At 33.1% G+C, this 144,179-nt stretch overlaps 1 protein-coding gene across 2 annotated transcripts; it reads right to left on the bottom strand.

The window, feature by feature from the left end:
* Nucleotides 1–49,992: 49,992 nt before the first annotated feature.
* Nucleotides 49,993–141,352, bottom strand: LOC129219426 (14-3-3 protein zeta-like). 2 transcript variants are annotated; one of them, XM_054853825.1, is made up of 7 exons: nt 141,202–141,350; nt 138,338–138,424; nt 116,188–116,497; nt 105,846–105,969; nt 100,194–100,357; nt 63,827–63,922; nt 49,993–51,322 (listed from the first exon to the last, which is right to left on the bottom strand). In XM_054853825.1, the coding sequence occupies exons 3-7, from the start codon at nt 116,479–116,481 to the stop codon at nt 51,263–51,265; spliced, it is 738 nt and encodes a 245-aa protein (XP_054709800.1). In that variant the 5' UTR covers nt 116,482–116,497; nt 138,338–138,424; nt 141,202–141,350; the 3' UTR covers nt 49,993–51,262. The 2 variants fall into 2 exon arrangements, with proteins under 2 accessions (XP_054709800.1, XP_054709801.1); XM_054853826.1 differs by lacking the exon at nt 138,338–138,424 and having other exon boundaries at nt 141,202–141,352.
* Nucleotides 141,353–144,179: the final 2,827 nt, after the last annotated feature.

Raw genomic sequence — 144,179 nt, 5'->3', positions numbered from 1 at the left:
GAAGTGCGAAAAAAAGGTTATTCATTCATACGGAAATTTAAGGAGTTCAGTTTTTTAAATTGCGCTGATTTTGACAACCTTCAAATGCTAAGATTAAATTTGAAGCGTAACAAAAATGCTTTGAAAGAAAGCCTTTTCTTCCGATTCCTTTGACGACGATTTGGAAAATTCAGAAATCATCTCAATTAACATGACGCAGTATATTAATGATGTTTCTGACTACGCTGGATTTTTTGTCCGGCAAGTGCACTCTGACGTGAACTGCGACGATTGCAACGCAGTCTTAACTACAATAAACTAAAAAATAGGCATAATAAAATTTAAGAATTTTGAGATGATAACTAATGGCAAGATTGCAACCATTGAAATATGTACATTTGTGAAGAACTGAGCGAGAATGTGAAAAAGTTTTGGGAGTAAAGCACAAAAAATATAATGTTACTCATGAAGCCACAAGAGTAATGAGAAAAATTTCTAATTCCGTTTTTCTAAGTTTAAATAAGCATATGTTGGAAACAGAAGCAGCAGATTTTCTCGTTAACAAGTTTATAAAAGTAATCGTTACTAAATATTGAAGCGTTAGAATGTATCGCGCAGTCAATTCAAACAATGAAAATAATTCACAAAGACCAATAAGTAGGAAAGTGACAAAATTAATATTGTTGAGGGACAATAATCACTAGTTTTCTTCACCCTCGAGTTTAAATTGTCAAAATTATCATATCCTGTAGGACGAAAAGAAAAATTGGGGAGGGGACGGAAGTCAAATGACCATTCAAGTAGTTTATAATTGCAAATGAATTTATTTTCTGAGTACTTAAAAAAAAAAAAAAAAAAAAAAAAACTGAAGTTGCTTAAAAATCAGGAACAAACCAAAGTTATTTGTTTGGCTAATAGAGTGTTGGTGCGAAACGCATGCGAATCTTAGAATATTATTTAATTGAGTTAATTGATATTCGATACTATTTACATTTGTATTTCTAATTGGTTTATGGTTTTAGATAGGGTTTTATGTTAAATTGTTGCACTGGCTTCAAAAGTTGCGGGAAAAAGCACGCATTGAAACCATTTATCTGTATTTGAAAAATTTGATTGAAATAAAAGAAAATTTATAAGGTCAATTTTTGTTCAAGATTTTTGAAAACGTGTATCTCTACTCAGTATTTAAAGCACTCGAAAAAAAGTTTAAATAGCTTGCGCGCCTGCTTCAAAAGTTATGATTGGGAAAATATCTAATGGACCATTCCATTAAAAAGCTGTCATTTTGTCCCGCATTTCATTAAAAAGTAATAACTTAAAAAGTAACAAAGGACATTTTTCGCAAAAGTACAACAAATACATTTGCGATTTCTTAATGAAAAAAAAAATTGTTACCTTTTTTAATTATTACTTTTAGTGAAAATTATGAGGTGTTACGTGAGGGACAGAGTGTTCCCTTTTTCTTTAATAATGGGTTAAATGCTTTAATTTAACCCGTACTTAAAGGGGAGTTTAACCCATGGGGTATAACCCATGCTTAAAGCATTTAACCCATGGGTTAAATGCTTTAATTTCCCTTAATTGTGCAAATGATCGCATCGCAAAGTGATTCTCTTCGATAGGGGAAACAGTTTCTTGTGAGAGGTGTCCCTTGATCACGTGATGTCCAACGAGGGATGTTGACGCGCGCTCTGAGGAGAAAAGTGGGGAGAAGGCACATCTATTCTATTTTAAGATCTATGTTTATAACACTCGAAAATTGCTGTTGCTCTCTAAAATAGATATTTATGTAAATTCTAAAGCAGGTAATAAAATTAAAAATAAAAACTTGAAAGGAGAACAGATGGTATGCAGCTTTGTGCAAATAACTTTCTACCGCCTATATTTCTTCCCTCTTTTTTAATTCAAATTTTATTAACTGCTTTAGAACTAGCATAAATGTAAATACATATAAAAAGCAACATATAAATATAACGATATGAAAAGTCATTTTATTTTTTGCAGGTTATAATCAAGAAGTCTTTTTTTATTTTATTTCATGCTTTTAGAGCGAACCAAGTTAGTAAAAATAGTCTGACCACCGATGAGATTGAAAGTCAAGCATCCAGTTCACAGGCAGAAATGGATCCATCTATTAGCTTTCAGGGATGCCAGCTTTTGTAGATGTGTGTTAGCCTCTAAATTAAGCAGTCACACTGAAATGAACGGAACACGCTCATCAGATATTTGATTTTCAACCTGATTTGGATAGACTGGTTTTGACTAGACCTGTTGCTAGAAAGTTTCACTTTAAATTAAATGGAGGAAAAGGAAAAAAAAAATAAATTTTCCAAAACATTACAAAAAATAAATAAATAAAAAAAAATCTTTGATTTTGTTTTGTTTGACACAAGTATCGAACTTAGGGCACCCCATTCCAAAGTATGTAAAAGTTCACACACACACACACACACACACACACACACACACACATATATATATATATATATATATAAAAGAAGTAACCCCCCCCCCCCCCCGAAAGTCGGGTCTAGCTACGCCTCTGGCCATGGGCTTGTTTTGTTTGCAACGTGCTTTTGAAGGAGTGGCTTTTCGACTCGCCCCGTTTGACTCTTTTTAGGTATAGCTCTCTTATTTCCAACTCACTGCATTGCAGACCGAGGAGTTGCTCGCTATTCTCCCTGATTTTTCGAAATAATCGGCTCTAATTAAAAATTTAGCCTTTTGTCATGCTATTTTCGATCATCCTTTCGTTTTTTTCATTTGCGGGGTTTTTTTTTTTTTTTTTGCAAACTTTACACGCATAAATGAAAATTATGTACACACTTAAAAATGTCTTAAGAGTTGAATCTGAATCACCGATTGAGAGTGATTGCTGACAAGATGAAATGTTTTCGCCACAGAAAGGGCGTCCACATACCAGGTAAAACGGAAACTATCAGGGGTTTTGAAGATTTCAATGAAAATGGGAATTTTGGAAATAATCGATGGGAAATTTCAAGCTGGTTGGAAACACCGATGGGCAACCGTTCCTGCATTTTTGACAAAGACTTGAGGAATCACTAAATTTCAGTGTCTTTGAATCTAACCCTCGCTAGAATGGAAATATGGAAGAGGGCGGGGAGAGAGAAAGGAAAGGAGAAAAATAACGGAAACACGAATTTCCGAAAAAACGCTGCTCTTGCAAAGAGGTTTCGCAAATTAACCCACGATACTGAGGTCTTAAAACGTTGATATCTTGGACAATCTAAGAGGGAGGGGTTACTCAAGGGGTACAGTATAAAATATCGAAAAACTGAATTGAAAGCCATTTTTGAAGCTAGGAGTGGTTCGATATTTCTCCTCAGCAAACTCTTGAAAATTTAAAAGTCAAAAAGTTTTAGGCTGTTATTAATGATGTAAAAGTGGAGTGGGGGGATTTAAAAAAAAAAAATGAATCTTAAAAACACTAATTTAGGCAATCTTTGGTGAATTTATGAGAGATGGTTTTGGTGTTTTAACATGAAAATGTTTTGTAGCTGATATATTAAAAACTATTTGAGGCTATAATTAAATGAGTGAAATGACATTTCGGACCCTCTCCCGAATAGTGTTTGAAATTGAAGTCTTAAAACTTTTAGGCTGTCTTTGGCAATGTCAAGAGGGAGGGAGGGGGCTCTCTTTAGGTGAAATTCCGAAACTGGAGTCTTAAAAGCGCAACTTTAGACCGTCTTGGGGTTCGGGGTTCCCCTTCCCCAAAATAATATTCAAAGCTGAAGTATTCAGAACTCAGCTTTAAGTAATCATGAAGAGGGAATTCGAAGGCTTTCTCGCAATAAGTTTTAGAATTTAAATTCTTAAATCTTCGGTGATGAAAAGGGAAAACTGCAAATTTAAGTCAAATTTAGTGAACTTAGGGGAAGGAGTTCTGGGGGCTCTCTCCCCCGAAACTTTCTCGTGCTGAATTATTAAAATGCTATTTTGGCTATTTTTGAGTGAGTTAAGAGTTAGGGAATTGTATGGTCTTTCTCGAAATATTTTCGAAATTGAAGTTTTAAAACTTTGGGTTGTCTTAGGCGATGTGTGGAGGGGAGTTGCTCTCTCAATAGAAAAATAAATAGTAAACAAAAACTTACACTGCGTTTAGTAAACACAATGAGAGGGGGGGGGGTATTCCGCACCCCAGCCCGAAATATTTCCGTTTCTGAAATTTTAAGAGCTTTGTTTCGGGCTATCTTTGAATGACTTAAAGGGGAAGGGTGTAGGAAGATTTTTTCAAAAAGTTTCCAAAATTCAAGTATTAAAATTTTTAGGTGGTCATACGTCAGTTTATAGGTAAGGGGGGGGGGGTACTATTCCTACAAAAAAATTTAGAAACTGAAGCCTTAAAAATTAAAATTTAGGACATTTGTGGTGAACTCAGAGGAAGGGGTTCGGGAGATCTCTTCCAAAAAATTTTTGATGCTGAAATATTTAAAACGCCACTTTAGGCTATATTTCAGTGCTTTAAGAGGGATGTGATTTGGGTACCCTGCCTGGGGTTATGATTCAGTTCCGCTATTTCTTTTTTTAATTAGTGAATATTGGAAAGGGTACCTCGTTTTAAAAATATATCTACTTCACTGAAGCGATTTTTTATTGCTAATTTCACCACCTGCTATCTTATAAAGGAATTCTTATTCAAATGAAGGCTGTGTAGGGGAATGGTGCCAGTTCATTATCATTAGTCGCCCATACTCTTCCCCCACCTTTCCTTCTTTTCTGGTTTGTTGGCGCTACCTTAGGTAGACTTTCCGATCAGAACTGATTAATGTTGCAAAAATGAAATTCTTATGTCCTAAGCGTTTTTATTGCTACAGTAAAAATGTTTACGATCGGCAAAAAAACTATAATGGTGGGGAGCTGCAAACGCTTTTACCCCTAACTTGATCCAACATCGTCTAAAATTGCGTTTTTGGAACTTCAATTTCGAAATATTGCCCAATGAGGGTTCTTGAACTCCATCCCTTCAATAGTGCATTTCAAAAAGCGTATAAACGTTATGAAAGGTGAAGTACAATTTCTTTTTTAAAATTTCAATTTCGGGGAGAACCTAAAGCGCCCCCCCCCCCTCTTTCTCTAATATTTTTGAAGGTTGCCCAATATAGTGATTTTGGGACTATCAGTTTGAAATAATTGATGAAAGAGTCCCTGAACCCCTCCTTTCCCTGAACTTTACCAACATGGCCATAGCTTTTTTTGAACTTCAATTTGAAAAAAATTCTGGGGGAGAGCCCCCAGACCCCCCTCCCCTTATTGCCGGATTTTAGGGTTTCTGGAATTATGATGTCAAAACGCTTAAATATTACAATTTAAAGGCTTACAATTGAAATAAAACACAGATTCCAAAACTGGCATTGTTTAAATCTGCAACATTTATACACATAAATTTTTCCTTAAGCCCGCATGCGGGCGAGGGGTGGGGGGCTGAAAATATTTTCCGTCTTGAACACATCACCAAACTTGCACCATGGTTTCTCTGGTCTAGCACTTGATGTTGTCACTTGGTGAAATTTTTTATCGGTTACAATCGAGAGCACTATTTATTTATGAAAGTTTCTTGTGTTTTTCTAGTCCCCTGAATCGCTATTTGAGTGCATTTATACTGATTTTTGAAAATGCGAGTTATTGCAGTTCTATTTGTGAATGATCTTCTGGATTTGTTAGACTATTTTTATTTAGTTGTATTTGACATATTTGTTTAGGGTAAGCTATATACTAAGTGATCTAGTGTTTTGCCATGTTTGGTTCACTTCACCTGCAGCAAGAGGCCGCTATATTGGCAGATAGGATGTTTCTATTTTCGCACCCTACCAAGATTCAAACAAAAAATGATGATTCAGTACATATATCCTATTTTTAAGAAGACAGAAATGGGGAAATATGGGGGTGTCGCTGTCAATGCACGTCTTGAAAACGCAAGACATGCTCCAGGGCAAAAAATGAAAAAAAAAAAAAAAAACCGAGCTGATGTGTGCATCACATGACTTCCTTTTACTCCAATTTAATATCACTTCCCCATTACTGGCAATTTTAATTTGATTCAATAGTTTACTCTCTAAATATCACCAACAGTGGCCAGATTAAAACAGATTTAAAAAAAAAAGAAAATCGCCAAATTTATCGCCAAGTTGGCGACAAAACTTGGCGATGAAAAGACTGGCGATATATCGCCAAGTGTCCGCCAAGTTATAACACCACTTGAGTTTACATCGAAATTAACAATAATTTCCCCCCAAAAGGGGGCAAAAGACCCCTTTAGAAACACCCGAGTGCAACCAAAAGGGGAGGTGCACAACTAGACCCCAGTAGGAGTCTACGTACCAAATTTCAACTTTCTAGGACTTACCGTTCTTGAGTTATGCGACATACATACGTACGTACAGACGTCACGAGAAAAATCGTTGTAATTAACTCGAGAATCGTCATTATGGATATTTCGCTTGTCTATATGTTCTTAGACAGTTATCCACGTGTGGTTGAGTCGAAAAAAAACTCATTACTCATTCGGGGATGAGTAAAATGGAAATTAAGGTCGATTTTTGAGTGAATTTTTTTTCGCGTATACAATACTTCCTTTTTTTGTAAAAGGAAGTAAAAAAGGAGGATTGAAAAATCAATTTAATTAACAGTCTCACAATTGTTAATTAAATATATTGTTTAAAAGTACACTATTTGTGATGTTTTTCTCTTCTACAATTCTTAAGCTATATAAATTATTATTACATGATTCTTAAAACATTGTTACCTCTTTTGCAAGGTGTATTAAAAGGAGGTCGAAAATGGGATAACTATTTTTAATTCTGGTAAAACTGCATTTTTTGGAAACTTTTTTTTTTAGTGGAAAACAAATTATTTTTCAATTATTTTAGCTTAAATACCATGTGTAGGTTTAGTTGCTGGTGTTATATGAATTTATTTCGATTAGTTGATTGTAACATATATTTCTCGAAGACCAAATTCCTTAAGGGGCACGAAATATGGCACCTTTATCCTATGTAATAATGCTTAGTTTCGAAATTAAAAACTATTTTCGATATTTTACTTTTGCAATTTTCGTGTCTCATTTTTTAGCGCTCGCACAATCCGCCACCGGTGGATTGATGTACAACTCTGTTCTTCCGAAGTGCTTGGCGCTGTACTTCCTTTGGCTTCTCGTAGAGAAAGAAATTTGATTTTTTCGATACGTAAATTACATTCCTGCAAAGGAAAAGATGAAAAAAATACCGCATCAAAAAAACACATGGCTTGCGTCGGGTGTTCTAAATTAGTAAACAGGTGAAAAAAAAAATTCGTGGCGCAGCTCTAGAATCATTCGATTCTTTTCCGACTAAGGGCCTCATGCAAGTGAAACACCCTCCGCAGTTGCGATTTGCGGATTACGAGCGGACTGCGAGCGACCTGCGGCCACTATCCGATGCAAGTGTAACACCGCCGCAGATTTGCAACTTTCTTCTTCTACTCGGCATCTACAACCGATGAAAACGATTCTCAGCCAATGGGGATCTGTTCACGTGACACGGATCATGTGATCTCCAGCTGCCGCGAAATGCTGTTTACAATTTGTATGGTTGCCGCGCAGATGAGAGCAAAATGGGAAAAACGCATTTTGCTCTCATCTGCGCGGCACCTTTATCCTATGTAATAATGCTTAGTTTCGAAATTAAAAACTATTTTCGATATTTCACTTTTGCAATTTTCGTGTCTCATTTTTTAGCGCTCGCACAATCCGCCACCGGTGGATTGATGTACAACTCTGTTCTTCCGAAGTGCTTGGCGCTGTACTTCCTTTGGCTTCTCGTAGAGAAAGAAATTTGATTTTTTCGATACGTAAATTACATTCCTGCAAAGGAAAAGATGAAAAAAATACCGCATCAAAAAAACACATGGCTTGCGTCGGGTGTTCTAAATTAGTAAACAGGAGAAAAAAAAAATTCGTGGCGCAGCTCTAGAATCATTCGATTCTTTTCCGACTAAACCTTTGCTCAACGAGTCACTTCCGCTTAGTAGCCCAGTGGTTGGGGAGTTGAAATATGATGTAATTGGTGGAGAGCTGGAAATTGCTTTAATCTATGCCGTATGGGTCTGGAATGACAATACTGAGTTTTCCCCCTTCTACTAATTGAGTTTTAGCCGTTACGGCCTAATTAGTGACAATAAACACCTGTTTTTTCATTAATGTAACACTATCTGAAAAATAACTCTTCCATTGGCCATACATGTACGGAGATTACTTGTAGAGATTAAAATTTTGAACAAAATGAGTATCTACAATATATATCTTTGTTAAATACTAAGCGCACAACTTAATTTCAAAGTTAGGCTCAAAACACTAATCAAGCGCTTCAAGCCAGAACGTACTTTTCCCACTCCCACCGGCCCTCCCCGAGACCCTTTGGAATAGAACGCACGCTGTAACACTAAAACACATGGCGGTGCTTTCTTACCTATGGACAAGATTTGTTAACGATCGATTATTCTTGCTGGTGTTGTATAAACGATCCGTTACCTAACGCTTTGCAAAAAAATATTTATTGCTGTTTATAATTATTACACAGAAGGGTGCAGTGGCGTACTCAGGGGTGGGTTGACAGAGCTGCAGCCCCTAAAATTAATTTCTGGGTACGCCACTGGAACATCTATTCTATTCTATTCTAGAGTCACAACTGACTACAACTGTATTTATGTCGAGGTCTGCATACTAGTGCCTTGCCTCCATTATTTTATATACCGATAGATGGCAGCACCATCACCGGATCGAACAGTTAATGAGAATTTAGAACTAGTCCAAGAGCTAATAGCTACCTGGTACTAGCACCCCCAGAGGTATCGTTTCACTTGGAGGACATTGAGACCACGAGCATATTTAACGTCGCCCAGTCCCCTTTAATGACGACGGTGGGTCTTCGACCAGCGGGGATCGAACCCGAGCCCCTCCGGCCCCGAGTCCAATGCCCTACCGATCAGGCTACCACGGCCCCGCCACTGGAACATGCAACAGGCTATTTATTTAACTTCTTTTCTTTGGCTGGTATTCATTTCCAATTTGGAAACATTGAATGTTCTTTACTTATTACATAACTCTAGGTTGAAAAAGGGGAGCAAAATTGCATCAATTAAGGAGTCTTGTGATTCAACTAAATAATAAAATATGCTAACTAGTTAATACTATATATTTTTAAAAACTTTTTACACTTTAAGATGGCTCCGCTAAAACAGAAAAGAAAAATTTTAAATGTGAAAAATTGCCTCATTGATGTTCCCGAGCTGAATAATGTTCATGTGCAAGGAGAGAGGGGGGGGGGCCTTAAAATAGAAAAAAAAAATCAACTGAAGTATGAGTTATTCAGCAAAGTTACTTTTGTGTTAAACTAGTCAAGGGCGTATATAAGAGAGGGGCTGAGGGGGCCCGGGCCCCCTCCAAAATGTGGAAAAAAACTTAAATAAGGGTTGTTATTTTTGGTTTTACACTGTAATAAAAAAAATCCGGAAACGTTTCTGAGTATATCGTGCAGCTGCGGTTCATGAAAAACGTTTCTGAGTATTTCGGAATTCTCTTTCTGTAATGTCCAGAAACGTGTCTGAGTATTTCGGAATCCTCTTTCTGTAATTTCCAGAAATGTTTCTGAGTATTTTGGAATTCTCTTTCTGTAATTTTCAGAAACGTTTCTGAGTATTTCGGAATATTCTTTCCGTAATTTAAGAAATCGTTTTTGAGTATTCTGTGCAGCTGTGGTTAATGAAAGTTTCAAAAACGTTTCGGAGTATTTCGGAATTCTCCAAACAATTTTCAAAAACCTTTCCGAGAATTTCGGAATCCTTTTTCCGTGATTTTTTCTAAAATATAATTCTTTGCTATAGTATTGCATACACTGTAAAAAAAATCCGGAAACGTTTCTGAGTATATCGTGCAGCTGCGGTTCATGAAATTTTCAAAAACGTTTCTGAGTATTTCGGAATCCTCTTTCTGTAATATCCAGAAACTTGTCTGAGTATTTCGGAATCCTCTTTCTGTAATTTCCAGAAATGTTTCTGAGTATTTTAGAATACTCTTTCTGTAATTTTCAGAAACGTTTCTCAGTATTTCGGAATTCTCTTTCTGTAATGTCCAGAAACATGTCTGAGTATTTCGGAATCCTCTTTCTGTAATTTCCAGAAATGTTTCTGAGTATTTTGGAATACTCTTTCTGTAATTTTCAGAAACGTTTCTGAGTATTTCGGAATCCTCTCTCCGTAATTTCCAGAAATGTTTCTGAGTATTCTGTGCAGCTGTGGTTCATGAAAGTTTCGAAAACGTTTCCGAGTATTTCGGAATTCTCCAAACAATTTTCAAAAACGTTTCCGAGAATTTCGGAACCCTTTTTCCGTGATTTTTTCTAAAATATCATTCTTTACTATACTATTGCATACCATATCAGTTTCAATTCTTTCATATATAAGATTAATGAAACAAGCAATTTTAGAATCATTCGTAGATCTTTTTTTTCTGAATTTCTAATGACAAATAGCATGGTTAACAGCATAACATATGCGCAGTTATAAATTTTTGAAAATTTATGAAATAATATAGTAGTTTCATTCTTAATCACAAAATTGTCAGCGGAGGGGAGGGGGTACTTTCTCAAAAGAGGGATTGTTTGTTAAGCAATCTTAAACTTCAGTTTTTCTCTCAATATTTTCAAGACAAAATTATCAACATATGGTATTTTTAATGCAGAACTTAAAAACATATCTTGTATCAAACTTGATAGCTTTTATTTTCTTAGAAAATTTGACAGAACTTACCTACCCTTCGCGTTCCGGAATTCGTTCACCTCAAGTCAATTTCTCTGGCGAACAAAGTGTACCGAAAAGCACTAACAGAGAAATTGGTGAATTTAAATATGACACCAATTCCTCCTGCTGGAACCATTCGGGTTGATTCTTCTGTTCTTGCCCTTTTCCAGTTCATCACAAATATAAACACTTAATCAAAATAGGTTACTGATTTAATTTTTACCATGTGCGCAACATGCATTATATATTTCATTTATTAAAACATTGAATTCTGTTGTATGATTATTCCATTTCATATATACAAGAATCTCCTTCCACACCATAAGAGTGATGGTGCACACATAAAATGCTATAAAGCGCCCCCCCCCCCCACTTAAAAAAAAAACAATCCCTGAAAATGTCAATGGCTGTCTGCGTATTGAACGCCCCTCGTCTTCTCCCCATATGTACATTGTATATTAATAACATAGTATTTTAAAAATGATCACTTTTAAAACAATGACATGAAATAATATTACTTTTTATTTCGGCATAAATGCAGCTGTTCCATTTTTGCCACTGACTCATTCCTCCTGACTGTCCTACATTAAACTAGTATATCCACGAAGGAAATGTTATTTACCGAACAACTAATGTCAAGGAATTTTTTATTGTCAACCACATTTAACAAAATGAATAAGCACATGAATTAATTGCATAACTATGTTGCTTACTAATAGATAACTGGGTCATTTTCTAATGGTATAAATATTTTTTAAATGAATGAATAAATATTAATAAAAAAAGATAAATAATACTGGCACATTTTTTGTGAAGCATATTACAATACTAGAAAACATTTGCATTACCATATTTTTAATGAATTAAACAATTGATATTTTTTTCTTTTTGAACCAAAATGTATGTACATCCAAGTATTTCGAAATAACTTTTCTGTGATTGCTTCTCAAATATAAATCTTATTTCTTTTGCGTAATTAATCTGTTTCAGTTGGTTACAACAAATAGTACACCGCGCACATAGTTATGTAGGATAACTTTAAGTTAATTCGATAAACCCAAAAACAGTTACAATTGGAGTCTCATCAAATGCAAATCAACAAAAATATAAATGTATATAACAACATGTTTTAAAATATTCATTAATACTTACAAGTGAACTTGAGCGGAAGAAAATCTAAGTACCTCCATTACAACTGAATAAGTAATTCAATGGGCTTCGTTTCATTTAGTATAAACACGGGTGTTGAAACTATTCACGCTTGAACACACAATATAATCTAATTATAGTCGCACTGGAAATTGTAAAGAAGCAAATGGTTATTAACTAACTTAATAGCTGCGTACATCGTCTAAAAAATCAAGGGCAGTCCAAAATGCAAAGAAGTAAAATTAGTTTCGACACATTTTACTACTCTCTAGACATGAAATAACAAGAAATCCAATGCTAAACAGTTGCTGACTGCAGCAACCATAGAAAAGAAAAAAATAAGTGCTCGTTATTTCCGACTCATTGGCGCCCGTGTTGGAAGGATGAAATATGTTTCGAAGCGTTGCGTCATCACTTCCGCTTCTAGATTTCTTGAAATAACAAAAAGCTTTCTGAATAATGCGGAGTTCGCTATTGGATGAAGGATTCCTACTATTTCGGAAACGTTTCCGATATATCCAGAAACGTTTCCGAAATTTGTTACAGTGTACCATATCAGTTTAAATTTTTCATATATAAGAGCAATGAAACAAGCAATTTTAGAATCATTCGTGGATTTTTTTTTTCTGAATTTCTAATGACAAATAGCATGGTTAACAGCATAACATATGCAAAGTTATAAATTTTTGAAAATTTCTGAAATAATATAGTAGTTTCATTCCTAATCACAAAATCGTCAGGATAGGGGAGGGGGGTGCTTTCTCAAAAGTGGGATTGTTTGTTAAATAATCTTAAACTTCAGTTTTTCTCTCAATATTTTCCAAGACAAAGTTATCAACATATTGTATTTTTAATGCAGAACTTAAAAACATATCTTGTATCAAACTTGATAGCTTTTATTTTCGAATAAAATTTGACAGAACTTACCTACCCTTCTCGTTCCGGAATTTGTTCACCTCAAGTCAATTCTCTGGTGAACAAAGTGTACCGAAAAGTACCAACAGAGAAATTGGTGAATTTAAATATGACACCAAGTCCTCCTGCTGGAACCATTCGGGTTGATTCTTCTGTTCTTGCTCTTTTCCAGTTCATCACAAATATAAATACTTAATCAAAATAGGTTACTGATTTAATTTTTACAATGTGCGCAAAATGCGTTATATATTTTATTTATTAAAACATTGAATTCTGTTGCATGATTATTCTATCTCATATATACGAGAATCTCCCCTCCTCACCATAAGAGTGATGGTACACTCATAAAATGCTAAAAAGCGCCACTCCCCCCTCCCCTTAAAAAAAGCAATCCCTGAAAATGTCAATGGCAGTCTGCGTGGTGAACGCCCCTCGTCTTCTCCCCATATGTACATTGTATATTAATAACATAGTATTGAAAAAATGATCACTTTTAAAACAATGACATGAAATAATATTACTTTTTATTTCGGCATAAATGCAGCTGTTCCATTTTTTGCCACTGACTCATTCCTCCTGACTGTCCTACATTAAACTAGTATATCCACGAAGGAAATGTTATTTACCGAACAACTAATGTCAAGGAATTTTTTATTGTCAACCACATTTAACAAAATGAATAAGCACATGAATTAATTGCATAACTATATCGCTTACTAATAGATAACTGGATCATTTTCTAATGGTATAAATATTTTTTTAAATGAATGAATAAATTATAATAAAAAAAGATAAATAATACTGGCACATTTTTTGTGAAGCATATTTACAATACTAGAAAGCATTTGCATTACCATATTTTTAATGAATTAAACAATTGATTTTTTTTTTCTTTTTGAACCAAAATGTATGTACATCCAAGTATTTCGAAATAACTTTTCTGTGATTGGTTCTCAAATATAAATCTTATTTCTTTTGCGTAATTAATCAGTTTCAGTTGGTTACAACAAATAGTACCCCGCGCACATAGGTATGTAGGATAACTTTAAATTAATTCGATAAACCCAAAAACAGTTACAATAGGAGCCTCATCAAATGCAAATCAACAAAAATATAAATGTATATAACAACATATTTTAAAATATTCATTAATACTTACAAGTGAACATGAGCGGAAGAAAATCTAAGTACCTCCATTACAACTGAATAAGTAATCCAAAGGGTTTCGTTTCATTAAGTATAAACACGGGTGTTGAAACTATTCACGCTTGAACACACAATATATATCTAATTATGGTCGCACTGGAAATTGTAAAGAAGCAAATGGTTATTAACTAACTTATTAGCTGCGTACATCGTCTAAAAAATCAAGGGCAGTCCAAAATGCAAAGGCGTAAAATTAGTTTCGACACATTTTACTACTCTTTAGACCTGAAATAACAAGCAATCCAATGCTAAACAGTTGCTGACTGCAGCAACCATAGATAAGAAAAAAATAAGTTCTCGTTATTTCCGACTCATTGGCGCCCGTGTTGGAAGGATGAAGTACGTTTCGAAGCGTTGTGTCATCACTTCCGCTTCTACATTTCTTGAAATAACAAAAAGCTTTCTGAATAATGAGGAGTTCGCTATTGGATGAAGGATTCCTACTATTTCGGAAACGTTTCCGATATATCCAGAAACGTTTCCGAAATTTGTTACAGTGTAGTTGTTCACAAATAATTTCCAAACTTTTAGCTACAAAAATGAATAAAAAAATATGCTAGTGATAATAATAATTATAATGCGTTAGAATAGAGATTTCCAAACTGGGTGCCGCAGGTAGGAGGTGAGGGGTGCCGCCAAGCGTCCATGGTAACAATAATCCGTATGTATGTAAAACTAGACTAGGATGCCGTGAGAAAATTCTAATTCTTCAAAGGGTGCCGTGAATCGCTAAAGTTTGGGATCCCTGCTTTAGATGGCACCAGGATATGGTGTTCAGAAGGGGTTGGAGGATCCGTACCCCGTTGTCCACAAAAGAACGGGTCTTGGGAGAGCGAAGTTATTTGAAACAAAAAGAAAAGCAAATAATGTTGGGGGAAAAAACCTCCATTCTTTCAAAAAGAAATCTTTAAATAAAAAAAAAAATTAACAGATGCAGCTAATTGCTTAGCAATTTAAATTCCTCTCTCTTTCACCTCCCCCCCCCCCCTTTTTTTTCTTTTCAAAATGATTCTCTCTTTAACTCTCGTTCCCTAAGAGAAATTTAAAAAAAGTTTTAGTTGTTCGGTTGGAGTAATAATGGAAATTGACGTCCTAAAAACGCATTTATTATAAACGCGTTTTTCGGGCATCATTTTCAAAACATTTCTGGAGGAGGATCCCCGAACCAACATTCCTTTCACTGAGATTACTATGAAAAATAGTCTGCAATTGTGCCTTAAAGATTTCAATTTTGAAAAGTTTCAGAGGAAGATCCCTAAAACCGCTCCTTCCCTACTGGCAAAATTGCTTGCATCAACCTTGACAGATCTTGATATTATATTGACGGCGTCAATATTGACGTGTTTCATACTGCATAAAGCTTGCATAAAGATTAAATAGCAATATTACAATAACAACACCTATGCAACATTGCATTCATCTTAAAATAGCAATATTGATATTACCTCACAATAACAACATTGCATACATGTTGACGCCATCAAGATGATATTGATTTCATGCTGTCGCCGTCAAGGTAATTAGTACACAATAGAACAGGTGGACCTTCGTTGATACTTGCGCATGCGCACAGTTCTTTCTACCCAGCGTCCCTCGCATTGCTGGCACATTTTCCTCCTTCGATTCAGTCGGTTCAGAGGAGCTGCACGTGGCGTTGCATTCTTTAGGCTTCGTTAAGTTGGTTGCTTAGTTATTAGTGTGGAATAGTATTGTTTAGGAATAACTGATGAATGACTGATAACTGCATTTGTTTATTAATATAGTACTAAACAAGTCATATTGCAGACGATGTGCAATCAATGTTAGAAATGGCCAAAATTACTTTTTTCGTCCCTAAACTTAGAAACAAAGGACATGAAGTCCAGAATTTCGTATTATCACTTCAATCTCACGAGTAAGATTAATTTTATTCAATGGTTATTTATGTTATTCTTTATGATAAATTCATATGTTTTGTCCATGGGATATTTTTAATGCTGACATCCATTTGGAAATGTACTTCATTGTATTTATTTATTTAGTTATTATTTTGCTATCTTTACTCTTAAATGTGCTATAAAAACTTCCGCAATTATTCCTAACTAGGCATTTTATGTCTTTATAATACAATTAGAAGTATGAATTTAAAAAATAAGTCAAGTACTACGCAAAACGAAGAAACTTTCATTTTTTAAATTAAATTGCGAGTACTATTAATACCTTTATATGAATTTCCGATCGGATGTCAGCTTTAAGAAAATATTCTTAGGCTAGAAAACTATCTTTATAGTGCCTAGAAAGAGTAGTGTGCCGACCGGCGCTTTTTTCCCCGCGATTCTTAAAGACAAATTGTATGAAAACCTTAGAGGGCAGTGCGTTCGAGGTGTACGTTCAGTTTCGCGGTGTTTACATTAGTAGACGCGGATTTTGTTACAATTTAGTTTCGCGTTTCTCTTTTTTACCTTTATTTCGTGAATATTTCATGAAACAGCGTTTAAGGCTTTTAATCGAGTCATCAAAGTTGAACATTAGAAGAAATAAAGCTTTATCTTGTTTCGTACCAGGGTGCAAAAGTGGATACGAAACATTGAAGGAAAAAGTTACGCTTTTTAAAGCTCCAGCAGATGAAGAAAAACTAAAGTGGAATTCGTTAATTCCCAGGTTAGACAAAGTTTTTGATAAATATTGCTCACTTTGTGCTCTACATTTCGAAAAACATTTTATTGAAACGCATTTTAAGCATATTATAAATGGTGAGGAAGTTTTGATTCCTCGGGGAAAACCTTTTTTGAAAGATGAGGCGATTCCGACAATTTTCCCAAATCTGCCAACATACTTTACTAAAAAATTACCAAAGAAAAGGTCCATCAGGAATTATGCAGTTGAAAAAAAAGTTCCCTGTTTGAAAAAAATAAAACTTGATCTTTCCGCAGATGAAACTGAAATAACCGCGTATAAATCTATTATAAATGAAATTATTCATATTAATTTGCCTAACGAATATTGGGTTTGTATGAAATTAAAAAAATCTCCAATTATTGTAGTTTTTGTATATAATGAAAATTATGTGGAAAATAATATTAACGATAAAAAGATCATTATAGAAGTAGACACAAAGACAAGGATGTTTTCAAAATAAAATTTTACACAATTGACTCTGAAAATTTGATACTTATATTTTAAGGCTAATGTATTACCAATCGAGATGGCTTAGGGCGCAGTTTGTTGTTGTTTTTAATGCCACTTGTGAGACTCAAGCCCCATTCATGTAGCCAGCATGAGTTTAAAGCAGAAAGGAGCGACTCCTGAGTCAATTAGGCCCCTAAATGAGAAAGAGCCCGACTTGGGCACGGTATATAGTAGCACCACCTCTACAGTTTATAGGTCTGGAGAATAGGTTGGAAATCTCCAGCAACGCTACACCTGGTAACTATTAGTGACCGACCATAAGACTTTCGGACAAACGGAATCAACGAGCACGTAAGTTATATTTAAAAATTGTTTTTTCTTGAATTTCAGCCTTTTAAAATCCTGTACAAAATTGATAATTATTATTATTATCGTCCCTCGTTATCGAGATAAAAGGTATTTAAGTCTCCTGAAATTTTAAGAAAAGTGGCAAATTTAAACTCTTGGCGAGGGATTGAAGGTACCAATTTCTCACAGACGCTTTCCTCGTCTGCATGTGGCAGGACATCCATATCTACAGAGCGTGAGAAAGATGTCTTTCCATATCGAAACTCGCTAAATTTGGAACAACGAGACTCGCTTTTCTTAAAATTCCCATAGGCTTTAAAATCTCATATATCGACAACGGGAAAATATTTTTTGCGTCCACAAACATGTATCAGAATGTTCTTTTGATCGCTGCTTATTTAGTTTTTTTAATTGTAACAGTCATATTGTTTCCTGATTAAGGGTAGGGAGTTTCAGAAGCTGCGCCTCCTTTTAAAAGAACATTTTAAAGCTATCATAAGCAATCTTAGACAAAGGAAAGGGACGAGGAGGTTCCCCATTTGTTTTTAGTTTTTAAGGACACATTTCTTGCGCTATTTTACATATGAGGTAAAAGATAAAAATACATAAATACTTTTTTTTGACAGTGATAACGTCAGATTCAAAAACTACTTCTATTTCGATAATTATCGACAACAAAACCGTTTGCTGACAGGTTCTAAAGAACGTTGTAAAAATAAGCAAACTAGCAGTTTGACGTTGATAAGTATTAACCGAAAATTCAACAAATAATCAAGCCAGCTGTTTGCCAATTGCAGTTATTTGCAAATTAGTATGTAGTTATATATGTGATCGGAGCAAGTGGCCCTATTATTTTTTTTAAATGTAAGGAAAGTCCTTGAAAATTGAAAAAAAAAAAGAAACAGGTCGGAGTCGGTAGGTTTTCAAGCGACTCCGACTCTTCGACTCAGACTGAGAAGTCATGATAATTTTAATTAGCTTCAAGAATTTAGAAGCAGTTTTATTTTGAAACTAGCGGTACCCGCACGACTTTGACCGGAGAAAATTAAAAGGTCATTTGATTAGCCTGTATATTTACAAATATTGGATGGTGAATTTCTCGCCAATTGGCTATGTTCATTCGCTCTTCCCATGTTACGATTCCACGTCATGATAATTTCGTAATTTCCTCGTCCATCTTATGATAATTTTGCTTCGGAAACTGTTCTTAAAGTTGAAATAAAAAAGGAACAAAATCGAATTTTCGAAAAATCGCTTCGAGGTGCACACCCCATGCTACAAACTAACTTTGTACCAAATTTCATGAAAATCGGCTGAACGGTCTAGGCGCTATGCGCGTCACAGAGATCCAGACAGAGAGACTTTCAGCTTTATTATCAGTAGAGAAATAAGAGACGCGCAGTTATTGAATACTAGGGGCCATTCATTAATTACGTAAGGATGATTTTGGCAATTTTTGACCCCCCTCCCCCCATGTAAGGGTACGTAAGATTTTTCACCCCCCCCCCTATTCTTACATAAGTTTCCATTTCGTTTTTCAAAATGATAAATAACAAATCTTGGAATCGTTACATCACTGGAATCGTTCTTAAATTCACATTATTAAATTAAACCTTTTGCGTAAAGAAATAGTTACTGAAAACTTCTGTAAACTGAATGTTTTTTCGACATTTTTTTTTTTTTTGATGTAATATTAATTACAAATAAAACATGCCATACACAATGCGACTCTTTTATTATATTTTACACTATAAATTCTTTGTAAAACAAATAAAAAAACATCTTATCCTAACACGTTTCTTACCTTCCAGACGCAAATGGAACATAATCTCTGCCAAATCACTTGACCGCGCAATTTCTAATGTGAAATACCGACTTGGAAAATATTACGTAAGAATGAGTTTGACCCCCCCCCCCAGTAAGGGCACGTAGAGGCTTTTCCAACCCCCCTTCCCCTCGGGACCCTTACGTATTTAATAAATGGTCCCTTATAGTCTACTATTTTCATTGAAGATAAATTAGCATAAGGTAATTTTATATGCTTCAAAAAACGAATGAACACCCATATAACAATTAACACTTATTACAGAATTCGTCTGTTGCGCAGAAATAAGTTCAATCCGAAAAACAGGGCTTTTAAATTGCGAAATCAGCATGCAGTCGCTGATTTAAAACGAGTCTGATTGAGGGGCATAACGTACTCCTCGAGCGCAGCGCCATCTGGATTTTCCTCAGATCTGACCTCACTTTTTCCCCGTCGATCGGCACACTACTCTTTCTAGACACTATACTATCTTGAACAGAAATAATTAAAGAATGAAATTTAATTCTCGAGTTTAAAGTGATTTAAACTCGAGAATTAAATTTCATTCTTCAATTATTTCTGTTATTCTTCAAGATAGTTTTCTAGCCTAAGAATATTTTCTTAAAGCTGACATCTGATCGGAAATTCATATAAAAGTATTAATAGTACTCGCAATTTAATTTAAAAAATGAAAGTTTCTTCGTTTTGCGTAATACTTGACTGATTTTTTAAATTCATGCTTCTAATTGTATTATAAACACATAAAATGGCTGGTTAGGAATAATTGCGGAAGTTTTTATAGCACATTTAAGAGTAAAGATAGCAAAATAATAAATAAATAAATAAAGACAATGAAGTACATTTCCAAATTGATGTCAGCATTAAAAATATCCCATGGACAAAACATATGAATTTATCATAAAGAATAACATAAATAACCATTGAATAAAATTAATCTTACTGGTGAGATTGAAGTGATAATACGAAATTCTGGGCTTCATGTCCTTTGTTTCAAAGTCTAGGGACGAAAAAAGTTATTTTCGGCCATTTCTAACATTGATTGCACATCGTCTGCGATATGACTTGTTTAGTACTATATTAATAAACAAATGCAGTTATCAGTCATTCATAAGTTATTCCTAAAACAATACTATTCCACACTAATAACTAAGCAACCAACTTAACGAAGCCTAGAAGAATGCAACGCCACGTGCAGCTCCTCTGAACCGACTGAATCGAAGGAGGAAAATGTGCTAGCAATGCGCAGGGACGCTGGGTAGAAAGAACTGTGCGCATGCGCAAGTATCAACGAAGGTCCACCTGTTCTATTGTGTACTAATTACCTTGACGGCGACAGCATGAAATCAATACCATCTTGACGGCGTCAACATGTATGCAGTGTTATTGTAAAGTAATATCAATATTGATATTTTAAGATGAATGCAATTTTGCATACGTGTTGTTACTGTAATATTGCTTTTTAATCTTTATGCAAGCTTTATGCAGTATGAAACACGTCAATATTGACGCCGTCAGTATAATATCGAGTTCTGTCAAGATTGATGCAAGAAATTTTGCTAGTAGGGTTACCACTAAACGTCTATAAAGATGACCTGAAATTGCGTTGTACCTTTCAGAGAAGGATTTTCGAACTCTTTCGTACTTCCAAAGATTGCCTAATGTTGGGGGAAAATCTAAATTGCTTTTGAAAAGAACCTTAAAATAAAAATTTTCCAAAGTTACTGATGGCTATTGATCACGTCCAACAATTTCTATTTTTTTCAGCCCCCCCCCCTCCCGCCCAATTTTTTCCCCTTTTTCCTAATCGATCTAAGACAAGAAAGTCTTCAAAATACTACACTTTGAAGTCCCCTCCACCCACTAAAATCATTAAAGAGCTTCTCCAACCTCGTTTTCAGGGCTACAATGTCGAAAAATTTCCAGGGGACAACTACCAAACGCCTCGCCTTCTGAAAGCATCGAAAATTGTTTAAGATTGCCTTTATGGAGCTTCAATTTTGAAAAATGGCCGAACCCCTAATAACGTTACCAAGTATGGTCCACAGACGCGCTTTTAAGACTTTAATTACGAAAAAATTTCGCACGAGGGTCCGACTACTCTTATATGAAATCTGACAAGGAAAAAAAACTACAATTTTGGAAAATTCAAGATGGAGCGAGTTTAAATCCTTCCACCAAGTATTACTGAACAGCTGTTTAAAACTTCGTTTTTTAGGACTTTAATTTCAAAATACTTTTTGGGGACTGTCTGAGAACCGCCCTGCCCGTAACATCATCGAAATTAGTCTGAAACTGCGTTTTTAGAACTTCAATATCGAAAAATTGGGCGGAGAAGGGAGGGATTTCGCTCTATTTAAAAAATAATAATAATAATAAGGGGCAATTTCAAAAAGTCCCATTCTTTTCATTACACTAACGTCAACAAATCCAGCCTATAATGGCGTTTTTAAGATTTAAATTTCTAAAAGAATCCCCCGAATTTTTTTTTCCCTTAGCATCACCAGAGACTGTCTAAATCTGCGTTCTTAGGACTAGAATTTCAAAAAATTTCCGGGGGAGAGCCCTCGGACACCCCCCAACCCCCACCAGAAGCGATTATTTCTCGAGAGTGCCCTCCTAAAACTATTATTTGGTTACGCCACTTGATGACAAACCTTATATAAAGTTCTTGCCCCACCTAAAAAAATGAGAACATCAGGGCACTATTGCTCTCCCCCAACCCAAAAAAAATTACAAAAACAAAATAAGGGGGGGGGGCTAATCTTGGCTATATGGGACCCCTCCAAAATAAAAACATATATACGCCACTGATGGCAACTGGTTTTTGAAATGGTACTTTTGATTACTGTCATGTGTTTAATGACACTCCCAAGGTTAAGACAAATCGATTGAAGTAAGAATTACCAAAACTGGCCGAGGCGTTTAGCCTGTAGAACGCCACATAGGAACAGAAGTACATACATAGACTGATAAACACATTACCCTCCTTTGCGCCGCACACGCACAGTCGGATAATTAGTCCCTCTAGGGACCTAACTCGGCTTAAAGCTACATGTGCTTGACCTTCGGCAAAAATTCGGGAACTTAAGTTAACCACAGTACAGCTAACCACTGCAATGCTGACATTACATATTACTTATTTTTGGCCTCCCGAGCAGTAAAAATATGCGTGTGTTGGCACTTTTGGCGGGGTTTTGTTTTACTACGGGTTTTGTTTTACTACGGAGGAGGCGAATTGGCGAGGAACTTGCCTGGGTTCCGGGGGAAATGTTTGGGAAGAAGAAAGGACGAAGGAGAATTTTTTTAGTGTGTGCATAAAGCACAGTGCAGTGCAGACGATTCGAATACAGCCCGTATGCCTTGTTGTCCTGATAAGAAGGAGGTAAGGCATTTTTATTAATGTATCAATAGAAAATGTGCTTTTCGTTGATATTTAAATATTTAGTGTCTTGTTGTGGGCTAAGTCATATTTGCAACAACATAGAGATATTAATTAATTCACAAAAATAAAAGCTAAATAATTATGTAACGGCCCTGTTTTTTTTTCCATTCTAACGAACCTGATAATATAATAAATGAACCTTCCATATATAATATATTTCACCAATAGCAATGAAACCAACATCATCACATATGGTGCCGATAGTACCAAGCCTTTAGAGCTGTTGTAGAATGGAAACATAATTTCGTTTGAGGATTTTCCTTATATTTATAAAATTGCTAATGCCCCCAAGAAAGAAAATGACCACAACGGTTGGATCCCCACGAAGAAATGACAAATCATTCATTATAAATATTGATCCTTATGAAGGCGATCCAGAAACATTGGATTTATTTACAGAACAAGTGCAAGACTTAATAGATCTGAATGGCTGGTCTGAGAAAAGATCCATGTTATTTTTAAAGAGTAAATTGAAAGGACCTGCACTGAAATATTTCCTGGAATCCCCACAATTACGAAACACTTCATGCGTTAAAACGGTGATTAAAGCATTAAAAGAATTATTTTAACCTCCCTCACAAACTACAAATATATCCCAGTTTAATAACATCCAACTGATGTCAGGTGAATCGATGAAAAATGTAAAACACAGAATAGACTCTTTAGCATCAAAAGTATTCTTGTTTGACGATCAACAAGCTCTAAACGAAGTAAAATTTCACAAGGTTATGTAGATAATTCCTAATGAAATTAAAATTAAATTGCTCGAAGAAGATATCAATGATTACGAAAAGGCTGTGAACAGAGCACAACAATTACAGGAAATCACAAAACAAAGGAATTCAAACAACACTAACAACAGAGAAGATTTACACATTAACGCCCTGACTGAAGAAATAAAGGAATTGAGGAAGAAAATAAATGATATAAATGAAAAAAATGAAATGAATCAGATATCCTATCAAAACCAACCCGTTACCAATACTGAGAGAACAAGAAATCCGAGACGCCTTGAATGCCATCAAAAACAAACTTATCATCCTTATAATAGAAATAGTAGAAGTCAATTCCAAAATCAGCGAAGAAATTCTAAGCCCGATATAGTTTGTGTATTTTGTGGACGCCATGGTCATTATATGAAGTTTTGCTATGAATATAAGAACTCAATTTTAAACGTAAACCGAAATTGTAACGATCGCCACGGCACAGGAGAATAGGGAAGTTGCAACCTATTAAATGTTCATATTTTGGCTATTGGATATTGTTAATTGACCCTTAAAACTAAAAAATTCACCATCGCCGAATTTTAAAACACCGTGGTTGATTTTTAATGAATTTTTAAAAATCCATGGGCAAAAGTGCGCGCTTCTGAAACGTCACGAGCCTACGTCACAGGGCGCGAATGGGCAGCCTTCCGCCGAAGATCCCTTGTTTTCGCTAGGAACATTTTGAGCGCTCTGATATTTTTATTTTTTAGAAATTCAATAATCCTTTTGAACACACTATGGAGGCCGGATTCATTAAAGCACAATCTAAATAATCTTCCTCAAATAACACCAATGAGATATTCGAATATTTTCGATAGGATGAGAGGTTTAATGTTCCAGAAACGCGAGGAGTTAAATGCGAGGAGAAAGCCTTTTACGTTTCGTCTTCGAAGTCGAATGCGTGACCTTCGCTTCTCCCCTATCAGAAGAGGGGGGGGGGGGTCACTTCCTATGCCATTTGACGTCACAAGAGCTTGAACTTTAAAAATTAATTTAAAAAAAAACTACTTATCGTATCGCAAAAATTTTTTCACCTATGATGTTCATACATGTTACTGTATCATATAAAAATAAAATTGAAAAATCGAAAACTTCCCTATTCCAACAGAGCCATTTTGCGCGAAACACCCGAAGGAATTTCAGAGAGCCGTTGGACCCAGTGGCTGAAACTTTCACCCCTCGTAACCACCCAAACTCCAAGAGGATAGAGTCCCTATATGAAAACGTAATTTTCAGAGTTGCGACAACGCGGCATCATTTTCCTATTAGTCGAAGACCGCCTGAGGCAGTGTTTCTTCTTCTCCCGTAGGATTAACATGGAGCGTATGACAGTGCTGTGGAAAAACCCAGAATCTGGAAAATTAAAGGTGAGTCCAAGATTTTAATGCTCATATTACTATTCTACAATGTTCAAATTATACGTGTGTAGCTTTACTTGAGTGAGTCCATTCCTATTTCTTTAACTATCGCGTAATTATATCAAGAACATGTGTTCCGGTGTGCTAAAATTCCCTTCTGACACTTTATTTGGGTCTTTTATAGTTAGTTTTCCTGTTAAATCGATTATTCCAATCACAACGTTATTGAAGAACAACACTTTAAGACAAGACAAAAGTTTAAATTGTGTAAATTAAATTTTTTTAACGATAGATCTCTGTATTTGGTTTGGCGCGATCAATTTCGTGCTTGGCGACGAGTGGAAGTAAACAAAACATACACTTGTGATGTACGTGACGATGTCTTAACTTGTGATTTGTATTAGAAATGCTGTATGTTGCAGAATTTTTTTTTTTTTAAATAAATGTGACTTGATATTAAAACTCATTTTAACTTATGTTTTAATGTTAGGGTTTTAATTTTTCCTGATCATTGACAAAAATTGACTTATGTATCGTTTTTAATATTCCTTCAAGCTATAAAACTCCAAGTTAAATCTTCTCTTCATGCAACGTAAGTATTTACAGTGTCAAATTTTTGTTTTTTGAAAGGAGATGCAGAGGAAATAAAATGCTTATAAATTATAGAACTTTCAATGCTTGCTGGTAGTATCTTTTAATAACATTTAGATTTAAGGAAAAACGATTTGTTATGATTTTCTGCCAAATATTTATTAGTTAAAAATTGTAAAAAAAATGTCAATTCGATTATGAAATTAATGTCACCACATGAATTTGCCAAAGCTGGGATATGAAGTAAAACACTTGCTTGACACACGGCAGTTTTTATCGATTTTTTAGGTTGAGCGAGCCAATTTAAAATGTACTATTTTATTAAAAATTTAATGAATTGTTGGCAGTTTTGGTTATTTTGGTAATTTACTCTTTTTTATTCAACAAGCATGTCACTCGCTGTGTGTTCCGTCATAAACAGAAAACTGAGATGTTCTAAGTTCGTTTCAAGTAGTGTGTTGGTACTTTTTATTATGCACTAATTAGGGTTCACTAATTTTTAGGTTGCCTAGTTATTTCCTTTACATGCTACTCTTTCTTTATCACCTGAAGAATAAAGTGCATGCTATCACCCCGCTTCAGGTTAGTAAAAATTTCTATTTTTATTGAGAAAATGATTTTTAAATAATTATGGCCATGACTGATACATAATTAAGTTTTAACAAGTGTTGAATTACCTTTGAGATCAGGACCGTTATCATGGGTTTTTAAGATTGTACAAGTCCTCCCAGCCACAGCTCTTGTTTGTCAGAAATTAGGTACATTTAAAGTTTTGCGGGTTGAAATATCAATACTTTTATGAGAAAATGCTGAATCAAAGATTTTTTAAATGAAACTTTTTATGCGAGGGCTTTGAAGTTATGATCCAACCTTTTTGTGTCACGAAAAGTAGTGGGGATAAGCAATGTCGGTTAGAAGTAAAGCAGTGGCTTGCTTGCCTTCAGGTATTGGAGAAAAGTGAGACATTACACTCTTCTCGCTTCCTTTCTCATTTTGTATGGTTGCATGTACTGCGTTCAGGCAGCGCGGAGATCAATATGTACATTTGTAATTACTTACTTTAGTTATCGTAAACAGATCATTTCTCTTCTTAAGAAGGAAGAAGATGATCATTATCAGTGGACACATGTATATAATTTTATGTAAAAATATGAATAAGAAACACATTCTGTTCAGAAGTGTTTGATGAATAGTTAAAATGTTTCACGTCTGTCGTGTGTCATTATGACACAACCTGTTTCTTGGAATCAAACTGTAGAAGAATTCTACTTTTCTAGATCAGCAGAATAATAAAGTACATGAAGCTCTCACCCCACATCAAGTTCGTAAAAATTTCGATATTTGGTGGGGAAAATGATTTTTAAATAAGCCTATCTGGATTAATGTGGAGTTAAATTTTAACTAGTGTGGAATTGCATTTTAAAATAAAGGCTGTCATCGTGGGGTTTTGAGATTATCTGTAAAGATTAGGGTTCGAAAATATCCGATATTTTGATATACACTCGAGTCCCGACTTACGCGAGGGATACGTTCCAAGACACCTCGCGTAAGTCGAAATTTTGCGTTGTGGAAAAAGCGATGTGGAAAAACTTTTATAAACATAACCAATCATTTTAGACACGTGTAAACACAACCTTAAACAGTTAAAAATCTTTTTTTAACCATACCTAATTGTTTCTTACATAAAGAACTGAATTTTTATTTGTATTTAAAAGAAAAACCGTTTTATTCAACATAAAATACTGCTATGATGCACAAAAACAATGATCAAGGGGAAAGAAAGACATGAAATAAACCAGTACTGTACGTACGGCATGTAGACAGAACAAATGCCCTATAGTTGTACTGTACAGTTGATTCAGTAATGATACTTGTAACTTAAAAAAAGTGAAAATGATGATTTATGCTGCAGTTATTCTAATATATTTTTAAATACAGTTGCTTCATTGGTTCTTTTATAAAGTTTCCATCTATGGCATTACCCCTCTTCCTGGTTTCTTTAATTTACAATAAAAAACAGCTTCCATTTTCATAATTTTTGCATTTTGCTTGGATACTATTACTCGGTGAACATTTATGGATTTCCTTTTCTTGACTTTTAATTGTACGTATGGAAGATTCACTCATACCGTCATACCTAATTGTTGTGCTACCCTTCGAAGCATTTTTTGGTTCAGCTTCAGCTTTTCAAGAAGTAAACCGTTTCTTTAATTGTCAGAAACGTTCTCTTTTTCTTTCAATCTTCACCAACTTTAGATAAAGCAGCACTCCTAGGTGTCATTATATTTCGTCAACTTGCGCATTTAGAATGAAAAAATAATAATGGAAAATGAGAAGTAGTTATTTATATAAGCGATAAAAGACTAGTACATTGTGGGTACTTCTGCTCTCAGTGATTCTAAAGGGATGAAGGTCCGTTAACGAAAACAACTTACTCACCGCGGTTACTTTCCGAAAATTTTCATGTTGCGGGCGAGGAATTCGCGATAGCTCAAAAATTCTTTACTGTTGAAAAAATTGCGTTGTAGCCATTTCGCGTAAGTCGGATCGCTTTGTAGCGGGAGTCGACTGTATATTGGATATTTTGATATTTATCCGATGTTTTCAACCAATGCAAAATAAAGTGTTTAGTAACTGCTTCCTTAAGTCAGAGTTATTTATTTTCTTACATTATTATTATAATGCATCAACTTTAAAAGTAATTTTTCTTTCATTATTTATATTCATTTATTTTATGTTCATGATTTTGCCTCACCCACTCAAAAAGTAATTCAATTGCATCCGAGTTCATTTCAACCACTCATAAAAATAAATATATAAATAAATAAATATTCAATTTATCAGAGCTTATCTTAATTTGTTGAAGTTTTTAGAAAATCAATAGTTTTGTCAGGAAATAGAACATTGAAATAAAGGGGAATTCAAATGCTCTAAAACAGTGGTGCCCAACAAACGGCTTTCAAAACTGATTCATGTGGCCAGCTGAAATATCAGGTATAGATAAATGAATTTACTAAAAAATGTGGCTTTATTTTAAAGAATTTAAATTCAAGCATCAGTATATTGCATTCTCTATATTTTTACTTCACTTAAATTTATATATTAAAAACAAACAAAAATAGTTTATAATTAATTTCTTTAGTATGCACTCACTTTTTTTCAATCACAATCACAAGTAAGCGCTTTGATGAGGTTCACGTAAAAGTTTAAGACAGGAGTTCAATTTTTTTTTTCCGCAATCTTGACTAAAACCATTAAAAAAATTAATTCATCGTTTTCTGAAAAGTACTCAGGACTGCTGAAATACCACTTTCTGGAGTAAAATTTGTTCAATATAACTGTACCATGTGATTTCATTATAGGATTTGTAGGACCATAGGAGCTATTTGTTGGTCAAAAAATAAAATAAAAAATATTAATATTATTCAAATAATTGGAACCCATACAACATGCGCCACTGTCCAACGTGCCCCACCTCCCCCTACAATTTTGTTGTGGATATTCCTAAGTGAGGTGCAGAAAAAACAAGCAAGTTTTCTCACGGCTCCTAAAAAATTTAGAATTACGAACATTCATTAGGTACTTATTTTAGTCATCATAAACTGATGATTTCTCTTCTTAAGAGCAAAGATGATGCACAGTAACAAATATGTACATAATTAAATGAAAAACAATCTATGCTAGTCAAAAGAGATTGATGAATTAGGTAAAATATTCCCGTGTAATATATGTTTTACTTTTTCAAGTGTTTTTAAAACACACCCTGTTATTTGAAATTAAATTTTACAACACACTTAATGCAAAGTAGTTGAAATACAGCTCTATTTCAATTAAAGTGTGTTTATTTATTTTCCATTTATAATTTTATGAACTAGTTTAAAAAAACATTCCTGCCAATTGTGTTCAGCCCTATTGATGATTTAGCACATTTGAAGAGTTTTACTTCTGCTTTTAAATTTATTTGCCCTTAATTTTTTTTAAGTTTCTTCCAGATATTCTGCAACTTGAAGAAAGCTCAACTACTAGCTGAATTATAGCCCTGTTGCAGATGTTCTAGAAAACTCATGATAGTATTGTACTGTTCGCTTAAAGAATTGTATAATAGAATGATCTCCAATATTTAGTTTACAAGGATGTCCAGAAATCATTTTCCAAGTTTTCTTAGCTTGACAGCTTTATCAAAACTAATGAAGTTGTTTAAAAAAAATAATAAACTTCCATACATAATATGCCATTCATGTTTGTTATGCTTCTTATTATGCTGATGACTTCAGGAAATTTGTTTCCGAAATGGTCTTTGGACTTTCAACAATGACATAGAAACCAACAAAAATTCTGTGTTTAAATGCTAAATAGTGTAATTAAATGAAATTTTGATCTTCTTCATACAAACAGTGCTGTATTTCTGATTTGTCACGCTTATTATCATATTTATTATCATTCATTTGTATAATAATATTGAAATGTAAAGAGGTAAAACAAACAATTTTGCAACGGAAATTGAGAAATAGCTGGAATTCTGTTTTGATTCTCTAAATTTAGAGTTTTGAATTTTTTTTGTAAAACAAATGCTTTAAGGTTTATGCTTGTTTGTCATGTAAAAATATTGTTTTCAATTTAGATTTTTAATAAATTTTTCGGTATTCAATGCAAGGCTAAAAAATTTAGGTATACATAAAATTATGAAAGATATATTTAGGTTTGTTTATTTCAGCATTAAATGAACAGTTCATTGATGCTTATTCTCTTTGTGTAGTTATCCAGAAATCCCCCCCCCCCCCGCCCTCTCAAGAAGAGATTTTTCTCCCCACTTAAACTACAGGACAGGATTCGAATAACTGCAAATAACTCCAATTTTGGAAGGGATCGGTAGCAACTGTTATCTTAGACCACTTCCGACTGTCAATGCACCTTCTCTGTTTCTGACTAAATTCTGGAAGCATTTTTCAGGATGTTGGAATATAGGTCATGTTCATCCATCCATGATACAGGGTAATGAATGGAATTGCAATCTATATGAAAAAATCTGAACAAAACATTCAATTTATTTCAAGCAAGGTTTTTTTTTTTTTTTTTTTTTTTTTTCTGTTCACAAACATTCACTTCACAAATAGTGTAAAAGAAAATAAATTACAAGCATCAGTATATTTTGCACTGTCTAATCGAAACTCCCTAATTGAGTAGATGGGAGTAAAGCCTATAACAAAATTTATTTTCTTTATGCTTATAAGTGACTGAAATTTTTTATTAAACTAGTGTTTCGTCCATAGTTATTAGTTTTAGGAAATGATATTTGGAGTAAAGAATTTTTAAAAATTTGATAATAATAACCACATTTTGAACATGTGAATATTTTAAAGTTACGTTGCATTTCAGAAAACACAAAAATTACTCTTTGCTTATTTTGTTACTTAAGCAGTTATTGACAATAATAGTTTGCCCCAAAATCTATAAAAATTACAAATTCTGTTTTGGTACTCTGAATTTGATTTTAATTGCCTCATTGAGAAAAATGTCTTTGTTTTCTCTTTTTTTTTTTTTTTTTTTTGTGTAAAAATGTTAGAAATTCTATGTTTGAAATAAAGTTTACAGATGTAACAACACCAAAAAATAAATTGAACATTAGAGACTTTTGTTGTAATCTTTATGTGGTAATGACCTAAACTGTTAATATGGAGTGAATGAAATTTCTTCATGCTAAGTTGTATTTAAAATCTCTGTCAAAATTAAATGTAAACATTGCTTTTCCATGAACATTGAAAATAAGTACAAGTCCTCTACTGGTACTGGGAATGATTTTTTTCTTTGTTTCATTAAGAAAGTGTCTACTTTCTTCTCTTTATAATATTGTTTTGATTTGAAAATATTGTTCAAAATGTAAGTAAGAGATGCATGATGTGAAGCAGAGAAATAAATAAATAACAATAGATACATTTGTTTCTTATCATATGAGTTGAAAATAAGTAATATTTCAAATTACACCCCCTCAACTCCTCAATTTATTTCTGAATATATTCAAATCAAATTAAAGTAATAATTTTCAACTTTATTCAAATTAATATTTTAACCAAGAGTGCTTACTGAACCACTAAAATATTTAGAGGTTCTTTGTATTCTTTCTTTCTTTTTTTTGGGGGGGGGGGGTTACCTCGTTTTGACCATCTACCTATTTCTGGTATTGAACTTTCAAATTTTCCTTTGCATATTTATCTTTCAAATTTTTGATTTAATGTTTAACTTTATCACATTTGAATCAGAAAATTGTACAGGGTAAACTTAAACATGCAATTTTAATTAGCATTTTTTTTTAATAGCAAACCATTTTAATTATAGTGATATTGCTTTTGAGATGGTTACAAGAAATATTTTTAGATTTAAAACTCTTTACAACGTTTGCCTTTCCGAAACAAAAACAAGCAATTTCTAATGTGCATTATCTGTCGTTCATTTATTTATTTTCATTTTCTTACCTTTTTATATCTCTTTATTTATTTTGAATCTATTAAATTCTAACACATGGAGGAAAAAAAAACTGTCGGCAGATTTAAATGGATATATTTTTGCTGAAATGAAAAAATAATAAATTATTCCTTACTTTTAACTGTAAAAGGCATGTGACAGCAAAGTTGCACTTTTTGAAGATTAGCCCATTAGTGACTGAAATTTTTAATTAAACTAATGTTTTCTTTTTCGGATGAAAATGCTGAAAAATTTGTGTTTTAAATAAAGTTTATAGATACAATAACACCAAAAAGTAAATTGAACAACAGAGATCTATGTTGTTTACAACAACAACAAGATTACAACAATAAGATCATGCTATTGATCTGAAAACTTAGCATGAAATAAATGAGTTTTCCTCATGCTAAATTGTTTTCAATTTTTAGTTTTTGCTTTGTCATAAAAATTCAAAATAGGTACAAGTCCTTTTTTGGTGCTCTGAATTGTTTTAATTTTGTTTCATTAAAAAAATGTCTACTATCTAACTACCTTTCATTCTAGTATTGTTTTGGTATAAAAATGTTGTTGAAAATTTTAAATAATAGATAGTGTACTTTCAAGAAATGAATATAAAATAATGGAGACATCTGTTTCTTATGCATATAAGAATGTTGAAAATTCAGAGGTTCTTAATCTCTTTTTTTTTTTTTTTTTTTTGGAGTGGGTTGGGGCGAGATAGGATCACCGCAGTGTGGGCTGCCTCACGTCTTAAGGGGTCCAACAGCCTCTGAAATTAAAGAAAAAAATTGAAAAAACCTAGCACTAAGACTTATTTAACTTTACAAATATACACTGATGGACTCTGGGGAGGGGCTATACAGATTTTGTTGCAGGGAGGCCTAAAATGTATAGATCCTGGCCTGGATAGGATACCTTGTTTTAAGCTTCTACATATTTCTAGTATTACTCTTTTAAACTTTCCTTTGCATATACATGGGTGCCACACCCCTAACAGCACCCCCCCCCCCCGTAGGTGGGTATCCCAGAGTCGAAAAAGAGAGAAAGCGAAACGTTAAAATGTAGTACATCTACGCAAACTGAAGATGCGAGTGCCGAAGGGGATATTGGAACTGCGTCGTCCTCACACGGATGCCTTCCGTTAATCAGTTTCGTTTAGACATTATTCATGCGCATTTTTAATTGACTCAGGTTCTTCTTTAAGCTTAATGTCAACATCATTGTTTAATGAAATTAAAAATGAGGTACATTATAAGTATGTGTCCAGAAATGTTAAAATACGAACGATCAACTCAAGCATATCATTTTCAGCTTGCGTTAATATATCTTTTAAATTGGGAAATAATCATTGTAAAAATATATTTTACATTGTAGACTTTCCGATGTCGTCTAAATATCGTGGTATTATAGGATATGACATTTTGTTAAAGAATAATATAACTTTCGCATCGAGAGATAATATTATAACATTCAAAGGAAAAGAAATTCCGCTAATTACAAATGAGTGTATCGAATCTGAAAAAACAGGAGATATAATTAATCAAGTGGAAGGTATGGCAAAGCATACCCCTACTAATCACGATATGTTAATTAATACTGTGAAATTAAACAGAAAGATTATTTTACAACCACAACAGTCTTGTGTGGCATCGGCTTCTCGTGTTATGGTTGATAATATCAATGACAACGGTTTAATTTTCACTCCTAATATCAAAAACAAGCATGTCATTTCTCACGAATCTATTTTTGAACCTAAATATAATAAGAAATGTGGGCAAGAACAAACACTTATGAATTTCCACATCTATATTGAGAATACTTCAAGTAAACCTATACATATAAACAAACACACGAAGATGGGAGAAATTTATCAAGTTGATGAAATAAAAGAAACTGTGGACGAAAACTTAACCGAAGAGGAAATGAATTTTATTTCCGCGTCAGAAAATATTACAAAATTGAGAAGATCAGAATTTTCTCTGTCGAATTTTAAGATGGATCATCTCTCAAAGAGTCAAAAAGACCAGTTGAGTAATATTTTAACTTCAAAATTTGCCGTTTTCTCTTCGTCAATGAAATCTATTGGACATTGTGACAGAGTAATACCCAAGCTGAATGTTATACAAACTTTTCCAGTAAAAGTTTTGCCTTTCCCGATTCCACATGCCCTGAGAAGTGAAGCAAAAAGACAACTTGAAGAACTACAGGAGGCAAACATTATCAAACGTACAATTTCAGACTTGTCGGTACCACTCTTATTAGTACGTAAGAAGAGCCAAGATGGAAAAGCTAAATTTAGACTTACTCTCGATCTTCGGCTAATAAACTCTATGATTACACACACACCTTATCCGATTCCAAAAATCCACACAATTATTTCAAACGTCGCTGAGTTTAAATACTTGACAACCCTAGATTTATCACAAGCGTTTCATCAAATTGATTTGCCGAAAGAATATCAAAATGTTTTATCTTTCGCGACCCCTTTCGGAACTTTCTGCTACCGTAGATTACCGTACGGTTTACGTTCTGGTGGGTCATTTTTCCAACATCTGATGGATTTAATTTTAGAAGAATCTAAGTTACAAGACACGTATGCCTATATGGATGACATAATTGTATGTGCCAATGTGCCCGTACATTTCAAGAATTTACGCAAAAGATCACAACATTGTTGGATACTTTAATTAAATTTAATATCACCCTTTCGCCTAGCAAGTGTGAATTTTTCAAAGAGGAAATCAATTATTTGGGTTTTCGAATTAATCAAAACAAAATCTTTTCTGTCCAATCAAATATCATGAAAATTAAATCGTTCCCATCTCCTAACACAAAGAGACAGTCAAAGAGATTTATAGGCGTCTGTGGATATTACAGACATATGATCCCATATTTTGCAACTTTAATACAACCATTGATTGATTTAACAACTAAGAAAGCAAATTTTGAATGGCTTCCAGAGCACGAAAATATATTTAGAAAGTTACAAGAATTCTTTTTCAAACAACCTTTTATCCAGCAACCGGATTGGTCAAAGACATTTGTCCTAAACACCGACGCATCAAAAGTAGCTATTTCGGCAGCTTTGATGCAAAGTCACGATAATTACTTACTACCGATTGCGTTCTTCTTAAAGAATCTCTCCAAATCCGAAAAGAGATACCCGGCACTACAGCTGGAACTCATGGCATTAGTGAAAGGTGTAGAAGCTTTTAAATATTATCTCTATAATACTAAGTTCATCATCTTTCAGATGCCAAGGCATTAGATAAATACGGGAAAACGTCAAACCCAGCAGATATAACCACTAGATGGTTAATGAAGTTGAGTGAATATCATTATACGTTTAAACATCTACCTGGAGTGAAAAATTTGTTTTTGGACTTTTTGTCCAGATTGCCAATAAAAGCGAACAACATTACAGATATTACAAAAGATCCTCAAATTATAAAGGATAATTCAGCTGTTCACATTTTGAATGATTCAAACGACTTACTACCTGATTTTTCATGTGAGTACCAAGATGAAAATATAAACACAATTCACGCTTCTGATGAAAACACCCAAGAAAAGAGCAAAGAGACATACCAAAATCATTCCGGACAAAAAGAAGAATTTACTGAAAGTAATTTTCAGCATGTTCTAAACATCATCGGGTCAGAAAATCAGAATGATCCATTGTTAGAAGTGACAAAAGAGACTATTTTAAAAGAACAACTAAAAGAGGCAGAACTGTCAAAAATATACAATAATATTATTAATAGGGTTGAGAGAGAAAATCACAAATATTTCATTATTGATCCTGTTTCAAAATTACTTATGTATGTAAAAAAAAACCAGAAGATCAAGAAAATATATCGCTAAAAATTGTAGTTCCACAGTCTTTAAAATTTAAAGTACTAAGAATAGCCCACATTTCTCACTTTGGAGTAAGAAAAACTTACCAGAAATTAACAGAAAAATATTATTTTAAAAATTGTTACAGTCAGTGCGTGAATTTTGTGGCTTCATGCGAAATCTGCATTTTGAGTAAAAACCGTGTAATACCTCAAGTACCTTTACAATCAACATTGCCAAAGAGAAATTCTGTTCTTTGCGCAATGGATCTGGTAGGACCTTTTTCAAACAATTGCCATATTTTAACAATTATAGATATCTTTTCAAGACATCTTGAATTGTATAAATTACAGTCAACCACAGCAATAAATGTGGTTAACAAGCTTTTTCAGTACATTTGCACGCATGGAAGACCAGAATCGATTTTGACAGATCTTGGACCACAATTTTCTAGTGAAGTTTTCGACAAGTTTACGCAAATATTTGGCGTATATTTATCCCATATTTCTACCGGACATCCTTCGAGTAATGGAATTTGTGAAAGAGTCAACCAAAGTTTAAAAGGTTCAATAACTGCTCTGGAAAAGGAAGGTTTTTCCTTTGATCATGCAATGCACCTTCATAAAATTATATACAATTCCTCCATTCACAGTACAACTGGTTTTTCCCCAAATGTCGTTCATTTCGGACGTGCTTTATCTTCACCTTTTGATACATTTAACAGTGACTATCTACGTACTACCTATAGATATAGACTTTAATTTGCATAAAATTTTTAAGCAAACTCAAGAAGTGTATGCACAAGTATATGACAACTGTTTTCAGAAGAAGCAAATGCAAAATGAAAGACAACACCGTAAAGCGAAATTACGAGTGTTGAAAAAGGGAGACATTGTTTACATAAAATAGAAACAGACCATCAAGCCAAGATATTCTGGTCCTTACCAAATTATTGCACAGAAGTCACCAGTTACCTATCAGATTTAATATGCCGAAAACCCGGCAGCAAAAGTGTTCCTGATACATATAGACCGTTTACTATTGGTACCCCCACGTCAATCTGATCTTCATCCCAACCCCCAGCAACCCAATGACAATAGCAGTGGTAATAATTCCTCTGAAGTTCTAATTTCAGGGTACAACCTAAGGAGAAGGAACTAGACGTATGGAGAAAAAGATTAAAACGTATTCTGAGTGGCCATATACGAATACGTTTGCCTAGTCGGACTGCTGGCAGTCTAGTGAGGTTTTGAGTCTTCCTTGGTCTCTATCTTCCTTGGGATAGGTAATATAGGAATTTACTACTTTGCTAAATTAATCATAAACAGGACATTTGTGGCATTTTCGGACTGTCATGAACATTAAGTTTACGTTCTTCTGTTATTTATCAACTCTTTGCAAAAATTTTTCTCATTGGAAATTGTTATATTTTTTTACATGTGTTGATATATTTATAAAATTCAGGGTTTTTATGTAAATGGTTCACAATACTATTGTATTTTTAAGAATATGGTACATGTGCCAATCGGTATTGTAACATGCGTATGAACTAATAAGGTATTTGGAATTAGGTTACATTTTGCAATGTCAATGTCCTATTGAATTAGAATCAATATTTTTTTGTATTTGAAATGTGTCATCATATAGATATTATTTCAGATTTTACGTTGAATTTGTCACGCTAATCAATTGTTTCTTTTATTCTCCTCCAATGCATGCATATTTACTAACTACCTTTGTAGCATTTTTCTCTCTTACTTTCCTCACGAATCTTGTTGCCTTTTATACCAAATATGTGAGCTCACTGGTATTAAATACTATGTGTACATGTATATTTTGTCTCCAGGTGTATGTCAACTATTTTATGTAATACATTCCGTATACTAGTATAATTCTATGTATTTATAATTATATATATCAATTAGGGTATAAAAAAAAATCCGAAGGTACAACGAGGTATTAAATTAATTGTGGTAAATGTGAACATATGAAAATTGAGATTGGTAAAATTTTGAATATGTTAAGGTATGTTTGGAACAAAATGTATTTCAATCGCATTATTATGTTATGAAATGGATAAAAACTTCTGAGACACAATTAGTATTTGATCATATTGCTGAGTTTGATTTGATTTGCCAATTTTTGAATGAGTGAAAGAGTTCAAAATACAATAGGTGAAGTGCATGTTTGTAAAGTTATATGTATATTACGTTTTTATACCAAGGTTATGGTTTTTTTTTTTTAATTTTGTGCAAATATGTTGTTTTTGAATGTATTTATTCCAGGAAAATGTAAGTTCAAGATAGGGAAAACTTGTATTATAACTATGTATTATTATTTGATAATCAAAAACTAAGTATTATACGATATGTTTTAGATACTACCTGTAAACAAATGATTTTTATTTCTTTCTTCAACTGTAATTATTGGTACTTAGCCCATGGGATGTTCATGTTTCTCTCCTTTTAAAAATGTTTTTGACTGTTGATTGGCACAATGGTTAGATGATCATGTAGCTGAATTCATTCTCTCTTCTCTGAAAGGCATTTCCTCGCTACTTTTCCTTAATCACCACAGTGATAGTTTTGGTAATTTTTTTTCAAAAAAAAAACAAAAAATGTGGAAAAAGGGAGAATGTAATGCTGACATTACATATTACTTATTTTTGGCCTCCCGAGCAGTAAAAATATGCGTGTGATGGCGCTTTTGTTTTACTGCGGAGGAATCGAATTGGCGAGGAACTTGCCTGGGTTCCGGGGGAAATGTTTGGGAAGAAGAAAGGACAAAGGCGAATTTTTTTAGTGTGTGCATAAAGCACAGTGCAGTGCAGACGATTCGAATACAGCCCGTATGCCTTGTTGTCCTGATAAGAAGGAGATAAGGCATTTTTATTAATGTATCAATAGAAAATGTGCTTTTCGTTGATATTTAAATATTTAGTGTCTTGTTGTGGGCTAAGTCATATTTGCAACAACATAGAGATATTAATTAATTCACAAAAATAAAAGCTAAATAATTATGTAACGGCCCTGTTTTTTTTTCCATTCTAACGAACCTGATAATATCATAATAGAACCTTCCATATATAATATATTTCACCAATAGCAATGAAACCAACATCATCACAACCACCAGTTAAGTTAACCACAAACAGCCTGTATAACTCATGAATGACGCGAAATCGGAAACGTCGTCAGTCAAATATTTCTCGCAAAACTAAAAAAGCCTCTCAAGAAAGTACACGTCCCTTGAATCAAGGTAAAAACAAATGCAACATGTTAGAGATGAAAATCGAATTACTAGATTCTCTTTCGTTTGGTGCTTATTGCACGGGTTTATTTTGATGAGGACTACAATCTGAGTGTCTTGCCTTCGTTACGCATGATATATTTTTTTTTACAGTACAGAATACATACACTAACTACCAATAAGTATTTGGACACCTATGCAAATGTCGATATCTGCGGTCCTAAGGTACGTCACGGCCTGCGCTGGTATTTATCGTGTAGGAAACAGCATTGGCTTTAGTCGCATGCAAGATGCCTCGCAGTTCGGAGCTCTCTGATTTCGAGAAAGGTATAATTATCGGGTATCACAAATGTGACCGATCCTAAAGGGAAATTACTCGCGATCTGAAGTACCCAAAACCGACAGTGGCCTATGTGATTAAGAAGTGGAAGGCGAGCGGTCATTGATGGAATGTGCCCCGAGTCGGCAGACCCAAGAAACTGGAAGATAGAGACCGACGAGTGCTGTCCAGAGAAATTCGGAAGAACCGCACCCAACCGATGGCCCTCATCCGCGAGGAGTTTCAACATTCATCCGGGAGTATTGTTTCATATATTACCATCCGTAAGGAAGCACATCTGCTTGGTTTTCATGGTCGTGCTGCTGCCCGTAAGCCTTTGATCACAAAGTCTAACCGCGCTGCTCGGTTAATGTGGTGCAAAGCACATCGAAATTGAACCATAGATCAGTGGAAACAAGTTCTTTGGAGTGACGAATCAAGGTTCACCCTTTACCGTTCGGATGGCAGGGTCTGGCGTCTACCTGGAGAACGTCTCCTGCCAGAATGCATTGTGCCAACAGTCAAGTTCGGCGGAGATGAAATTATGGTCTGGGGGTGTTTCTCTTGGTATGGGCTGGGACCCTTGGTCCCCATTCATGGTAAGTTCAACTCCGATGCCTTGCACTATTTTGGATGACAATGTGCTTCCTACGTTATGGCAGTTTTACGGGTTGGACCCCTGTTATTTTCAGGAAGACAATGCCAGTTGTCATGTTTCGACGTTAACTAAAGCTTGGTATGGTGCCAATGGAGTTCATCGAATGGACTGGCTTGCCCAGAGACCAGATCTGAACCCTATCGAGAACCTCTGGGACGAGTTGCATCGCCGAATTCAGGGGTGCACTCCCCGTGCAAAATCGGTGAAGGAACTTCTATGCCTTCTCCAAGCTGAGTGGAAGAAAATACCACTAGCTGTCATACAAAGACATGTGGAAAGTGTGCCCCGGAGGGTTCACGCTGTAATTGCCTCTCGTGGAGGCTCTACCAACTATTGATTTTGAATAAAGTTAGTTTTTCTTTTCTATCACAGGTGTCAAAATACTTATTGGTAGTCAGTGTATAAAGAACACATGAAAGAATTTACACCAGAAAGAGGGGAAAGTACATCCGGAGCGAGGGTGTCTTGACCCACCGCCTCAAGTGGGAGAAGCAATCGCTTAGCCCACTCGGCCAATGAGACCGCAATTAGTAGACTTATTAAACAAAAAATTTCAGGCAGCGAAAACTACCTGCATTTGTCACACGCAGGTAGCGTGCGATTCAGTGTGCAACACCCAACGTGCGCCGATCCTAAAACTGACAAAATATGGCAACTGGTTGTTGATATGATGGATTTTGATTACTATTATGTGTTTAGTGACACTCCCAAGGTTAAGACAAATCGATAGACGTAAGAATTACCAAAATTGGCCAAGGCGTTCAGTATGCAGAACGCCACATAGGAACAGATATACATACATAGACTTAAAAAACACATTACCCTCCTTTGCGTCGCGTACGCGCAGTCGGGTAAAAAAAGAAACTTCACTTTTTCTTATCACACTACCACTAACAAATCCTGAAATTTTTACGAAAATTGAAGATATCAACTATTAAAAGTGTCTAGCTTTTAAAAAAATATAAAAAACAGACTCTTAAAGGGGGGAGAGTTTCCGATTTCCAACCTTTGCGCACATAAGCACATTATTTCAAACCCTGAACATGGCATGTGTGCGCAGCTTTTTTACTGAGCAATTGCGAATTGCTTGCTTATTGCTTTCACTTGACCATTGCATGACGTCCATCCTTTGATTTCATTTTCTTTTGCTTATAATGCATGCGTCTATGTGTCTCTGAATCGAATTATTTATGAACGCCCTTCTCGATTGTACACAATTTTTAAACAAAAACAGTACCCAGCATACAACATCCAACCCTTGGCATTCATTTGAATTTTGACTTCTTGAAATCAAATTATAGATGCGAAAACTTCTATTAGCAGAAACAAGAAACCCAACGAGTAGGATCCTATCACAATTCGTAATTGAGAAAAACATAATTTGAGAATTCAAAATCTGAAAATTCAAGCTATTCAGCTGTTATGCTGCTGCTGAATGACATTGGGTGTCCAGGATACTGTTTCGTATGGGAAAAATCTGGAATTCAAAGTTTTGTGCATAGGTGTGCGCCATCGATATTCTATAATTAAATCAAGAATATCATCAAAAATTCTGGTTTTGCTAATAAAAATAGACTGCATCATTAATCAATGATATCGGGATCCATTACAATGGAAAGTTTTCTATGGTTTTAAGAAGTAGACTTCCACTGGAGAAGAGCAATTCCATGAAAATGACTTTTTTTTAACTAATTCTTTAAGTTACATTTCACTCATTCGACTTCATCCAGTTACATTTTTACTTCTTTTTACAAAAAAGGAAGTATTGTATTCGCGAAAAAATTTTCACTCAAAAATCGGCCTTAATTTCCATTCTTCTCACCCCCAAATGAATATTGAGGGTTTTTTTTCGACCCGACCACACGTGGATATATGCCTAGGATTGTACAGACACCCGAAATATCCATTTTGACGCGACCCCCCCAGTTAATTGCAACGAAATTTCTCGTGACGTCCGTATGTACGTGCGTATGTGTGTTATGTATCTCGCATAACTCAAAAACTGTGTCCTAGAAAGTTGAAATTTGGTACATAGACTCTTAGTGGCGTCCAATTGTGCACCTTTCTTTTTGGTTGCATTCGGGTGTTTCTAATGGGGTCTTTTGTAACTTTTTGGGGGCAAATTGTTAATTTCGATGTAAATTCAAGTGGTGTTATAATATGTCGGACACTTGGCGATAAATCGCCAGTATTTTGGTCGCCAACTTTTCGACAAATTTGGCGATTTTTTTATTTTATTTTTAATTTGGTTTCAATTTGGCCAATGTTGGTGATATTTAGAGAGTAAACAATTGAATCACATTTAAATTGCCAATAATGGGGAAATGACATTAAATTGAAGTAAAAGGAAGTCATGTGATGCACACATCAGCTCGTTTATTTCAGTTAAAATAAAGTTACTTCTATTGCAATAAATGGATATAGAAAATTTCTGTCATTCTATAACAACACGTAATCCAGTGTGTGATAAATTATTCTAATTAAGTTTCTTATTGTTACTACTCTATGAATTTATACATAATTCACAGAAATTTGGGTTTGTACTAACCATGAAGCTACACAGCGTAAAAATAAATTTTTGTCAAATAAGTAACAGTTGAAAGAGAATGATGAAGCATGTTATTTGACGCATTAATCATTTGCCATTGTAATTAAATTATCAAGGTCTAAAAATCTGCAAAAATTTCAAGAAAAGCCAACAAATTTAGATTTGGCAAGAAATGGAAGACCACCACGCACCTTCAAGGTCTACATGGCAGGATGTGTATCTACAAAGCGTGTGAAAGACGTCCTCCATTTCTCATCGAAACTCGCTAAAGTTGGACACTTAGGCAGACTTCATAGGCGTATCACTTAGGCGCAAGACATTATATTTCAATCACGGGGAATGTGGGCACATAATTTATGCGTCCGAAAACATGTTCTTTCGATTGCTATTTAAGACTATGTTTCCTGGTAAGCAGTCAAAAAATTTAGCTGACAAAACCATCGTTCCATCAAATAGAAAAACATAAAAATTGGAAAAAAAAAGTTTTTTCGTTCATATGTTAACCGTTTGATGAAATTCAATTAAAAAAAGTTTTAATGAAAATTATTTTGCTTAATCACTTAACTTTAGTTTTTCATCAAAAATATCACTCCATCGCACATAGAATAGCCGAGAAATGTTATCTAAGCAAGGGGGGGGGGGGAGAAAATATTGTTAAATACATAAAATATTGAGTTTTGCTATAATTTTCCCAAATAAATCTGATTTAAATGTTGAACACAATTTTTCTTGAAATGTGTACATGGTATATATTTCATACCAATATCAATATCATAATATTTGAACATATTTTGTGTTTTATACCTATCTTTATGATTCAACCCCCGCCCCCCTGTTTGTTTTTTGAGCAATCACGAATTGCTTACTAAGTTCAGTTGACTGAGGTTTATGATACTGTGATTTTTCAAGTTACCATTACAAGAATAAGTCTAGCTCATTTTTAAAAATATTTTTAAGAGGACAAATTTTTATTGCCACAGTTACAAATCCTTTACGTTCATTCCAGGCTTAAAGTAGATTTTACACAAAGGAGAGGGGGTAAAATTACGTCCTCCACGATGGGACCACTCCTAGGCGGTGGCGTCTATGCCCTACACCAGGGAGATTAAAGGGAAGGAGATAAATCTTTACTATGCAGAAGTGGCAACGTTTGTTCACTTTTTCCAGAGGGCGCTGTATGTGCACCGCTCCCGTCAATCGCAGCAGATCAATGTAAATGATGCTAAGTTTCTCATTTTTTTAGAGGCAGCTATTAAAGCAAAATAAAGAAAAAACTGCTGGAAATTGGTTGTAATAAGGGGCCAATATAGTGGACGATGTACGGCTTTCGTCTACAGGAAGTTAGCGCAGTATTTTGATGGAAAAATGTATTTTATTTTTCATCACCAACTTGCCGAATTCGTCTGCTATTAATATTGCGCTGTGCAATGTTTTATTTTTTACGAGTGTGAATGTTTCTATTCCTGAAAATAATTGACGAAATGAGAATGTAGTAGAATTAATAACGTAAATACTTTTTTTAATTAGTTGTAAATTTCGTGACATGCTTCGAGAACTAATTAAAGCGAAACAATTTTTTGCTTTCACGACCTTTAACAGAAAAAAATAAATGTTAATGTTCTATTCACTTAACGTCAAGCTGATATTGATTGTAATAATTTTATTCACGTGTTTACTCACTGCTTAAACAGAATTGTTATCATTATTTTTTATTATTATTGCATTTTTTTTCTACAACCAAATCGGAAAAAAATCGGGAAACCTTTTTCATTTAAAAAATACACATGATTATTTTCAACAGAAAACCCCACAAACTATCTCAAAAAAGCGTTCCAAGGTATAATTTTTTTGAATGAATAAGGTTTCGCGATTTTTTTTCCATTTGGTTGTCGAAAAAAATGCTATCTGTTTAAGCAGTGAGTAAACACATGAATAAAATTATTATAACTAATATCAGCTTGAAGTTAAGTGAATAGAACATTAACATTTATTTTTAGCTGTTGAAGGTCGTGAAAGCAAAAAATTATTTCGCTTTAGGGGCATTCCACGGTATTTTTGACATTTATGTAGAGTCCGTAACGTGACCTTTTTGCCATAACTTTTTAATTTACCGTTTGATTTGCAAATTATTTTAATTTGAGCTGGTGTGTTGGTAGGAAAAGATCAAAATAAAACAATATGCTAATCAAACAGTAAATTAAAAAGTTATGGCAAAAAAGGTCACGTTACGGACTCTACATAAATGTCACAAATACCGTGGAATGCCCCTTTAATTAGTTCTCGAAACATGTCACGAAATTTACAACTAATTATAAAAAGAATTTACGTAATTAATTCTACTACATTCTCATTTCGTCAATTATTTACAGGAATAGAAACATTCCAACTCGTAAAAAATAAAACATCGCACAGCGCAATATTAATAGCAGACGAATTCGGCAAGTTGGTGACGAAAAATAAAATAAATTTTTCCATCAAAATACTGCGCTAACTTTCTGTGGACGAAAGCCGTACATCGTCCACTATTTTGTCCCCTCATTACAACCAATTTCCAGTAGTTTTTTTCTTTTTTTGCTTTAATAGCTGCCTCTAAAAAAATGAGAAACTTAGCATCATTTACATTGATCTGCTGCGATTGTCGGGAGCGGTGCACATACAGCGCCCTCTGGATATAGTGAACAAACGTTGCCACTTTTACACTAGCAATCCCGTAGGACATTTCTCTCCTTCTTCCTACTCCGTGCCCTACACACACAAGACCTATGGCCGCCGCTACCAGCAATGGGGCCTGGTACCAATTTAATTCCGGGTCCCCAATGACCCCTCCTCCCACCATTGCATTTATCATTTTTTACTCTTACTCACACACTTCAAAATAAATAAAATTGCATTCACATGTGCTGTTGCAGTCTCTAGTTGCTTTTTTTTTAAAATTTTAATGTAAATTCAAAAACTTCAATTTGAAGTTTGCATGAAAATGTATTTTCAAACACAGTATCTTTATACAGTAAAAAATTGGATATTTTTTTACTTCTGAGATAAGTGAGGTAACACGACATGCTATGAATTTTCAGCAAGGTGAAGTCGGATGGACCAAGGAAGAAATTCTGAATTTCAAAATTAAAAGTTATGTATGCAAAAATTAAAGCAGTTCAGGATGGATTATCGAGTTTCTAGGGTTTAATTTAAGTACTTTTCATTACTTCAATGAATACAGGTATACCTGTCTGGATTACAAAATGGGCATTTAGTTCTTATGTCTGTAACATTCACTAGCATATTTTCACCCTACCTACTTTCTTTGTTGCAAACTTATGATTGAGTTAAATTCCACTGCTGCGAGTTGATGCTCAATGCGAAGAATAGGTAGATAATTTAGTTTGTCTTGTCCATTTGCTGATCTAGATCTTCACTGAATGCCTTCTCAGTCACAAACGATCGAGTGCTTTCAAGAATCCAGGACAGTGCAAGGAGATTGGTCGAATTATTGGAAAAAGTTTCATGACCTTACGAGCCCCCCCACAGCTCCGGGCAACTGTACTTTAGGTCCGGTATCCCCACCCTAACAGTTGCAGGCTTGCCAACCTTACAGAGACAATTTGAGGAGCATCTGTGGTGATTTTGAGGAGCATTTTGAAATTTTGTGGAGCAGCTCGGTATTTTGCATGAAATTCAATAAAACAAACTAAAATCATTTATCCAAAATCGTTTTTGAGCATTAAAAATCATTTTAAGCACTAGCACGAAAATCAAAAACGGCTTTAAACACTATGTCATGCTTGAAAACGCTCGGCCGGGAAATGCGGAGCAAAAGAACTTTTTTGCGGAGCTGTGGAGTTTCTCTATTTTTGCGGAGCAGTTGGCAACCTTGCGGTTGCCTTGCACAAAACCACAAAGAGTAGGATCCTATCACAACTTGTGACAGCAAAAAACAATTTGAATTCACAATATCAAAAATTCATTTTTTTAGTACAATTCAAGTGGCAAATAAAAGAGTTAAAAAATAATTTCTAGTCATTTGGATTAATGTTTTGTATTTTAAGCACGCATTAGTTAGATGGCCCTTCATTAATTTGAAAAATAAGTACTTTTAATAACTCATTATTGACATTATTTAGAACGTTTTATAATTCTTAGTTACGAATTATTTAATAAAGGCTGCGATTTGGTCCTCACAGAATAGCAATTGTTAGAGCTTATAGAATATCTACATATTTTGGAGCATCAATGATTTTGGGTTGAGGTATCGATACTATCAATGTCACACCTATATTAAACTGTATAACTTTGATAAGATTAAGCTTGACATAGACAATGTGTACTTTTTGGAAGGATTTATAAACAGGGTAGTATTATCGGGGATTAGTTGAATTGGGTTTATCTTTGTAGCCCTATTGTATAGGGGTTTAGGTTCAAACTCCAATTTGTGCCAATAACACTTCCCCTTTGCAGTGAACTTCAGAAAACGTACACATTGTCAAGGTCAGGCTTCATTTTATCAGAACTACTGTACCTAATCTACATTTACTTTTCAGTATGATGTTTAAACAATTCTGGTTACTCACAAAGTGCATTGTATTCTGTGAAAAATGGTACAGAAGAAATAAAAAGTAACAATGAGAAATATCAAATAAATTCTAAATTACTAATGCCCGCATTCTGAATGCAAAATGAATGAAGGTAAAGGAAGTATTCACTATTCAATAAATTATTTGTAATTATCAATTTTCCAATGGAAATTCCTAGACAAACGAAGATTTGGTTGGAAAAAGAAAAGCAGCAATAAGCGTATTTTCATGAAAATATATCCATGCCACTTCTTGAATTAATGATTGCTTGACAAAGGACAAATATAATATTGCATCGCAACATTTTCTAGGAAAAGTGGTAAATAATCTTAATTTCTTCATTCACAATACAGTATAGTTTGGCTCCAATAACTTCTACCCTGAAGAACAAAGGATTAAATTACACCATGCTGCATAAAATACCTTCAAAATGCTTCTGACATATTCCTTGCTGCTTATGTGAAACGGCCCACTGAATTAAAATATGACCAGGGTATGTCTACCCCCATCACGTCACATATTTTTTGAGTTTGAGTTTCATAGCTATTGTTTTTATTTGGGGAGGGAGCATTTTATTCACTATCAACTCTCTTCTGATAAACTACAGAGGTTTAAAGTTCAAGAGCATGAACATTTGGAGCAACTTGGAATCTTTTTGAGGGAGGGTTTCCTCCCTTACAATATTTTAAAAATTATCAAATAGTTTTAAATCAAGGACGTATCCTGAAAATTTCAGCAAAATCAAAACTGTCAACTATCCAGTCTGCCTGATCCTTAAAAACACTGGCTCTGAATTTGAATAACCTAACCTTTTTCAGCAAAATCACTTTACACCTATAACTACACGAATTTCTTTACAAACATTTTCACAATATTTTTTTATTTCAAAGAAAAAACAATATTGCATTTACACAACTTGCTGAATCTAGTTATATAACTACTCTTTGGAGCAGAATAAGGAAAATAAAATAGATTTAAGGGAAGCAAATTTAATTTGATACAAAAGAAAAACATGGTTTTGATAATTTATTTTGAAAATACGATTAATATACATTTCTATAATTGCTTTATAATTAGGCAATACTTTAAGAATGTTCTGTGATATTTTCGTTAAATTGCAGGAAGAAATGAGCCATTGTCAACAAAAAATTTTCCACTGTGATGCACCTCATATCTAATCCCTGGATCATCTCAAATTAAATACCAAAATGATTTTATTAAGAAGTTTCTACAGATAACAATAATTGATATTTCAAAAAAAATTAATGGAACTTTTTAAATAGCGAAGTTTTCAATTTTTTTTCAGTGAGAAACTGGTATTTCTACTTCTGAGTACTGTAAAAAGGTATAAAAAAAAACTCCACATTGTAACCAGCAGGAATGTAACTAATAAAACATTTCGGTTTTTTGATTTCAGATGATGCAGTGATGAGTAATGAGAGGCAACGCAGTGAAAATTTTTGTCTTGAGAAATCCAGGTAGAATATTTAATGGCTCATTTCTTCATAAAAATTAAAGTTTCATAGAATGTTCTTTAAATGTTACAGTAGAACTCTTAGTTGTTCAAAACAATTGGGATCAAACATAATGCAAATTGATTCTTTCCGAGAAAAGGGTCTATCTTAATACATTCCCGTAAAAAGAAGAAAATGGAAGAAAAATTAAATTAAGGAGCTTTTAATTAAATAAAAAGGCAATATATGCAAGTTAAGCACACTTACAAGCAGGGCTGCAGAGTCTGGCATGATTTTGGGGCCAAAGAGTCTTAGGTTTAAAATTAAAGAGTCAGAGTGTCATTTTCCCTCTAAGCCTGGAGCGCTGCCAATGCTTCAGAGTTGAACTGATATTGGGGTGGTGTTAAGTCAAAGGCTCCAAAATTCCTGTAGCATCATTTTCCCTTTGACTCCATAGCCCTGCTTACAAGTGCTATACATTAGAAATAAATAATGGAATTGCACTATGAGACTGTGATCAATCATCACAATAGTGATCATACTGCTCCTACACTAGCATCATGAAGGGAAGGACAAGGGCGCGCATGGACAGAATTATTTTATGAATCACTGTACGTTTCAGTCAAACTTTTTTTTTCTTCTGAAATTATGATAGGGATTTGGAAAAGGAGTTCTACTGTATAGGGGGAACTGTTCTAGTCATTGGCTACTTAAGTGGTCATGTGAATGTATGCTCAAATTTAAAATAAATGAAAGTTTCATATAAAAAGCTTACGATATTATATTAGTATTATATTTAGAAATTCATATTATTTAAAAACACTATTTGTACATATATTCTGATAAGAATTTTCTGGCTTTAAATTTGTTTTCATCATATTAAAATTATCCCCAAAACACTCAAATTTCAGATGCAGTAATTTAATCACAGGCTAGGTTAATCGAAATTCCTTAGGTTTCCTACAGATGATTAACCTTTTTAACTGCAAAATACAAAACTGTCAGTTTCTTGAGCAGGTAATATTATTTATTATGATTATTATGAAGCTTATTTTATTATGAAGCTTTAATTGTTTCTTTACTAAACCAGCCGGGGATGGCAAAACAATCCCATTTCCAACAAATAGTGGAAAAAAAGCCAATCTGTACCTGGTGCCCCTCTGCACAAGGGACCCACACAAATGTTCATTTTTCATAAGAGATATTTCATTGCTTTTGGCTCTCAATTGATTTCCACTCTGGTACATAAAGATGCATGTTTATGCAAATTGCTGCATATATGAAAAAATAGATTCCAGAAACTAAAGTAGCAGAGGTGGTTCTGCATGAAATAGCATATGCTTCGTAGTAAAATTTCACTAATTTCCTGCAAGAGCATTTAAGATGAAATCATAAAAAGGGATACTTGACACAGCATATATATGTACATAAAAATTTAATATAGCAGACTACATACATATACACAAATACATATGTACGCGCAAAAGTTTGTTGAGATAACTTGAGAATGAATTTCTCTTCCTCTCGATTTTCTTCCTCCTCTTAAACTTTGGAATTTATAGACTTCTAAAATTGTCTGAAGACTCTCTCAAACTTTTAATTTTTTTCTAAATTTCAGAACAGTTGCCCATCAATTGGCTAACTTTTGCAAAATAACTACATACAGCCTGGCTCATTTTTTGTGCTTAAGAGCTATAGTCTGTATCTTATGCATACAGCATTAACATATTTTGGAAATATTACACCACCTTCAGTGGACATGCATATTTAATACAACAAATGTCCTGTCAGAAATAATATTAAACAATTTTATGCAGTTATAGACTGTGAATATTATAAATAATCTTAATCTTTGAAAATGTTCAAAAACTTGAATGAGCTACTTGATTCAAAAACTATTTCATGTCGTAGAAAATTTAAAACACACAAGTATTAAGTTTCAAATATTTAATAAACTAGCAAAAACATGAACTGACAATGAAAAAATTGCATATACAAACGTTCCACAAATAGATTTTATAAAATGGTTTAACAATAATTCAATGCAAAAATGGTCAACAGTTACATGCTGCTTCATGAAATAAAAATTAAAAAAAAAAAAAAGAAAGAAAAAAAATGATAACTGTGCATAGACTAGTATTGAGCAGTACATACTTATTGCTAAAAAAATTTACAATTCTACATAAATATCACATCATAAAGTTCATAGGTATAGTATTTCTGAAGCAAAAATAATGAAAAAGTGACACTGATAATTTAAAACTTGAGCAGAGTTAAAATCAAAAACTTTTTTTTATCGATCAGTTTTACAGTTAAAACAGGTTATTACAATGACTGAACAGAATAGTGCTTAAAGTAAAAATTTTAAGATCTGTTTGAAGGCCAACATTTACATCAGAATAAAAAAATGTCAATAATAGCTTAGCTTCAGAAAACTACTTGCTAACCTCACTATTTTCATAAGCAGCCTGCATAGGTATCCAATTAGATACAATTTGAAACTATGATCAATCTTTTGGGTTTTGTTAAGCTTTTTCCGGATGGGAAGAAGAATTTCAATACTTCAGAGAATTTAAGAACGCAATGATTTACTGTATTCATAACAAATGAATGTCTTCAATGTGGTGCAACTGTTAAATATGAAGGCTGATTTAAGGATGTAATTCAGATGGTAAAAAAAATGAAATTTCAATTTTCTACATTATCTGGCTGCTCACCATCTTCTGCTTGTGTATCTGAGGTCCAAAGCTATATAAAAGAATACAAATATAAGTTACTAGCATTTCATTTTCCATTCAACTTAAAAATAAAATTTCAAGACTTAAAAGAAACATGTACATATAATTTTAACAGAATATTTATTAAATAAATTTAACAAGGTTCACACTAATACGCTGGATTGCACCAATCCGGCAATGTTTTCTAAAATCCCACATGACAACAAACATCTAAAGGCAGTTCTCATAGAAGTCTTGCTTAACAATTTGTGGTGATAAAATATTCCACCTTTGATATTTCCTTTGCATGAGCCACGGGTGGAATTATGGGGGCTAAGCCCCCTTTATAGATTATTAGTCAACCAGAGAAATTTTTTCAAATAAGCTTTAACTCTTTAAGACCGGGAAGGGGGGAATTTTTTACTACAGTTAGGTCCTGACTTTTTCGATCAAGCTATTTTGGAAATGGAATCTTCCACGCTGAGACCCCCTTCGGCAGCATCTCGTCAGTTCTTGTGTGCACTAATTACAGGAGGCGTGGTAAGCTGTCACCTTAATCGCTGTCGCGCTTCAGGCGTGCAGCCTTTTTCGCTATTTCCCTAGGCTAGTGTTTATCGCGTATGTTGGTTCAGCTGTCTGCGATCTATAGACACATGGGATGTTATAAAATTAGGAATAAAACATCTGAATTGCAAAAAAAATATTCAAAAATCAAAAGCAACTTCGGAATGAAGAATTTCAAAGGGAAAAAAATAGACCAAGTCGCGCGAATGAAAAAGAATGAATATAAAAGTTTCTTCATTTCCCCCTTCCTCCCGAAATGCGGGCATCTTCACAAGTTATTAGCTATCAATCCTTGTAGTTGTACTGCCATTGGGAATTGTACATCACTGTCACTTGTCCCATCAGTTGAAAATACTTCGGTCGGAAGAAAGGATCTTTCAGGTGGTCTCACAGCGTGACTTTCCATCAGTTCCTAACCATATTGCTAATAAGTTCGGTTTTTTTTTTTTGGATATCATGTTCAGCCTACAGCGCAAAATGCCTAACCTTTCTAGCAGCTTTAGTTTTTGGAAACATTTCTCCCGATTTCGATTGATTAAAAAAGTTTGAGCGCAGCCAATAACTTTTATTCTTCTGCAGAATAATAAGTTATAAAACATATAGTTCTTTTTAATACATGTTTTCATTTTTTATAAAGTTATTGAAAAAGGCTATAATAAAATTATAAAACGTTCTTTTTTCAGAAATATAAATATTTTTTAGATTTTTAAGAGACATATTTTAGAATTACAGAAAAAATATATGTAACAGGGGCATGGCGAGAGAAGGTTTCCCGGGTTGATTCCCAAATCCCTTAACTTTCGTATATTGATTGTAAATCTTAATATATCTTATACACATATATTAGCCGCCTTCAACGTGCAGATGATATTAATCATAAATAAGAACATTACAGTTCAAGCACAAGCTTAAGATTTATTATGTAATAATTTAAATTTTCCAATTTCAATCAATTCCATTTGCACAAACTGATGAGAATAATTATTGAAAGAATGTTTTTGAAACTATTTTCAAACATTTGGAAGAAATTGCACCCCTATCTCTTTTCCATTTCTGAGTATACTACGGACAAGTAATAAAAGCTATCCCAGTCAGGAGAAAAAAAAAGGAAAGTTAAAAGAAAATAATAGAAAGATAATTTTTCAAGAGTAATAATGAAAAAAAAAAATCTTTTCCTCAAAAAGCGGGGGTTAAGAGAATGCTTAGTGGGGAAGCCACGAAATCTTATTTAGTTCCCCCCTTTTTTTTCTTTTTTAAAATAAAACTAGTCTATGTAATTGGATTTTGACATTACTTATTAAATGACATAAAAATGGAGTTTGGCGTCAAAATTTGGGATGAATAGCCACAGTAGACCAACTCTTCCAGAGCCGGATTTAGTGGAGGGCAGGCGGGGCTACTGCCCCGGGGCCTCCACAATAAAATTTTTACAAAATATCCTAGCTTTCACGGGTCGAAAATATCGGATATGTACATATATATCAAAATATTCGGATATACAGTAGAAGACCATTATAGCGCACACCTTGGGACCAGAGCTTTTGCGTTATACAGGTTTTTGCGTTTATATAGGTCATTTCACAAAGTCTTTTTTTCTTTTTCAGTTTTAACTTGTTTTCTAACTCATTTTCACTTGAAAGTAAAGCAATTTTAACTATGATTAGTATGGTGACTATCAAGTATTTGGCATTCAAATCCCAGGTTTCTGTAGTAATGTGTAGGTTTCTAGTATATCAGGTTTCTAGTATAAAACATCGACTTCAAAATTATGCTGATTTTCTCATGGGGGGGGGGGCACCAACCTCTTCTCAGGACCTGGGCACCAGTTTGTCTTGATCAGGCCCTGAATATGATGATCTTTTCCAACCCTGATTAGGGGCCTCCACTCCTTCGTTTTCCCCGGGGCCTCCACACTTCCAAATCTGGCCATGAACTCTTCCAATTATAATCTTCATTCCAATGAAATAACAAGAAAAATTCAGTTTTCTTTTTGGAGTTTTTTGGTTTTATTCCCGCAAAATAAATTAATACGTAAAATCAATCCGAGTAGAAATAATTTTTCAGTCGATTGTTAATTTTTAACTCTGAAAAGTGAGAGGGCAAGGCCCCTTTACTTTTGAAAGTAAGGTAAAATTGCCCCCCGCCCCTCCAACCCACAAGTTGCCATGGTTATCGTATATAACTAGCTAATCGAATATGATAAAGATGAGAGCATACAACTTTTTAACATAGAAATGCAAGATAGATAAATCTGTACAGAACGAAAGTTTTCTTGTTTTGATGCAACTCTGAAATCGCTTAATTATTATTGACAACAATATCATATTGGGGGAAGGAGGTGACATTTGTTTTCTGTTAAAAAATCAATTAATTCTAAATTAGTGCTAAAAGTGTAAATGCAACAGATGTAGAAGCACAGATTTAGATTTTCTTTATATTTATCAGTAAGTAAAATGCTGTATGACATGATTTTAAAAAAATATTCCCTAAAATTTATTCTAATGATGTTTTCCTGAATAATGCCATTTATACAGAAGTAAATATGTACTTTAATTTGTTTGAAGAATTTAACAATTAATTTATATTTTCAAGGAAACAAAGTTGTGGGATGTGCTACTGAAAGCAAGAGATAATGTCTTTTTAAATTGATTAAATGAATTTAGGAAAGAATTAAATCCGATTTTTTGGTGTTTGTTACACTACAATCGTTAAAGGAATATTACAATGTGACTTAACGTCATTAGAAATTTCTGTTTATCCCACTTCAGAGACAACTGTTTTTGAAGATTTAAGCAGATTGTCTTTTTTCACCTTTTTTTTTTTTTTTGTAAATCATGGTTCTGAACTTACATGTTGACAAACTGATTGAATTTCCCAAATTAATGAATAACATGTTGTTCAGAAGAAAACTAGAAAATGCTATTTTGTGATTAAATTTTTATAAGTGCAAATATAATTATATTGCTAGCAAGTATCACTTTACTCAAAATTTTGAACTCTAAAGATAAAGTGGATAATACGGTAGTTTGTAAATTGTATAATATCGTAACAAAATTCTTTTCTTTTGACCATTTTGAGAGAACTAGTATCTAAGGCATCTTCTTTAGCCACCCGTGCGACCTGAATACTGGAGTTGGTTGACCCATGCATACATTTTTACATGTTATGTGTGTTTTAAGTCCTTATGGAATTATGACCTCCTATCTCACTTTTTGTGGGGCGCTACTGTTTGGGTAACAGTTGTGTGGTGGGGTGCAGTATATTTTCACGAGCAAGTTAAAGCTCTGGGCAGATTTGTTTTGTTTAGATGCCTTCCAAGCTCTGATTTGCTGAGTAATACTTTTAAGTTTCTAAAACTGGAAAGAAATAATTACATTTGGGCTGAAAATAAAAATAATGAAAATAGAAAAGGTTAATAGATGGAGAAATATTGCAAGTAGTAATTGCACACCCGTGTTTCGAGGTTCCTTGTAAACCTGAAGCATGTATATGCAGTTATTTGCAAAGTTTGTGCTTTAATGTTGTACGAATTATCATAAAAATTATACAAAACATTAATTTATCAATCCTAGAATTGAATTTATTTTTAAAAAAGTGGTACAAAAAAGTGAGGATTAGAAGTGGAGGAAATTGAAACGAAATCGTACAACGCATTCATCTTCTCATTTTTTGAGGAAGCCAAGCGACATCAAGTCATTAGCAGCTCCCCATTCATGCGGTTGTCGCTATCACTTGCTAAATAGCTATCGGCTAGAAGAAAGGGTCTTCTTCGGGGAGGTCTCGCAGTAGGGTGTCTTCTTCTACCCACCACCCCTGAATTTGCAGAACTCGGCCGTATACGGCCGGCCTCGGTCTTAAGGAGTTAAGGGTCCCCCCCCCCCCCGACATAATTATTTTTGTTCTGCAAAAAAACACTACTAATAATTAAAATTTTTTTTTCCCAACATTGAACATTCTATAAGGCTTTTTCTCTTATTTCATGCCCTCCTAATTTTTGCTCATTGTTTGCTTGTTGTTGTTAATAGTCTAGAGGGCTATTACAACATGCAAAAGGATTGAAATCTCAAACATTAGAAACAAAATGTGTGCAAGGTACGCACTTATCGTTGAACTTGACATGTTCCCAAAAGTAAGTTACTCCATTGATTATTAAAATACTAAATAAAATCATCTAATGTTCTGTAGTATGTGTTAAAATGACTGCAAATAGTCTCAAATATTCAAATATTTACAAGATTCAAAAGGATTGAAATCTCGAACAAAGGAAGCAATTTCCTGTGACGTATGTGTTTATTGTTGCCATCTTTACAGCAAATACATATTCATTTAATAGTTATTACAATAAAAAAAAGCAAAATAAGCTACTTTATGGGAATAGTTGTTGGATTAACATCCAATGGTCCAAAATATTAAAATATTTATAAGATACAAAAGGATTGAACTCTTAAGCTAGATAATTAAGTAGAATCTACACCAACTGTGTAGTAGTTAGCAGTCTTCTTACAGCCTTTTGCTGTCATACTTTCAAATTATTTACTGTACAACTTCCATTTAACCCAATTTAATGATTTCCTCAATTTAATAATACATTTCGCAGTCCTAGATTTAACTGTGTTAAGTGTGTATGCTCCTCAACTTAACGATAACTTTTTCAGTGCATTGACAATCGTTAAATCGGGGCTATACTGTATGTCAATATAATTTTTTAAAAAAGTCTACTAATTTGTTATGGATAATCCAAAGGTCTAGATAACAGAGGCAGGATAAATGAGGTTCTACTGTAGATGTATAGCTATCAAAAATAAGCACAATTTTTAAAAATACTCAACATACCAGTTTCTTTTAACGAAATTGATAAACCTATATGGCCACTTAACTCCAGCTTACTTAAACTATTCTAATATTATATAAAATGAATTTAGCTCAGCTGCTAATAAGGAAGTATTCTTGGGACATGCGGGACACTACCATAGTCAATCTGATAAAAACTACAGTAGAGAACCAATTATTCGGGAAGTTCGAGACCATAGCTATCCCGGATATCTGAACTTCCCGGTTTTCTGGATTGTTAAAAAGAGCTTTTGGCCGATTGTTTATAAAACTTAAATTACTATAATCAATAGTAATATGTATTAAAATAAGAAGAAAACAGTTCAGAAATGCTTATCAATATTGAAACATTAAAAACTACTAATGAGAGAATAACAAACACCAAAAACCTTTTAAACATTAAAAACCTTAAGTTATTTAATAAGACCTGAGACGCTCACACTCATTTTGAAAAGGAAAGAAAAACATCAATTTTCGATGTTTTAAAATGAAAGAGAATGATGGGAAGGGCAAGAAACAAGTTTTTGAACGTAAATGTGCGATTCTTCTACTAGAGTGTATGAGAGAATTTGTTTTCGTGAACTCTTTTTTTTCCACTTTTTTTTTATAAAGGTTTGGTGTTGGCGATTATTGATAACTAGTGCTTTTGCATTAAGTTAATACCAATTGAAATTTAATTTATGAGTTTCGGCAGCCTTATTACAGTCTTGCGTTTAACGATTTCTAAATTTCACCATCAAGTATCCGGAAAATTCAAGAATCGCGGCGTTTCACGCGCTTTTGCGACGTCACTTCCGTTCTAAACGGTTATAATTAAAGGTCATTCAATAAAATATTGCATTATAATGTGAAATATTCATTTCTTTAGTTTTCAGTTGGAATAAAACACAAAAATTTCAGACTTACGTGTGTACTTTTTAGTTCAAGAAAATATTCCGGAAATTTTCCCCTGCATTAAAGACAACCCTTTGAAGTTCATTTTTGTAAACATTTTCTCGAGTTATAGATGAGTTTTTGGTATTTATCAAGAAACCGCTCATTTTCTTTTAGGTATTTCAAAAAAAAAAAGCTTCATTTTTCAAAAATGGCGGGAAAATCGGCAAAAGGTTGCCAGTTTTCTGGTTCCCGGATAAAAGGTTCTGCACTGTACTATAAAAATTTTTTAGAAGTTTAAAGAGGAGCTCAGATTTTAAAATGTTTCATAAGAAAAACAAATCACAAAACAAAGTACTGCCAGTGTAAAATTTAAAATTCAAATTTAATTCCTACCCATAAAATTCTAAAATAAAAATGTACACTCATTCTTGCATTTATTTAAAAAATTATTAGCCTGTTATTTGATGTAATCACTTTACCACCTAACCACATCAGTAGTATAACTATGGGGTCTAGGGCCTCTGGCAAACTAAAGAAATTGCACCTCCTCCCCCCCCCCAGGGTCGCTGACATGGGAAGTCAGTGGAGGTCATTGTGATCTCCAAAAATTTTTTTTTTAACATTTTAATTAATTGATTCAACAAATAGGAAGCAGCATTGTAATTTTTTTTCTTATTTTCTTTTTTAGAATTGTTTCCCATGATGTCCCAATGTTCCTTCTCAGTCGACGTTATGTGCAATTGTTTTTAATGATGCCCCATGTTCCTTCTCAGTTGACGTTATGTATGTGCATATTTACCCCCTCTAGTTATTTTTCTTGGGAATTTTTAAAGCATTTTTCAAATTCTGCGATAAGAAAAACTTAATTTTTTTTTATAAATCAGTCGAAATGCCGCCCCTCTGGCGAAAGCCACTCCTGTCAACCCCTAGTGACGCTACTGAACCACATATAACTTTATGGGAAAAAAACCATACGTACCATATTTAATTTGTCAGAACATAGTGGTAAAAGTATGAAAGCAAAAATAAGAGCTGTATATTTTTTGAAAGGAGACAATACACTTCTAAGTAATACCTTAATCATTTTAGGGCAAATTCATTTTCATTGTTGATTTACTCATTTCTTTACCAAATAAACAATATGTACAGCAAGTTCTGGGATCTACTCACTAGGGTGGAGTGAAAAAAAAATCATAATCTGATTACATTAAGTAATAGTGCAGAACACTCGACTTTTGTAGAGATATTTAGACAAGAAAAGGGTTTCGACAGAAAAAAATATCTTGAGGGGTCGCTCGTGCCTTGAAGTTGATCATTATAGCACAAAAACTGGAAAAAAGTTACAATAATATCATCAAAATTAAAAATTTGATGTAATATCAGTTAAGAGTAGTTTTTTTGTGAAGAATGAGCACCGCATATGATCATTTTAATGATCAACTATATTTTAAAGTTCCACACATGCTTTGAATTTGACCAATATAGCGTAAAAATTGACCTACATCATAAGGTTCCGTACTCAGGGAAAAGTATCAGAAGTTATTATTTATGAAGATGTGCTCTCATATTAATCCTTATGGATACCAAAAAAAGAAAAAAAAAAGTAACAAAAGCATTTCTTACATAGAGAAAGAAAATGTTGATTATCCACTTAGCACATAACAAAATGAAAAATTTGCGTGTGATAAAAAACGTAAGCACATAACTTTGGTGAAAAATGTGCGTACTATAAAGAACGTAGGTAGAGTAAAAAATTTTGAATAAATATAGCTTACAACATCCCACATAAGTCAAACCTTAAAGCAAAAAAAGTTACTAAATAAATTTTAATGATTTTTGTAACTACATTTCCTGCAATAAAGTATAGTTTGACTGGCGACTGGGACTTATTATCTTTAATCCTAACAATGTTTGGGCCTTAGTGATGCTTTGTGGGGTAATATTTCTGGATTCTAAGAAATCCGTCTTTTTTAGACACTGGTTGACCGCTTCTTTGTCTAATGTTACGCATGGTTTCACTGTTTTAGTATAAAGTAAGGTTTTGGATATCAGACAATTCAGTAGGTACTCCAAATCAAGTACCATTTCTTTCAAAGTTTTATCTGAAATTCCTATTTTAGGTGGAGGATCCACCTACTTTGAGCTCGAGGTAATCTCTCAGCATTGAAATATGAAATTAGAAATTTTCATTGTGAAATCGAATTCTTTAACTTTGCCATTGTACTCCAACTAAAACCATGTTCTCAGATGACGTTTTGATCATCAACATTACTGTAGTTCCGCATACTGGTTACTTAGAGAATCTAACAAATATAACACTGAGGAATGCAGATGATCGTAAGAGAACTTTGTTTGCATCGGATTACGACGAAAAATTCGACTGGACATTAAAAATTTATAATTTCAGATTTAAATTTCGAAACTGAGAGACTACCATGAGCTCATCGATAAGCAGAAGTGGCAAAACTTGGCTCCACCTTTCCAAAATTGGAATTTCAGATAAAACTTTGAAAGAAATGGTGCTTGATGTCGTACCTATTGAATTCAGGGGGTGATTGTGACTCCATGAAAAAATACCTGAACTTTTTTCCAAGAAGAAAGTGTTTTTATGGGCATACATATACACATTACATGTATGCACACATTATTTATATACATAATTATTTCTTGGGGCTAAAACTCGAAGTTTTAATTGGACTTAATATGTCCATGTGCATGGAGAGAATTAAATTCTTTTAATTTTTCTCATTTCTAAAAATTTTTCAAAGAATGTTTTATTTTCCTCCATTGTATCTGAATCCTTAACCATTTATTACATTCATTTTCTAAAAGTGCATAAATATTTCAGAATTAAATAAGTTTGGGGCAAAAGTGGCAGAATGTATTATGATCACTGCGCAATAGGGCTAGGCGATATCCGAATTTTAATGCCACGATATATCGCTCTCCAAATATCGATATTTTCGATATATATAAGTCGTTAAATTCAACATTTATTGGGGGGGGGGACTGTAAAGCCTATTACATAAGCATCTACAATAGAGAAAAGCCATAGGCCATCTTGGTGAATAAATATTTCAGCAATTTAATCTAATAATATAGTTATAGCAAGGATTTTCATGTGTTTGTGTGGGGAGGGGAGGGGGAGGGATCGTCATGAAGCAGATTATACCACAGAAACTTTTGGAGAAATTAATTTAGAAGAATTTAAGTCTTTTTATTAGTGGGTGGCAATTCTTGAGGGAAAAGGGGGCTTGGTAAAATTGAGGGGTGCCATCGCAGTCGGGGGGAATGGGCAACCCTAGTTACATCATCTGCATATTAAGATATGCAACAGAGAAACGATATTAGACATCTTGAAAAGAAAATATTAAGGGGAAAAATATCAAGTAACGCTCCTTTCTCTTCTTATCTAGCCTTTATTCCATCTCTCACCCCAGCTGTTCTTCAATAATTACCATAGAGATTGCAAAACATGACGGTAGCTTACGCTTTATACCAAACGAAACGTCTTAAATTTGGACTTTCCGCGTTTCATTAAACATTGACCTAAATTTTACAAAAGCGGGTTTTTCTGAAAATATAGGATGGTTCCAGTATTTTCGAAGATGAAGATACCGGAAATCAAGATGTAAATACCGGAACACAATCACCCCTGTGAATTTTATGGTTTTCAAAACATCACATGCGATAAAACAGTGAGACAATATGTAAAATTAGATAAAGCTATAGTTTGTTGTCTAACCAAGAGGGATCGACATATTCGAGTCAAATTAGAATTCAGAAATATGATGCCACAATATAACCCTAAGACTGAAAATCGTCAGGATTCAAATCTAGTTCAACTCGCATGCTAAATTATGTTTTATAGTAATCAACGGAATTAGTTTGAGGGCTTAAAAAATATTAAAATTTACTTAGCAACTTTTGTTTTGATGGTGTGACTTATGTTGGCTGTTGCAAATTACATTTATGTTTTCAAATTTTTACACTTAACCATTGTTCCTAATCATACGTAAATTTTACTTTTTGAACTAAAGTTTCAGACTAAAAGTGCCTTTTTTTTACTGGATATGAAATGCTTTCATTGCTTATTTTTTCCTCATCTAAGTAAGAATAAATTAATATGAAAGCAAATGTTTACAAATAATTCCTAATACTTTTTCCTCAATGTACAGAGAATCGCAATGTTATTCAATTTTGACACTATATTTGTCAAATTCAAGGCATGTATGGAACTTTAAAGTTATAGTTTATTATTAAAATGATCTTATGCAGTGTGTAATGTACACCAAACGCCTACTGTTAAGTGTCAAATTTTGATGAAATTATTGTAACTTCTTCCAGTTTTTACACAATGGTCAACTTCAAGGCGGGAACGACCAAGATATTTTTTTCTGTTGAAATCCTTTTGCATGACTAAATACCTCAACAAAAGGCAACTTTTCCGCACTATTACTTAGCATTTATCAGATTTTGATTTTTCACTCCACCCTACTACTCATGTCAAAATTTGATCAACCTTATCCTGATCTCTCCACTGGTAAAAGCTCTTAAAAATTGAGCTGTCAGAACTCTTTCTTCCGATTGGTCTTGAACAGCTGTAGTGAAAACTGAATTGAAGAAAGATTCAAAACTAGCAAAATGAAAAATTGAGGTAAATTTTCAAGCAGTGAAAGAAAAAACAATTGGTTTTCATAATGGTTGCATTTTTGCAAGAACTGCTAATTAAAAACATATATAAAGATTTCTTTTTTTGAAGATAACTATAAGCATGTGTGGTACACATGTGTGCATAATATCTATACATATATGCACACACATATGTATACAGAACATATATATAAATATCCTGTATGAATGAAATAGACAAGTCTGAGGATGTTTTAAAGGAAAAAGCAGAAAGCATAAAGGAGCTTGAAAAGAGTCAATTCAAATGTATATACTGGAAATAAATAAGAGGGAAGTTGCTATGATAAATATTTTTAGGATTACCATTTGGTTTTATGGTTACTATTACATCAGAAACATTTCCACTATGTGATACTACAGACATAACTTGGTGACAGAGGGTTTCAACAAGGGTGCCCACAGGAGGGGAATATAGCTCAAGTTGCACCATCAAGAGTTTTTTTTTTGGGGGGGGGGGGATATTTTTTAAAAAATTATTTAAATTCAATTACTGATTTATTTTAATTTAAATTATTTTACTTTATTACATTTAAATTTTATTTCATTTATTTATTGTGTGTATGAGATTGCTGTAGCACAGAATTTTTCTAATAAAACAATAACAATTAAAAACAAAGAACTAAAAAATGAAATAAAAAAGAGCTAAAAAATAAAAAAGAGAAAGAGGATTGAGAAAATTTTTGAGAGGGATTTGCGCCATTGAACTTGAGGGGGATGGGCACCCTTTTTAGAATTTTAAACATTTTTTTTTTATCTTCAGACGAACTAGGAAAAAAAAAAAGGAAGCAATGAAAGAGGTTACCAGGAAGAAAACATTTAGCTCACCAATAAGATGCAACGTTGAAATTTTGATAATTTCTTTTTGAAAGAAATCAACATTTTCCCGCAAACTTTTTTTTTTTCAAATTAAAATCATTTTATTTTCTAAAGATACAGTCTTATTGAAAAACATTCAACTCAACATTCTGGAGGGTGAAGGGGTGATGGTCTCTAAAAGCTCCTCTTTGGTTGCATTTCTGAATAGAATAAATAATTATCTGGATGAAATATTTCAAATTCAAAACATAAAAATTTTCCTCATAAATATTCAAAAAAAAAAAAAGTGAAATAGTTTTCTACATAGCAATTGAAGAGTGCTCTAGATGACTGCTCCAGAAAGACAACTGATGAAAACACTTTTTTTAAAAGTTATAATGATAAGGGCGACAATTTCAGTTTTTCCCATGGCCCAGAAGTCTTCTGCCGGCACTGGTGGAAGGTGATCATCTTCACGGGGCACAGTTTATGAATCAAGTTAAAAAGTAAATGCAAGGCATTTTTTTTCTCTTGTTCGAATTTAATAAAAACAACAGGTATAGACATAAATGACTACTGTAGGCATAAATAAACACCATACAAAAATTAATGATGCTTAATTATTGATGCAACATTTAATACAGCTGTCTAGTTGCTATTATGAATTGAAAACAAGGTCATGAAATGTATTTAAAACTATTTCACAAAATTTCATACATTAATCTACTTTTACTGACAAAAGTAAATAAAAAAATCATAGTATTTAAGTTAAAATTACCGTGAGATTATCTCTAAGGAGCTGCATTATTAAGGTGCTATCTTTGTAAGAGTCTTCATTTAATGTATCAAGCTCTGCTATTGCATCATCAAATGCCTAAAATTAAAAATCAAACTGCTATAAAAGAAATATTTCTAGCATGAAAAGTTAAATATTTGAGCAATTTCAATAATACACCAATACCATTTATTCTCAAAGCTGAGAACTTTCAACAAAATTACTGAAAATATGATTATTAAAAACACTATTTTAACAGTCTAGTTTAATTGAAAAATTTCAGTATGTTATTGTAGCTATCACAGGTAAGAAATTTAATTTTGCTGTTTTCTTTTCATACTTAAGATTGCAATTCTAATGCTCGATATTTATCGGGACAAGACTGACTACATAGAACAATGGTTTTCACAGAATTGTGCCATATTTTACACAGAAATACAAAGCATTAATTTGTTTCATGTTCTCTCCAGTGTGTGATTCTCATTAATACCAATTATCCAAATCTTGCAATTTTTTCTCTTCGTTCCTCACAGGGGTTGGATTCTTAGCCCGTTCGGGAAATGTTTACTATCAGATTGCGTTACTTATCCATGTTCCGTCCAAATGATTGGTCTCGAACATTAATATTTCCCTCTCTCGGATGACCAGAGTGGGGTCCGTCGAAAATATGAACATGAGCTAGCAAGTTAAAAGGGAAACTCATACTCATTTTGAAACGATTGTTTGTCGTTTCGATTCCATTTTAAAATGGGATTTCATGGGAGATCTTGAAGCAAGGGGTTTTACTTTTAGATGTTTGTTTAGCCAATGTAAACATGTTAGGCATGGAACTTAGAGATGTGTAGTTTGCTCAAAGCACAATAAAAGATTGAACACTACCTATGAGTGTAAAATGCACAATGATTCCTGCTTTGAAATTTTTCATCTGGCTTTGAAATATTAATTGTTACAATACTTTTTAAGTATTTCCTAGTAATATCAGGGGTCTGTCCAGGATTTTTCACAGGGTTTGTTTGTGAAAAATCAAATAATTTTTGCAAAAAAAAAAAATTTTTTTTGTAAAAACGAAATTTTAGAATTTTGTTATGGCGCAAACGGCGTTATTGACGAGTGTTTTTCGAGTATTCGGAGGGGGGGGGGGACATCGCTCTCTGGGAGATGAGCACCCCTCAAGTATCAATATTTATTTACCATTCTATATTATGTTAAATTATATTAGAAATGTTATTTCAGGCAGGGGTTCAGCATTTAACTTTTTGAACCAAGAAACTGTTAAAGAGCACAAAAAATTGTTGGAAACGTATAAACTCCGTGATTTTTACAAAAATAAAAAAATATATTATTTGTTTACCTCTTAAAAAAACGTACTAAACATCGCAAATTCGAAAAATCCGATTCCCATAGCGGATGCAAAGAGATCACAATCCTCAAAGTGAAGGCATCAAAAGTATAAAAATTGCTTGTAAAATAAATATTTTTGATAAAACTAGTTTAGAACTGCATTTTCAAGTCCTATGATAAAACATATCATTAATATCTGGACACAGCTGAAAAAAAAAGTAATAAAAATAAACCATCAATTCAGCATTTTAATTTTTGTCTCTTAAAAGAAAATTGAATTCTGCTTTAAAAACTTAAAATAAAACGTTACAAAAATAGACTTTTCATTTATTTGCATCGTAATAAAGCGAAGCTAGCTTGAAAAAAGAATAAAATATATAATTCTCATATTGGATGTAAAAAGATTGCGTTTTTCAAAATGTAGGCATCTAAAGAAAAAAATGGTAAATAAAAGTTTATTTAAATTTAATTATCCTTTTTAGCATCGAAAAATAAAACCCATATAATTTTCTAGCAAAATAAACATTGCACCACCAGACGCTAAGTGGCGATAAGTTTGAAGTTGATAACCCTATCTGAAACTATCACATTTTCTCCCCTCCCCTACTATCCTTTGTAGTTCTAAGTTCATTTCTCTGTATATTATTGTCCATTAAATCCTGAGTGGGGAGAAAAGTGCTTACAGTGCCTATTCAGAAAAGGCTGACGCTTTTTCAGTGAAGTTTATAACACTGCTACATAAAACAAGCAAAATTATAAACCAAACTGACTTTCAGCTGTTAATTTCTTTCAAAGAAACCAACAACAAGCATTATATTTATTTTGCTGTAGTAATAATTTATCGCTTGCAGGAGCATCACAAGAGTGCATTTTTTTGTTGTTTTTTTTTTTGCAAAATGAGCAGATTTTATATAAGTTTATCCCTCTAATTTAACTTCAAAAAGGTTCCAAACATTATCGTTTTTAAACACTGAAATATACTGCGCTATTGATTTGAGATTTGCTCTTTCAAAAAAAAATTTGTGAAAGATCGGTTTATGTTTATCAGAATTTTGTGAAGGGTCCGTTTTGGTTGATCAGGATTTTGTGAAGGGTCTGTTAATGGACCCAAATTTCCTCTGGCCAGACCAATGAATATGAAGCAAAAATGCTTTTCCTCTTTTGTACAAAATATATTGTTTAATTTTGGTACTATTAATTATAGTAAAAAACTCTAGACTTTGTATTTTTATTGTTAAATACCAATTATTTTCTTCAATTTTTTTTTTGTTATGATTAATATGATATATTTCATCATATATTAAAAAATGGTTTGATTTGTACGTTAAATGTGCATTTTATCCATGATTATGTAATGCATACTTTCTGAAATTGGGTAATAGGCTTAGCAGCAGAAATTGCCCGGCCTGTACGCACAACTCGCGTGTAACCGTCCGGAATGGGTTAGGGCCTACATCAACAAGGTTTCCAATCCTGCACCAAATTCAATCTCGCGGAATTAACTTTATTCTTCCAAAAGTAAAATTTTAGTGTCAAATAGAAAGAAGTTGTGCTTTTTAGAAAGGACTGCTTTTGTTACTTGAATTAGTAGCTTTCTTGGTTTGGTACGCAAAAGTGTGCCCAAAAAAAGTTCAATGCGTCTTAACAAAACATCACTGATACAGGATGGGAAGCATGGTGCAAGTTTGGTGATGTGTTCAAGACGGAAAATATTAAGAATAACATGAGTTATTATTCTGATATAATTAATTATACACAGTCCAGTCACATTAATGTGACCACCACGTACTTTCCACGTCAGAGTTAAATAACCAATCACAGAAGGCAGGTGGCAGCACAGTGCAGTTGAGCATATATAAAGGGTGTGTGAGGACTTAGGAAAACATTTCAATCGTTGGCGTAATGCAGAAATGAAGCGATTTATCCGACGTCCAAAAGGGCATGATCATTGGCTTTCGGGCCAAGGGTGGAAGCATTTCCGAACTGGCTGAGTTTGTGAACTGTTCGTGTGCTGCTGTGGTAAAAGTGTACCGTGCATGGCAAAATGGGACTGTCCTAAATCAGCGACGTGGCAAATGTGGTGCACCACGGGCCATAGATGACAGAGGCGAATGACGGTTGTGGAGATGCGTTCGGGCAGATAGACGGGCTACCGTTGAGCAACTGACCACCAAAATGAACCAAGGGGCTACCAAAAGTGTCTCCCAAACTACTATTCAGCGAACACTGCTGCGTCAGGGCTTCCGAAGCAGACGCCTGGTTCGTGCACCTATGCTGACTGCTGTTCATCGACAACGAAGGCTAGAATTTGCACGCCAGTACAGCAGCTGGACGTCTACTGAGTGGAGACAGGTAGCGTTTTCAGATGAATCGCGTTTTATGCTCCATCAGACAGATGGACATTGGCGTATAAGGCGTGAAACCTCTGAAAGGAACCACCCTGCAACCATTGCCGGAACGGTCCAAGCTGGAGGCGGGAGCATTATGGTCTAGGAAATGTTTTCCTGGCATTCTCTGGGTTCACTGATCATTGTGGAAGACATGATGGATCAATACAAGTACGCATCTGTCCTTGCGGACCATGTCCACCCCTACATGCGCTTTGTTTTTCCTTAGGATGATGGCATCTTCCAGCAGGACAATGCGAGATGCCATACAGCTGCCAGTGTACGTGCGTGGTTCGAAAAGCACCAGGATGAGTTTACCGTCCTCCCCTGGCCAGCAAACTCACCTGACTTAAACCCAATCGAGCATCTGTGGGACCATCTCGATCAAGTTGTTCGCGCCATGGATCCTCAACCGCGTAATCTAGTGCAGCTGGCCACGGCATTAGAGTCGGCATGGCTCAGCATCCCAGAGAAAAACTTCAGGGACCTAAGTGACTCTCTTCCTGCACATCTCGCAGCAGTCCGCTCTGCCAAAGGTGGTTATTCTGGCTTTTGACAAATGGTCACATTAATGTGACTGGACTGTGTATGATGTACATTATGCAACTTTAAAAATTAAAAGATCAATGCATATTTTATTTAACAGGGATGAGAGTGGTCGGAGAGCAAAGAGGAGGAAATCCAAAAAAAATTTCAAAAAGGGATGATATCCAAAATAATTCGTGAAAATGATATCCAAAACGGCATCAAAATAGAACCTGGAAGCCATGATATTCAAAAATTCAACAAAAACTAGCTAAATTACCAGTTTAAAAGGTAATACGTATTTAAGTATAAGAATAATTTTGTACAATTTGCTGCATTGAACCATTTCCTGCAAGAGTGTTTATTCCTAAATAAATCTAAATTTTCAAAAAGAGGCAACAATTTCTAACCATTCCTTGAACAAAGGGTTGGGGGAGCCAGAGGTCAATCTTGGCTGCATCACACAATAGTGTCAACTTTTCATATATTTTAGAGAAAAATACATTTTTTTTAATTAAAAACATTTGAGTTTATAGTGTTAAATGAGGGAGAACATAAATTTTAAAATTGGGTCTGTTTGTAAGGTAAAAATTTATAACAGAGAGAAAATTTTTAAATTTCTTTATGTTTTAGAACATTCTTTTCATAGTAAGAATTGTAAATACATATATATGTATATTAACGATTGGTTATCTTTTCACTTGCTTTGAAACTCAAAATTTGTTTTTAAAAACTTCCTAATACGATTTTGGAATCAAAAGAACAACTTGCAGCTGCCTCATTTAATCATGAAATTTCAAAACTTTTAGTAGGCTGTAGAGCCTAAACCATTTGAGATTCACCATAAATACTTCTTACACTTTCTTAAACACTCAAAAAAAAGTAACCATGCCAAGTTTCAATAAAATTCGAGATTGTGGGTGCTAAGCCACATTTTTTGATAGACTTTTTCATTTGTACTAAAATAAATATAAGAAATAAAAATAATATTGAACTGATGAATAAAAAAAGCAGATATAAGGTAGCATATAGTAAAAACCACCCAACATTAAAAATAACTGAAATACTTGCAGGATGCAAAAAGATTGAAAATCTCAAATGAGGCATGCAACTTTTTGCACAGCACATGTTTGACGTCAATGGCACGATTCCAAAACATACGTTTTTTGCCGATATCGAGGAGAATGAAGATTTGAAGGTGAAAAATAGAAAAAATGAGAAATCGGGAATCAAAAACAGCCAGAAAAATCTCATCCCTGGTTTAAAGATTTAAAAAAGTTACAAATCATTTAAATTATTTATCTAATGTATAAGTGACAACAATTATAGAAACAAGACCAGAAGGTTTTAAGATAATCATTATGTTTACCATTGTAGACATTATTTCTCCTGGTTTAATGCCAGGGAAGGAATACAATTTTTTTATCAAAGAAAAAAAAATCATTTTAATTAAAAGCCTCAGTACAAACTGAAATGAAAATACTCTTATTTGGGTATTCTAGTCCAGCGGCTCGATTTGCAGGCGATTTTGTGGGCGCAATAAAAAAACTACTAACATTTTAGTAGCAATTTTTTATCAGTTTGTCACTGATACTATAAAAGTGGGGGGGGGAATTCAAAATTGAAATCAGTAGCTGCGGGCAAAGTGGGGACTCGGAGGGAAAAACCGTGTCTACTGGTTGACACGATTCCAATCCTCCTGGTGATCTAAAACATGAAATTAAGGTTGATTATTATTACACAAGCATGTAGAACCATCTGGACATAGCCGATTTGTAAAAAAAAAATTTGCATAAAATGGCGTCTTTTTGAAAAAAAGGTCATTTTTGCCCCTTTTTTCAACTTTAGTTTTTTTTTTTAAATAGTAAATAAACAAAAATACAGAAACCTCTAAGTAGGGACAAAATTGATAGTATTAAGTAAGTCTGTACCAAATTTCAAATAAATCGATTCTTTTGAACTTGAGATAGCTTGTCAACCACATTGAAAAAAGTAGTTTTCTTTTATTATATTGGGATCAAAAAAATTTTTTTTGATAGGTGAAAATTTGGCATTAATTTTTTTTATGAGATCTCAGAGTTGCATGAATGTGTTTTCATAATTTTATACATTTTCCGACTGCATCATCATCTTTTGGGGATTCAAAAATGCAGGTATAAACGAAATTTTATGCCTACTCCAAGTGTTCTTGGACTTTTTTTTTTTCTCGTCATTTAAATATTCTAGTAGAAAGATATTTTTACACAATGCATTGCTTCAATGGTACCAGGCTTGGAGTCAATTACGAAAGAATGTAATCGACTATGATTACAAGCTTGACAAATAGGAGATTATGTTTATAATCTTCTGCAAAAGAGTAATTACGATTACAGTAATGATTAGATTATTTTAAAAATGTAATCTTTTACAATTATCATGTGCCAATTGTGATTTTAATTACGATTACAGATTCTTAGAAGAAAAATACATGCACATTATATATTATTCTCATTGCTCATTTGCGGTAACTACGTCATTATTGAAAAATTACCATTTTTGATTATGTATTTAATAGCTAATTTGATAATATATCCTGCATAGGTTATTAGATACCCCATATCTAAATGGCTCGCCCCAGTTGCGGATTTTAGGCGGGCCCCCTCCCAAAAGTAAAATCAATAAAACTTATCATGAAGATATGATTTTCTTATTCACATAATATTTTATAGGGTCTGGTGGGGTAAAGTGGTCATAAAATCGTAGGTTTTCAACTTATGTGAATAATAGATACAATAAATTCTTCAAACATTTAAACTTTTTTTGTTTTTATTTTACATTGCATTATTAAAGAACACAGTACACTGAGTTTTAGGAAAATACAGTCGGACCTCTATATATCGAAGTAGCAAATTTCCGGAAAAAAATTCGATATATAGAAATTTCGATACATGGAAACGATTTTATTTTACCTTAAAAACTCCTAAAATATTAAAATGTAAGTAATTTCGATATATAGAGATTTTTTTCGATATATAGAAACAATTTTTCTATGTAATGAATGTATCGAAATTTTCTATATCGATATAGAAAATTTCGATATGTGGAAGTTCGATATATGGAGGTTCGACTGTAAATATTGATTTTAGTAGTTTTATAACACTTTCTTTTCCCTTTGTATTTATGACCACTTAGCCCCATGGGGTGGGGGAAAGTGGTCATAGCATGGGGTAAAGAGGTCATAGTTAAAAACAGATGCAAAACCATTATAAACAACCATAATATTTGTATATTTGTTATTTTTATAATTACAAGTATATGCACAAGCATAGGTGTGTATACACGAGTATATACCTGTCATGTAAACATTAGTAAACACGTTCATATACGAGTAGATACATGTATGCATCAGATACATGCGTGCACGTGCCTACTCAAGTATATACGTTAGGGTAGAACGAAAAAAACAAAGTTTTTACTTTCGAATCGTAATAGTGCAGAAAACTAAGAACTCTATTTGCACAAGTGAGCCATCTAGAATGCGAGAGTGGGCCGGGGTCACGATTTGACAAATCATTTGGTCCAAAGTTCCAATTTTTCCTATGCCATGTTTCCTCTGAAGATAGAGAAATCTTTGTTCAGAGATCAGTATCTTCTCAGATTTTTCACACGTACATTTCATGTAAATTGGACATTCACAAATGTCTGGGGTCTTTTTACAAGTGCAAATAACATTCTTTACGCACTTACAGGCAGAGATGTCAAAGAGTTTCCTTCTTCACTTTTAAATTTATCAATCCTTTCTTTAAACTTGGGTTTATCCTTGTCTTGGTTGTAAGATCTCAAGAGATCTGAAATTGAGGTATTTTTTGTAGAAGATATCAATGAGCTGAGCAATTCTGTTCAGGGAAACTGTAGGAATCGAGGTCTTATCAAAGATACATTTCACTTTTTGACCTTAACAATGGAAAAACTCATTTTCGTGTTATTGACTTTTCTAGGTAACTCAAATCTCTCTTGAAAGCAACTTTGAAGTACATTTTCATAAATAAGGAGCATATTTGTTGGCAAACCTCTCGGGTGGCCAAATATAGGGCACTCAAAGGACTTTCTGGTAATTCTTTTCTGCAAAGATGGATTCATGTTTGAAACACGTTAAACAGAGCAAATAGACATCACACGCACATTAGAAACTTTGAGAAATACTGATGCCAGCACGACTGCTTTATTCATTTAAGTAAGATACCTATAGACACAAACCAACTAAAAAGCTCATAAATTCAAGATCGTGAGGCGTTAATGGAGCGTATTAGATGCATACACTGTACTGAGCGGCATAAACAAATATGAGTCTAGTGGGATTAAAGGGCCATGTGGACAATTTCACAGACAGGCTAGAACTAAAATATCACATTTATTTTATAAACAAACATTCTTTCATTAGTATTTCATACCGAACTTATGAGGATCGTTAAACTAAAAAAAAAAAACGCTGCAAAAGGGCTTAAAGTTTACAATTTTTTAAATAAGTAGGTTCGTTGCGCGATCGGAAAATATTGTTTTATTTCAAAAATATTTTTTTTTTGCTTTGAAGTCTTCACTAAACGTAACTTCTCCGTTCTGTAGCCTGAAAAAGTACATTGAACCAAAAATGTTAAAAATTCGAAAAAAAAACCTGAAATTCTCAACTTCTTCGATTTTTTAGGCTTGTTTCTGGATCAGAAGGTATTATTCGATTTCAATTTGTTTTTTTTTATTTCTGAAGGCTTTACCAATCAAAACTTTTCCGTCTCAGAGCCTTAAAAAGAAACATTAAAACAAAATTTTTGAAAAATCACTAAGAAAACACGAAATTTTCCATTTTTTCAAATATTCAGGCTCGTTGCGGGATCGGAAGATATTATCCGATTTTAAAAATGTTTGTTTTGTTTTGTAAGTCTTCACTAATCGCAACTTTTCCGCACTATTACGATTCGAAAGTAAAAACTTTGTTTTTTTCGTTCCACCCTAATATATGTGTATACAATAGTATATAAGCATGTATACGTGATTACCTACAGGAGTGTATACGTGTCTACATGAGTATATACGTGTCACGTGTACGTACGGGTAAACACAAATGTAAACGAACATCATGTGTGTATGCACTTGAATCTCGAATACATACGTGCATACCTGAGTATATACGTGTACAGTAGACGCATACACGCATATATAAGTGTACATACACACATATACGAGTATAAACGAGTTAATTCGTAGATACATCCAGTGCGTGTTTGTACGAGTCTACTCACATATATATATATATATTGTGAAACACGAGTATATACGTATGTATTTGTACAAACACGATCAGTGTTCGCGCTCAACTATCCGTAACTTGGGTCCCAAGGACCCATTAATGAAATAGATTTGGGTCCTTTGGCGGAAAAAATGAGTCCCTTAAATTTTAAACAGAAAATCTTAGCACATAATTGAATAATATATTACTATTTATACTTAGGGAAAAGAAACTATCCACATAGTTATTTGAAAAAGGTATGAAATAAACTAAAATTGGTTAATTTTGCCCTTTTTTTCTGTGATTATCATATGTTCAAATAATACACTTGCAAGATTTAGTTATTTGAGAAACTATTTAGTCAGTTACAATGAGGTAAACTCAAAATTTACTTTAAAGTTGGATTTTACTATGAGATAAAAAATAAATACATTTCATTGATCAAGCAAAAAGCACTCCCTTAACCTTTGCTTTCATGAACATTTTTCTAGGTGAAAAAAAGCAACTAGACCCCCCCCCCTCCATCATCAATGGCAATTTCATAGAAATAGAAAAAAAATCGCAAGCGAATTAACACAACGCAAAAATCGCGATCGCAAAAACGAAACATTTTCTCACATGAGTGAAAATTGCTCATTTGCAATCTTAAATTAGAAAATTTGACTTCATTGTGACTCTTTTAAAATATCTGTGTTGGCTTTGGTGCTACTTTTAAAATTTCGCCATTTTCAAAATGGTGCGATCGATTAATACGTGACTTTTGCAAGTCCAAATAAAAATAGCCCCTCAGAAATAAGTGAATTACTAGAAAATGAACAAGGTTAAAGTGCTTTTGTATAAAATTCATATTCGTAAGTAATTTAACAAGAAAAATGTTAAGTTCAGAACTTTGTGTTTTGCGCGATCAGGAAAATGTTCGCCATTTTTTTTTTTCACCCATCCTTTTATTGAGGATGCAAGATAATTTTCAAAAGTAATTCTGGTTAGGTGAATGCAAAATAGATAAGCTTTTACTACTCAGTTGTCCTGTATCAATCCTGAAGATTGCAATGAAACCACTCTTGCTTTTGATCTTTCTTGTTGTTTTCAGGAATTTCCCCAAGATAAAAGTTGAGGGAGAATTTATTCTTAGAATACAGTACAATGGGCTATTTATGAACTTGCAATATTTTGCTCCTTGAGCTCTGCCCAGGAGGTCACTGTAAGCTCCAGTCTTATCACTAAAATTCTATTGACTGGTCAACAGTAGGGGTGTGTTTGAATAGCTGATACAGAGATAGGGTCATTTTAATCCTTTTCTGTTGATTTTCCTGGTCATTGAAGCTTAAAAGCATTCACTAGATAGATATTCAGCATTTTCCACATTTTTTTTTTCTGGTTTTTATCTTTTGGGTGTTTTGGGTCCCTAGGACCCGAATTTTCGCGGAAGTTGCGTCCCTTTCCCGCGAATTTGCGTAAAAAACCTGCTATAGCGCGTAAACGCGAACCCTGCACACGGAAAATTTTACACAACATTTTAGGTCTCAAGAAAGTTTTAATGCGATTGATGAAATTTTTGGCCTGCAGCTCAACCAAAACGAACCTTTCAAAATCCCGATCAAACAAAACGGACCCTTCACAAAATTCTGATAAACAAGATCGGATCTTTCACAAATTGTTTATTGAAAGAGCAAAAGCAAAATAATGCATATTTCTGTGTATAAACCATATTTCTGTGTATAAACCGATAATTTTTGGAGCCTTTTTTGAAGTCAAATTAGAGGGATCAGCTTATACCAAATCGGCTAATTTTGAAAAAAAAAAATCGGCACTCTTGCGATGCTCCTGCAAGTGATAAGTAATTGCTACTGCCAAATAAATATAATGGTTGTTTGTTTTATCACAGCTAATTAGCAGCGGTGTTGTTGTAAACTTTTCTGAAAAGGAATTGGTAAGCACTTTTCAGCCCCCGCTCATGATTTAATAAACAATAATAATATATATCTGCGAAATGAACTTAGAACTGCAAAGGGATAAATAGTAAGAGTGGGGAAAAAATATGATCTTTTCAGATAGGGTTACCAACTTCAAAATTATCACCACTTAGCAGCGTCTGGCGTTAAACCTTTATAATGACTTGATTAGAAAATATTCTTATCATTTTACCAGCTTGTCAATCAGGGTTCGCGTTTACGCGCTATAGCGGGTTTTTTACGCAAATTCGCGGGAAAGGGACGCAACTTCCGCGAAAATTCGGGTCCTAGGGACCCAGAACACCCAAAAGATAAAAACCAGAAAAAAAATTGTGGAAAGGGTCATTTTAATCCTTTTCTGTTGATTTTCCTGGTCATTGAAGCTTAAAAGCATTCACTAGATAGATATTCAGCATTTTCCACATTTTTTTTTCTGGTTTTTATCTTTTGGGTGTTTTGGGTCCCTAGGACCCGAATTTTCGCGGAAGTTGCGTCCCTTTCCCGCGAATTTGCGTAAAAAACCCGCTATAGCGCGTAAACACGAACCCTGACGATTATATACCTGTATAGACGAGTTTTTAAGCTTATATACATGTATGCCTACAGAATAAATCCAAGCTCTTGGGTAAAAATCTAAGGAGTGTGAGAGGGGAGAATAAGAAGAAAGAATTATAAGGAACTTACGTTAGCTGACGCGCTACATGCACACAACGCCAGAGACTGATGAATGCAAAAAAAACGCAATTTTGTTACACAAAGATGATTTTACCCAACATTTTAGTTTTTAAGAAATATTTAGAGCAGTTGTTAAAAGTTACGGCCTGTAGTCGCAACAAAGGCGCAGTGAGAAATGGAACTTTTTCATAAGTCTCGTTATTACAACAGAGAGTGCTTTGTGATTGCGACGCACATGTATTATAGCTGCAGGCCAAAAATTTCATCAATCGCATTAAAACTTTCTTGAGACCTAAAATGTTGTGTAAAATTTTCCGTGTGCAGGGTTCGCGTTTACGCGCTATAGCAGGTTTTTTACGCAAATTCGCGGGAAAGGGACGCAACTTCCGCGAAAATTCGGGTCCTAGGGACCCAGAACACCCAAAAGATAAAAACCAGAAAAAAAATTGTGGAAAATGCTGAAGATCTATCTAGTGAATGCTTTTAAGCTTCAATGACCAGGAGAATCAACAGAAAAGGATTAAAATGACCCTATCTCTGTATCAGCTATTCAAACACACCCCTACTGTTGACCAGTCAATGGAATTTTAGTGATAAGACTGGAGCTTACAGTGACCTCCTGGGCAGAGCTCAAGGAGCAAAATATTGCAAGTTCATAAATAGCCCATTGTACTGTATTCTAAGAATAAGTTCTCCCTTAACTTTTATCTTGGGGGAAATTCCTGAAAACAACAATAAAGATCAAAAGTAAGAGTGGTTTCAATGCAATCTTCAGGATTGATACAGGACAACAGAGTAGTAAAAGCTTATCTATTTTGCATTCACCTAACCAGAATTACTTTTGAAAATTATCTTGCATCCTCAATAAAAGGATGGGTGAAAAAAAATGGCGAACATTTTCCTGATCGCGCAAAACACAAAGTTCTGAACTTAACATTTTTCTTGTTAAATTACTTATGAATATGAATTTTATACAAAAGCACTTTAACCTTGTTCATTTTCTAGTAATTCACCTATTTCTGAGGAGCTTTTTTTATTTGGACTTGCAAAAGTCACGTATTAATCGATCGCGCCATTTTGAAAATGGCAAAATTTTAAAAGTAGCACCAAAGCCAACACATATTTTAAAAGAGTCACAATGAAGTCAAATTTTCTAATTTAAGATTGCAAATGAGCAATTTTCATACTCATGTGAGAAAATGTTTCGTTTTTGCGATCGCGATTTTTGCGTTGTGTTAATTCGCTTGCGATTTTTTTCTATTTCTATGAAATTGCCATTGATAATTGATGGAGGGGAGGGGGGGGCTAGTTGCTTTTTTTCACCTAGAAAAATGTTCATGAAAGCAAAGGTGAAGGGAGTGCTTTCTGCTTGATCAATCAAAGGCATTTATTTTTTATTTCATGGTAAAATCCAACTTTAAAGTAAATTTTGAGTTTACCTCTTTGTAACTGACTAAATAGTTTCTCAAATAACTAAATCTTGCAAGTGTATTATTTAAACATATGATAATCACAGAAAAAAAGGGCAAAATTAACCAATTTAGTTTATTTCATACCTTTTTCAAATAACTATGTGGATAGTTTATTTTCCCTAAGTATAAACAGTTGTATATTATTCAATTATGTGCTAAGATTTTCTGTTTAAAATTTAAGGGACTCATTTTTTCCGCCAAAGGACCCAAATCTATTTCATTAATGGGTCCTTGGGACCCAAGTTACGGATAGTTGAGCGCGAACACCGAGTAATATAAATTTGTGACCTGTTTTGCATCCATCAGTTTCTGGCTTTGCGTGCATGTAGTGCGTCAGCATTGTGTTTGTGGCCATATGTTCCTTATGATTCTTGTTTCTTACACTCTCCTCTAACACATTTTAATAATTTGCCCAAAAGTTTAAACTTACCCTGTTTACTTGTATATCATATGCTTGTATGTAAGTGTCTACTCTAGTACGTACGCCTATATTCGTCTCTACCACCGAGTATATAAGTGTTTATATATATACGAGTATAAGTGAATATATACGTGTATAGTCGAATGTATATCTGCATAGATTAAAAATACTTGCAGATACCCATATACGTATTTATTGGCGCATTTATGTGAATACGTCTATATACGGGCCTACACGAGTATATGCGTATGCATAAGCATATACTCCTATATTCAACCCCGTTTACTGTATAAACAATACATATTTAATAAAATTAATATTTAATTTATAGCTGCCTTATACTTAACGATCAAGTGGCATTAGAAGAACAATATTCGTTAAGCCTAATATGACCACTTTACCCCATCTTACTTAAATTGTTCTAAAAAATTATCTATAAGAGATTCAGCTAACTGCTAATGAGTAAGTTCTTGAGACATGTAGGAAGCTTCCTATGCAGTCAATCTGTTCATAATTCTAACAAACAAAATTTCCCAAGGAAGTTAAAAGAGGTGTTTAGATTTAAAACCTTTTCATATTCACATAAAATATTTTTTTTTACCAAATAAAATTTTGCCAGTTGTAAAATTTTGTATTCAAAATGTAGTTTCTAACTGCCCTACTCTATAATAAAATTTTCACATTTATTCGAACATTTATTTCCAAGCTATAGCCATTCATTTGATGAATGACCACTTTACCCCATTGACCACTTTCCCCCACCAGATCCTAGTTAGTATAAATTAATTTATAAAAACTCAAAAAAGGTATGGCTTTGCTTAATAACCTTGTTCAGTGTTGTAATCCTCATGAAAATTTTCCCGATTAAAACCGCTCGTTTTACAGCATCTGTGTGAAATTATATAGGGTTTAGTATTGTTAAGGATATTTTACATCCATATTCAAAGTAAAAAAGTGCATAATATTATGATCTCAAAAGTAGATTAATTGGCCTTAAAAAACATTTAAAACTAAGGTCATGAAAACTTGGTTATGAAACATTGACAGTGGAGGTGGTGGGGGGGTCTTTTCAATTTCATGGGCCCCCTCCAAAAATTATTTCTGTATCCGCACCTGGCTTGCCCCAGCATAATGCATATTGTACATGATTTAAGTATTCATTGTTATTTGGCATACAACCAAAAATTTAGAGGTTACGGTTTCTACATTCTCTTTTCCACAATTTAATTCAGCTCAATTATTAAGAAAAAAAAGTTATTTTATGCAGGATTTCTAAAATATGCATAGTATTAAAATACATTCAGGTAGTATAAATAAATGATATGAAAGTAAATGTTCAAAAATAAATACTGCATTTAAAATCTGTGCTCAGATAGCAAAATGATATAAGTCACATTTCCTAAAAAATTGAGTTTTTCGCATCCAGGAGTCTCATTTGTTTACGTTTAGAAGGTGGCAAAATGGCATAAGTTTTTCTCTTTTAGTTTACGAGCAAACAACAATGGTAAATTGTAATAAGTCAAAGGCCACAGAATTGCATGCTGGCAAAATGTTGTTTACAATTTGCCGTCTCGAAGAGTCAGTTTGACTCTTTGAATCTGCAGATGGCAAGATGTTATATTTTGAGTTATGACATTTTGCCGTCTTCCACGTTTCAGGAGCAGTCCTATCGGAAAAGACGGCAAAACATTTTCATACTGATGACGTAAGGTCCACGTGTTTTTTCGCGCCATTCTTCTCCCCTGTTGATTTAACTCCGATTAGAGGAATATTGGTCACGTGATCGAGCTGTACAAACAGATGTTTTTAGATCCAGATTAAACCTCTAGTCATTGCTATCAACAAGTTGTTTCTGATATTTTTTTAATTTGTTTCACTTTGAAATTATTTTGTATTTTGTGATGTGGTTGTGTGATATATGCAAATCGAAGTTTCTACTTCGTTCGTTACTTTTATTGCATAAAAGCAAAGATTGTTTAAGAACTGAGGAAACTACACATAAACTACCAACATCTATTAATAATTTGGCAATGCAAGATGATGTAGCTGTTCATGACGAGGTAAGTGCTCACTCACATTTGTATTTGGCATTCATTTTCGATAAGTAAATATCTTGAGGCTTTAACAATTTGACTGCAGCTGACGACATGTTGTCAGTTTCGGGAGTTGTTCCTAGCGGCGGGCCCCGACACATTGTCGTCAGGTTAAACGGGTGGGGATTGTCCCAGCCTTCCCCGTTTTTTGACGTTTATTTTACACAAAAGTTATTTTTAATGAATTTGTTTTTAATTAGTCGTTAATAATAATTGCTAATGACAAATATCTGTTTAAAAAGTAACTAAATTGATTAAAAAAAGTTTATTTTATTGGAAAAATATTATTTCAAACTGAACTGGAATATGCAATTCCAAATTGTTATAGCTTACGAAATATAAATTAAAAATCAATTATAAATTACTGATTATTAATTCAATCAATCAGTGATTGTGAACGATCATCATAAAAATAAATAAGGAATCATAAAAAAAATGTTTACACTAGTGAATTACATTATTAGACTAGGTCCGGGAAGTATGCTTCCCAGTGCGGTTGACGACAACGTGTCATTCAGCGTTTTTTTTTTTTTTTTTGTGGAAAACAAATGAAAAGGTGATTCAATTTATATTATACAGTTATACAGTTGAAGTAATGTAAAACTAAACTAATTAGCAAAAAAAAAAAGTTTCCGCTCGACTGAGAAATTTTGTTGAAAATTTCCGCAGTCAACATGCTAAAGAAATCAAGCTTAATATTGTAAGTTTACGTAATAGGTATTAAAATTATGATGAAATCGTAATATATATTATTATTTTCTTCTTCATTCGAGCTGAGATGTACGGTTAAGATGGAGGTAATAGCACTGATTTTTCCTTTATTTTTCTAGGACCGTTTCACGTGAGTGATGATGAAGATGCAGACCCCTCTTACGATCCTTTTGTTGATGTAAATGATAACAAACGTAAATACGAATCAGATTCTACTGGTTCTGAGGGTGATGTTGGACTAGAACCAGAATTTTCTGGTAGAGCTGACAAAGATAATCATATTGAAGGTATAAAATAAGTATATGAAGTAGTTTACTTTCAATAACTTTTTTTAAAAAATATTGATTAAAAAAAATAATAAAAACAAATCAATTAAAATTTTCCCAACAACTCTAATACCGTTTTTCCTCTTAGTTTAGGGGACGAAAATTCTGATGATAATAATTACAACAACGATGATCTGAGGACATCCACCAACTCTCACTGCTTAGTACCAGCCAATGAAGCTGAAGGGCTACCTGAAGCCATACCAAGAAGAAAACGACAAAAAGGGGTGATAAGTAGAGAGGAAGAAATGAAAAAGAAGGAACAAGGCTTGTCATACAGGAATCGGAAAGGTACGCTAATACCCGCAAAAATTTTTTCTCCTAGAGCAGAGTGCTGCAAACTCAAGAAATGCAATGAGAAATGTCCACCTGAAGCCCAGAAAGAGCTCAATGCCCAGTTTAAATTAAAATCGAAGTTTGCTAAACATGAAATTCTTTGTGGTAGGATTTCAGTTTCAAAGAAAGCTGTCGAAAGGAAAAGAGGAGGGAATAAGAACAGACAGATTTCTGTATCCTATTCAGTTATATGGAGCTCCAAAAAATCGAAGTATGTAAAGATTTTTTTTGTAATGTCCACGGGATCACACCACGTCAGGTCGACACTCTTATAGTAAAACTCAAAAATAGTTCAACTGGCATGGTGGTCAGTGACCGCAGAGGTCAGCATACGCCTACAAATAAATTGACAGAGGAACGAGAGGAAATAAGACGTTTTATCCATTCGTACCCAAGAAACATTAGCTATTATTCCAGAAGAGAGACATCTGAAAAGATTTACCTTCCCAGTCACCTTACAATAAAAAAAATGCACGAAGAATACAAAACATCGTGTTTATAGGTTAATAGTGATGCTAAGGTGGCTTGTTATGATGTCTTCAGAAGTGTTTTCAAAACCACTAGTTTAAAGTTTAAGCAACCATACAGAGATACATGTAAGAAATGTGATGAATTCAAAGCTAAGAAAAAATTTTGTACCAATCTAGAGGAACGAGAACGTTTGTCCTTGCTTCATGATGAACATATTGCTCAGGCTGAAATGGGATATGAAAGTAAGAGGAAGGATAAGGAGTTAGCTACTAACAATCCAGGTGAAAGAGTATTAGTATTCGACTTGCAGCAAGTGCTTCCAACACCATATCTGTCTACCAACATTGCTTACTACAAAAGGTTATTATCTACCTACAATCTCACAGTGCGTGACTGCTCACATGTTCAAGAAACACACTGTTTCATGTGGCACGAGGCGATTGGAGGTCGTGGATCAGATCAAATTGCTTCCTGTGTGTTCAGAAAAATCACGATGTTGCCCGACAATATATCTCATGTAACAACATACTCCGACACATGTGGTGGCCAAAATAGAAACATTCACATGGCCATAATGTTCAGTTTTGTAATCCTAAAGAAACCTTCAATCTCTGTGATTGATCGAAAATTTCTATTACCTGCCCACACAAGATTGGAGTGTGATAGTGACCATGCCAGGATTGAAAGGGCAAAGAAACAAGCAGAGCACGCAGCCATAATGACTCCAAGGGACTGGTACTCCTTCGTACGACTAGTATCCAGTAAACAGAGTAGACGAAAAGAAGGAAAAAGTTTTCATGTGACTCCCATGGCCAACTCGGATTTTCTCGCTTTCTCCAAACTTTTGGAAAAAGAGGGGGTTTTGGTAAAAAGAACTATTAATTTAAACGGGGAAAAGGTGGAGTGGATGAAGATAAAATGGTTGCGCTATGAATCAACTTTTGGGGTTATTAAATATAAATACACCCTGGACGATGCATCGGAATTTCAGGTTGTAGATTTCAGGAGACAAAAAAGAGGAAGGCCACTGTCATTAGATTCAATCACCATCCCGCTCTCTTATGCTGGACCACTGCCAATTAACCCTTTGAAAAAGAACGACTTATTGTCAATTATTTCACTGGTAGATGAAGACTGACACGATTTTTATAAAAACCTGCGAACTAGTGATGATGCTGCAGAATTTGACGAGGTTGAAGACATTGTAACGGCTGAAAATGAAACCATGTAAAATTGCATTTATTGTTATCTTAATTTGATCAATAAAACATTAAATTTAATAAGTGTAGATTCTATAACCCTTCTATAACATTATACAATACCATGTAGATAGTGAGAAAATTGAGAAAACAGGAGGTGGCAACAAGTGGTAAGTCAGGAAACCCCTGGGAAACAGCTGTTATTAATTAGGTTACAGCAATATTTTCTATGTGCACTGACTGTAAGTATTACCCAACTATCTTGCATAAATATTGGTAATACGTTTACTTATGTAAAACATTTTCCTGATTTTTCATGACATCTTGAATTTAAAAATTGACGTCCCGTAAAATTTAAAAAAAGTGACTTATAACATTTTGTCATCTGAGCACAGAAATAATCTTATTGCATTTCAATAGCACCAATGCTTCAAAACTGTCAGGTTTCATTCTCTGAGAAGTAAAATTTTTCAGCAATGCCGAACAAATGCTCTACCTGAGCAGATGATGCACGAAGGTGCAAGTTTACTAAAGAATGGGTACACATGAATGTTTGATCACCAGTATTTTACGGGATCAATATCATGCCCATTTGGTGTGCTGGTTTCGTAAGCTTTTAGTTTGCTTTCAATTTTTTTTTATAAAATAATTATCACTTTCGGAAGTGTGGGCAGGTTTTTCCAAAAATGCAATGTTTTTTTTAAAGGCAATTTTAGTGACACATCTTCTGTGAATGAAAGAAAAAAACACCAAAATGTATATACATAACTGCTTTTTAACACTTTCTCAAACCGAAAACATATGCTTGTACCTTTCATATTGTTATCTTGCTGAGGCAGTAGCTTTGCTTGTTTGCCTGTCATTGAGTGATAAAAAGGAAAATTGATGACCAAACCTTAAAACCCCGGGAGAAGAGACGTTCCTGCAGGTTCCCCGTCAAATGGCACCTACAGAGTACAAACGATTCACGATACGGCTCGTTTATGAACCTCATTTTGTGAGTAGTGCCTTAAGGCCCTCCTTTCTATGTTTCTATTGAAGTTTTATCTTCTCCTTTGTCCGGATCCCATCTCCTTTATACCATGGTAGAATCTCGGCTAACAAGTTTTCACTTGCAGAAAGTCAGGACTACACGATTACAAGTCCAAATTATGATTATTCAAATTTAGATTACAGTTACGATTATGCAAGAAACAGTAGATTAAAATTACAATTACAAGATTATGAGTGGTTCATTGCAAGATTGTGATTATGATTACACAAAAATGTAATCTATTACGCAGATTACGATTACTTAATCGGCGATTACTCCAAGCCTGAATGGTACTAATCTATCTCAATATATCTTAAGCAAGGGTGGATTCAGAGGAGGGTCAAGAGTCAGCTGACCACCCCCGTGACAAAATTTTTCCATTGTGATTATTATCAAACAATTTTTTGATCCAAAAAATAAAACACGAAATCAATGTTAATTTTTTTTTTTTTTGCTTGGTTCTGTAAGGTATTTATTCCCAGCGCATCATAATGCAAAGGATTTACTAGGTTCGTTTATGGATCCATTGCTATTAGGAACAGATAGTAACTATTATCAATCGGATAAAAACGATTAAACTAACAATGAATCATTACTTTTCTAATTGTTTTAGTGACATTCTTGCCTTGTTTTCATATCTTGAGCTTGATTTGTGAGGATGTGTGTGGTTATTCTTAATGCATTAATTATTCCTATAAACTAGATTTATTGTTTTTTTTTTTATTTGTAGTACTGTATTAGTTGCACGTCCATTCTTTGACTTTTATTGTTTGCAATCATTTCATATCTTTTTCCATTTCTAATTTTTAATTTAATCTATTGTCTTACCTTTGTCATTGTTGGTGTTAATTTCTACATAGGGAGATTTTACATAATTATTTGCACTAGTTGATGTAATTGTTTTTGTGCTGATAAATACTTTTATTGTTTCTTTATAACATTAATACTTTTATAGTATACTACGTTTATAGTTTCCTCTAAAAATGTAGCTAGAACATACTTCTATCATAGCAGATGGTAGTAATTTAGCAACATATACTACTCAGGGTCAGTTCCCGAGAGGTTCACGTTGCAAAATATTTTCGTATCTCACACTGTCACAATTGGAGGACTAGGATGATCCTGAGTAGTATGAGCGACAAGGCAAGCTTTCTTGTGATGCCTTTTTCAGATTTATCAAAAGGAATAATGGTTAAACAAGAGTTTCTACAAATAACAGCTTGAGAGATTTCATTTTCGTTTAATAAATTAAAATACACGAATTAAATTTTTTTCGTTTGTTTAAAAGTTTAAAACACCGAACAAACGGCAATCGCCCCCGTTTCCTATTTAGAGTCTCTCGCCAGATGGCATGTTGGTTACTTTCAGCTCAATTTTGAGTTTTTTGTTCATTTTCAAAAGAAGATTCATCTCTAATGAGCTTAACCAAGGGTCTGGCCAGAGGATATTTGGGTCCGTTAACGGACCCTTCACAAAAATCCGATCAACCAAAACGAACCTTTCAAAATCCCGATCAAACAAAACGGACCCTTCACAAAATTCTGATAAACAAGATCGGATCTTTCACAAATTGTTTATTGAAAGAGCAAAAGCAAAATAATGCATATTTCTGTGTATAAACCATATTTCTGTGTATAAACCGATAATTTTTGGAGCCTTTTTTGAAGTCAAATTAGAGGGATCAGCTTATACCAAATCGGCTAATTTTGAAAAAAAAAAAAAAATCGGCACTCTTGCGATGCTCCTGCAAGTGATAAGTAATTGCTACTGCCAAATAAATATAATGGTTGTTTGTTTTATCACAGCTAATTAGCAGCGGTGTTGTTGTAAACTTTTCTGAAAAGGAATTGGTAAGCACTTTTCAGCCCCCGCTCATGATTTAATAAACAATAATAATATATATCTGCGAAATGAACTTAGAACTGCAAAGGGATAAATAGTAAGAGTGGGGAAAAAATATGATCTTTTCAGATAGGGTTACCAACTTCAAAATTATCACCACTTAGCAGCGTCTGGCGTTAAACCTTTATAATGACTTGATTAGAAAATATTCTTATCATTTTACCAGCTTGTCAATCAGGGTTCGCGTTTACGCGCTATAGCGGGTTTTTTACGCAAATTCGCGGGAAAGGGACGCAACTTCCGCGAAAATTCGGGTCCTAGGGACCCAGAACACCCAAAAGATAAAAACCAGAAAAAAAATTGTGGAAAGGGTCATTTTAATCCTTTTCTGTTGATTTTCCTGGTCATTGAAGCTTAAAAGCATTCACTAGATAGATATTCAGCATTTTCCACATTTTTTTTTCTGGTTTTTATCTTTTGGGTGTTTTGGGTCCCTAGGACCCGAATTTTCGCGGAAGTTGCGTCCCTTTCCCACGAATTTGCGTAAAAAACCCGCTATAGCGCGTAAACACGAACCCTGACGATTATATACCTGTATAGACGAGTTTTTAAGCTTATATACATGTATGCCTACAGAATAAATCCAAGCTCTTGGGTAAAAATCTAAGGAGTGTGAGAGGGGAGAATAAGAAGAAAGAATTATAAGGAACTTACGTTAGCTGACGCGCTACATGCACACAACGCCAGAGACTGATGAATGCAAACAAATCGCAATTTTGTTACACAAAGATGATTTTACCCAACATTTTAGTTTTTAAGAAATATTTAGAGCAGTTGTTAAAAGTTACGGCCTGTAGTCGCAACAAAGGCGCAGTGAGAAATGGAACTTTTTCATAAGTCTCGTTATTACAACAGAGAGTGCTTTGTGATTGCGACGCACATGTATTATAGCTGCAGGCCAAAAATTTCATCAATCGCATTAAAACTTTCTTGAGACCTAAAATGTTGTGTAAAATTTTCCGTGTGCAGGGTTCGCGTTTACGCGCTATAGCAGGTTTTTTACGCAAATTCGCGGGAAAGGGACGCAACTTCCGCGAAAATTCGGGTCCTAGGGACCCAGAACACCCAAAAGATAAAAACCAGAAAAAAAAATTGTGGAAAATGCTGAAGATCTATCTAGTGAATGCTTTTAAGCTTCAATGACCAGGAGAATCAACAGAAAAGTGTTAGCTTTAAAAGCTATGTGCAGTATTTTTCCGTGGATCTTACGTCTAATAAGTAATAGACATGAACCAATTTTTTGAGTCAAGAGACGACCTCTATTTTATTTCAACATATATATAAAAAGGTAATTTACATAAAATTTAAATAAAGAGTAAAATAGTGTTGCCACTCTTTGGCTATATAACAAATGTAAATTAAATTAGGATGGAGCTGTGAAAATAGTTAGTGGTCTAACATATCCCCCTCATTTACAGAAGTCCATTAACTGTTGCACAGTTAAACATTTAGTCAAGCAATCAGCTAAATTGTTCTTTCCATTAACATGAATTAACTCAAATTTCCCATCTTTTAAATTTTCTTTAACGAAAAAATATTTAATGTCTATATGTTTAGTTCTTTTATTTTCCACAAAATTCTTAGAAAAATAAATAGCACTTTTGCTATCGCAATAAACTGTCGGCTTTTGAAAAATAACTCCTAAATTTCTACAATCTTTTAAGATTCGTGAAAGCCAGATTATTTCTTTTACTACATCTGAAATAGCAATAAATTCAGATTCCATGCTGGAAAGAGCAACTGTGGCTTGTTTTGACGATAACCAAGATATTGGAACTCCGTCTAACGTAACTAAAAACCCACTTACTGATTTTCGATCATCTCGATCTGAAGACCAACTTGCATCTACGTATGCTTCAACATTAGAATTACTAGCTTTAGATAAGTCCAAGCAATACTCTTTAGTATTTATAACATAATTTAAAACTTGACAACATTTTCCAGTGAATTTTGGAAGGAGAATTACAATACTTAGATAGTAAAGATACATGAAACATAATATCAGGCCTAGTTCTCGTGGCTAAAAACAAAAGACTACCAACTAAAGATCTATAAGGCACATTTTGAATTTCTTCCCCCTCTGCACATTTTTGTACAATTACACCGGGGTTTAACGGAACTTTTACATTTTCCTTTCGAAACTGATTGAAAACAGAATCTAACTTTTCAATGTAAGATTTCTGATGAATCAGTAAATGACCATCATCCATACATTCGAATTCAACCCCTAAGAATTTTGAAATTGCCCCTAAATTTTTTATATCAAACTTTGATTTTATTAAATCAATTGCACGATTCAATAAATCGTCATTTAAAGCAAATACCGCTAAATCATCGACATACAACAAAATTATAACTTTCCAATTTAAATGAAAAACACAATTACAACTCGACAGCTTTTCGAAATGTAATTCCAAAAATACTCTATTTAATTCATGAAACCACTCGCGCCCTGATTGATGTAGGCCATACAACGCCTTTTTAAGTTTCATAACATGATTTTCTTTACCCCTCGTTACAAAACCTTTTGGTTGTTCCAAATATATGGTTTCTGTTAAATTTCCGTACAGATACGCACATTTAATGTCCAGATGAGCATGTCTCCAACTTTTTAAGGCGACCAGAATTGTAAAGAAAAATCTAACTAATGTAAAGCTAATTACTGGCGAAAAAGTATCAAAAAAATTTATTCCTTCTGTTTGCCTAAAACCGAGTGCAACCAACCTTGAACGATATATCCTAATTGATTTATTAGTATCTGTTTTTAAATTGTACACCCATTTACAACCCAAAACTTTTGTGGCTTCCTTTCTCGGAACCAACTCGTAAACACCGCGAGATTTTAACATATTTATCTCTTCAATCATAGCTTTGAGCCATTCATTTCTTTCTGAACAGTTTTGAGATTCTTCAAATGTTAAAGGAATTTTAACTTCCGCACAATGAATTTCAACCTCGCTATCACTCGAATGTTCAGCATTATCACTACTAAGAATTTCTTCATTTAAATCTTTCTTTGAAAAATCAAAATCTTTGGAATTAAAGGGAATGTCATTATTTTTGCAATAATTTTCGACTTCTTTTAGACTTCCAAGTCGAATTTTAGGCTCAGGATAGTAATAAATGTCTTTTCGACCTTCAGATTTACCTCTATTTCTAGTTTTTACTTTCCTTTCCCAGTTTATTCTTTTTATCCCACTAGTTTCACCTTTATCTGGAATATCCAAGGAAATTTGAGTTTCCTCATCCGAGAAATCACTTTCTGAATTTAAAATTGACGCCGTAATAACAGTTTCTTTTCGCTTAGATTCAGTTTCATATCTATGTTTACTTTCGTCAAATTTTACATGCTTAGTTTCAAATACATTTCGCGTACCTGGTTCCCATATCCTATATCCATATGTTTTTACTGCATAACCTACCAATATACCGATTCCAGCATTTGGTTCGAATTTACTTCGTCGTTCTTTTGGAATATGGTAATACGCGGTACTTCCTATAGTTTTCAAGTGTCTTACCGAGAACTTTTTATTGCCCCAAATGTTTAGTGGTGCTACATTTCCTAAACTTTTATGCGGAAACCTATTTTTCAAATAGTTTTGCGTATGAGCTAATTCAGCCCACAATGATTTTGGTAAATTAGTTTCACTTAACACTGCTCTAACACCTTCAATAATTGACCTGTTCAGACGTTCCGCTGTCCCGTTCATTTCTGCGGAATAAATATTAGTACGTTCAATTTTAATACCTTCAGACTTTAAATGATCTTCAAAATATTTAGCACAAAACTCAAGCCCATTATCAGTTCTAATGCGCTTAATCCTTTTGTCAAACTGTCTTTCCGCTTCTGCTTGAAATATTTTAAAATATTTAAACGCTTCATTTTTATGCTTAAGGAAATAAATATTGGCATATCGAGAATAATCATCTACAATACTTAAAAAATAACGCGAACCTGCTAAAGATTTTACCGCAGTTGGGCCAAATAAATCTAAATGAAGTAGTTCCAAAACACTATTAGTAGTAATTTTATTTATACTTTTAAAACTAGCTCTAGTGGACTTTGAAATTTGACAAGTGTCACAAATTTCAATCTTACCACTTAAGTTTTCTAAACCGTAAACATTTTCAGATTTACTGAAGCTCTTTAAAGCTTGAGCATTTTGATGCCCATATCTCTTATGCATTAACATAATTGAGTTTTTCTCAGTAATACAAATTTCAGAAGTTTTTACACTTGAATTTGCTTTTAAAATGTAAAAATTATTTACCAAAGGTGCTTCTACGAAAAATTGACCGTTCGGTTTTCTTATTACAGCTTTACTGTTTTTAATTTTTAATGAAAAACCAGCTTTGTCAATTAATCTACCAGAAATCAAGTTTCGCGACATATTTGGAGTGTACATTACATTTTTCAGTAAAAGAGTTTTATTACCTGACTTTTGTATAATCTCCAAAGAGATGTCCCCCGAACCACAAATATTTGTTGTTCCTTCCGCAATTACAGCTTTTGAGTTAGGAAAACTTTTAAAGTCTTGAAATAGTTCTAAATCAGCACAGAAATGTTCTGTTGCGGCAGAATCTACCGCGAATTCAACAGTTTTTGTATTTGCTGTCATTGCTCCGGCGAGAAAAGAACTTGCATCTCCGTCCTTCTTTCGGAAATTGGAATTTTGGACTTTCTTTAGTTTTCCGCGATTTTCCGTAACCATATCTTGTTGACCTTTATGTTGTTCACGCTTCCAGTTGTTGTAGTTAGAATTATTTTTCCTTTTTGGACAGTTCCTAGAGTAGTGCCCTTCTTCTCCGCAAGCGAAACACACATTTTTTCTGTGTCTGTCGAAAACAAATGCAGTTTGCGGGAATGTTGAAGTTTCTTTTGGATTCTCCCTATGCTGAAGTCTATCAAATTCAGATATTAAGGCTTTTCGCACATTTTCAGAGGTAAAACTTTCATCACTCAGTTGATACAGTTGAATTACAACATTGTCATACTTCGGAGGTAAATTACACAGCATCTGATACGCTATTTCGTCATCTTCCACTTTTCTTCCGGCAGATTCCAAGTCTTTTGCAGCTCGAAAAATGCGGCCGATAAAAACAGAAATATTTTCGTCTTCTTTTAAATTTAGTTTCGTGAATTCCGAACGCAAAGCGGCAATTCTAGCTCGAGTTGTAGGTTCGAACACTTTGCATAACGAGTCCCATGCTTCTTTTGCACTAGTCGAGTCGATGACCAAATTTTTCAGTTCCTCGTCCACAAGCAGGCAAATTGTTGACATTGCTTTAGAATCGCGTCTTTTCCAAGATTTCGTTTCTTTTTCGTCAGCACCTTTTGCCAGAGTCTCCGTACCGTCTACTACGCTAAACACATCATAGTTCGTTAATAACATCTTAACATTGAACTTCCAACTTTTATAGTTGTCTCTGTTTAGCTTCTGAAACTTAAATACGCCACTTTCCTCAGCGTGCGCCATTGTTACCCAGTAATGGATAGAAGTTATTTCTCACTGCGCTATTTCCAAACTCAAACATTTTAGGTTTAAACAACACTCTGCTGCCATTTTGTTAGCTTTAAAAGCTATGTGCAGTATTTTTCCGTGGATCTTACGTCTAATAAGTAATAGACATGAACCAATTTTTTGAGTCAAGAGACGACCTCTATTTTATTTCAACATATATATAAAAAGGTAATTTACATAAAATTTAAATAAAGAGTAAAATAGTGTTGCCACTCTTTGGCTATATAACAAATGTAAATTAAATTAGGATGGAGCTGTGAAAATAGTTAGTGGTCTAACAAAAAGGATTAAAATGACCCTATCTCTGTATCAGCTATTCAAACACACCCCTACTGTTGACCAGTCAATGGAATTTTAGTGATAAGACTGGAGCTTACAGTGACCTCCTGGGCAGAGCTCAAGGAGCAAAATATTGCAAGTTCATAAATAGCCCATTGTACTGTATTCTAAGAATAAGTTCTCCCTTAACTTTTATCTTGGGGGAAATTCCTGAAAACAACAATAAAGATCAAAAGTAAGAGTGGTTTCAATGCAATCTTCAGGATTGATACAGGACAACTGAGTAGTAAAAGCTTATCTATTTTGCATTCACCTAACCAGAATTACTTTTGAAAATTATTATCTTGCATCCTCAATAAAAGGATAGGTGAAAAAAAAATGGCGAACATTTTCCCGATCGCGCAAAACACAAAGTTCCGAACTTAACATTTTTCTTGTTAAATTACTTATGAATATGAATTTTATACAAAAGCACTTTAACCTTGTTCATTTTCTAGTAATTCACCTATTTCTGAGGGGCTATTTTTATTTGGACTTGCAAAAGTCACGTATTAATCGATCGCGCCATTTTGAAAATGGCGAAATTTTAAAAGTAGCACCAAAGCCAACACAGATATTTTAAAAGAGTCACAATGAAGTCAAATTTTCTAATTTAAGATTGCAAATGAGCAATTTTCATACTCATGTGAGAAAATGTTTCGTTTTTGCGATCGCGATTTTTGCGTTGTGTTAATTCGCTTGCGATTTTTTTCTATTTCTATGAAATTGCCATTGATAATTGATGGAGGGGGGGGGGGTCTAGTTGCTTTTTTTCACCTAGAAAAATGTTTATGAAAGCAAAGGTTAAGGGAGTGCTTTCTGCTTGATCAATCAAAGGCATTTATTTTTTATCTCATGGTAAAATCCAACTTTAAAGTAAATTTTGAGTTTACCTCATTGTAACTGACTAAATAGTTTCTCAAATAACTAAATCTTGCAAGTGTATTATTTGAACATATGATAATCACAGAAAAAAAGGGCAAAATTAACCAATTTATTTTATTTCATACCTTTTTCAAATAACTATGTGGATAGTTTCTTTTCCCTAAGTATAAATAGTTGTATATTATTCAATTATGTGCTAAGATTTTCTGTTTAAAATTTAAGGGACTCATTTTTTCCGCCAAAGGACCCAAATCTATTTCATTAATGGGTCCTTGGGACCCAAGTTACGGATAGTTGAGCGCGAACACTGTCAATATTTGCGTTTTTGCGGTGTGGTGCGATGTTTAATTGTTATTTTGGGAGAAAATTATATGGGTTTTGATTTTTCGATGCTAACAAGGATGATTAACTTTAAATAAACTTTTTACCGTTTTTTTTATCTTTAGATGTCTACATTTTGAAAAATGCAATCTTTTAACATCCGATATGAGAATCATATTTTGTTCTTTTTTCAAGCTAACTTCGCTTTATTAGGATGCAAATAAATGACAAGTCTCTTTATTTTTGTTGGAACTCTGATTTCAAGTTTTTAAAGCAAAATTCCATTTTCTGTTATTAGTCAAAAATTAAAATCCAGAATAGATGGTTTTTTTTTGCGTCAACTGTGTCCACAAATATTAATGAAATGTTTATCATAGGACCCTAAAATGCAATTTTAAATTAATTTTATCAAAAATATTTCTTTTACAAGCCGTTTTTATACTTTTGATGCCTTCACTTTGAGAATTGCGATCTCTTTGCATCCGCTATGGGAATCCGATTTTTCGCATTTTTAATGTTTATTACGCTTTGTTAAGAGGTAAACAATTAAAATATTTTTATTTTTGTTAAAATCACGGAATTTAAGTTTTAAACGAAATTCTGTGCTTTTTAAGAGTATCGTGGGTCAAAAAGTTGAATGCTGAACCCTATTCTGAATTTTATTTTAATTTATTTTTTTGTTACAGTTATTTTAAATACTGTACAGAAATATTTCTAGTATAATTTAACATAATGTAGAATGGTAGATAAATATTGATACTTGAGAAAGCGATGCCCCCCCCCACCTAATATCAGATAAACACTCAAGAACGATTTTTTCGACATAGAAGAGTAAAACACTCAACTTTAAGTTTAATTGATGCAGTTTGTGCCATCTCTAAATTCTAAAATTTCGTTTTAGCAAAAAAAAAAATTTTTTTTTTGTGAAATTATTTGATTTTTCAAAATTCATTTTTCACAAAATTATTCGATTTTTCACAAAAAACGGACCCTGTGAAAAATCCTGGACAGACCCCTGTTAACATCTTTTCAGAGCACTCTTCTTCCTCAAATTGCATCTCGTGTGAACCCTTATATCTCTGTTCTAATTAATTCAGAGAATTGGAATGAGCTCTAAAGTGTTGTGTGTGCTTTCTCCAAGTGTTTCACAGCTGTAATCTCATATTCAAAGCTTACGTTAATGTGACCAGCCTGTCTGCCTAAAGAACTATAAGACTTATGATCAAAATTTGAAAGAATATGATCCATGGCGCAGTTTGCGTCATTGAAAAATTTAGGAATGAAGGGAGAATAATTTGAAAGGGTTTTGGTCTCATTTTAAGGGGGGGGGGCAGGAGCCCTATGGCTTATGAGGCATGCACCACCACCTTTGGGGAAATGGGCACCCCTGCTTAACTGATACTTTTTAACACTGGAAATTGAACTTGACCTTCCTTACAAAAATTTCTGGATCTGCCCCTGATCTTAAGTAATCAAGCAAATTAGGTAACATATAAAGTTTTGGTTGAAATAAGCTTTTTGGACTATTTTGAAATGCAAAAGACTAATAAAGAATGATAATTAAAAAACTATAAAACAGCTAATTGTTTTCCTTTTTTACATGTAATTTTAGAAAAACTTAATTGAGCTACCTTGTATATTTCTGTACCTAAGAGAAAAGCTGCGCAGATTTTAAACAAAAAAAACAAAATAGACCATTTAGCAAACTTGCATAACCTTAAAAAATAGTTTCTAAGTTTATTAAATCTGTAATTTACCTAATTAGCTTTGCTAGTTACTTTGCATTAATTAAATTTTACTCTTCGCAATAATACGTAAAATTTACGAAAACATTGGGAGAAAAAATGAAATTTTTCAAAAACAATTTTTTTTTATTAAAAAAAAAAAACACTTGGTTCACACCACAATTTCAACCAACGTGGTTGAAACCAAACGACCCTGGGTATATTCTAAAAGATTTTTCTTTTTGTTGCACGGGTCATGTTTGGTTTTTGTTCAAGAACTGCAAATCTCGGACAAAATGTCTATTTGATTTGTGTATCGCTGTATCCAATTTAATTTGCAATGAGAATACCCTTGTTGCTTTATCAGGGTTCATACCCTTCAGGGATGAAAAAATTCAAGCACTTTTCAAGAGTCTAAATGTATTTTTCAAGGTTCTTCCCTAAATTCGTACTGTAACTATCGCTTAGTTTTGTAATTTTCATATTCAAAGTACATTTTCAAGAATCGCTTTGATTTAAAAAAGAAAAAAAAAACTATGATTGCAGGGCTCTGAGTGCTTTGAACTTTTATAGAAAAAAAAAACACTTTTGCAGGCATCATGACAGTGAAATGATGTACATAAATTCAACTTAATGAGTTTTTAATTAAACAAAACAAAAGTTATTTTTTAAATAAAACAAGCTAATCTAATGTTAGCATATGTCAAAATAACTTTCAACTGTCAAAAATATAAAAATATTTGTAAGATGCAAAACGATTGAAAGCTCAAACAAGAAGAAAATTTTCGTGAACCAAGTTCAATGTTGGCATGTTTCCCATAAAATAAATTTAAGCTTAATCCATAACAGCTGTAAGAGTGCAATTATCAAAGAAACTGTCCAATCAAATGAAAACATGAAGAAATATTGGTAGTCGCCTTTTTATCAATTAAAAAAAGTATTTAAAAAATTTAAGTATTTGGTACGGATTCAGAAAAGAGAGTTGGAGCAAAGACTGGCAGATAACATAAACAGGAATCCCAAGAGGTTTTTTGCATACGCTAATTCGGGGAAAGTTCGAAATAGTCATATTGGGCCACTGGTTGATGAGCACGGAATTTTAATTCAGGACAATAGTGATATTGCTAATGTTCTTAATAACTTTTTTTCAAGTGTTTTTAACGATAACTGTATCTCAACAGTTGACACCAACAAGACACAAGCTATAGTACAGCTTGAGGACTTTGTATTTTCCAGGGATGACGTTTTACTTCATTTGAAAAAAAATTAAAGAGACGAAGGCTCCGGGGCCAGATAATATTTATCCAAAAATTCTAGTTGAATGTGCAGAAGAATTAGCAGATGTAATCGCAAACATTTTCAATGCTTCTTATAATTCAGGGACAGTGCCAGAGGACTGGAAGCTGGCTAACATTACACCGCTCTTCAAGAAAGGGTCTAAAGGGAGTGCGGGAAATTATAGACCTGTGAGTCTAACTTCGGTGGTTTGCAAAATTTTTGAAACATTGATGAAAATTAAGATAGTAAATTTTCTAGAGACTAATAATCTATTGACTAGTTTTCAGTACGGTTTCAGGAAAGGTAAATCTTGTGCAACTAATTTATTACATTTCTATGACAAAGTTACCATGGCTTTGGACAATAAGAAGCCTGTAGATGTTGTTTACATTGATTTTCAAAAAGCTTTCGATAAGATACCGCATGTTGCTCTACTTAGCAAATTAGCTGATATAGGAATAGGAGGGAAAACTTTCATTTGGGTAAAAAATTGGCTGACCGGAAGGAAACAAAGAGTAGTTGTAAGGGGAAATTATTCTAATAGGAGTGAGGTCTTAAGCGGGGTTCCTCAAGGATCAGTGTTAGGGCCTGTTTTGTTCATTGTCTTTATGAACGATATTCACAAACATATTTCTGGGAACATGAATTGTTTTGCTGATGATGTCAAAGTTATGGGGACTGTAGAAAATGAAGAACAAGCAAATCAGCTGCAAGAGGATCTAGATCATATTACGGAGTGGGCTGATAAATGGGGTATGGCTGTTAATGTTGGGAAATGTCAAGTGCTACATTTAGGGCATGGAAATAAGTGTACAAGTTATTATTTGCAAGGTTCAGTCATTAGTCAGGCAGACAAAGTTACTGATCTGGGGGTCCAAATAAGTCAGGATTTAAAGTTTAGCCAACAGTGCAGCATTGCTAGCAACAAAGCCAATAAGATGCTTGGGTTTATCAATAGATCTATTTCAAATAAATCTAAAGAAGTTCTTCTGCCCTTATATAGAAGTTTGGTAAGACCCCATTTGGAGTATGCTGTTCAGTTTTGGTCTCCTTATCTTAAGAAAGACATTAATGTATTGGAAAGGGTTCAAAGGGGGGCTACAAGGCTAATAAGTGGACTTTCCCACTTAGATTATGATTCCAGGCTTAGAAGGCTAAAAATGTACAGTCTTGAGCAAAGAAGAGATCGAGGGGACATGATTCAGCTGTTTAAATTTATTAAAACGAAAGGTGTTACGGGGCTAAAGTTTAGCACTGAAAACAGGACAAGGGGTCATTGTTTTAAGCTATTTAAATCTCAGGCTAACATGGATATTAGGAAAAATTATTATTTTAGCAGGGTAGTGGAACCTTGGAACATCTTACCGGAAGAGGAGGTAATGAGCAAAGGAGTAGACAGTTTTAAGAGGGCCATTGATCTTCACTGGGGATTGTAAATTGACTAGGACCAGTCTAGCTGGGCCCAGAGCCTGTTGCTGGTCGTCACATTTGTATTTGTATAAAAGTATTGATCAGACTTGAAATTAAAACATAAAGACATTGAGAGAATGGAAAGACAAAACTTTGTTTTTTTTCCATAAATATTTTATAAAGATTTTGAAAAAAAAAAAAGAAATCACAAGGGGAACAAAAATGACAATTTTCCTATGTTATCAGTAGAATTTTCAAACTTTAGCAAAATAAATGAAAGATTTTTAAGTTAAAAAGAGAAGAGATTGAGAAAAAAGAACAAATCCCCCCCCCCCCCCGTTTTTTTTTTTTTTTAAGACTAACAAAAAAAAAAAAAGAAATGAAAGTAACATGCCAAAATATTTCAGAATTTTAAATCAAAATTAAGCACTTTTAAAGGGTCCTTTAACAGGTTACTAATATAAAACACTTTAAAGCACCTGTTAGAACTCTGTTGTTCACTATGATTAGCTTTATATTTATTTTATGACAGGTTCCGTCTCCCTTGCCTACCTACTAAATTTGCCTTTGAATACCATTTGCTGTGTGAGGTACACTTTTTGTGTGCTACTTTTAATGTCTTCATCAGAATTATTCTCAGCAGAAAGTAGTCTGTAGAGTATATCATTCATACCCAATACGAAAATAGTTCAATATTGAATTAACTTTTAACAATCATAACATAGAAATATTACAATCGTTTAGAATAGTTTCACTCTGATGATTTTCATTCAGCTAGCTAAAGGATTGAATGATTAATGCTGTTGAAATAAGAATGAGGAAATTGTCACAGAACAGACGTCTGAGCTGCAGAACAATTCTGTTCAAATGTGAAATTAAAACTATGACAAATTATCTGCAGAAATTTCACTGAAATTTCTGCAGAAACTGCAGATTTTCTTTAGATAGAATTTTGCACAAATTCAGCAGATTTCTTGAAATTAGAAGAAAATCGATTCTCGGAAATTACGATAAATCGGCGGAAAGCTAGCAAAAAATGTTAAATTCGATAAGTCACTGGCAGGAACTATTTACTTTGAACTTAAAGAAATCTGCAGAATATTGCTCAAAATCTGCAGATCTATTTGTTGGAAGATATCTGAAGAAAATCGGCAGTTTCTGGTCTAAATTTTTCCTTGGTTGATCTTCACCACTACAATTTCCTACATAAACTATATTTTGGAAACATGCCAACATTGAAACACCTTCATTGCCAAAAATTGCGTGCCTTGTCCAAAATTTTAATCCTTTTGCATCCTTAGCTTTTGAATTGTTTTAAAATAATACAAGTAGAGGAAACTAGGGTAGTTTCACCCATAGGGAGACGACCCATGATGATTTTTTCCATGAATATTTAGGGAAAATTTTAGTCATATTATTGGTTGATCAAACAGTATTTTGCAGGGATAAGCCATTTCTGAATTAGTGGTTTTTAAGAAATTCAGTGTTAAATGATACTGCACCTTAAAAGTTTGAAGATTTTGGAAATTTTTAAATTTTCATCTCCCGTTGAGGGAAATGAATTTTAAAAGTATGCATGTTTAAATCACTTTTCTAGCTATAATATACAGTAGTTTATAACTTTAATCTAAGTTGTTAAAAATTTAAGGTAAACAAAAAAAAACAAAAAAAAGCTAACTTGGGAGCTTTGACACAAGCTAACTAGGGAGACTTGAACCGAAGACTAATTTGATGATTTTTCAATGAATTTGTATTTTTGAATAGATAACATATTGTGATTTAGGCATAATGATTTGATTTTATAGATATAAGTAGCTAAGAATTTAAGGTAAACAAGAGAAAGCTACTTAGAGGGCTTTAAAACTAGCTACTTGACCCAAAGAATAATTTGATGTTTTTTCAATGAATTTTTGTTTACAAGTAGCTAAATTAATGTGATTTAGACCTTAATGATTTGCTTTTATCTAAGCAATAACTTAATATTGATAATATGAAAGGGGATTTTTTTTAGCTTAATGAATAACTAAAATATTTTGGTCCAATAAATTGTTTTCATTTGACTGATAACCAAAATACGAATGATTTTTAAGCTGAATGATTTGTTTCTTCATAAAATATCTGAAATATTGTTTAGGTATTAGCTGATAAAGTTTTGAATTACACTTTGCTTTTCTGCTGATGTGCAAAAAGAGTAATTTAAAAAAAATCTGCAACACTTCACCCAAAGAGTGAACATTTGTTTATTTACTTATTAAAGCAAAAAACACCATCAAACCTGCCCTTTTACTTCAATATCTAGAGTCTTCTTGCATTCATAGGGGGTTCATGTCTCCCAAGGTGTTGGGTGAAGTCTCCTAGCTCTAGGGACACTTGACCCATTTGCAGACTTGATGGATACAATTCTTTTGTATCTTTTGTACTTAGAATTATGCTACTATTTTTAGTCTTAATCATGCACAAAATGGAAAACTATATATATTTTTAATTTCCTTCTAACTATTCTACAAAAAAAAGGGAAAATAAAAAAAAAAGTGGGTTAAATCTCCCTAGTTCCTTTATATTTTTTAAAACTTTGCTGTCTATTCGGAAAATACTCATCAAAAGCTTCACTCAAACGTTTTTATTGATTTCCAAGTGATTAATTTAAATTTAAAAAAAGAAAGCAAGTTTTGCTGTGGAACCTTGTTTGATTTCATCGGAATCTCATGGAACACAATTTAAGAAATACTGGACGAAGGGAATTTTATATCAGTTAAAAGTTTCAAAGATTTTAGAGAGAAGAAATTAGAAATATTTAATTTGAAATACCTGTTTAGCAAGTTGGCATGCTTTGTCAGGTGACGTCAAAATTTCAAAATAAAATACTGAGAAATTTAGTGCCAAACCAAGTCGAATTGGATGTGTTGGTTGCATCTGACTTTTGCTAATATCAAATGCTTCTTGATAAGCCTTTTGAGATTCATCCACAACATCTAATAAATGAAAATCATAATATTAAAACCTTGTTGAGCTAGATACATATAAAAGTTTTGCAATGGCTTGAAAACTGCATGAAGCGTATAAGAAAGTACAACAAAACAGAGTTCAAGTGACAGTAGCGACATATAAAAAAGCATGAGAGAAAAACTAAGGTTTTAGTTATTAATACTTTTTTTTAAGACTAATTTGCTGAATGCAAATGCTTGAAGTTTGGCATAAATCTATATTGGGCCATTCCACAGAAAACTAGTTTTTCTCGCATGCGACGCTTCATACATTTCAATAAAAATAATTTAAAATGGTAATGAGCAAAATTTTTTTGCTTAGGAAATCACAAACGCATGTGATTTCTTAGGCAAAAAATTTCGCCATTACATTTTAAAATGATTTCTTTTTTATGAAATGTAAGAACCATCACGTGCAAAACAAAACGACCATTTTCAATGGAACATTTCTTTCATCATTACTATATTAATAGAGCAAAAATATTAAATAATGCATACAGCGAACTACAGAAGTCGACTTTGGATGTCCCGCACATGATGCATGCAAATCAAGTTATTTAATAAAAATACTGCATCAGGAGTATCTTTGTATCAAATGTAAAGATAAAACAAATGTGCTCACTCCTGTTTAGTTGAAACATTAAGATACATAACAAAATGGGGAAATTATACAGTCAAATTGTTTCGCATGTGACGGTGGAATGGGTTAAAGATTTGGTTAAGTAAACTGAGCAGTCTTCAGACACACCTGAAAACTGAATTTATACTAGATATATTCAAGCTAAGCAGCTAGAATATAAAAATACACAATATAAAATTAGGCATCAGATACAATAGAAGCAGTAACATTTTAATATGCCAACATTTATTTTGAACAAATATATGCACGATCAGGCAAAAAAGAGGAAAGGAAACGGATTCCAATTCTTACAACTTCAACAGCACATTAGTTTTGCATATATAGGATTTCTCAGTTCTATTTTTTTGGCTTTCAAACAAGAACGACACATTGTTGCCTCAGAACAAGAGTAAGTTATCTTGCTGTTACTCTGAGGTGCCGATATATTATTGACTGAATTTTATACACAATACAATTACTCCTGTTGGAAAATAAAAACAAAATTTTAGTTGCAATAAATATTTGAGAATTAGGTGCATTTAGAAACAATAGTGGCTGCATTAAAAGTACCTGATTTTTTTTTTTTTTTTTGGATGAAATAATGCACATACAGGTGATTTTTTTTAATCAATCAGCAGTATTCTTCTGGTTAACAGTTACAGTGGACTCAATTCAACTCACGCAAAATGGATACAACGCAAGTTTTTTAGAAATAAAGTGCTGGCCTAAGCATTTATGATTATAACTTAGCACTTTTACTTCGCATTGTCTACTGTTTTGGAAATAGATAATGTGGTCATAGTCAATAATAAATGTTAAAAAAGGATTACTACTCAATTACTGCAATGCTTTAAATTTACACTTGCTTATCACATACAAGCATTCTCTGTAAAACCTTTCTGCCTCTTTCAAAAGAATGAGGCAATTTCAATTCAAATATTTATTAAGTTTTACTATGGAATTTTTTCTTCATTAAATCTTAGTTTGAAAGCAAACTTAATTAAAAAATATACTTATTAAAATATAAACACTACATGTAGTACAAAGTTACTACAAATGGTAAACAGCAACAGCAGAGTCGGCTTATTAGAATATTGGTAGAAAGAATAGCTTACTCTTAATCTGATAAGCTTTCATGTACTAAACTTTCATAATTTGTCATTTTGATCCTGAGATAAAGGAATATCCTAAAAATTAGAATAGTTCTTTGGGGGCAAATTGGCTACTTCATTAAGAGAGCTTGACCTCATTAGCAGAAATTGTGAGATGCGAGATGTGCGTCACAGCAACCCGCAGATAATTTTACAAAAGAATAAAAGGAAGAAAAAATCGGAAAGGCAATGCTCCAGCATTTCAGCTAGAAACAATTCCCAAAATAGAAGTAGGCAAGATGCTTAAGTGCCTAAGTTTTCAAAAACAGAGCAGAATTGGATTTTTTATTTAACTGCAAACTTAATGAAAATAACTTAAACGTGCTGCAAATAGTTTTTTTTTTTAAATAATTTTCTTGAGAAATGTAATTCTCACTGCTCCCTCCTCTTATCCTCATTGCTTTGGACGCAAAAATGCTAAAAACTTTTCAACTAAAATGTAGCCTTCATGAGGATTTTTATTCATTTATTTTATTTTTGCAACAAATTCTGAAATCTATAGTATCTTAATTTTTGGCGTAGCTGTCATGTTTGGTCATTCACAAGATGTTGGTAAATAAGACTCTTTAAGTGCCTACGTTTTCATAAATGGAATTGGATGTTTATTGCAATGCAAACTATAGAAAATTATACAAAATACCATTTTTTCGGATAATTCTTAATTATTACCATGAAAAACGCAAAATTTTATCTTTAGAATATCAACTTACCTTCATTTCTTTTGAGGCTAATGTACTAAAAACCGACTACTTCATCTAAATAGTAGTTTTTTTAGAATTTTGAATTTATTACTACTTTTATGTAACAAATTCAAAAATTTCTTTATAATCATGAATTTTTCATAAAGACATATTGTTTGGTCATTCACAAGATGGAAGCAGACGAGACTATTACTTGCCTTAGTTTCCAAAATCAGAACTGGAACTTTAACTCAATACAAACTATTGAAAACATAAAATGTTCAATAAAGTGTTTTTTTTAATTATTTTCATGAAAAATGAATTATCTGCACAATTGTATTTGATCCTCATTGATTTGGAGGCTTTGCTATAAACTAAAACTTTAATCTAAAATGCAGTTTCCTACCAACTTCTCATTTACTAATATTTATTTATTTTTTGAAAAAAAAAAAAAAATCAAAAACAGATTTAACCCTCTGACTGTCCTGGGTCATGAGTAAGATGCATGAAATTCTTCCATGTGAATTTATTTTGGGAGTAATTTGCCATGTAAATCAAGAGCCCTACCTTCTGTCAATCCCTAGCTACCACCCTGTGCCTTGGATTGCTTGACAACGAACATTTAGCATCAGAAAAATAAGTGTAAAATGATCTTGAAAAATGATCTTGAAAAGTGTTCGCTAGGGCCTGATAGGACTTTAAAACCATCAGAGAGTTAATTGTTTTTCATAGTGTGCAGAGTTCTATTTATTTTAATGAAATAATGAAAAATGCCCTCTCCCCCTTTATACTTTAAAACTCGGCAACAGTGGTGGCCACTGGCCAGTTGGAAAATGTCTGAGCCTTGACCTTTACAAGGGACTTGCGTATTTTACGAAAGTTTAAAATGAAACTAATAATGCTGCAGATTATTTTCTACTACCTAAAATAGTGTTGCAGACTGGCTAGAAAGTTTTTGCTATTGGGACAGCCTTTAGAAAAATTAAGTGAGAAGAAACAGCTTTTAACAAGTTCCAATGATGGTAAAAAACTTATATTTCAAAGATATTTTTAAGGGTTTTATAAAGTTAGAACACAGTGTATGGAAAATTTAGTTGCTTAAGAGTATTCTTATGTTCTAATTCGTATGCGCGTCACAGAATGATATCAAATTTGTGCTTTAATCAAACATAAGGGTTCATTAAAAATAAAAACTTAGCATTTTTTATGTTTTCCCAATCACATGTATGACATAAATATTAGCCTAGTAGTTTCTGTTACAACAATTTCCATTTTCCCCTCAATCTTGTTGATGCATTTGGAGCAATAAATCAGTTAACAAATAACAAAGTATTTCAATCATGTTTAACTATGCATTTGCTTGAATAAATGAGCTGAAAAAAAAAAAAAACTGTAGAGTTTATTTTTTTTAAAGATTAATTTAAGAAATCGATAAAAAATCTTCTGATGGGACTGATTGCTGAGAGACATGAGCTTTCACTTGCTTTCATATTTTTACAAATTCTTGTGAATTGTGCGAGCAAATTGTATTGCTTTTAACCATACAAAACTTGTAAATATGATAATTGGTTAATGAGACTTAATTTCACCCCAAGAACCTGTGCTGTAATTCTGGGCAAAGTTTACTTGATAGAAGAATTTAATGTCTCCCATATTACATTTTACCTCTTGAAAATAATTTGACTGAACATTTTCACAAAACAGTGTAGTTAATGGAAATGTAGCTGATTATTTTCTTCTTTTAAGCTACTTTACTCCTTTGAAAATGTTTCAAGAATTAAATTTAAATAACCATACTAAATAACCAAAAATAAAACCAAATAATTCAAAGATGCCAAATTATAGGATTTTTAATTAAATCTCACTCCCATATTACTATTTTTTTAAGAAATAAAAATGGTTTAATTTTTTATTTAATTTAGAAAGTTTTTAAAAACTATTTTAAATGTTGTCAAACCGATTACAATGATTTTGTCATACCAAAATCTTCACAGAATAAAACTTTGATCAAACTTAAAAATTGTACTCTTATTCAGGCTTGCAAACATTATACTTTTTGAAAGTTTAATGTATTTCCATTGAAAAATGCATTTGCTATGGTATAAGATAAAAAGTGGGTGTTTAGGATACTGACATTTTTGTCTGATACAAAACAATAAATACCAATCATTAGTTACACTTAACTTTAAAAGAATACATTTAACACTAGAAATATAACAATATTAGTTATTTCTAATTTTAAGATCATTATTTGCATCTGCTTTGTTGGAGACTATTTTTCCGAATATCAGTATCCCACCTTATTTAGGTATTGTAGAAGTTTTCCGCTTTTATTGACCTTTTCCTTAAAAAATATACTTTTTAATGTCATAATGACTCATTAATTCGTTGACCCTTTAACCATCAAATAAACAATTTAAATGGAACTATTTCATTTTTAGAACCACAAAATTGTCAAGCATTTGTTTTTGAAGAGAGTCTTGAGAATACAAATAAGATGAAATCTGATTTCGGACGCTGTATTAGAATGAATGATTCAGTTTAGATGTTCTAACGGACATTAAAATGCCATTGTATCGATGGAGTAGCAAACGGGACTTAAGGCACAACTCACTATAAGAGAAAGCTCCCAGTAAAGAATGGTCATTCTAAAGAGCAATGACTGTATTACAATAATTTTAGGTTCAAAAAAAAAAAAAAAGATAATTTTTATGAAAATGTACTTTAAAATTTCATAAACCTCATATTATTACCTTTTATTTGTTATATTACTTGTAGCAACATAGCAATTTTTAAATTTCAACCCTCATGGTCCACTTTTTCAAGGAATTGCCTAACTCTTGATGGGGAAAACTAGAATAACTTTTAACGACAAAATTCAGAATTCAAGTGTCTAACCACTCCTAAATTATCTTTGTGCATTTTTCTTAACTTGACATTTGTTCGTTTAATTAACCTTTTTTTAAACCTTAAAGAACATTGGTTTATAAATGATTAAAATGAACATTTAAAAAAAAAAGTATTACTTGATTTTTGATCGCCAGAAGCCACTTCAGCTAAATATCTGTAATAATCTCCTTTCATCTTGAGGTAGAAGACTTTGCTTTCCGGATTGCTAGCTTTAGGAATCAAGAACTTATCCAAAAGACCCTTAAAAAGAGAAAAAAAAATCCCTAATTTTACTAATAGACAGAATAAAAGTTTGCAAGTAAATGAAGTTTGAACTTATTATCAATCACGACTTAACATAATAAAACTCACATGGAAGTCATAACCCCCGTGGCAGAAAGCTGCCGACACGCCGACATTGTTGCAGAATGAGAGAGTTTGTGCAGAAAGATTTTGCACTAAGGAGGGAAAAAAGGGATAGGGGGAAAAAAGGTCAGCATTAAAATCATTCTGCAGAACAATACCAAAGGATAATCGTTTCTCGGTAAAAAATGTAACTGGACTATGAATTAAAGAAAAGGCCTGATTTCTTACGAAAAATAAAATAATTGCGACATTTTACAAAAAAAAATTTGGCGAGCGCCAAATCGAGCGATCATTGACGACTGGTAGTCTGCAACATCTGAGATCAGGAGGTATGGCATGGATAGAAACCAGTTCTAACCAGAACTTCTCACCACGTGGAACGATTTTAAAGCAACCCTATGTTGATCAAGAGTGGCTGGCAATGTACATGTTTGTATTTGTTTGTGTGAAAGACTTGTGCCAACTTGCTTTTTTTCACCTCTGTTGAAAAATTAATTTTAGCCCTTAAAAAATTGCTTATTTGCAGTGTCGCAAGTTACAAGAACAGAAAACAGATGGAATACTTGATAAATTGTATTCTATTTTGGACTGGCCAATAGTTATTTAGATAGGGGTGCTAACATGAATGAAAATCTTCTCTCTTTGGAGGAGTTTTAGATTTTTTTTCAAAATGCATACTCTAATTAAATTATTTTTTCTTCGTATGGAAAGGGAACTTTTGTTTGCTCCAGTACTTGATTTAAATTCTTTTTTTTCACATGAGGGAGAGGGCAGGGGTGCCCACCTGAGGGGGGGGGGGTCATGGCGCAGACGGAGGCATTAAAATTTGGAGGAAGGGGGGAGTTTTGGGGGGTATTTTTTCAGAGGGGTGTCTCGACGATATTGAAGGGGGTTCGCCCTTGTCCTTAGGGGGGGGGCGATCCCGGAGTGGGATTTCTTTTTTGCTTTAGTATTTTAATAAAATCCTATTTTCTTCTGGGGGGGGGGGGGGTTGAATTTTCAATTTGTTCTGACTAAAATGCGTTAATTAAATTCATTTTCCTTTTGGGGAGAGGGGGATACTTCGTTTTAGTTGTGTAAAATGCATATTTTAATTTAGTTTTTTTTAATGAGAGGAGGGGTGATCCTTATTTTTTCAAATCACATGCATGTTTTAGTTTTTTTTTGGGGGGGGGGGGACACCAAACTGTAATGAATATTTTAATTAAAATTATTTTTTCTTCGGATCTTATTTCTTTGAGTATTGAATAGATGTTGCATCTGTATTTTTCTGGTATTCAGAACTACAGATAAGTAAGTGCTAAGAGACGAAGACTGAAAACTTAAATATGAGAGTTACATCTCTGTTTAAACAATCACCCCTGCTATAACAATAAATTACACTAGCATTACATAAATTAGCTTAATAATTTACATTACTTTTGGTTAGATTTGATTTTTTTCTCCACTTACCAATTGCTGTTACCATGGTGTTAATATTTACTATATAGATTTAGCTCAAGGTCACCCCCTTTTTTCTCCATAGCGAAAACTGAAAATCTGTTGGAAGCCCTGATACTGAGCTTTTATGCTTTTCGTATAAAGGAATTTACATAAAAAAGAAGTTGTGTGAAGTTCGTTAATAAATAAATTTTTCACTTTTGAAATGAACTGCACTAATGTTTGTCCATTAGTTCATTTTTCACTTCACAGAGCATTCTTACAGAAAGAAATTAGGCCCAGAAAATTTGTCTCAGAAAGTAAAATAAAATTCTGCCACAGGGGTCATAACAGAAAGTTATAGCTTAAGTCACACCTTGCTATAATCAAAAGATAGGGACCAACATCTAAAATCATTAATAGGCTTTACTCATTATATCAAGATTGGCATTGAAAAACAAACATTTTTTTTAATATGACCTTACAGATATGTTGCAATCAAACCACCCATGAAAAGTTTCCAAAACATACAAAAAACTATTTTAGTAATACAAATACATTTAATAGTTCCAATTTTTTTCCCCATTCGTTAAACTTATTTCTGTACTTTATAAAGGGAAGAAAATACCCATTATGCTACAAGTGTTGCAAAATCTCGCGAAGCACTGGAAAAATGAATACTTGCATTTTATCGTTTAACTTCACCTGTTCCATCAAAGTTGCGAAGTTAGACAACTTCCACTATCACAAGCAACATAATTGTTAAATTATATCTCCTAAAGCATTTTTAATCAAAAAGCAATATTTACCATTAGGTAATTGGCAACTTTGCTGATAAATAATCAGCAGAAAAGTATGTTTCAATAAAATTACTTAAAGTATGCATAGAACAAGAAACTATGCTGAATTAGTTCATAAATAATAAACTTAATATTCTACAACAAAAGGGAACATGATATTATAAATTGATAGTAGATAAAATATTTAAAAAGATTATATCATTCATTTTTAGAAATATTTTCAAATTAATAATTTTTTAAGTAGGAGATTACGTATTGGTTATGTACGGAAGGTCTATTTTAAGAGTTGAGAAAATATCCACAAATCAGATTTAGAAAAAAAAAAATTTTGAAAAAAAAAATAGAACCGACTTCAAAATTGCTTTAAAAAGTGAAAAATAATTTTATTCTTTAAATACCATCGATAATACTTTTAAACATAATTTTTGAAGTTGGCGCAAAAACGATCGATAAAATCATTCACAGCCATAACTCAACTACAAGTATAAATTTAACCAGGTCTAGTTTCTTCACTACCACATGCATTATGCATTAATGACAGCATATTTGAGTAACGATATAAATGTTTCGTTCCTAACTTTAGGTGATTTTTTGATAAAAATATGAACGAAGCATGGTTACAATGGATTTTACTTTTTGTTTTTGCGCCAACTTCAAAAATTATGTTTAAAAGTATTATCGATGGTGTTTAAAGAATAAAATTATTTTTCACTTTTTAGAGCAATTTTGAAGTTGGTTCCATTTTTTTTTTTTTTTTTTTTTTTCAAAATTTTTTTATTTCATTCTTTTTAGTGTAAATGCAGATATTTCAGTAAAAGTAAGAAGTTACCTAGTAAGAAGTTCGGCTCTATATCACTGTATTGCTTTAGAAAAGCCTTTATCCAAAATCATCATTACAATTACTATTAATGTTACTGTTATATGGCACCAAACGTTTATAACAATGAGTTTCATATTGTCGCGTAGATGAAGATAGCAAAGACAATGTGAAAGTCAAACTCGTGAATACTCGTTAGTCTCAACTCGAGATCTTTATTCAGAACCTCGAATGGACGTTACATCTCCTTGTATACAACTTGAGAAAGTGCTGGAACTTTCCAGACTTGGAAAGATACAGAAATTAATAGAACATTCGAGAAAATACGGGAAACAGTAGAAGCGAAATTTTAGTGAAATTCACTTTGTCCTAGTCGGGATTTGAACCCGGGTCGCTCGTGTGGGAGGCGAGAATTCTACCACTGAGCCACCGTTATCCACGGATGAAAAAGTGCGAACTTCGCTATAATATTTAAATTAATTAAATTTACTGTTTTTTGCCCATAACTTTTTTTTAAAGAACAAATATGGTCAAACAAAGTAATGGAACCTAAGTTGAGCCATCCCCTATCCATTAAAAAATGAATCATCAAAATTGGTTCACTAGGTGAGACGCTATGAGTGGACAAACAAAAAAAAAAACATACATACGGTATGAATTGATAACCGCCTCCTTTTTGAAGTCGGTTAATTATCACTACAAAACTTTAATAGCCTTTAAAGTATGTTCCTTGAGTTACAACATACTTCTGCAAGGGAGTTTTCCATGCTTCGTTCACTGCCTGAAAGTCAGAAAATGAAGCATCCTTCAGAACATGCATGCAATCTACTTGGACAGCATTTAGGGTGCAGTGGTTGCATTCTTTGAGGGCGGCTTAACTCTTTTAAGAAAGTTTCATTTCAACTTTCAAGGAGCGTATGAAGCACTGAAAACTCCCCAGCAGAATGTATTGATGCTCAAGGAGACTTAGTACTACTTAAGTTTTGTAGCAATATCTATAAAAACGTTTTAATATCATCATTACTTTAGGTACAGACCCTGTATGTATTAGACCCCCCCTTAAAAAAAAATTTGAGGGGACATTTCGATTCAAACTTTTTGTTTCTCTTTTTTTTTTTTTTGTTATTCAGCAATTGTACAGTCGGACCTCGATATTAGGTCACCCCTCGGGATTTCACGAAACTGACCTTATAAGCGGGGTGACCTTCTAACAGATTCATATATATTTTATAACGTGTTTAAAGAATAAACATGTATGTAAGCGATAAACATGTAAAAACATCAACTCTTTTTGAAGTTTAAAACTTCCAAAAATATCAGTAATTAGGCTATAATAGTTTAATAGACTTGAACCAATTAAAAACTTCGGAGTCGATAAGAAATTTTAAAATGATTTTTTAGAACTTTCATGTAGAGTAAAGCTGCTTACAAATATACCCAAACCAAGAACTGATGTCCAACTTACCTAACTTAATTCTGGACTAATGGGTTTTCTTGAAGCAAAATGGTTTCTAATTGTTTTCTGAAAATTTTCTTTGGCTTCTCATGACTGGTAAAAAAGTGCAATATATACACTCTGAGTGCCCTCATTATTGCTTTATATTTTAGTGTCACTGTCGTAATACTCACTTTCTATTACATTTGGTGCTACTCTACCTGTACATGCTACGTTAATAGAAGGAACACGACTTTCAACTTTTTAAAGATCGTATATAGCGAAAAATTCTTGGAAGCGAATCTATTAGGCACTAGTGCAGGACCATATATCGATATACCGTTGAACACCGGTTTCATGGCCATATCATAAAAACCGGTTTTTTGAAAACCGAACCCATGATATATCACGGCGGGCGGTATATCGTAAACGAAACAGGTGTCTTCGAATTCACCGACGCTAGAATCGGCTGCACGAAACCGGTTGAATAGCGATCTCTCCGACGGACGTTCGATTTGCCTGAAGATCGGTGATTCCCCTCCAAGATCTGCTGATTCCCGAAGACTACGCTCCCCCCCCCCCCTTCTCCGCCCGATCGCTTCCTGTTTATTGTTCCTATTGTTCTTTTTTTAACTTTCTTCTTAGTTTATGCTTAGACCGTTTGATGCAATTTATATCACTATAAGTTATATATAGTTAAAACTTATTCTGACAGGGATACTCACAGGGAGGAGAGGGATATAGGACGACTTGCGCCATCCAAAAAAAAAAAAAAAATGGACCAAGGGGGGGGGATAATTTTTTTTATTTAATTTTTTTTATTTATTTAATTTTTTGACTTATTTTTATTTTAAATTATTTATGTTGTTCTGTTTATATTTTATTTCATTTATTTATATAGTTTGTGGGTGTGTGTCATTGGCGTAGCACACAGAACATTTCTAATAAAATAATAATAATAAACCAATAATATATACAAAAATATTTAAAAAAATAAATGAAATAAGGAGATCTAAAAAATAAAAAAGGGAGAGGGTTGAGAAAAGGGGGGGGGGCGATTGGCACTCCTGTATTCTGATGTGATTGGCTGATTGGTATCTGAATAGTATTTTATAAATTTTAGAAATTGTCTATATAATGCCAAAATCTTTGATGCAAATGATCCCAAGGTGTTTGTTGTAACGCTCTTGTATTGTCAGGGGTCTGTCCAGGATTTTTCACAGGGTCCGTTTTTTGTGAAAAATCAAATAGTTTTGTGAAAATTAATTTGTGAAAAATCAAAGAATTTCGCAAAAAAAAAAAAAAAAAAATTTTGTTAAAACGAAATTTTAGAATTTAGAGATGGCACAAACTGCATCAATTAAACTTTAAGTTGAGTGTTTTCCTCTTCTATGACAAGAAAATCATTCTGGATTTTTTTTCTGATATTTGGCGCGGAGGGGGGGGGGGGGTTTGAATTATGTGAATTATGTTAAATTATACTAGATATATTTCTGTACAGTATTTAAAATAATTGTAACAAAAATATAAATAAATAAAACAAAATTCAGAATAGGGTTCAGCATTCAACTTTTTGACCCAAGACACTCTTAAAAAGCACAGAATTTCGTTTAAAACTTATAATAGTGTTCCCGCTAGGCCGTTTTTGAAGGGCGCAGCGCCCTGCCCTTTTCCATATCAGCAGAATGCGCCCTGCACTTCTTTTGGATCGCGAAATGCGCCCCGCCCTTTTCAAAAATAAGAAATTGCACCCTGGTTTTTAAAAAGATGCCTCAACCATCGTTTCGACCTGCCGCGATATCTGGGCAATTTTATTTGTCCAGCGATCGTCTGCAAAAACACCCATGTCTTATCCTTGTTCCCAGAATTTCACCCTGAAAACGGCCCCATAAACAAAAGGGGAAGCAAATACCTAGGCATAGAAGGGGATGAGATTCTCAGAATTCAAACAGGCTTATCAGCAGGAAACAAAGGCATGTTTTTCCTTCTACTGAGGGTGGGTTTTTGAAAGGTTGTTGGAAGGAGTAGGGTCCTCTGGGAAGGGAGAGATCTTTGTTTCATTCCTTCCCATCCTTGATCTTCTGAGAATCAACAATGAGAGAGGGAATAAATAGGACATTTTCCTAACATTTCAGCCGTTTGTGTCCGTTTTTCGTTTGCACGTGGAAATTAGGCTTAGCTAATTTTAGCGCATTGCTAGTGATTGAGTAGCAATCTTTTCACATCTGTTTCTGGAAAGTTTACTTTCTGATTGTTTCCTAAGAAGAACATAGTACAAAGCTCACTGGGTTAAAATACAAAGGTATTTCTTTAATAACTTAGATTTTTAACCCCCATCCCCAGCGCCCTCCCCGCATAAAAAAAAGCGTTAGAAATGGAAACATATCGCACTGACAAAGCTTTCTTGCAACTTGCTACCACTGCATTTTTGAAGCACTGCACACAGTATTTTAAGTTATTTATTCTATTTGAAGTGTAATATATTTAAAAAAGGAGAATTTACACTCATCACGATTTTGATGTCTACTAAAATACTTAATGGCACAATGCACATTACTAGGCAGTTTCTTTCGTAGGAAGGGGAGATCAGTAATTAAATACTGTTCTTAAATTGAAATTCAAAGGGTTTTGAAATGCCTAGAATTGTTTTAAACTCTTATTGGTAGTTAAAATTATGGCCTGAACAGTGTTGAAAAACTCTCAAAGCCAAGTTTCAGCATTAGCTAAATATTCCTATGGAGTGTGGAAAATGTGCTTAGCTTAGTTGGCATTTGTGTGTGTGGGAGGGGGGTTGAGCTAACCCTATTCTGTAGACAAGTGCGTTTTCTGGATGAAACCATATTTAACACTAAAGTCAGTGGTGACGGCGGTCAAGGGGGGAGGGGGTCATGGTGCAGACTTAGACTGTTTGAATTTTTGCAAGGTGTTTTAAGTGTTATTTCTTCTCTTAATTTTTTTTGGGGGGGGGGATGAGGGGCGGTGCTCTACTTTTCGAGTGGTGCATCATTGGTCTTGGGTGGGGGACACTGCGTTGAAATAGTGCCCTTTTTTAAAAAAGTGCCCCTTTCAAAGGCCAGCACCCTGCCCTTTTTTTTCCTAGAGTGAACACTACTTATAAATTCCGTGATTTTAACAAAAATAAAAAGATATTTCAATTGTTTACCTCTTAACAAAACGTAATAATCATCAAAAATTCGAAAAATCGGATTCCCATAGCGAATGCAGAGAGATCGCAATTCTCAAAGTGAAGGCATCAAAAGTATAAAAACGGCTTGTAAAAGAAATATTTTTGATAAAATTATTTTAAAATTGCATTTTAGAGTCCTATGATAACATATCATCAATATCTGTGAACACAGTTGACCCCCCAAAAAAATAAAATAAACCATCTATTCAGCATTTTAATTTTTGACTCCTAACAGAAAATGGAATTTTGCTTTAAAAATTTGAAATGAGAGTTTTAACTGAAATAAAGAGACTTTTCATTTATTTGAATCCTAATAAAGCGAAGTTAGCTTGAAAAAAGAACAAAATATGATTCTCATATCGGATGTTAAAAGATTACATATTTCAAAATGTAGACATCTAAAGAAAAAAAAACGGTAATTAAAAGAGTTTATTTAAAGTTAATCATCCTTGTTAGCATCGAAAAATCAAAACCCATATAATTTTCTCTCCAAAATAACAATTAAACATCGCTTCGCACTGCACCCTAAAAACGCAAATATTGACAAGCCGACAAAATGATGAGAATATTTTCTAATCAAGTCATTATAAAGGTTCAACGCCAGACGCTAAGTGGTGAAAGTTTTGAAGTTGGTAACCCTATCTGAAGCGATCATATTTTTTCCTCACCCTTGGTATCCCTTTGCAGTTCTAAGTTCATTTCGCAGATATATATTATTATTGTTTATTAAATCATGAGCGGAGAAAAGTGCTTACCAATGCCTTTTCAGAAAAGTTTACAACAACACTGCTGCTAATTAGCTGTGATAAAACAAACAACCATTATATTTATTTGGCAGTAGCATTTATTTATCGCTTGCAGGAGCATCGCAAGAGTGCCGATTTTTTTTTTTTTTTTTTTCAAAATTAGCCGATTTTGTATAAGCTGATCCCTCTAATTTGACTTAAAAAAAGGTTCCAAAAATTATCGGTTTAATACACAGAAATATGCGTTATTTTGCTTTCAGATTTGCTCTTTCAATAAACAATTTGTGACAGATCCGATCTTGTTTATCAGAATTTTGTGAAAGGTCCGTTTTGTTTGATCGGGATTTTGTGAAAGGTCCGTTTTGTTTGATCGGGATTTTGTGAAAGGTCCGTTTTGGTTGATCGTGATTTTGTGAAAGGTCCGTTTTGGTTGATCGGATTTTTGTGAAGGGTCCGTTAACGGACCCAAATATCCTCTGGCCAGACCCCTTTGTACCCATAAAGGTTGGGAAATTCTTCAAAACTCTTTTTTCGAATTGAAAAATGGAATTATTAGTATGATCCTGTAAAAAATGAGAGCCTGATTTTGATATGTATTTCATAAAGGTGTGGAGAAGGGATGCCAGGATAAGTCCCTCTCTATATGTATACAGCTGATTATACCGATATATCGATATATCATGATGTTTACTTTCTGATATATCGCGATATGGAAATCCAGATATCGTCCAGCCCTATTAGGCACTGAAATCATTTAAAGAAATCAGACACAAGTGACCTTATAAGCTATTAATGTATTAATACTTGACCATATAAACCGATAACACATAGCATAGAATTCCTATTCAATAAGCTGGGACTTTAGAAAAGTGAACTTACCTGCGGGGTGACCTCATAAGCGAGCGACTTTATATCGAGGTCCGACCGTATTCAGTTTATGTATACAATCACAATACACATTTCATAATTTTTTTTAATGACTGCTTTCTTCAATCAATAAAACTGTTAGCATTATACATTGTTTTTTTTTTTTAATGAACGCTATGAAACTTTTTTATATTGATTTGCACATAGATTTTATAAACAATGTTGCACGCATCTCAAGTGTTTCACACCCTACTTTCAGCATAGTGCTTTGAGATGCCTTGTAATTTTCATTGAACAGAAAAGGCCTGCATTAAATACTACTAAAAATAAGAAATTTGATGCTGAACTAGAAGTATCTTTGGACTGGTTCACTAACAAATATTTGGACTTTCATGTTTAGTCAACAATAAAAGGAAAACTGTCTTGTAAAGTTTGAACAAAATTTTGAAACATTACGAAGAAAAACTCTCCACATTGATAAAAAAAATCATTGCTTATAGAAATGAAAATTCAACCAATGTTGAAAAGGTGAAATCCACAAAAAAAGAAAAAAGTTGATGGAGAAATTTTAGAAGTAAAAATCATTACAATTAATCAATAGCCAAACAATCAGTAATTAGCCAATTTACTTATAGGTATATCCCAAATCAATATAGCTTTTAGTATAAGTTTTTTTAGTTTCACCTATTTTTCATTCACATGATAATTTCAGGTTTCTTATAGTAGTACTTTAATTAGTTTTAACTAGTAAAATCAAATTTATCCACTGTCCAAAAACAAAGTAAATTGTTATAAAATTTATGTAAAATTATTGCACTTATTTGATAGTTAATTATACATACCAATACATCATAGCAAATCTCTCTCAGTTCATTTTCAACTTTCTCACGGTACTCTTTGGCCATTTGTTGCTTTCTTTCACTGCCCTCAGTCTTTTGCTCTATACTTGATATTACACGCCATGAGCTACGTCTCGCTCCAACAACATTCTTGTATGCAACCGAAAGCAAGTTTCTTTCCTCATTTGTCAGTTCAATACCAGTTTCTGTCACGCTTTTCATAGCAGCAGCCATATCATCATACCTCTCTGCTTGCTCAGCTAACTTAGCTCTTTGCACCATTTCGTCTTTCTCCATTTTAATAAGGAATTATCTAAAAACAATTTTAAAAAAATTAGAAATAAATGAAATATCCAGTTTATTATAAATTGTTTCTTAAATAGATATATTTTAAATCTTTATCACACTCAAAAATCTTACAAGTACAGAATTTGAAAAATGCACTCATGGATTGAATGTCAAGACAAAATACCCTCCCCCTTCTTAAACGCAACGTTCATTTTAGCTCAACCCCCCACCCCCTGTACCCAGTAGCAAACGTTTTAGCCAGTCTGCTACACAATTTTGAGAAGTTGAAAATAATCTGCAGCATTATTATAGCCCGGTGGTTGGGTAGTTGAATATGGAAGTAATTGGTGGAAAAGTCCCACCGGCCCTCCCCGAGATCCCCTGGAATAGAACGACGTAACACCAAAACAGACGGCGGTGCTTTTCTACTTTCAAAAGCAGCTACACAAGTAAGTATTCATCAAGTTGACTTACTAGATGTTGCTGAAAAGCATTTATTTCATTACAATGTAACAAAGAAATGAAAAAGGATCCTATCTTCACACAGAACTCATTTTAGTTCTTAAAAGGAAACGCAAAAATACCGGTAGGTTAATTTCAAGTAGAACTATCAAGAGAAAATGACTGGTTTGAGTGACAATTTGAATTAGAAAATTCAAATTTAGAATTCAGTCGGGGTTTTCTAATTCCCGCTGACTTCTCAGAGCGGGGGGGGACAATGTTCTTAAGGGGCCCAACAGCCCAAGAAATGGAAAAAAAAAAACTACCACTAAGACGTATTAACGTTGCAATTATACACTGCTGGCCTCTGGGAAGGGACCCAACAGATTTCCAAAATTTATAGATCCGGGCCTCGTAGGGTTCGGAGTAGTACCCCGGAGATTTTTCCAAATTAAAGTCTTATAAACGTAACGGTAGGTCACCTTGAGTGATATTAGGGGAAGAAATAGGGTTCAAGACTCTTCCTCGGATCATTTTAGAAAAATGAAGTTTTAAATACTCAACTGTGGGTCATCATTGATGACATTAGGGGAAGGGTTGTTGTTTGGTAACTTTGTTTCAGATGTTTTCCGAAATTAAAGTTCTAAAAACACAATTTTGACTTTACCTTTAGTTGTGTGAAAGTAAGGTATTATGTTTGGGGACCCTTCCTTCTCTTTTTTTTTTTATTTTAAACTGTTGTGGAAAAACCTCACCCAGTTATCTTTTCAAAAATATTGGATGTTTTCTTTGTTAACTAAAGGGTAATTCCATGCAAAGGTCAAACTTAGACCCAATTTTAAAATTTTTATTTAAATAATTTTTTACCATTTTAAAGAAAAAGGTTGAAATGGCATGAAAATATGACAATTTTTTTTATATGTATTTCTTAATATTTTTATACCCCCCTTTTGTCCAGTAAGAAAGGAAAAGTGTAGTTAAGTAATTTTGAAACTAATTTTACTGCTCTCTTACCCGTTCGCACCCAGCGTCACACGGACGCCACGCAAAGATTCCTCTCTTATCAGCCCAGCGGCACTTCCCTGCTACGCGCTCTGATTGGCGCTGACATCCCAGCGTCACATATATGCTTTCTTGAAATGGAACGATTGAATTGAATATTTAAACGATAACAGACGGCGCTAAATGGCTATAACTTTGATCATATTCGAGTCACATGGTATTTGACCTTCATGTGCAGGCTTATTTGGGTCTCTCAATGGGATAGATTTTTTTATGTAGACAACAGTGATTGAATCACTGCTCTGCGCATATGATTTATGAGGTCTCAATTGCTCTTGTTTATATCTTTGCTTCTCTTTTTTTGTTACGAGTAATTGAAAGAGATATACATCTAGCTAAATAAATTATGGGGGAGGGGAGGAAGGTTAAAATATTTTTGCTTATGTGTTCCAGACTTTTGGGATTGTCCGTTCTATAAGAGTACAGGAATGATTTCAAGAGGCACTGAAGTTTGATTATTTTCGAATCCTTTCTGATTCAAATCTTCTTTGTTTATTCTTTTTCATTTGGAGACTGGATAACTGCAATAAAAATGGTTAGCGAAGAGTGAATTATGAAGCAGTTTTGAGACTTGTCGCGTGGGAATTTAACTACTTTAAATTCGTTGACCTTAGTTGTTTTAATTAAAATTACATAAGGAACATTTTTTTTTTTTTGCTACATTTCTTTTTCTTCGATTCCGCACTCACGCTGTCTAACCTTTCTTTTTGTGCACATATCATTTAACTTTGTGCACATAGTTAAAGTTTTAGTATTCTACTTATTTCACTCCCTTCTAATAATGTAGTAGTCTTTATATTACTAATCAGTAGTACATTGTTTAAGCAAATTTAAAATTTCAAATCATTATTTTGAGATGCTGATTTTATATGAATATTTTTGTTCAGTTAGGCTTAACTGCTGTAAATGCTCGGGCCGATGGCGGCGTTCCATTTCGGAACATTTGGTCCCGTAGCTGCGCTTCATTTTTCGTGCGCTGGTCCTCAAGGGGTTAAGCAATGAAATTCCAACAATTTTTCCTTCTTTGATTTATGTGTTGTATCTTTAACTCTTTATCTTTAATTGTGATAAGAAAATTTATTGAAAAAGTTATATTTCCTATAACCCCTAAATGTAATCATAGAATGCATGTCATGTCTGTCACAAAAAACTTGAGTGTTTTAGTTTTCTACAAAATGTATTAGATGTATGCACACAAGGTTCTTATTTCTCTTTATTTACACTAAAATGAAAACTTAACAGAAAATTTGGAGAAAAATTTAGATATCTAAGCAAGAAAAGAATTTAAAAATTGTCATGTCTCTCACACTAGTCATGCAATAGATGAAACGGCAAAAGAAACAGTTGAAAGTTTCTCTACTAGTGATGGTATATCTAGTCAAGCTCCAGGTCTTAAAGAGTTATGCATTATAAGGAATAAAACTGCAAAAATGAAAATGCAGAAAAGGTACTTACAACTAACGATCAGTGAGGCATATCAGCTTTTTAAAGAATATCCCTTACTTAAAATTGGATTTTCAAAGTTTGCTAGTTTAAGACCAAAACATGTTTACTTAAGATTAGATACGTGTTTATGTATCTACCACGAAAATATTCAGTTACTTTTAGCTTCATCAGTATTGCTACCAAACACATCAACAGAATTAGTAAAACTTATAGTTTGCAATGATGAGAAAAAAGAATGTATGTTTCAAACATGCAATAAATGTAAAAATTTACAATTATATAAAAGTTTTGTAAAAACTTTGATGAAGATCAACTTGGATTAGAAGTCTCCTACAAACAGTGGATAAAGTCTGATGCTCAAAATCCTTGTAAGAAACAAAGACTCAGATCTTTTATATGTCTTGAACCTGTTAGAAAAAGAGCTGAAATATTTCTTGTGGCACGTTTATGTGAAACGTATACAAGCTAAAGCCTTCAAAAATTTAAAGGAAAATCTACCTTATGGTACACTTTTAACCCAAGTAGATTTTAGCGAAAATTTTTGTCATGCATATCAGGATGAAATTCAGTCTACACACTGGCAGAACACTTTGATATTATATACGACGATGGTGTATTACCCGTGATGCTACCCGAGCAAGAAATATAGATCCCAGAACCTCAGCAGAATTTGCCAAAGACGCAAAGACATATTGTCCAGAGATCAACATATTATATACTTCAGAACAAAGTATATTAGGAATGAAAGATAACCTGGGCAAGACAAGGACTTTCGAAAATAATGAAATTAAGGGAATGCCAGCTACACGAAGTGCCTATTATTTTCTATCACATTCCCATGGCAAAATCTTCTACAGCTTCACATCTGAATGTGAAAAGGGCACAGAATTTGATTTTAAAACAGTAAAGTGTGTAACTGAATGTGAAAAAAATTCTACCATCACAGCCCTTACAAATCCAGATGACAGCTTGTAGTGTGGCCAGTGGGTAACAGTTATGTATGACAACCAGAAGTTTCATGGACTGATAGAGATTGCAAAAGGACAGTTCAAGATAAAATGTTTGGAGCAAACTACATCTGGGCAGTAAAAGTTTGAATCTGATAATAATGCTGTTTGGTATAAAAGAGAGGAGATAATCGCTAGTGCTTCCACTCCAACTTCAGTGAACTCTTGCAGTTTTTATAAGCTTTAAAGAAATAAATATCAATTTATTTATAATAATTAACTAATGAAAACTGCTGTCACAAACATAATTGCATGTTTTAATCATTGTAATTAATTTTTTCAAAACATTTCAGAAGTGTCATGTCTGTCACATGACAAAATACTTCTTTTTACTATAATTTATTTTAGAATTCATGTTTTTTAAATGCTTTATTAATAAACTAGCTTTTATATTAACTATAAACAACTGTTTCTTATTTGTCATACAAATAAGTTTTTTCTGTGTTTAACAAACAACCTCTAAAATGATGTCCGTTTGTTGTCATGTCTGTCACAACTGCTTTTTTGCCCCCAATTATTATTAAAAATAATATTTTGTCACTTTTTCTCTGGTAAATATGTTGTTCACATCCGTCTGCCTATTTCTGTATATTTTTATGAATTATTATGAACAATGAAAACTTTTTAATGTATAATATTGGATTAGAAAGTTGTGTGAATGTCATGTCTGTCACTATGGAATTAGCCTAAACATTTGGCAATTTTTTATTGGAAATTTTCAATTTCCACTATAACTCAACTTGATTGAAATCTAAATTCTGAAACCTGAGAAAAAAAGGTTTTTTCACTACTTGGATCGAGGATAACTTGTAGTATTGGTCGCTTTTTGCATTTTATTTACCTAATTTTAAACATCATGCCACATGAATTTCATAAAAGTTTTGTTCTATTACCTTTTTTTTAACTTCAAACACTTAAAAATACTATTGTAACTAGAGACGTACCGAGTACCCGGTAACTACTGGGTACTCTGCCAATTTGCCGAGTACTCGGAACTCGGCCAAATTTTGACCAGATACTCGGCCAATACTGAGTAGTTGCAAAAAATTGAATATTGTCAAAGATAGATATTAAAATTGATAAAAAAGCGCAAGCATATATAATATTCCGATATCATTTACAATTCAAATTGACAAGTCAAATTTAAATTTTGAGAATAATGAAGTTTGTAATGCTCAATGGCATAAATCTTTATTTTAATGTCCCCAAAGTTAATAAAACTTATTTATTAAAAATTGTGCAAAAAGGTAAGTATAGAAAATATGAAATTTTTATATTAAAAATGAATTTTTGCTACAAACAAAAATTAGTTATAAGAAACATAAAAATACCTTTGCTTGAAAAATAAAAGGAAATAAAACAACATTAAAAGCACAGTGCAGGAACACTGCAGACACGTGTTTTGGCGTTATAAGGAATTCCTTTTTCAATGTACAAAATGTGAGCTCGTGGATTTAAAGGCATCCGACAAAAGTCGGATTTTTTGTCGAATGTCTTTACATTCTTTAGCTCACATTTTATGCACTGAAAAAGACGTTCCTAGTAAGGAAAAAAATGTCTGCAGTGTTCCTGCACATTTGTTTTATTTACTTTTAAAAATTATTTTTGGCGGACTAGAACTATAACAGATTGGTATAATTTGTTTTAATTTTAACTTGATTCTTCATACCTTTTATTTATTTATTTCTTTTTAATTTTAAAAATAATTCTTTTGTAAAACTTGTGACAAACAAAATTTTTTTAATAATGCGTAATTAAATTTCAGCAGGAATTTAGTTTTCAAAACTATTATATGGACAAGGAGGTCTATAATATTATTCCAATAAGTTCAAAATTCATCACATGTGTTGTCGGTGGTTCTTCTTAAAACATGATTGATGCTCAGTAACTCGGTTGAGTAGTGAAAAGCTGAATACTCGGTAACTCGGTACTCGGCTGAGTAGTGAAAGGCAGAGTACTTGGTACTCTGCCAAAGTGCTACTCGGTACGTCTCTAATTGTAACTATTCTCGCCCTCTCGCTATTTCAACTTTTCTTTTATTATAAACATATTTCTGTGGCCTATGTGGTTTTTCTTCTCTTTTCTGAGATTTTCATGATATTTAGATTTCTTTCCCCTTTGAAAATTGGAAACATATACATGTTTTCGACCTCGCTTGGTGTCTGTGTGTGTTTTCACTTGTTAAACTTAGACAAATACGGGTTTTTTATTGTCCTGACTTTTTTCGTTAAAAAACTGGTTGAAATTTAAACGAACACTTCTTCTGTTCAATAACATTGATAATAGATTAGATAAGCTGGTATTCCGAAATAATATTTTAAGATTGCATTTCTACAGAAAAATTAAGTTTTGCCATTTTCTCTTTTCTGTTTTGCCATTCTACATTAAGTTTGCCTTTTTGTTTCTCTATATTTAACAATGCGAATAGTTTCCTCTTTTTAATTTTTGATATAAAAATAAAATTGACTTCGTATTTTCTGAAAAAACACACTCACGCTCGAGTGTGTAAGTTCATTTATTTACCCCATTATTTTAGATTCAAACTGAAGAAAATAGCAAAAACAAAAAACAAATTTTTTTTCTCAAGTGCAAGAAAATATCTGTTATTTTTGTCCATAGTAGAACATGTATAACACATTGAGTTTAATAACATGCATTTTTACGTTTACAAATCTGACAATGGTATAGCAATGACATCTCCCTTATACACCTTATTGTGCATGTCTTGATTACATCTTTTACGACAGAAACATTTATCGACGCAAATCATCGTACTTCTAAAACTTGATTGCCTTGTCTGAAATTGAGGTTATTCATCATTTATATTGACAAAACAGCAGATTACATTCTACAATTAGTTACAAATGTGTCAGAGAACGGAACAGACTGGACTGTCAGGACATTAACTATTTTCTGCTAATTAATAAACCTTCATTTTATTTCCTTATTTCACTTATCATTTGATTTAAAATTTCATGTGCATTACAATTCAAGGTTTTTTTGAAACAAAAATTGATGGTTGAAATAATGCTAATTTTGTTATTTAGTTTTTCTGATTTGACTAAATATGAGCATTTTTGTTGTTGCAGCATGCTTCATATGTCAATACTTTTCTCTACGCTCTACCTTTAGCCTATTGCTTTAAGATGACCTTATCATTTTCATACAGTAACACCTTGTTATATCTCACTTGTCGGGAGACAACAAAAAAGCGCAATATATCCGAAAATGGGATAGAACCGAGATCATAAAAATTAGCCATTAAATTAACTTAAAATTTAATTGCATGTACATCTACAAAATTACTAGTTCAATGTCACATTAGGATGATTTTCTTAATGAAAACAAAATAAAATTACTAACCAATTTTTCCTTTAAATTAAAAGGAAAAAATTCTTTAATTTTATAGTTTTACAGTAGAATATGAATTGAAAGTTGAACCTGAAACTGCAATGAGTTAAGACTGTGGAAAGTATTTTAGTTTTGTTTGTTTATTAAAAAAATGGAAATACATTTTCTATAGAATATATAATTTTGTTTTCTGTGATATCAAACATAAAGTAGCTTTTGCCCTCTTAAACATAATTCTTCGGTGAACAGAGAAAAAACGCGATTTGTCCGAATGAGCGATATAACACGGCATGATGTACCAAGGAGTTACAGTATTTCATGCAAGGTTTTAACTAAGATTGTTTGAATAACAGAAATATCGTTTGAATGTTAATCAAAAGCAACTAACGTATGAAATTATGTTAGTTACTAATAACAAAAAAGTAGCTACAGTCAGATCCTGACTTACGCGAGGGATGCGTTCCAAGACTCCTCGCGCAAGTCGAAATTTCGCGTTGTGGAACAACGTATAGTTAGAAATATTTTATAAGCATACTCAATTATTTCAGACATGTATTAATAGCCCTCAAATTGCTTCAAACCATTTCTTAACTATATATTACCGTTTTTTATATGAAGAACTGACGGTTTGCTGCATTTTTGAAAAAGCGTTTCTAAAAATTACTGTTTTGAAGCACAAAATCAATGAGATACATGAATTAAAACAGTACAATACTTGCATTAAGCACATTACTGCATTATAATATCACTGAACAGTAGATATCACACACTTAATTATAATTTTTAAAATGATGAAGATAATGGTTTATGCGGTGTGGGAACACCCTTCTTTGTGGCCTCTTTAAGCCACAATGAAAGAGCAGCTTCCATTTTCATGATGTTTGTATTTTGCTAAGACACAACTCTACGAGCTTCAGTATTGAAACTAAGTTCTGAATGTCTACGGGTTTCCTTTTCTTGAATTTTAATTATACATATTGAAGATTCACTCATACCTAATTGTCGTGCTACCTTCAAAATACCGTTTAATTGTTCAAGCATATCGAGAATCTTGACCTTTTCTATAATGGTCAGAAACTTTTTTTCTTTCCATTTTTGCCAACTTTAAATGAAAAATCGCGTTTGGGAGCCATTCTATTTTATTAACGTTCATTTGTAAAATGGAAAAAAAGTTAAGAATCGGAGTGGTTATTTGTATAAACTATAGGATTCAACCGATGCATCGGCGCCGATGGTTCAACAATTTAGCCATCGGCGGCCGATGCTAACTTGCAGGAAACATCGGCCCTAAAAACATCGAAAAGCTGATGGAATTGGCCGATGTTTTCGAAAAAAAGGACCTTTGCTGTTTTACTTTTAATACAAAGTAATGGGAGTTGTTTTTATATAAAATTGTTTACTTAAATTTCAGTATGAATTTCTATTTTAGTTACCTTTGAAAGAGTTCTTAATACTGCATTCAGGTCCCAAACAAGTTAATTATCGAGGTTTTTTTTTTTGCATACGTATGTATCTCTCATAAGTCATAACTCAAAAATGGTAAGCTGTAGAAGGTTAAATTTCGCATGGATGGGGCCGGGGGGTCTGCGTACGTTCCAGTTGTGCACTTCCCTTTTTGTTTTCAATCGGGTGTTCTAAAAAGCCTATTTACTTATTTTTTGTGGCTATTAATTACTTACTTCAATGCAAAACTAATATAGCGTCTCAGACTAGGCGATCATTTGGTGATATATTTTTGCTGGATTGGAGACCAACTTGGAAACAAATGTGAGGTGGCGAAACCGTTTTTGTGTCATTTTGTTAGATTCCCGTTGAATCGACGGTCATGTTTAATTTTCGATATTTGTAATATGAATCACAGTAATGCAGTCTTTTCTGTATCGCTTCGGCGGAGTTACAAGTTTGGGACCAGTCGAAATACATTTTGGGGCCCTATTTCTCTATCACAGAAGTTGTAAAGCATTTGTCATAAGCATTTTTGTAACTCCTATGGTGCCCCTATGGTTATGGGGCCTCTCGCGCAATTGCAACATTTGCTATATTTTAAAGCCGCCACTGCATGTCAAAACAAACTCGGGTGCAAGCTTTAAAAGGGTTTTTCCGCTCAATACTTATTATTTTGAACTCAATTTTTTACGAGTATTTTTTCTATTTCCGAGAACACTTGTGTGCCCCCCCCCCCCTTTTCCTCCTATTTCTGAAATTGAACTCTAGTTGTACTTCCAAGTTGTTTTAAAACTAACACCATTTATAAAATTGGAATTTTTTTAAAAACACTTGGGAAAAATTTTGAACATTAATGTAAGAAATTGATTAAAGATGTTTTGATTAGCGACATAATTCGGAAATCAAGAATCTTCTGAATTTTTTCTTTGGAAGTGTTGCAGTAGGTTCAGAAACCCTTCCGACACGTTGGTGGTAGCGGTTCTTTACTAAAAAAATGTAGCCGAAGTTGTGTGTGTGGGGCCGATGTTTAATGTTGCGAGTCTCTCCAAACTCGGAGGGTGATTTCCCCTCTCGCATCGTTTCAAGAATTTCTTAAATATTTAGCGAATATTTATTTTGCTCAAGACATGTCATTTTGCGTTGTATTTCTCATACTTGTTTCACCTATATTTCGTAATTTTTTGCATCATTTATAGCGATCGAGTTTTTTCTATTGTAAGTTACTATTTTTATGTATTTTTATAAAATCAACAAATAATTTTTATTTTCATCATATTTTTAATAATATGTTATCGAAAAGTTTCAAGGATTTTCTATTATGCATTTTTTTTAAACTTCAGAAAATTGTTAAATTGAAAAAATTAACTACAACATTTTTATAGAGCTTCACAAAAGATTAAACAATCAAATTGTTCAATATTATGTGTGCAAACATCAGATCAAGTAGTATATGTATTCAGTTATTAACTTGGTATAAATATCGAGTTTGTTTATTGTAGCTGCGTATTAAGAACCTCGTTTTTTCCATGGCTATTTCTTTTTTCAGCAAAAAAATTATGTCATTGTTACAGCTTTTATGAAAAGACAAACTTTTCTATTCATAAATTTTAAATAAGTATAAAAATATTTCTATTATGATTTAATATTGCAATTTCTCTATTACCCTTTTTGTTCAATTTGATGACTAAAAAATGTCTACGTGCAATCTTTCCACTTTAATTGCGTAATTTGTTGACGATTTCATATTTTTTTTGAATGATTAAACGTAATTTAATTTTTTTAACTATGTATAGTGTACCTAAATCCATACATTACTGAAATTGTAGTTATGTTTTCAATTAAAAAAAATAAATCAATTGGTTATCTTTCTTTTTTTTTTTGGCTGTTGCTTTTTTTCTCTTTTATCATCAGAGATGGGCAGATTCGTATTCGTAAATCTGAATACGAATTTGATTCAGAGTACCTTAACGTGTCAATCCGAATACGAATACATTCGTATTCACAAGTGTGAATCCGAATACGAAATTCGGATGGATTCATACCTATGAATCCGAATCTATTCAGATTCAGACCTATGAATCCAAATCATTTCTGATTTACATCTGTGAATACGAATCCATTTGGATTCACACTTGGATTCACTGAAAAATTCAATTCAAAAGCCCAATATAAATAAATAAATGTGTCTGTACCTCGCTACAGGTTGAGTTTTCGGTGTTAGTGAATTTCTGAAGAAAAGTAACGATATTGTTATGGGTCCAAAAATTTTAAAAGTGGAATTCTACCAAACTCATGTAAATTGAAACTTGATTTGTTTGTATAATTTTACCACAGATAATTTCTCAATTTCACAACTTCGAAATATAACTAATATACAGTGATTGATGTTACAAAGGACCAAATTTGATTGTAAAAATTTGTTGATGTTACAGGTACTTGTACCTTTCAAAAGGTAGATTCTCTCTGAAACGTTTTGTTTAAAAAAAAAGAACAAATATATTATGACGGAAGAAAAAGGTTTTTTATTCAATAATACAAACATACTTTTCAACACTCCATCTCCGGAAGGAAGCATCGATCACAAAGATAATTATTTAATAATAATTCTACTAACCAAATTTCTCACGAAAAAAACAGAAAATGCGTAAAAGAAAGCTAGGTTGCATTTTGTATTTCGCATTTATTTTCAACTATCGCAACCGTTGACTACTGCGAAAACGTTCTTGTTTGTACCAAAGAGTTCTATAATAGGGTAGAGGAACGACTCATATACTGCTTCCATTGGCCGCTATGACCAAGCCCGGAGACCGGTTTGAAAGAGATTAGAGTGGCAAGAACGGTAGTTTCGTTATGAAACTTAATGAAATTCAAAGCGGCGATAAATGTTTTTTAGCGTCAAATTGCTGATATTTTTCCTCAAACGCAATTTTAAACGGAAATATTGATGGAATCTGCTGGAAATTTTTGTCAAATAATTTGAGGTTAAACTGTATAAAAAGTTTTAATGAATGATGTATAAAAACGTAATGCACTGACAGAATACAGTGAGTTTCATCAGATAAATTGGGAAATTTTTAATCAGTACTCAAGAACAACAAAAAACTACATATTTCATTAAACAGATTATAAACTAGTGTTGAAATTGTTCGATCTTATTTCCTAACAGTGTTGATAAAAATCAGGATTTTTAAAAATATATATAAAAAAACTCTGATTTTTTTTTATTTAAATTGGATTTTTCTGATTTAAATAAAATTTTTGAAATTTAAATTTATTTAAATATAGTATTTGATACTAACAAGTTAAAATGCTCAAGTTAGATGTTAAATTAGATAATTCTTTTCCTATATATAGTTAAAAATTCATAAAATCTAAGTTTGAGTAATTCAGTAATCAGTAGAAAATAATTACGCATCTGAGCTTGATAAAATCTTACTACAATATAAAGTCCCATATCCATATGGGTGTATTTTCCATAAATTTTTTAACAATCAAAATAAATAACAGCTTTCTTTTTTCTAAGGAAAAAAAAGAGAAATAATATGGAAGTATATAAACTGAGAAAGAATAAAAATAGAGTAGAACATTAAATTATTTTACTTTTTTTTTTGGAAAAATAACACCTGAAATAAAATGCACGAAGAAAAAAAGGAAACTGTATGCTTCTTGTATTTTAAATATTTTAATAAAACTCATCAAGGACTGAAAAAAAGACTTTTTTAGAATTCTTATCTTATAAAACGCATACATATTTCTTTTTTTCTCACTGTTTTGACTTAATGTAAGTTGAGGAAGATTGTATGTTTATTTTTTAGTGAATAAGTAAATAGCTTAACTAGGGTGGTTCAAAAATACATGTAAAAAAGTTTCTAATAGATAACAGGACACCACTCAATATTTTTAGACTTGTGGATAGTAATATACCGGAAGCATTTTGACTTCTTATTTCAACTGAAAGAGAGTGCTCAACTCCCTCCCCCAAACATCGTAAGTATGGGGAGGGGCGATAAAAATTACATTGAACTGAAATAACAATGCTACATATTATAATATACAAAAGTAATATGTATATACATGGCAAAACAAGTTATTTACAAAAACACAGCTGGGGAAATTAAATGTTTCCAAATTTGTGACATTTTCCATGCTACGACTAATCAGGGTTCATACCCTTCAGGGAGAAAAAAATTCAAGCACTTTTCAAGTACTTTTCATGACAAAAAAATTTTTTTTCAATTCATACTAAAAATATTGTATGCAGATTTCATATGCTGCAAACATAGAAATAAAGCAATAATACAAAAAAAGTATAGGAAAACAAAATTGCTTTTTCTACAACAAGAGACACTTTGATGAAAGATCTACTGTATCGAAAGTTTTTCTGAAAATGTCTTAAAAGTTCAGTCATAAAAAGAAGCAGATCCTAAGAGCAGGGGTGATTGTGAGTTCATCAAAAAATACCTGAAAGTTTTAAAGCGAGAACGGGGGGGGGGGGGGGGTAATCTTTGGCCCGTGCACCTTTGCCATAGTATTAAATGTATTAAATAAATAGTTCGGAGTCAAAATATTGTGTGTACATTTGGTTAAATTTTTAATGGGTTACAAAGTTACTTTTGAGCTGGTGTTATACAAATTATCTTAACATTTGTCCATCTTAAGGGATAGGTGTCCATCTTAAGGCTCTTGCAGGTATATTTGATGAGTATTATATAATTTAAAAAGATTGCGGAGGTAGGGAGATAAAAGCATAACAAAAAAAACACAGTTCCGGTATTTTCGGATATAAAAATACCGGAAATACGTCCGAAAATTCGGTAAAATACTGGAACACAATCATCCCTGCCTAAGAGGTTTAATTTTTCTCCACATTCAAAGAAGCGTATTTTCTAGAATCAGAAAATTAATATTAAAAAAAAAAGGGAAGAAATCAAAATACCCAAGTTCAATGGCATTGCCAGAGAGAAGTTTTTGAAATCCCCTCCCCCTGGTTTCAACATTTATTTCCAATATTAATACGGTGGTTTATTACAATATAAGGGCCGTTAGGACAAAAACACCACCCAGAAAGTAATTTCAGGTTGCACTATTAAGTTCTAAAATATTAGAGGTTCGCAAATCATTTAAAAGTATGCAAATCAATTATTCGTATGTATGTATTAGTTGTTCAGCCAATAAGGCATTTCAGCTGTCATCGAGTAAATTTAAAAGTTAGTAAAAAAGAAAAGTTTATGAAAGTTCACAGTCCAGTCTCCACACCTTAAAATATACAAAAGCTGCTTAAGAAATGATAAATACTCTGAATGTAAACTTGAGCCTATTCAGCTTTCACTGAATAACTTGTAATAATCAATAAATGTGCAAGTTCAGATTCATAGAGCAATATTTCGAAATTGAAAAAGTTCACAAGAAGTTGACATATATTATGACACAAGTAGTTTTATTTTGGGAACAAATGGGTTAATATTGAAATTAGAATTTAAATTTAGAAGGAGAATAATATTCAGGTGTGATTATGGTTTGTGAGTTCATAAAAAATTACCTGAAAGTTTCAAAGAGCAAATCAGGGGGAGGGAGAGTAATTTTTAAAACCAAGACTCTTATTACTTGAATATACATATGAGCAACAATAACTTTTGATATGCATACAATTTAATTCTTATGTTAAAATAGTTTATTAAGTCAAAATATTCTGCATAGAAATACCAAACTCAGTGCCTGTTGATAACCAGCAACAGGCACTGGGCCTAGCTAGGCTAGTCCTAGTCAATTTATTGGATCCAAATGAAGATCTATGACCCTCCTTAAGGAACGAGTATCAACCCTCTGGCTGATTACAGCCTCTTTCCGTAAGCTGTTTCAAGTACCTCACTAAAGTAGTAATTTTGAACATTTGAAGTAAAGAGGAAAATCAGAGATATAGGGAGGTAAAAGCATAACGAACACTACTGGATTTCCAGAGAATAATCAGAACATAATTACCCATGTTACACACCTTAATTATTTTAGCAGCCATAAAGAAAATGATGTACTTATAAATTCAAATTTATATAAAAGTATATAATTCAACTTTATATCTAAAATACAAACTTTAAGTTTAATTTGTTAGGTGCTTGCTCATTTGCTTTTTTTTTCAAAAAATCTGTTATGACCGAAAATTAGCGAAAGATAATAAAATACAAAATTGCAAAAAATAAATAAGCATATAATTAAACAAGACCAAAGTAATTAATTCTTTAGTTATTAAAATAAAAAAGAAAATAAACTAATCTGATGTAGCAAGTGTCAAAATAACTTCTAAATTGCCAAAAATATAAAAATAAATATTTACAAAATGCACAAGAATTGAAATCTCAAACAAGGGAAGCAAATTTTTGCGAATTAAGTTCAATGTTGTCATGTTCCCGTAAAAAAAATTTATATTTTACTACAATTAAACATAAAATATGCTAATCTAAGGTAGCATGTATGAAAATAACATTCGATTAGTCAATATATTTAAATATTTGCAATATGCAAAAATATTGAAATTTCAAACACTAGAAACAATTTTTCAAAGTCTGAGTTCGTTCAACGTTGGCATGTTTCCCATAAAATAAATTTATTAGTTTTTTATTAAAATTGAACAAAAAATATGCCAATCTAAGGTAGCATATGCGAACAAAAATTAAGCCAACACCAATTCATAATCATGCAGTTTCTAGCACTTTCAGGATCCCCCCCCACCCACCGCCACCCTTATGTTTGAGAAAAATTGCTATAGTGGAACTGTTGTTCATTTTAGTGTTACTGCTGTACAGCAACAAATTCATCCTTTTCTTTTCTTGAAATTACAGTTAACACCCCTTAAAAGTTAATAGCCTGATTGCTTAGTAATAATATGTTCTAAATAAAGTAAATTACCTTCCTCCCTCCCTTTATAGCAAATGAGGAAATAAATCGCATCTCTCATATTCAATGGATTTTTATACATTTTTTAATGAGAATAAGAAACCAAATTAGAATTTGCAAGGGAAAAAAACAATATTTGTCCGGATCCCCCCCTCCCAACATTAACATAACTTGCATCTTTTCCTCAACTGCTTTTGGGGGTGTACTGTACACTAGTGCAATGCAATTAAGTGCAATAAATAGAATAGAGAAAAGATATTGGTATAAAATCTGCTAATTCAAACTACAACGGAACCATGGGTGCAAGTTAGGTGATGTGTTCAAGACGGAAAATATTTTCAGCCCCCCGTCCGCATGTGGGCTTAAGGAAAAATTTATGTGTATAAATGTTGTAGATTTTTACAATGTGGACCTGTTTTGGAATCTGTATTTGATTTGAATTTTAAGCATTTAAATTGTAATATTTAAGCATTTTGATATCGTAATTCCAAGTAATGGTGGGAAATTTTGGTAAAGATTAAAGAAAGAAGGGGTTCAGAGATTCTTACATCAATTATTTCAAACTGATAGTCCCAAAATCACAATATTGCACGACCTTCAAAAATATTAGAGAAGGGGCGGGGGGGGGGGGGGAGCACTCTGGGCTCTCCCCGAAATTGAAGCTTTAAAAACAAAATTGTACTCCATCTTTCATACCGTTTATAAGCGTTTTGAATGCACTATTGAAGGGATGGAGTTCAGGAACCCTCCTACAGCAAAGTTTCAAAACTGAAGTTCTAAAAGTGCAATTTTAGATGGTGTTGGATAATGTTAGGAGTAAAAGCTTTCGCAGCTCCCCACCATTAGTTTTTTTCCCCGAACGTTAACATTTTTATTGCAGCAATAAAACCGCTTAGGACATAAGATTTTCACTTTGGCAACATAAATCAGTTCTGATCGGAAAGTTTATCCAAGGTAGCGCCAACAAACCAGAAAAGAAGGAAAAGTGGGGGAAGGGTATGGCCGACAAATGATATGAACTGGCACCATTCCCTCATATAGTCTTCACTTGAAAAATAATTCTTTTATAAAATAGCAGGTAATGAAATTAGCCAAAAAAAAAAAAACCGCTTCAGTGAAGTAGATATATTTTTTAAACAAGGTACACTTTCCAATATTCATTAATTAAAAAAAGAAATAGGGGATCTGAATCCTAACCCCAGGCAGGGTCCTCGAATCACATCCCTCTTTTAAGGCACTCAAATATAGCCTAAAAGTGGCACTTTAAATATTTCAGCATCAAAAAATTTTCGGGAGAGAACTCCCGAACCACTTCCACTGAGTTCACCACAAATGCCTTGAATTTCAATTTTTAAGGCTTCAGTTTCTAAATTTTTTTCTAGGAGTAGTACCCCCTTACCTATAAACATGACTTATGACAGCCTAAAAGTTTTAATACTTTCATTTTGGAAACTTTTTGAAAGAATCTTCCTATACCCTCCCCCCTTAAGTCATCCAAAGATAGCCCAAAGCACTTAAAGTTTCAGAAATGGAAATATTTCGTGCTGAGGTGAGGAATACCCACGCAGTGTAAGTTTGTGCTTAAGATTTATTTTTCTATTGAGAGAGCAACTCCCATCCACGCATCGCCAAAGACAACCCAAAGTTTTAAGACTTCAATTTCGAAAATGTTTCGAGAAAGACCCCTTAATTCCTTAACTCATTCCAAAATAGCCAAAATAACATTTCAAAACTTCAGCGCAAAGAAATTTTCGGGAAAAGAGACCCCTCCCCCCCCCCGGACACCTTCTCCTAAGCTTACTAAATTTGACTTAAATTTGTGGTTCCCCCTTTTCATCACCGAAGATTTAAGAATTTGAATTCTAAAATTTACTGAGAGAAAGCCTTCGCATTCCCTCTTCTTAAGTACTCCAAAGATTACTTAAAGCTGAGATCTGAACACTTCATCTTTGAATATTTTTCGGGGAAGGGGAACCCCAAGACGGTCTTAAGTTGCGCTCTTAAGACTCCAGTTTCGTTATTTTGCCTAAAAAGAGCCCCTCCTTCCTTCTTCAAAGATAGCCTAAAAGTTTTAAGACTTCAATTACAAACACTTTTCAGGGGAGGGTTCCAAATTCCCTTTGTCATATAAGTATAGTCTCAAATAGTTTTTAATGCATCAGCTCCAAAACATTTTCATGTTAGAACACCAAAACCATCTCTCATAAATTCACTGAAGATTGCCTAAATTAGTGTTTTTAAGACTCCAGTTTTCGATTTTTTTTAAAACCTCCCCCTCCCCACTTTTACATCATTAAAGACAGCCTAGAACTTTTTGATTTTTAAAAGTTTGCAAAGGAGAAATATCAAACCACTCCTAGCTTCAAAAACTGCTTTTAATTCAGTTTTTTGATATTTCATACTGGAGCCCTTGAATAGCCCTACCCCCTCTTAGATTGTCCCCAATCGTACCCCATATTTCCAGTCTAGCGAATGTTAGGTTCAAAGACACTGAAATATAGTGATTCCTCAAGTCTTTGTCAAAAATGCAGGAACGGTTGCCCATCGGTGTTTCCAACCAGCTTGAAATTTCCCATCGATTATTTCCAAAATTCCCATTTTCATTGAAATCTTCAAAACCCCCGATAGTTTCCGTTTTACCTGGTATGTGGACGCCCTTTCTGTGGCGAAAACATTTCATCTCGTCAGCAATCATTCTCAATCGGTGATTCAGATTCAACTCTTAAAACATTTTAAGAGCGTACATAATTTTCATTTTATGCGTGTAAAGTTTGAAAAAAAAAAAACGCAAATGAAAAAAAAAAACCGAAAGGATGATTGAAAATAGCATGAGAAAAAGCTAAATTTTCAATTAGAGTTGATTATTTCAAAAAATCAGGGATAATAGCGAGCAACTCCGCGGTCTGCAATGCAGTGAGTTGGAAACAACAGAGCTATACCTAAAAACAGTCAAATGACACAAGTCTAAAAGCCACTCCTCCAAAAGCAGGTTGCAAAGAAAACAAACCCGTAGCAGAAAATCGAGAAAATGTCGATGTAAATTCGTGGTTATGGAGCGGTTCAGTAATATTAAAGCATATTTTTCAAACTCTCAAATTTTTCTTTTTTACGTAAAAACTGAAAGAAAGTCATCGAATTTCTTTCCGTCCCCACCTCCGTCTCGGAAATTGTGTCCAAGACTGAAATCCGTCCTGAGACGGAAGGTCTTGCACCCATGAACGGAACCTCCATAACTCGACAAACCAAGGAAATATGAAAAAATTTCGACTTAAGTGGATGTTAACTTACTGGGGTTTAAAAATTTTAATTCCTAAAGAGTTTCTGTGTGTATCACTTACTTACTGATGCTTAATATTCATATTATGAAAACTAATTTTAGTAAAGGAATTTTCTATTCTTTTCGTTTTCTTTCTTTGAAAAGTATATAGTAAAATCAATAATATATTTGAATATATTATGAAGAATAAATACATAATTGTTGAAAAGCGATAAAAGTTCTTGTTAGTCATGTCTGTTAAAGATAAAAAGTCCTGCTCACACTTGTTTAGAATACAGGTATAATGGTGCCTTCTTTCTCTACAGTTTGGTATATTTTATGCTATCCTTTTAGAATTACACTAATAGCTCAGAGTGGTTGCTTACTCCCCTGGATAAAAGATAGAATTCTCTAAAAGAAATTTCCTAAAACTCTGAGAAAAAGTTAATATGGAAGAATGTTGGTAGCAAAAATTGAACTAGAATAGCAATTGGGTGCAGACTGATAGGGGGTTCTCGCAAATGTGTGTCAAGTTAGATAGATTTTCAGCCATTGAATTTGGCACTGGGCCAACCCTAAGAAAAATAAATGTGAAGTTACAGGGATTATCAGTGTGTCCAGTTACTGAAGTTTCACTGTATTTAAACAGGAATATTTAGAGTAGTATCATCATAATACTACTCTAAATCATTTGCATAAAATAAAAAGTGGCTTTAAACAACATACCCCCCTTCAGGGGCGAATACAGAAAAATCTTTTGCAGAAGGCATGGGAAATTGAACTTTACTGGGGTAATCTGTTTGATAAGCGGAAAACAAATCCATGTTTCAGTTTGATATTAGATTAATGAAACAAGTTAAAAGCTCTGCGAACTAGAAGTGTCAAACTTCGAATTTGTCTTTTAGTCCGTTCTTTGCCCATTACTGGACAGGGCAAAGGGAATCATTACTGGACAGATATCAAATTTTTACTTGTATTTGGCCTAGATCTGATTACACACAACACAACAATTAGAATGACATATGTTTTTTCTAATCTTCTTAGCAGGAAAACAGACATAAGGTAGAAGGAATTTAAGAACTATGAGCTGGTATTTATTGGATTTGTAATACTTTGTATTAATTGCTTAGTTATAAATTAGAATTAGATGATTTTTTTAAAATTTTTATGTTGCCTTAATGCATACTAAACAATAATTTTTAGTATGCATAAATTGTTGTAGGAAAATTTCGAATTTCGCGATAACTTGTTTTTATTGTCTATTATTAATTTAATTAACTACTTTCAATTCAAAAAAAGCTTGAGCATTAAAATATTTAAATTTGGGTTCAAACACTAATGTATGTCATTATTCAAATTTTCTTTGATGCTATTAGTAATTAGCTAAGATTGTAAGATTGTGATCGATTTTTTTTCTTTTATCAAAATAAGGGGGGCAAGGAGGCAGAATCCCTCAAAGTCCCCTAAAGATTTTCATTTTATATGTTAGCACACATGTTACTGATCATTTAAAAATATATATAAATTATTTTAATTTAGACCCTCATCCCAAAAAATTAAAATTTTGAAAATCATTTTTTTATTGAAAATTTTTTAAAATTTTCAGTTTGTTAATTTTTTTAATTGCTGAATATAAATTTAGATTTGATATATTTTTTTCTAAAATGCTTGAAGTCTTAATGTATAATGTGAAAATTTTCAAAAACTTTTTATCTTTAGTTGTTGAGAAATAATTTTTTTTGCGAACAGCTGCAGTTCATTCTAAGAGAACTGTGAATGACAACTAATGCAAAATCTCAAAACTTTGAAGGGTCATAAAATAAAAACTATTTTCAATAGAGAAGAAATATTTTAGGAGGTTACTTAGGACTATGAACCATAGAAGTGTACAAAGTTTCATTGAAATCTGAGATGGTGGGTGTTGGGGTGTGGTTGAACTGACATGGAATAACCCTACTGATACTTTTATGCCTTACTTCTTCCCATAATTTTGAATTTTTTCAGGGGGGAGGGGGGTCAAGGGTGAATACTCAAAGCAAATTTTATCGGAAAGCAATGAAAAATCACTCCTACTTAATGAAAGAACTTTTCAAAACCGGGGGGAGGGGGGAATCTCCATGACCCCCTAAATAATAGACCTGCCTCTACCCTAATAATACTGGAGTGAAGTTTTTACTTCATTACACCAAAAAAATCTAGCTATTCTATGATCTTGCCATATTCACATTGCGTCTTACTTGCCTGTTGAGAAAAGAAACGGTATCAGTCCATGAAAATTGAGGCACCTAAAGTACTTGTTATTTTTCTCAACACCAACGCATTGAACCTCCATATTTACGGTAGGAATCACCAATAGAAATCGTACGCTGGCTGAATGATTATTTTACATAGCTTGAATGTTGTTTCGCTGCTTCTATGTTGCTTATTTTGCATCGCTTGAATGTTTCTCTTACAGGATTCAAGCCATGTAAAATAAATAACAATACAAAGTGAAAGAGGAATCCCTCATTTGGACAAGATTAGACAGTTTGCTCCTTTGTCTCGACTCTTTGTTTTTCTAATAATTAACGTTACTAAAATCATGATTTCACAAAAAAAAAATTTTTTTTAGATTAATTTTGATTATACCTTCAAAGTAATTACTTTATGTTTTAGTTTGGATCAAACATACTAATTGAGCAACTAAACTTTTTGTTACACCTTATCCACAGATTATACAATTTTTTTTTCCTTCAGGTCGATTTTAGGATCTGAGGATTTTTGGCTGCCCTCGGATAATTCTCAGGAAAATACTTAGATGCAGTCATAGACACACAAAACAGAGGATCATTGCAACAATTCTCAACTTTTTCCTAGTGCACGAAAATATTCCTACCTCCCAGTCTCCAAAACAGTCTTTTCTTTTGTATCATTGATGCAGATACAAATTGAGAATATAACTCTTTAGAATCAAACAAAAGGCACTTACTTCTCCTTTGCTTAGTTCAAACCAAAATTCTTTGAATTCTTCTCTTGCATACAGTGACGTAACCAGAAAAAAGTTTTGGGTGGGACACTGAAAAAATTTTTTTTGATCAGATAGGAAAGAGGGGTCCGGTCAAAATTTTAACACTTTTAGTTTTAAAAACGCAATTTTAGACTTCTCTGCAGATGCTATAGCAAAAAAAGGTATAGGGGTCTCAGTAGAAATTTCTAGAAATTGAAGCCTTAAAAACACGATTATAGGCCATGTTTATTGACGTTAGGGTAAAAGATGGAGCTCAGGGACTGTCCCTGATCGATTTTTTTTTTTTTTTAAATAGATTGAAATCAATTCCTCCTCCCCCCTGCCAGTTTTGGAAAATGAAGTTTCAAAAATGTAATTTCAGACAAACTTTGTAGATTTAAGGGAAGGAGGATCTGAAGCCTTACCTTGGAAAATTTTACAAAATTATGGTCTAAACACTTAAGCAATGTTTCATATTTAGGGGCTATTCCCACTTAAATGTTTTGTAAGTGTGTCGTTTAAAAAACCTATTGCTTGTGATATTCAGGGTTTGCCGATATATATCATGATATATATTCGATATTTATCTTGAAAATACGATATTTTCGATATTTATTTTTTCAACTATGGTATTTACTATAAAAATTATATCAATCATCATAATATTGTTCATTTACTATTCAAAATAACTAAAAAGTTATGTACTATATTTTTATGATGCATTAATACATCATTAATATAACAAAGTAATATATTCTTTTTTTATTTCATTTTCATGAAATTATTAGTAATGTAACCATTTTAATTCATATTACAAGTGCCTAATTAACTATTAAACATTAGTCAGAAAAAAAGAAAGTGTCGTATGACTGTGCACTGGCTGATGCATATTTTTTATGTCTGAATCACATAACTGTGAAAAAGTAGCCAACAGAAGAAAAACGAGTAAAACAGCTAATGCTAAATTAACTCTTAAAATTGATAAAAATGTTAAATGAAATATTGATATATAAATAATGAAAGAAACCGTAATTTTAAGTCTACATATTGTAAAAACAATATAAGAAAATAAATAGTGATTTGAGGATGCATTTACTATTTTGAAGACTTTAGTTTGTGCTAATTGAAATTATCAGATATATACTAAAATATCTGATATTTTCGAACCCTGGTGATATTAAAGAAAGGCGGCATGGAGACCTTTGCCCGAATATTTTCTCAAACTAAATTCTTAAAAATGCAATTGCAAGGCCATATTTTGTAATATTGGGACCAGTAATTTTTTGAAATTAAAGCATCAAAAACATAATTCTAAGCGATTTTCAATGTTGTTGAGTATTTAGGTGGTTTCCCCTGAAATTTACAAAACATAATGGTTTAGTTATTGCACAGAGCAGGGTTAAACGTAAATTTCATTATATTGCTGTCCAATAGCAGCCAAATCAGTAATGCTTCATTTTTATATTTTTTATGAAACACTAAGAGCGAAACACTTTTTTAAGAAGTATATTGCTGCTCCAATAAGCTGACTCCCAGCATTGACGATGGTTACCATCTTTTCGGGACATATGGAAGAATAATTAGTGCTGAATTGATTTATGTTACTTTCAGTCATTTGGAAAAATTATTCCAACTTAAATCTGTGGCAATTACCCCTTTTTTGCATCCCAAAAAAGAGGTAAACAGTCAATGTCAAAGGTTGAATTACGACAACAACACTGTACTGTTCTTTAAATTAATAGGCTTATAATTCTGTTAATCATTTTCATCAAAACCAAAACGTTCGCCAAATGCTCAGTAGACTGCCAACGATAGAATCCTAAACTTTTTCTCCACCCATTTCAGATGAAGATTTTTTTGTTCCTTATTGACATTTGGAGATAACTTTGGTTTTGGCAAATATATGCAAGTAACAATAAATCTTATATTTCTGTCTAAACACTTTGACAATATGAATTATCTTCAGTCTGCTTTAAACTTCAAGTAAAAACTCACCCTGGAAGAGTCGGTCAAACTTCTGTCATTTAGATTCCAATACAGGAGTTATCAATTAACAAAAAAAAAAAAAATTAAAAATAAGGACATGAAATCAAAGACAAAACTTTAAGGGGGGGGGGGGAACTATTCAAGTCACGGTTATTTAAGAAAAAAAAGCGAGTCCAAGCACAAGGTAAACAAAACTCGGAAGGGATTTAATGAGCGTTTTTACAGATCCTAAGCAGCTAGGATCGTTGACGAAAAGAGAAGGTCTATGAGTACTACAGATTGCATAAACAAGAGCAAACGTTAAAAATATAACTTTATAGTCTAGATATTACCTTTAGAAAAGCTGTTGATAGCAGTTGATCAAGATATATTTAATCATTAGGCTGCACTGCCATCTACAGGCAAATATCTCAATAGCAATTTTAACGTAATAGTACTGCATTAAAATAATTTCACACAATAAAGTCACTCCAAATTGTTCGCTTTGCTGAATGTATATCAGAAACGACAAAAATATGACTTTAAATAATAAGAGCACAAAGTGTTAGTTCATAGCCTATTTGGAAGTTCACTATCAAAAGTGATGCACATAAATGGGATGCAGTACAAAAAAAATTACATCATTAGCGCAATGAATTTAATTTTTCTGAGCAAAGTTTAACTCAGAAGCAAGCAAAAATATTTAATTTCTAGAAACATAAAATTTTTTTTTTAAAAAGATGGCGGGTATTTAACAGAAATGCATGCTTAGCGTTATACACGTGAAAACCTGTACCAAAGGAACGCACTCAATAAGCATAAATTAAAATGTAGAAGTAGTATGCCAATTCATCTAACACATGGAAAAATAAAATGCTTACCCAATAATGCAAAGATAAAGGCAAAAATTATTCGATACGGATATAGTACAGCAATTAATACCGGTGAGTAAAGGGTAACAAGACTTCGATTTTCTATTGGTCACGCAGAGCTTCAGTTTGACTTTGACTTCACTTCATCGCCCCATAACAATGAATTCTTGCTTATGTGGAAATAATGAATTTAATTTATTTGTAAATTCGTAGTAGCCAAAATAACGTAGAAAGTAAACAACTGATTAAGACGTAAAGTTTGTATACGAGCTCTTTTTGTAGAGAAAAATGAGATGTATTTGAAAAAGGCTATTAATTCATTTGAAGAGGTAGTGCTAGTTGGAGTGATAACTGCAGCGAGCAATGAACAGCTTATAGTGCCTAGAGTCCCTATATGAAAACGTAGTTTTCAGAGTTGCGACAACGCGGTATCATTTTCCTATTGGTCGAAGACCGCCTGAGGCAGTGTTTCTTCTTCTCCCGTAGGATTAACATGGAGCGTATGACAGTGCTGTGGAAAAACCCAGAATCTGGAAAATTAAAGGTGAGTCCAAGATTTTAATGCTCATATTACTGTTCTACAATGTTCAAATTATAAGTGTGTAGCTTTACTTGAGTGAGTCCATTCCTATTTCTTTAACTATCGCGTAATTATATCGAGAACATGTGTTCCGGTGTGCCAAAATTCCCTTCTGACACTTTATTTGGGTCTTTTATAGTTAGTTTTCCTGTTAAATCATTTAATCGAATCACAACATTATTGAAAAACAACACTTTAAGACAAGGCAAAAGTTTAAATTGTGTAAATTAAATTTTTTTAACGATAGATCTCTGTATTCGGTTTGGCGCGATCAATTTCGTGCTTGGCGACGAGTGGAAGTAAACAAACATACACTTGTGATGTACGTGAGGATGTCTTAACTTGTGATTTGTATTATAAATGCTGTATGTTGCAGAATTTTTTTTTTTTTAAATAATTGTGACTTGATATTAAAACCCATTTTAACTTATGTTTAAATTTAGGGTTTTTATTTTTCCTGATCATTGACAAAAATTTTGTATCGTTTTTAATATTCCTTCAAGCTATAAAACTCCAAGTTAAATCTTCTCTTTATGCAACGTAAGTATTTACAGTGTCAATTTTTTGTTTTTTGAAAGGAGATGCAGAGGAAATAAAATGCTTATAAATTATAGAACTTTCAATGCTTGCTGGCAGTATATTTTAATAACGTTTAGATTTAAGGAAAAACGATTTGTTATGATTTTCTGCCAAATATTTATTAGTTAAAAATTGCAAAAAAAAATGTCAATTCGATTATGAAATTAATGTCACCACATGAATTTGCCAAAGCGTTTGAAGTGGATATGAAGTAGAACACTTGCTTGACACACGGCAGTTTTTATCGATTTTTTTTATTTTTTAGGTTGAGGGAGCCAATTTAAAAATGTACTATTTTATTAAAAATTTAATGAATTGTAGGCAGTTTTGGTTATTTTGGTAATTTACTCTTTTTTATTCAACAAGCATGTCACTCGCTGTGTGTTCCATCATAAACAGAAAACTGAGATGTTCTAAGTTCGTTTCAAGTAGTGTATCGGTACTTTTTATTATGCTCTAATTAGGGTTTACGGGTCATTCCGTGTCAGATCATCACACGGTTTAGGACGGACCGTCACAGAACTGGATGAAACTTGGTACATGAAGAGATTTAGCCCAGTTATGAATGAAAATGTTAAAAAAAAAATTTTCTTTCACCTCATTCAAAAGTTATTAAATATTATTTATTCAAATTTTCATCAAAAAATGCTACACTTTGAGACGTTTAAATCTCATTTTCTCAGAAACTATAACAGGTACAAGCTTGAAATTGGTCTTGTTTTGAAGCTCTTTTAATGTGCTTTAATTTGATGTGCAACTTAATAAAATCAAAAAATAATAATTTTAAAATATAATTAAATTAAATTTTAAAATTTTAATTTCTTAAAAATGGACAATTTTAAAATTCTGAAAAAATTTACAAAATTACTTTGTGTTATCCTCTAGCATATTACCAAGTTTCATAATGGGATCTTAATGGGATCAGATGATACAGGGAGGACAAGTTTTACATATATCAAAGTTTCTGCATTTTGGACAAAATACCTTTCTGATGGATTGCTCAAATATTATTCTAAGTTATTAAATTAGCACAGGAAACTATAAACGAACTGCTAATAGTAATGTAAAACCTTCTAATGTCTTACACCTACTTTAAAATTGAATGAAATTAAAATAATAATGGAAAGCTCCTTTCTGCATCTGTCACATATTTTAGACTTTTCAGGCATTTCTGGTACAAATGAATACATCCATGGCATTGCAGACCTCAATCCTTTTCTTATGTGTGAGTGAGAATACTTTTTGAACGGATTGCAATAATTTAAATGATTCATGATAAAATTAAATACTTAGCAAATAATATAAATACGCTGAGTGTCAAAATTAGTTTAAAAATAGACTGTTTCAGTTCTGATATAAACCAACTGAAATAAAATAACTGAAAGTTAAAGAAATGAAGTTTGCACAGCAGAAGACAAGGCTTGAATGCTGACTGAAGATAGTTTCAACAGGACTTGTGTATTACAGTACAAGAAAGTATTATAAACACTAGAAAGAATCCCTCTATCCCCCCCCCCCTTTTTTGTGGAAGGATCATTTTGCAATCCCAAATATACCCTCCCCCTCCCCTCTCCTAAAAATTTTCAGATCATCTTCATCCCTTCACCCCCCCCTCCAAATAAATAAATAAAAATGAACATTTTATGCTCTATTTGGCAAGCATTTCTAGAGGTTTAGTTTCCCTCTTCATGTGCTGGTTTTCTTTTCTAAAAAAAGACAACAAGAAGAAAAGAAAACACTATGACTTAAACAGAACAAAAAAAAAAAAAAATCTTGCAAAAAAAAAAAATAAATAAATAAATAAATAAATAAATAAATAAAAAATAGT

Source organism: Uloborus diversus, chromosome 3 (genome assembly GCF_026930045.1).
Source record: "Uloborus diversus isolate 005 chromosome 3, Udiv.v.3.1, whole genome shotgun sequence".
Lineage (NCBI taxonomy): Eukaryota > Metazoa > Arthropoda > Arachnida > Araneae > Uloboridae > Uloborus > Uloborus diversus.
Note: the sequence above shows the minus strand (reverse complement) of the source record. Positions and strands in the feature narration are given on the sequence as shown.

Excerpts from the sequence above, each read along its gene's own strand:
- LOC129219426 (XM_054853826.1), bottom strand. The coding sequence starts at position 116,481 with ATGGAGAAAGACGAAATGGTGCAAAGAGCTAAGTTAGCTGAGCAAGCA. Across the intron at positions 105,970-116,187 it reads AGATTTGCTATGATGTATTG|GGTCTTTTGGATAAGTTCTT; the intron begins GTATGTATAATT and ends TCTCTTTTTAAG. Across the intron at positions 63,923-100,193 it reads CATGCCAACTTGCTAAACAG|GCATTTGATGATGCAATAGC; the intron begins GTATTTCAAATT and ends TTTTAATTTTAG.